The sequence below is a fragment of the Magnolia sinica genome, chromosome 16, assembly GCF_029962835.1.
Source record: "Magnolia sinica isolate HGM2019 chromosome 16, MsV1, whole genome shotgun sequence".
NCBI lineage: Eukaryota > Viridiplantae > Streptophyta > Magnoliopsida > Magnoliales > Magnoliaceae > Magnolia > Magnolia sinica.
This window is the reverse complement of record NC_080588.1, coordinates 65940417-66084595: the sequence shown is the minus strand read 5'-3', so window position 1 is coordinate 66084595 and position 144179 is coordinate 65940417. Positions and strand designations below refer to the sequence as shown.

Here is a 144179-nt window from a genome sequence, read left to right as displayed (position 1 = left end):
CAGTAAAAAACAAAGTTTAAAAACACAGAGAACTTGCAAACCTTCAAAATACAACAAATGAATGAAAATTGCTAAAATACAAAAATAAGAGATGGTAGACATCATTATGAAGAAATCATTCATGGAAGCACCTTTACAGTCCAATGGGCAAATTCCCACACCTTAGCACATGGAGATGGTGGACCCAACTCAATAAGAAAACTCTAGAATGGTGCTTCAAATTTGAAAGAGAAGACAATGTGTTAGATTGCACCATTATTTCATGAAAATATCATGATATATTGTGCCACATTAGACATGATATTTAGTGCAACTAAGATATTAAGAAGTTGTATGGATAAAAAATTGTATGGTTGCGGCAAATACCATGAAATTTCATGACTAATCAGTCTAATTTGGTGCAAATTTTCATGAAATTTGGTACCAAACACACTTTAAGCTAAAATTTAAAGAATAATAAAGAAAGAAAAAGAAAAAGATTAGGCCAGAAAAGCAAAGTAACATCCAAACGAAAGAATATTCTTCACTTCGAAAGTAAATAAACCATGTCCAACATCATGTCCAAAATCAAAAGTAAAAAGACCTAACATGCACATACTGATATATAGATTAGGTAAAACTTTCATACATTCAATACCCTCTATATGATAAATGCCTTTTGTGGCATGTAACTAAATGAACATTGTCCGTAATAGTAACCCCCTCCTCCACCTCCACCTTCATCGCCATATTCATACTTCGGTTCTCTTTTTACTGATTCAACTGCAGGAGAACTCTTGGGCATCTCCGAGCTATACAATTCACGTGCTGAGTGGGTATCATGCATTAATTATTTATTATCTCATTTATTATCATACTAACATTAATTATTTACTACTTACCAAAGTAGTTGTACAATCCACGTGCTGAGTGGGTAACATGCATCCCCCTCTCAACTATTTTTCATAGAGCATACATAAATCACGGGTTCACCTGATTTTCTGCCCAAGCCTTACCTGGGTTGATGCACCCTATGGACAAAGTTGATTTCACATACATATCATGGTGGGCCCACTACTTTGCTGGCATGAACAATCTGCCATGGCCTGCAAAGAACATTCACTTACACATTGTAGTAGGCCCACATGATATTCATTCCGACCTCCTAAAATGCCAACTTTTGTTTAAAAAAATTTATTTTTTCCCAATAAGGCTGGATGACAACAAAAACGAATGGTCCTCCTACCATCAATCACACCATATAATAATTTATGAAACAAAATAAAACAACACGTACCTCACAGCCAACTAAACGGCCAGATGAAGATTACCACTAATGTCAGGAAAATCCAAGGCTAATGAGCAATGAGTCCTCTTCTATTTAAAGTGGGTGCTGGATATATAAGACACACAAAGAAGAATCTGATTAGCAAACAGCAGGGCTATTCCAAAATAATAATAATAATAATAAAGAGGATAATTAAAAGAATTCCACGAACTCACATCTGCCAAACCCCATGAACAAATGGGCATGCCATCTATTGCTAGGTAGGGTAGCCCTCTTCCAAACAGAGGACCGCACGAGCAGTGGGCAGCAACCATGGCTGGCCTGGCCGACGAGCCACGACTGCCCGCACACTCGCACAGCGAGCCATGGCTGGCCTGGCCGACGAGCCACGACCACCCGCACACTCGCACAGCTAGCCATGGCTGGCCTGTGGGTCCCATTTCAGTAAAATAAATAAAAAATAATAAAAATGGAGTGGCCGAGTGAGTCCTACCTGATCGGGATCGAGAGTGTTGTGCCGGGCTGCAGAGTGAAGACTCTAATCTTCGGGTAGAGATCGGGATCAGGATGAGATGATTTGGGGATTCACCGAATCTTCGGGTGCAGGTAGAGTAGAGTCATAGAGAAGACAGTCGGGTAGGGTAGAGAAGACAATCGGGTAGGGCCGTAGAGATCTTCGGGTGCAGGACCGCTGGTAGGGTAGAGAAGACGATTTGGGGGTTTTTAAGGTTCGGGGGATGAGAGGTGCGGTGCGGTTAGGGTAGGGTAAAAAAATAGTCGGTAAAAGTGTATATATATATATATATATATATATATATATATATATATATATATATATATATATATATATATGTATATGTATATGTATATGTATATGTATATATATACGGTCCGGATCGGGTCGTTTCGAAACAGGGCCTATCCGAATTCGACCCGAAAATGTTTCGAATCTGGTTTATGCTACCCGATCCTGACCGTCGGTTCTGTTCGAATTGGGTCGAATCGGGTCGGATCCACTAGCTCGGGTATGAAATGTCCAACTCTACTCTCAACCCCCTGTACTCGAAAGAATCAAGAAGACAAACGATGAGAGATGATCTAACACAACACCGGTGTCACAAGTTATGGTACACCATTCTTTTTCTCCCCCAAACATGTCACATAAGTGGAATATCCAATCCGTGACCAAGATTACCCCACTACGATGATTAGGAAGGTCCACTCATTGGGTGGGCCACACCAATACACTGAGTCATACCATAGACCATCTGTTGATTTCGAAGAGTAGATGTGCTTGATTTTTTATATTAGTTGATCATCATATTGTGGCCTATCTTTTGCATGGATTGGATATTGTACGCTCTCAATACTACCGGTGAGAAGTAGCTGCATCATAACTTATGGTACAGCTGTTGTATCTCATCATTTCTTTTAATAAAAGGATTCCTAAAGCAAGAAGATTATTTAAATTTCACTTGTATCTCATCATTTCTTCTAATAAAAGGATTCCTAAAGCGAGAAGATTATTTAAATTTCACTGCATTTCAATTACAAGCCACCAAACACAATTTAGGATTCAAAACCATATTCATTCTAGTGTAATTGTGATTTAGATTCTAATACATTCCAAATACAAAGCTCCCAAATATAACATGAGAACCATATCAAATATTGGGATCAATGGCCTGCCAAAGGATGATTTATGCGATGGTCGGCGTAGATTGTTTCTCCCACCTTAGTAAAAAATAACTCCGGTGGTGACATATGGGGAGATGAAGTGTTTTCCCAAAAAAAAAAGACAATTACCACGTTGCAATGATTCAGAGCATTGATTTGGTATTTTGAAATGGATTACGCGACAAAAACCTCCAGATCAGATAATATGGCTTTCTAGGCTGAATGTGACCTATCTACCAATGAAATCAATGGATAGATTCCAGGCCTACTGAAGAGAAGTCCTGGGCATGGACTATCCACACTGACTGGTGGGGCCCATAGATTCAAGCCAGCCATCCAATCTCTAGACGTTTTCCCATACTGCTGTACTGTTTCTTGACCATCCATTCATAGGCCACGGATCAAAGAGCTAAAATTTCCACAATAACATACGTGGCAAACGTGTCCGGATTACAGGGATTGTTGATATGCTTGGCCACTATGTGATGGACCCTGGGCTAGAAATCACCATGATTTGACAAATATGACCACGCAATGTGAGATTCCCATGATCAACGGTCCAGATCACCGTACACAGTTCTGCCAGTGCGAGAGATATGATGATGGGCACGTGATTACTGTAGTATTTCTTCCTCTTTTATTCCTGGGCAGAGATTCCGCAACCCCAAATTTACGAAACGAATCTCAGCACACGCGGAAAATCTTGCGATGACCTAGCTGTGCCGACCCAATGGTCAATGCCCCACTTGTTTGCGGGAACACTGAATTTTGGAAGTCTCGCAGTCGCAGCCCCAAATCCGACGTCTGATTTTCTTTTTCTTATTTTGAAAAACATTCACGCTCTGGGAAAGTCTGACCTATGAAGATTCATACGCATGCACATGGCATATACGCAGCAACATTAACCTTGCAATTTGTGGGACCCATGCTAGATGCAATCCGGCCCATTATTCAGGGCGGGTCCGGGTTGAAAGCTCAGTGGGTGAGTTCGGTGTATGTGTTGTATATCCATGCCATTCACCTGTTTTCACCGCTCGTTTTAAAAAATCTCATGTGGACCACACAACAGGAAGGTGGTTACTGAACACCCGCCATTAAAAACTCCTTAGCTCTACCGTAATAATGTTTATTTGCCATCCAACCTATTGATAAAGTCGTCGTCATACAGACTTGGATGAAGGTAAAACACAAATAAAAGCTTTATAAAAAACTTTCGGAGCCCATAAAAAGTTTTTACGGGTCAATATTAACCACTGTTTCGTATGGTGTAGCCCATTTGAAATTTGGTTTGCATGATTTTTTGTAACCATGCCTTAAGATTAGCTGACAAAACAGTTGTACAGCATTGGATATATAATACATGCATCTGGTAGACCGTATGGTCAGGGACTCACTCTCATCCACTAAGGGCCTATTTGGCCGAGCGGATTGGAATGGATTGGAAGTTAAATCCCGGGATTGGCCAGCTGTGCCAAACAGACCGGGTGATCTAATCCGGGATATAGCAATCCCATGGATCTTAAGACAATTCACTGACAACACCGTCATCACCTTTAAATCCCATCCAATCCACCCTAATCCGTTCAAATTTACCCGAGACGTGTTTGGTTTGAGGGATTGGAAGGGATGGGAAAGTTTAATCCCGGGATTGGCCGGGCGTGCCAAACAGACTTAATATATCCAATCCTGGATATAGCAATCCCATGAATTTTAAGACAATCCACTGACAACACCATCATTGCCTTGAAATCCATGCCGTCCACCCTAATACCATTCAATCCCTTCTAATCCACCCGTCCAAACGGACCCTAAGAGCCTCTTTAGATCCTTGAATGCCGCTGCAACATGCTGAAAATCTAGCATAGTTGTCAAATCAAAGACATGGATGTTGGGGCGTGTTGACATGGCATCGACATGGCATCGTTTTACGGGCCCCACCACAATATATGCGTTGTATTCACACTGTCCATTTATCTTTCGAGATTATTCTATTGAATCAATGAGACAGAAAAAGATTAGACATTTAAAGTCGGAAATGGACTGCCCGCACCACAAAAAAGTAGTAGGGATCGATTGAATGCCTACCATAGAAAACTAGCCGTGGTCCACGTAAGAGTTGGATGAAGTTGATATTGGTATTTCCTTTAGCAAGTTTTCCTGGACCCTAGATGGCAAATAGACATCTTACTAGGCTATAGGAAAGTTTTGACCTTGCGTATTATATTGTCTCACTGTTTTCTGTGGTGTGGTCCACCTGAACTTCGGGTCTTCTTAAATTTTTTAGGCATGCCTTAAAATAATATTAAAAAATGGATAAATAATATAGATAGAACATATATTAAAGAATTTACATTCATATAGATTTAACCAAGATGAGTATTTTACTTACATATTTAAAGTCCGAATCATTACATACTACTTTGCTTCCACTGCTATGGTATTGATAATTATTACATATTTTCAACGCATTACAATATATTATGGTTGTAATGGCTAATCCAAAGAGCACCTAAGCTATTACTCAATATTCAACTAATCCACGCCCAAAAATGAGATTGCCGGGTGTGTCTTTAACTAAGAAAGCTAATTCCAGATGGACCCATCTGCTCGTGCCGGATCTGGCACGTTGATAGTTGGTTGGCCAAAATCTAGTTGGTTCGTTTATCAGCTAAAAGAGTCACAATTAATGGTCTGTATTCTGCATCAGCTTTGACCTTACCTGATGAGTAGAACTGTATGTTTTTTTTTTTCAATAGGACATTTGAATTGAGGTTTCTTCTAATCAATGTATCTGATCCATCACGCATGGGGCAAGTTGGAACATGTTTTGCATTTGTGTATTGCGCTTAAAGATGGAGCGTCTGGAACTAACATTCTTTGTTGAGTCATCTTTAAGGTGAGAGCCCCGCGTCTCGCGAGTGAGATGTATAAGAGACCTCGCAATGCATGTGGCAAGGTGGTACACATATATGACATTAGAGCTATTGTTGCAAAATATCTTGGAAACACTTTTAAAAAAAATAATTAAAGAAAAATTATTTCTTTTTTATCACTGGTCTAAATCACGTAAAAATACACTATCCTTAAGCAATTGCTGATGGGTTATAAATGAATTGCTTCTAAGATAAGACAAGCGAAATGTAAAGTGTGTTATCTAGTGTTATTATAGCCTTATTGCCCACGCCCGAGCCCGAAACAACTCGAGTATTTCAACCTCCAAGACTCCAAATAAAAATATTACACACACCTCCACATATAAAGTAAAAAACTTCTTTTCTCATTTCTAACATGAGACTAAAGAAAACTACACTTTTCTTTTTGAAAATTATCAACATCGTTTTGGCAACAAAATAAAAATTCTGTTTTTTTTTTTCAAAACCAATTTTCAACGATGCAATAGTTGAACTCTAATGTGAACATGTTTTGACTGAGAAACGAGATGGTTGTGTTTGAGCAATTTAATCAAACACAAGACCACACGTGTTAACAAGAGCCTATATTCAATTAATGCATACACTTAGGATAACGTGGGTATGCTAAAGTCATACTTGACTCAAGTTTAATTGAAAATTAGTACTCCACTGAGATAAATCAATTAAAACTGAAATTGGGAGATCAACCGTCCTCCTCTCCACCACCGATGGTTACAATGATCAAATGATTTTAAAAAGGTCTGGATAATCCTTCCAAATTAAGTCTTTTTACCTTGTGTTAAGGATTTTATTTTATTTTTCAATAATAATAATAAGCTCTGTATTTTTTATAGAATAAGGATTGACAAATTTAAAACTAAATGTTAAAATATGTCAATTTTATTAATTTGGATTTGAAGCTTAGTACAACTAACAGAGAAACAAGCTAAGTATAAAAATAAATGAAAGATAAATACTTACGATTGCTTGTGTGAACAAACAATCGATGCAGATTGGTCAGCAGGACATGACTGATGGTTTGATCTTCCAAGTAATGACTCAATTGATTTTGATCCAACAACGATAAGTTGTTGATATTTATATTACTTATAAGCATACTAAACTCTTGACGATTTATAGCGTGGTTGGACAGAAGCGAATGAACTAGAAACTAAGATAAAATAGCATTGTACTGTGTAAATTGATTTGGTTTGGCTTAGGCATGAAGATCTTTGTTGTGTGCCCCTTTTATAACTTTAGGAAGCAGCAAAATCCTTACTAGGTTTCCTTATTGGTCCAAAATCCTTGGGAACCATGACGCTCAGTTATTCTCTAATCATCTTAACTTGGCTAAAGATATTTTTACATATTAAAAATTATTTTTAGATCACTTTGATCTTATGGAATAAGTCTTATTGGACCGGATCCATCGTGCTATCTTTGGTTCCCACATGTTCTGTTGTGAATTTGTCTTCTCAAATCTTTATAATCACGATGACAGCATGAATCATTTCTATGAGGATCTCTCATCTTGAAAGTACCATATGAGACAACATTGCATTGCATTGCATATCCTTATCTCGGTGGGTATTTATAATCTTCTCAAGCAAGATGTTTTGATCACAAGTGCCACATATTTTAGGATTACATTATCTTTGGGAAGCGCGGAAGGTGAGCCCTCAAGATCTGACGGTCTACACGATGTTTAAAACCTTTACAAAGCAGAAGATTGACGCTCCAACGGCCCGCCTATCTACTATACTGGAGCAGATGGAACTATTCACACCTCTGATCCTACGGTATATGGTGGTCCCGGATTGCGATTTATGGATCAGATCGTCCCAAGGACAAGCTAAGATGGACAGACTACTGTGCACACTATATCTCTCTATATACTCTCGGTATTTCGTATGATTGTTGAAAGCGAGAGAGAAAACGCATCCCTTTTTATAGGAAAGGAGGGAGAGATCGGATGAGATAGGATGAAACCATATTATCCGGTCAAATCCCTATCTCTTATCATATTTTAAATTCAAAGTTGAATTTGAAATCTCAGGAAAAGAAGGCCGTAAAAAGCCTAAACATGCGAGACCCACCCACTAGTGATTGCTCACCAGTGGGCCCCACTGGCCCACGTACAACACAAACGTGTGTACAGCTCTGCACCATTTTGATTTTGGCTTGTGACCTACCACGGAGAGATTTGAGCAAAAACTATCCTCAGTGTCCGAATAGGATTGCATCTATCATAGGCTATTTTACATTTTTCCAACCATTCATTTTCCAATTCATCAGACCCAACTGACAGTGGGCCAGCTTGATTCTTGGTTCCAAAAAGTGCTCTCTTTTCCATACCTGATGAACGGCCTAGATGGCGTAGACATGACCGTGTGAGGCCTCTTCACCGTCTCACTTGCGCGAGTCGCCTTACCAGGCCTTCGTTGAGGCCTGACATGATTGGTCTGGGTTTCTCTCAACCCCTTTACTCGAAAGAATCAAGAAGGCAAACGAGGAGAGACGATCAGATACAGCACCCGTATCACAAGCTATGGTACACCTTTTTTTTCTCCCCCAAACATGTCACATGAGTGGAATATCCAATCTGCGAACAAGATTACCCCACTGCGATGCTCAGGAATGTCCACTCATTGGGTGGGCCACACCAATATACTGAGTCATACCATAAACCGTCTGTTAATTTCGAAGAGTATATCTGCTTGATTTTTTTACTATTTGATCATCATACTATGGCCTACCTTTTGCACGGATAAGATATTTTACACACTCTCCATATTGGCAGCAAGAAGTAGATGCATCGTAACTTATGATACAGCCGCTGTATCTCATCATTTCTCGTAATAAAAGGATTCCCAAAACAAGAAGATTATGTTTTGGTTTTGAGTTCTTTCGCGTCCGTGTGTATGACTGCTGAGATAAAGGAAGTGGACTTTTCATCATCACTCCAGTGACCCCATTTGGTTACTTTTGTCGTAGCCCCCACTGGCAGGAAGTGATGAGAACCACCAAATGTCCACTCTATGTGGGGCCCACCTCTTGTGAATCATTCATTGTATGGGTGCCAAGTGGATGACAGCCAGTCTGGGCTCCTACCGATGTTATGATCAGATGGGTTTTTTCTAATCAATCTACGAAATATTATGGGTCCACCTGCTAAGTAGACCGCCTTAAGATAGTGAGACGAAGCTGATGGATAGCTTACATATCGTACCTTTCTCCCATTCTAGCATATGTGATTATGAGGGACGTAAGATAGCTTGAACTCGCTTACATGCATAGGGCTGCCAATGGGAGACAAGGAGCAAAAACTGAGCTACACGGTATACAGGGTGACGATAGACCGGCTGAGCCCAGCCCGAAAGTCATTAGCAACGCGCCTTGACTGCCGTATTCTGGAAGTCATTTGCTGGCAGCCCGTCAACGGTTTCTAATTTGAGGGGAGAGTAAATACGTCAGCCATCTCTAATTTGAGAGGAGGGAGTAAATCAGGGTTTAATAATGACGTATCTGGTACGTTTTTCAGCCTGATTTGAATCAATTCTTTTTATTATAATTTCGGTATTTAAAATATTTTATTTTCAAAATATTTCCAACACTGACATTGCCTTAAAGGATGGGCTATGATTAGAGCTGGGCTTAGCCAAGCCAAGGCTAGCTTAATAAGTTAATAGATAAATTACATGTATATGCTAAGTGTGTGATTGGTGTGCAATTAGTGAATCAAACTCTTTTAAATAATTAAAGTTTTTCGATCACATAATGGTATTAAATAAGTTTACTCATTAGCCTAGCATCATCCAATTATCCACCATATGCATTGGTTTAAATTAGCCCAGCATCATCCAATTATCCACCATATGCATTGGTTTAAAATATAAGTACATGCATACCATCCATTGCACTGCCAAAAGTATCGAAGTTCTTCGTATTATTATATACAAAGGTGTATGGATTCTATAGTCTATGTTACTAATACATTTGAATTATATGGTATGCAGTTGGTATATAAATTAAAAAAATGATCTCAAGCTATTCATTATTGGCTCGGCGTAGCTTGACCCAAACACTAAGCCTAAATTTCAAGCCCTAGCTTAGCCCTCGGGCCAAGTCTACTGGTCCATGGCCCTTTAGTGCCAAGTCCCACTCCTATCGGCATATAGGGGAGAGGCAAGTTGCATGATATGATCCACCTCGTCAATCGAGTGCATTGCACAATGTCCCCCGAGAACCCAAAACTTAGCTGGTCCAAAACTCATAGGCAACACTATCGAGAAAAGTTGGGATAGGACACCCACCATTAGTCAAGTGTAGGGTTCACCATGGTTTATACCTGCCGCACACAACCCATTCGTATTTATCAAACAATAGTCAAAGAATTTCTTGTGCCAAAATTTTTTAAAATTTGTGATAAGTATAATGATTGCTTTATGAAATTCATGCATTAAAACAATGTAACTATTTCTTTAATGGAAAACAATTCTCATTTTAGCAAGGTTTCTTGTATCCAAATGCGACCTATAAGTTGCTCTTGCGAACTCCATCGGACTCGATTTTATCAAATTCAGGGACGATGCCACATTCGTGTTATTCAGATCCGAACTGATGTGATCTTGATCTATTTTAGATACCAAAACACTAGATTGAACTGAATCAAAAGGTTGGACAGCCCTACACGCCTTCACACATGGAGAAGAGCCCTCGAAATGTTATTTTTTCTCCTTGAATCTAACTTAATTTAAGAAAGGAAATTATAATTTAATGTATTTTAACTTTATTGGGCTGATAAATTACAATTCACTTTAATAGGTCACCCAAAGGCTTAGAAATGATTGGATACATTGGTTGTATCGTAAGTTATGGTAATTTTTTTTCCTTCCATATATCCAACATCCGATCTGTACAAAAATGTGCAAAACCATGATGCTTACCTGGTACAAAATCAGGCCGACCCACTTATTTACGTGGGCCACACCAGTACACTAAGTCATGCCATCAGCTGTCCATTAATATTGATGTTGTGTCCCATTGCATGTGTGGATTGGCCTGATTTTATTCGGGCGATGTCATGGTGTGTCCCACCTTTTGGACGGATAGGATACTCTAGTCATGTACACCGAGTCGAGCTGGCCTCAACTCGACTCGGCTCAGCCACTAGCTGACCCCAGCTCGAACCCGGCTCGGTTCGGTCCTCGAGCCTGACTGGTCGGCTTAGCTCGGTTCGGTCAGTGGTTCGAGCCAATTCAAGCCGAGTTCGCCTATGCAACATTTTCACAAACACATGAATTGCGCCTTTAAAATCTAACTGTATGTAAAATAGCCATAGTGGTTTTACAGGTATTTTATCAAACACCTTCTAAGCAACATAAAAATCAAGAAAAAAAAAAGGATATTTGTTTCATATACATACCTTCCTTGCCACCAGCCACACTTCGTTGAGTCATTTCATTAAACACTTGGTGAGGAACATCAATAGTAAAGTAACTGATTCACCGAACTAGTTCGATCCGAGTTTGATTTGAGTTGGGTTTGATCCGAGTCGAGTCGAGCTGGGGCTAGCTCGAACTTGGCTTGAACCCATTTTCAAGCTCAAAAAATCAACTTGACTCGGCTACTCAGCTTTGAACCGAGTCGAATCGAACGTTTTCGAGTCAAGTCGAGCGAGCTGACCAAGCTAGCTTGGTTCGTGTACACCCCTTGTGATCTATTGGCGGGGAAATAATGACTCTATTATGACTTAAAAAGCAGCCAATGTCTTGACATGGAACACTAGGTGAAGGGTTCAAGTACCCATATCACACTACTCCGAGCCAATAATGCATAGCTTGAGATCATTTTTATTTTTTTTTTACCAACTGTATACTATGTAAGTCAAATGTATTAGTAAAATAGGCTATAGAATCCATACACCTTTGTATATAATAATATGAAGAACTTCCATACTTTTGGCAGTGCGATGGATAATGTGCTTGCACTTATATTTTAAACCAATGCATATGGTGGATAATCGGATGATGCTGGGCTAATTTAAACCAATGCATATGGTGGATAATTAGATGATGCTGGGCTAATGAGTAAACTTATTTAATACCATTATGCGATAGAAAGACTTTAACACCCCAATCCATAGTTCAAGTGGTAGACTGAGTGCAAGATACCTCGTTTCAACACCGGGGTCTTGATATCGATTCCCTAGTGGGGGTGGCTAACAGTGAAGTGCGTGTGAATTGAGTGGGGTGTACTAACAAACGAACAAAAAAAAAAAAAAATGTGTGGTGTTTGTGTGCTCGGTGGACCACCTGCTTGATTTTTGGGCTCGGTCACCCACCTCATGTATGGATTGGATCTTCCACAGTCATGTGGCCTTGGCACATGTGATGTCATGTACACGAGCTGCTTCATTCAGTCGTGCTGGCCCAGCAAACCTCTGCGTTAGATTAGACTTAATTTTCTTACGGAACACATCTCAATTTTATAACAACGGAGAAAATGCCCCAATTCCTCTCAAAACGAATGCATTAGGCTATGCCTTTGACTCTAATTGCTAAAGACAAAAACATAAACATTTTTTTAATAACTACTTCGATTCTAAAGGAATAATAGAATGGATGGAAATAATACACGGTGGAGCACCAATCAATGTATGACATGTGGCATTCTAAAAATTTATGAAAAATCTGTTTTCTTTTTTCTTTTCTTTTTTGGTTTTATATATAAAAGTACTTTTAGATGCCACTTGCATACCCCTCTCATATTGGCGCTGTACTTATCATTTCCCTGGATGGATTGTGCATGGACTGACTGACCAGTCCATGTGAAGATTGGTGGAGCCCATCCTCGCATAGTCCAATCATCTTTAAACAAGTAGTAATCTTATCTTTTTCTCCAACTACCGTACCTACAGGGCTTCTAAATGGATGATGACTTTGTAAGTGAGACCATCAAAACATTTCCATTCAAATCCTCTTTGAATGCGAGCCGGTTTACGTTGGTGGTGGGACACATGGATTGCTTGAAATGGAAATGAAGAGTGGCAGTAGAAGTTGCCCAAAGATGGCGACTCGTGGTTTTTTCAAGTAACTCGGCAACAATCTTAATGACATCAATGATAAATTGGCTTTGTCATTCTACAATCAGTTCAATAATATATAAACTATACTATGCTATTGAAAAGATTTGTACTATGCATTGACTATGGAGATCAAATAAATTGAATAAATGATGAACTTGATTGGAAAGTCATCTCTATAAACTGAATGTGGAAGTCTTCCGCACCTTACACCTTTGGAGAAGTACTGAGATGGGAGGAATAAGATTCTGACGTTTGTTTATGTATTTGTGAGGGATGAAGAGTTTGAAACCCACCGAAACTTCTCTCCTAAATCTCTGATAAGTAAGTAATTATTACCTTCTTCACTTGGTTTGAAAATAGGTGATAATTCTACTTCGAAAACTGGTCTAAAAATATTGACTTAAATTTGTGGGCTGCATCATGATGTATATCGTATATCCACACTGTTCATCTGGTTTATCATAACATTGTGGCATGAGCCGAAAATGAGGTAGATCCAACACTTACAAAAGGAAACAGTGGCCTTAATTTTTCCACCGTTGAAAGTTGTTTCCTTCACTGGGCCCACATTGAAGTTTATTTGTCATCTCACCCGTTCATAAGGTTACACAAACATAGGGAAAAACAAAAATGTGGACTTGATCCAAAACTTCTAGGGCCTCAAAAAGTTTTTAATAATAAGTGTTTGATTCCCACTGTTTCCTATGATTTGGTCCACTTGAGCTTTGAATTTGCCTCATTTTTAGGCTCATGCCTTAAATTCAACTGGCATAATGAATGGAAGGTGTAGATAAGCCACATATATAAGGGTGGGCTTTACATTTATTTCTTAAATATCTTGATTTTAGTGTTAAAAAAGTAAGCGGTTGCAGTCTACATTAAAAAGGTGCAAGTAAATAATCATTATTCATTTGCAAGGTAATTATAATTAAAGGGAAAAATCAAACAGGCCCTAAATCTAGGGAGAAACATATGAGTTAGAGGTCACATTATACTTCATATTAAATTTATCTTACTTTATTCCCTAAGGATGCAGATATCTTAATAAATTCTCTCAATTGAATTTTTCCTAATTATATTCTTTTTCATGTATACATAATAATAATAATAATAGCAATAAATAAAAATTAATAAAGAAATATATATATATATATAACAAGGAGCCATATGAAGTTATCTTTATTAATAACTAATAGAATCTCTCCACACCGCATCTACTAATCAAAATATGCTCTGAACTCTTTCCATGAATAGAAAATAACCCAAAAACGTCCAACCAATTAAAACAAAGTCGTAAAACTAATAACCATTAAAAAAAATATAGGTGAAAAATTATAAAAAAATAGAAACTTTGAGGACTTTTCTGCATTTCGTGGGGCCTACAAAATCTAAGACCCAATCATATTTAAGCATGAACGTCCTTAACAATGACATAAAAACCAAATCAAATTGACTAGAAATAGGAGAGAATCCATGTTTCCAAGTTGGCTCCCAAAATTATCCATGAAAGCTTGGAAGTAGAAAAATATTTTCCTCATCCCCAAACATCCTTACTATTGTTGGGGATTTTAGCTGCAAAATCACACAGATCTAGATCTAAGATAGCAATTCAATAACATCAAGCAATCACAAGAGAACACAAAGATTTAATGTGAAAAACCCTTGCGGGAAAAAATCACGGCACAAAGCGATAAAAATTTACTATGAAAAGAAATTACAAAGAGAGAGGACTTACCCAATTTGAACAATCTCGAATCTCACCCTTGCTATATCCTTTGATAACCGTAGAACCCTTTTAGGAACCCTTGAAAAACTTTTAGAAAGCTTTAGAATACCTTAGAATAGCCCTAGGGACCCCTATTTATAGTTTAGGCAACTCCACTTACGCACCGACCTTGGAAAAAATCGGAAACCACCTCAAATTTACGCAGTCCGCGCAGGATCTGCATAACTCTCGACTAGTCAAGCCAAGGCCTCGACTAGCCAAAGGACCCCTTCGACCAGTCGAGCAATCCCCTCGACTGGTCGAGAGGCTCAGACACCAAAAAACATAAGTCGTTGGACTTTGAGTCGAGCAGCGCATAAATGTTTAGATTTAAGACATCTATCAACAATTTTCACCATGTCTTCAATCTTCAACCGTGTATCTTGCTACCCTATTTTTCTATCTCTGCGTCATATCATAGCTTTAATCAACGCTTCTCGTGCACACTCTATCCTTCTTTTACGCCATCGCCAAGCCCAGAGAAGTTGCACAGAACTTAAACTTCTCTATAGGAATGACCTTGATGAACATGTCTGTTGAATTCATGCTGGTGTGAATCTTTTCCAGTGTTACGCCTCCTTCCTCAAGCACCTGTCGAATAAAGTGGTGACAAACATCAATGTGTTTAGTGCGTGAGTGATAAACAGAATTTTTAGCCAAATTGATAGCGCTTTCGGTATCACAGTTAACCGGCACAGCCTCCTGTTGAAGTCTCAACTGATTTATCATGCCTCTGAGCAAACACCTTCTTCAAACACTTCCGTCACTGTCATATATTCTGCTTCAGTCGTGAAAAGAGTCACCACAGACTGAAGCTTCAACATCCAACTGATTGCCCCACCTGATAGTAGAAACGAGTATCCTGAAGTAGACTTCCTAGAATCTATACTGCCTGCATAGTCGAAATCCACATACCCTACCAACTTTGTCCATGTTTTCTCAAAACTTAAAAAGTAGTCTTTCGTACCTCAAATATATCGAAGTAACCATTTCACTGTTTTCCAATGTTGTTTGCTGGGGTTTGACATGTATCTGCTCACAACACCGACTGCCTGTGAAATATCTGGTCTCGTACAGACCATGGCATACATTAAACTGCCAACTGCATTCGAATAAGGCACATAAGACATAACCTGCTTTTTCTCATTTGATTTATGACATTGTTTTGAGGAAAGCTTAAAGTGAGTCGTTGGGGAACACTCACCAGCTTTACTTGGTCTTTCTTATACTTGATCAACACATTTTCAAGGTATTCTACCTGTTATAGCCAAAGTCTGCTCTTCTTCATATCTCTATAAATATCTATGCCGAGAACCCTCTCTGTAGCTCCCAGATCTTTCATCTCGAATGTCCCTTATAACTGAGTCTTCAGTACGTTGATTTCAAACATATCATGACAGACGATCAACATATCATCAACATACAATACTAGAATGATGAATTTTTCATAAATCAGTATCTTGTAATAGACACAGTGATCGTAATCACTCCGAGTAAATTTTTGACTCACCATGAAAGAATCAAATTTTTTATACCACTGCCTAGGCAACTGTTTCAGGCCGTACAACGACCTCATTAACCTGCAAACTTTCTTCTCTACCCCTTCAACTTCGTAGCCTTCTAGTTGATTCATACAGATCTGTTCTTCCAACTCCCCGTGCAGGAATACAGTCTTGACATTAATCTGTTCCATCTCGAGATCGTATTGGGCAACCAACGCTAACACGAATCTGATATACACCTGCTTAACTACCAGCGTGAATATTTCTGTGAAGTCAATTCCTTCTCTCTGAGCATAACCCTTTGCTACCAACCTTGTTTTGTATCTATATAGTTTCCTTTTAAATAACCACTTGCATTCGATCACTTTTCGGCCCACTGGAAACTCCACCAGCTCACATGTGTGATTTTTGTGCAACGAGTCCATCTCTTCATCCATAGTCACCTTCTACTTTTCTACATCAGGCTCATCAAGAGCCTCGTGAATAGTAGATGGGTCTCTTCATCTATAATGAGGGCATATGCAATATTAGAGTCGTCCTTGTATCTTACCAGTAACCTGCGATCATGTGATGGATTCCTTCTCACAGGTGGCTGCTTCACCTAATCCTATACCTATGTCTTCGCATCTGTCTCTACTTGAGTATCATCTGTGTCAATCTGGACGTATACGATCACCCTTTCTGATTCCTCTTGCTCCTTTTGATCATTCTTGCGAAATAGGGAGCTTTCATTGAATTTGACGTCACGATTAGTGATGACCTTAACCTTGTTGAATAACCTGTAACCTTTCAAACCAATGTCATAGCCAACAAAGATATACTTTTTGGCTCTATGATCTAGTTTATCTCTCTCAACTGACGGGACATGAGAGTAAGCCTCATAACCAAATATACGTAGATTTGAGTATTCGATTTTTTGACCACTCCATACTTTCTTTGAGATTTTACATTCAATTGCCGTTGAAGGAGACCGGTTCACCAAATAACAAGTTGTGTTAACGGCCTCAGTACATAGGTTCTTGCCCAACGCAGCATTACTTAACATGCATCTATCCCTCTCCAAGAGAGTCCAATTCATTCGCTCAGCCACACCGATTTGCTTGGGCGTGTGGCGCACTGTTGTGCCTAATGATCCATTCATTCTTTCAATAATTATTAAACTCAGTGGAAATAAATTCTCCACCATTGTCAATCCTTAAAACCTTTATTTTTCGCTCTGACTGTTTTCCCACCATCGTCTTCCATTGTTTGAATATGGTGAAAACTTCGAATTTACGTTTCATGAAGTAAACCTAAACTTTCCTGGAGTAGTCATCAATGAATAAAATAAACCATGACGACCCCCAAATGAAAACTTCTGGCGATGGCCCTCATACGTCAGAGTGCACATAATCAAGCATTCCCTTACAAACATGTTTTCTAGATTTAAAAGAAAATCTAGATTGTTTACCATATATACAATGCTCGCATATATCTAAATCAGAATTTTTAAAAGCTGGAATCAAACATCGATCAGAAAGTACCTTCATGTCCTGCTCGCTCATGTGGCCCAGACGAGCATGTCACATATGTAGAGACATGGAGTCTGCAATAGTTGTTGCCGCTCCACCTGCTGAAGTGTTCCCAATTAACCTGTAAAGGTTTCCATACCTTTGCGCTCTCAGAACCACGAGTGCCCCTTTTAAAACTTTAAGGACACCATCAATACTGGTGAACTTGTACCCTATAGCCTCAAGTGCACCGAGAGAAATCAGACTTTTCTTCATATTAGGAACATGCCTGACATCAGTCAGGGTACGCTCCATCCCATCAAGCATCTTAATGCTCACCGTACCAATAGCCACAACATTACAGGCATTGTCATTGCCCATAAAAACATGTCCACCATCGCATTATCTGTTAACTCCGATGAAGAGTCATGTGATGACGCTCCTTTGTCTAAGATTCACTCATCTGCATGATTGTCGTGAATATGTCCAATCATGAACACAGACAGAACATCACCACAACTTGTTTCTTCATCAAATATGACAACATTAGTCTCCTTGGAAGAAGCCGCTGAATTTTCTTTCTTCGCTTTAGGATTTTTACAATCCTTCTTCATGTGTCCAGATAACCCACAATTCCAACACTTTAATTTTTCTTTGCCCTTGCCCTTAGATTTGGATCTAGGCCTTGAAGATCCTGTACCTCGTTCAGAATCTCTGCCCCTTGTAATCAGTGCATCGGAAGATGCCCCCATGACGTCGTTTAGCTTTCTCATAGCCTTCCTTTGAATGGATGAGATAACGGTGTCAACACTGGGGGTTTTATTTGCAATGCACATCATGTCTCTGAAAGACTCATACGATGCAGGAAGAGAATTCAACAATATACATGCATGTTCCTCATCTTGGATCACTTCTTCCATATCTAGCAATTTGCGCATCAATTTATTAAAGTTGCTGATGTAGGCTTCTAGATCTCCACCCTCTGTCATCTTAAAGGTATAACATTATAGCTTCAAGTGTAGTCAATTTTTAGAGGACTTCTTTGCATAGATGTTCTCTAACTTCGCCCACAAACTAGCCGCAGTTTTCTCCCTCAGAACATTATAAAAAACCTCATCCGTGAGACATAAACGGATAGAGGCTAAAGCATTACTATCAAAGTTTTCTCATTCTTCATCTTTCATGGTAAATTTTCACTCCTCAAGAGCCTTAATCTCACCTTGCTTGGTTAAAAGGCTAATCATCTTAACCTTCCATAACTCAAAATTATTTTTACCTGAGTACTTCTCAATATCAAACTTGTCGTTTCCCATTATTACTAATCCTACAGATTCATATTTATGCCTCAACATTTGCTTTGATATCACTTGTTCGGGATTTGAGCTGCGAAATCACACAGATCTATATCTAGGATAGCAATTCAATAACGTCAAGCAATCACAAAAGAACACAAAGATTTAACGTGGAAAACCCTTGCGAAGAAAAAACCACGGCATAAAGTGACAGAAATCCACTATGAAAAGAAATTACAAAGAGAGGGGACTTACCTGATTCGAACAATTTCGAATCTCACCTTTGCTACACCCTTTAATAACTTTAGAACTGATTTAGGAACCCTTGGAAAACTTTTAGAAAGTTTTCGAATACCTTAAAATAGCATTTGAGACCCTTACTTATAGTTTAGGCAACTCCACTTATACACCGACCTTAGAAAAGACCGGAAACCGCCTCAAATTTAAGCAATCCGCGCAAGATTTGCATAACCCTCGACTAATCGAGCCGAGGCCTCAACTGGTCAAAGGACCCCCTCGACTGGCCGAGTCATCCCTTAGACTGGTCGAGCGGCCCAGATACCAAAAAACATAGGTCGCTGGACTTTGAGTCGAGCGGCCCACTCGACCATTCAAGCAGCGCATAAATGTCTATATTTAAGACATCCGTCAAAAACTATAACTAGTGTGCGGATTGTGGACCACCCAAGGCAGAAATACTTCCTAGGCCCACAAAGTTCTTCTCGATTTTAGGATTTGTGGGCTTGGATGCAAGGATCATGGCCTTGTGGCCATTTGATTTGAAGGGTTTCAATTGTCTTTGATGGTCATATTTCTTGAAGTGGAAACCATGGGGCCCATTATCAATGGCACAATCAATCCACCGTGATCAAAGAGGATGATTTTCTCGCATTTTTATGTGGATATGTACCTTTGAATAATCCAATTATGGGCCATGTTAATATCAATGGTGGAGAAAATTTGGATTTAATTAATGCAACCGGCATTATCTTTCAAGTAAAATAATCTTGGTGTAAACGCTGCTACGAAACAGTCCAAAAGGAACAACGCAACGCTGATGGGAATTGATTGTAGACTTTTTGCCCATCTATCATTTATGATGAATTCCAAATTATTTTTGGACAGCTAAGATGATGATATTGTAATACGTAATTCCATTTTAACTAGTGATTTCAAACTTGGGTTGTACCGAACGATCGGACCAGACCAGTTTCCACCGAAATCAGCCACCCAATTGGACCAATTTCCGCAATTAGTTGTGTGGACCATTTGTTGATTGTTGTCTTAAATTTGTAATTTAACATGTTTGTTGATGACAGTTCGATGCCATCGAGCAGACTTCGATGGCACTGAAGTGCTGCTCAATGCCATCGAGCAGACTTCAATGGCATCGAAGTGCTACTTGATGCCAATGGAAAATTTTGGATTTTCTCATGATGGTCGTTGGACACTTTGGTATCCTACTCGATGCCATTAAAGGTTGTTCGACACCATCGAAGTTAATTTTGATGACATCGAAGTCTCGTTTGATGTCATAGGAAAAATCTGAGAAATCCAAGTTTAGTCACTGGAATGTTTGGGTGTTAGTATGATGTCATCGAAAATGTGTTCGATGCCATCAACAATCTGTCGATGCCATCAAAGTCACATCGAAGTTCCATTGAACGGATTGCACATAGTTATGCAGAGTTGCATATCTGTGTGATTTGTTTCCAATTTCGATTGTGATTCTTCCTTAAGATATATATAAGGGTATAATCAGAATTGAGGGAGTTATCATCTCCGAACTTTTTAATTCATTCATAGATATTTCAAGGGCTTGTAAGGGAGATTCGGGGCTTGCTCAAATCAGGTATTCTATCTATCTCTTATAATTTCTACTTTTGTAATGCATTATTGTTGCTTTGTATCATAGTTTTTTTTCGTAAGGATTTTTTCACATTAAATTCGGAGTCTTTGGACTATACTTGTTTGTCTCTATTAGATTACTTGGCTTGATTCATCTATGTGTGCTTCTACGGTCCCTCGACACCATTAAGTGCACAGTCCATTTAATTTTTCCAGTGCACACATGAATTTTGCAATTTGGGATGTGTATGGATTTCCTTAAAAGAATTAAAGGTCACACTTTTACCCTGGTTCTCATTATCGGGTGATTTATGCTGATGGGAGCTTATAACACATCCATTCCTTGCCGGATGCGCCAACAATTAATGCAGCCCAGCTGGACCACATCTCTTTCCATTCTTATTGTGGGGTCCATCCAAACAGGTCCTAGCATTCATTAAAGATAGAAAAAAGAATAGAATCTATATTAAGAATTCATAATACGCAAGGTGAACCTTTACCTACAACATTGTATGTGGACTTACACATGCACCGCTTTCTTCCCTGCCAACATGTTGCTTGCACAGAACAATCAGGCCATGAAAATGGTGGACCACATCAGAAAGATCGCTCGGTGCAAAAATCGTAACTAATCACTCATCAGGTCGGCTATACCATAGAAATAAATTGAAAGTTGATAGTATAACTCAATATACAGTCATGGCCCACCTAAGAAATTACTGAATGGCCCGATTTCGTCAATATGATCTCGAAAATGCAGCCCACCTTTTGCATGGTTCGGATGTCCTAAAGAAGCGTGGCACTTTGGTTGGAAAGAAAGTGTTATATGTGAAATGTTCACATACAAGGGTTGTAGGAAATCCTTCCAAACGTTTGCATGGCCTATCATCTGACAAATAACGTTTTCCTACCAAGGACTGGTTTGCCTCCCCATCAATGTCCATATCAATGTCATCGATTTTGGAAGAAAGAGGAAGAAATGCATTTACTTCAATTTATAAAAAAAAAAAAAAAAAAAGACAAATGTGTAAGGCGATTGCGTCTGCAGAGCGTTGGATGGCACTTACATTCGCACGCCTGGGCTGGGTATGCCTTTCACAAGAATTTCCTGCAATGGAAAACTAGGTGGGGCCCACTGTAATGCTTGTAGGAAATTCACGCCGTCTATCCATTTTGCTAGATCATGTAAGGACATGGGACCCAAAATGAGGCAAATACAACATTCAAGGGGACCACATGACAGAAAACAGGGTAAGGAAATGCCTACCGTTGAAACCTCATTGTGGTCCACCATGATAATTATCCATCATCCATACCGCTCATAAGGTCATTCCTATTGAGTTAAACTGAAAACTCAAAATTAATAGCCTGATCCAAAACTTCGGTGGACATCTGTGGATTTTCAATCCTTACATTTCATATCGTGTAGCCCACTTCAAGTTTTGGATTTGTCTCATTTTCATCCATATCCCAATATGATTAGAAAAACGGATAAATGGGGTAGATTTCTCACAGGCATCATAGTGGGCCCCACCTAGCTTCAGGCAGCAAAAGGCTTTCCCAGGCCATTCCTACAACGAAGGCAAAGTCATTATTCCATAGAGGGAGACCTTATTTTTTCAGTGGTTTGGATGAGGTTGCCTATGATTCATGCCAATCACCAGGCCTACAGCAATGTTGGTGAGAAATCCATCAAATCCATCATTTCACCAGCTCATTTTATGACATTAGCATGAAAAAGAAGATGATCCAAAACTCAAGTGGGCCACGTGATAAGAAATAATGGCAATTGAATGCCTACCATTGAAAAACTCATGGGACAACAGAAGTTTAGGATCAGTCTAATATTTATGTTTGTATCAGGCTGATATTATGCCTTTAGATCATTTCGATGCGGCATTATAAATGGTTTGGATGGCATATAAACATCACTTTGGGCATTACCATCCCCACTATTTCCTGTAATGTGGACCACTTGATTTTTTTATCCGTCTCATTCTAGGGCTAAAATGAGCTGGTGAAACATATGGACAGTTGAATTCTTCCATGGCTGTGGGCCCCAGGTTGCTTTCACATATAAGGAGCTTTCTGATGGCAAGGGCATGATCGGAGCTTCCGGGCCCTTTTTCATTGACAGTGAATGGAGTGTATCCAACGCCCTGCCGGCATACTCCACAAGTTTGTGATGTATGCACTAAAAGGGTCCAAATTTGGGGGATTCGCTAATTTCGTTCGCTTTTTTTAGTGTAGCTGTCTAAGTACTGTACTTTGAAAGTGAAGTAGCCTCACACGTGATAAGAAGTCGCATGTGTGTAAGATTAGATATGTTGCTTGGCCATGCTCAGTTGCTCGTATAGGTGGGCATCGAATCGAGTCAGACCGGATTGAGTCCAACTCGACTCGATCCGATTTTTCCAAGAACTTGAACCGCACAGGATTTGATCCGGGACCGAATCTAGCAGGGTTGACTCGATCCAATCCGAATCCTTGCTGGCCTAATCCAAACCAAGTCTGACTCGGTTAAGAAAACCAAGTCGGATCGAGTTGAGTCTGTCCAGTTGATTCAGACTGGACTGAGTCAAGCTGAGCCGGAAACTCTTATGCTAGGAAGGAAACGGGAGGGAATTTGAGAGAGGAGAGAGGAGAGAAAGAAGGAGAGGAGGGAAATCAGATCCAAACTCAACTCAATGTGCGGTCAGATCCAAGTGGGTCTACTCGATCTAACCTGATCCTGGCTTTCGATTCGGGTCGGATTGGATCCGACCAGTTCGAATGAGTCGGATCCGTCGGCTCTGGTCGGATCCTGCCCAACTCTAGTTGCTCATATCCACGTTGACGCTACCAATTTGTGGCCCCCACCATGATGTATGTGTTATATCTACACCATTTATTCATTTTGCGAGATCATTTTATGGCATGTACTTAAACATAAGTTAGATCTAAATCTCAAGTGGATCACACAACAGAAAGCATTAGGAGGATGACGCCCATCATTGAAACCTTCCTACGCCCACTATGATGTTTATTTGACATCCAATCCGTTCATAAGATGACACAGACCTGGATGAAGGGAAAACACAAATATCATCTTGATCGAAAACTTCTTAGGCGTTCAATACCCCCCTTTCTGTGGTGTGGCCCACTTGAGATTTGAATTTGCCTTATTTTTAGCCCATCTCATAAAACGATCTCAAAAATAAATGTACGGTGGGAATATAACACATACGTCATGGTGGGGTCCACAAACTTGGTGACATCAACACACCACGCAATCTACTTCCAAAAAAGTAATCTCAGTGGTTAGCCCCACATGTACATGTAATTTCAACCACTGATCAATTTTCCTGACTGTTTGTTTTATAGAGGTAGGGCCCATCTGATGATCATACCTATGATGATGACTTCAAGCTGATCTGATCTTTCACAATTGGGCTGCGTGTACACGCTTATAAGGGAAGTGGATTGGGTGGTGACCCTAAGCTTTGGGTATGACCCACATGAGTTTTGGATCTGCCTGATTTTAATATTTATGTTTTCTCGTAGTCTTGCAAAACAGATGGACGGAGTGGATTTGTCACTGACATCTCTGTGGGTCCACACAGTCTCCGGGCACAAGAAAATCTCTGTACCCGGGATCAGTGGCAATCCGCTTCCCATGAGGTGAGTATACTTTTCAAGCGTAGAGCGGCATGCACGCTACAATTACACGTAGATGAGAAAAAGATCCAATACTGCAATCTACTTTTGCCAGCCGAACTATTGACGGCTAGAATGAAAGATATTCAACGGTCCAATTCAACAAACAAATATATTAATGACCTGCAACTCTATTCAATCTTTGTGGCTATACCCACCATCTACAGTGGGTCCCACCATCGGGGCTGTTTGGATTTTGATTCTATGAATATCAGATGCAATGATGGCTATGCACGTGCATATCGTCGTCACGCTCTGTCAGCGTATCATATCAACTCTGTATCTAAAATTACAAATTTGGTGAAAAAATTAGCACGGTAGACTCTTCCGTCGTATGCCTTTTTTTTCTTTTTTCTTTTTGGCCTAAAAACTTATGTTCGGAAGTAAATTGTCAAGGTAGGTTCTAAACAAAAATATCCTTAAATATTTTTAGAGTTTTGGACAAAAGTACACCTAATTTTTAGGAAAAACAGTTGGAAAAAGTAGGAGTATTTTCGTTTTCATTGGCTTGTCCGTACGGATAGAAGCCTATTTGATTTTTGGTTAGATAATTTTTTATTAAGTTGAATGAAAAAACGTAGGTGGTAGGTCAGATCTATAGTAAAAAATTACTAATTTTAGTGGGTCCGACTTGATTGTAAGAAAAAGGGACAGATAATTGATCTTGACCCACTGTGAAATGGGACCCACCTTGACTAATATGGAATTTAAGGGCATACGGATACAGTTTTTTTTTTCCTTAGCTTGTTAGCACACCCACTGTCCGTTCACGCTTCACCGTTAGCCACCCCCCCTGTGGAATCGATGCCGACACAGCATTAATTTGGTGGAAAAGTGGCAGAAGATGACGTCCAAACGGTTCCAAATTTGTGGAAATTCCATAACCAGTTCACATTTGTCAGCTTTGTCAAAGGATTTATGTGATTTCCACTTAGGTGGGCCACACTGTTTAAATCTCGTAGCTAAAAATGAGGGCGATTTGCTCGTCAGGTGGGAAACGGATTGCCTGTGACCCCGGCCACAGAGATATTTCTGTGCCAGGGACTGTGAGCAGCCCACAGGATGCCTGTGACAAATCCACTCCATCCATCTGTTTTGCAAGACCACGAGAGCACAATACTCTAAAAATCGGACAGATACAAAAGTCATGTGCGTCTTATCATATAAAACGGTGGAATTCAACGCCTGGGCTGACACAAGTTTTGTATCAGGATGATATTCGTGCATAGAGTTTATCTGAGTGGTGATAACTATATGAACGGTTTGGATGGCATATAAACATCATGGTCAGTTCTAGGAAGTTTTCAACGGTGGACGCTTTCGTTCCCACTGTTTCATTTGGTGTGGCCCACCTGAATTTTGAATCCCACAGAATTTTAAGCTCCTGTCCCATTGTGGCCTTTAAAAACAGATGAGCAGAGTGGATTTGTCACCGACATCTCTGTGAATCCCACACACCTCCGGGCACAGGTATAACTCTGCGCCTGGGGTCACAGTAATCCACTTTCCCCTCAGGTGGGCCCTTTGTACGAACAAATGGACAGCAACGAAGACTTTTTAGCCATCCATTTGTGCTGTGCAGTATACCCACCTGACAAGTTAGACTGTTTGAGATTTATGCTAGAGGGCTACGTGATGAAAAGCTCCAGACTACGTGCTCTGTCCCATTTGGCACGTGTAATTCCGTGTGTATGCTTAGGGATACACACGTGCGTGTAAGCTTATCAAACCGGACCGAGATTGCCTGCAAAAGCCTTTCATGGGCACTTGTTGCGATTAGAAGCTAGTTGGGGCCACTGTGGTGTTTGCCAGAAATTCACGTTGTTCATCCATTTCGTTGGATTATGTTAGGGCCTGGCTGGAAACGTGGATTTCGAAACCCCTGGATTCGGAACCTCTGGGATTTGAAACCCCCTGGATTTACAATTCCCCTAGTGTGTTTGACACCTTGGAATGTGAATCAACTTTAATCCAAAAGTACCTCTGCATGTATATTTATAGGGGTTTGAATTTAATTACTAAATCAATTTTAATATCTCTAATTAGTGAGATATGTAATTTTTGACACAATGGTTATGATAAGCCCGCTGAAATATATACTTTGCCTAAAAATAATGAAATTCCAAGTCTCAGGTGGGCCGCATGCACAAGATCATGTCTGAGTGACTAACCAACGATTTTTAATAGTTGATTAACATGGACAATGTTTGGATGGTGCTGGACAATGTTTGGACGGTGTTGATCATCATTAGTGGGCCATGTGCATTGCAAACCGCCTCGAAGAGGGATTTGAAATCCCCATTACTTTATGCGGCCAAATAAATAAGGGATTTGAAACCCCCTCTAATCCCCTCCAATCCACGGTGCTAAACGACCCCTTAGCGTATGAGCTTATAAAAGTAGCAGATCCAAAACACAGGGAGACTGTACAATACTAGAAAATAGCAAAAATTAACCATTTACTGCTGAAGCATTCATGGACATGATGAGGCCGGGCACTGTCATCCTCAAGGATAACTACTCCAAATTTACGAAGATTTTCTAAAACTCCTCACGGATATTACTTGAATCTATGAGGAGAGAGAAAATAGAAATAAATTTTAAATAAATCGAAAGTAAAGTGACTAATAATTGTCTAATGTGTGTCCCCGTTGTACCATTAATAAAGAAAAAATAAACCAAATTTTGTAATTACTAAAAATAATAAAATTATAACTTTAATAAAAATCATAATTCTAATAAAACTATTCTAATGCTTAATTTTTAAAAATAAAAATTTCAAATAAACTTTTGCTAGAAGAGTTATAACATAATTACAAGTTGTTTCTAAAAAAGAAGAAAATTTAAAACTCTAAAAATAAAAATAAAAAATAGTAAAATTTTGGAATTATTAAAAATAGTAATTTTTCTTAAATTTTCGTTTTCAAGCTGAAAGCATGTGTTTTCTGATGAAACGAATATATGTAACCTACTTGGTGAGTCAATTCACCTCAAATGGCCTATTTCAATAAAGATTAATAAGTTGTGCACCCTATAAAAATCCAAGGATTAAAAGTTACGGCTAATTTATGGTTCACCTTCTTTTGGTCCAACCACGCTAGGAATGCATCCGTGCCACATCTTACATCATATTATAATGCATGAGTGTTGCAAATATCCATTTTTATTAACTAACTTAGCTTCCGGGGCATTCTTCTTTAAAATGATGAAAATAGCCATTTTTAAAGGGTAGGATTGCCTCTTCACCCATTGTTAAAAAGAAGAAGAAACCAAAGAAAAGATTTTTTTATTTTTTATTTTTTAAAAGCTTGCCCTCTTATCTCCTCTCTCCATTATGATTGTCAACGGGCCGGGCCTAAAGTTGGCTTCGGCCTGGATTTTGAACTGTTTGGGCAGGCCAAGCCTATTCAATTTGATTTTTGCTGGGCTCGATCCAGCCCATTTACAGTATTAACCTCTATCTCATCTGTCATTCTCCCTCCCTCTTCCTCCTTCCCACCATCTATCTAGCCTCTTTCTTCCTTCTTCCTTTTTTTTCTACGAAGGTGACCAAGCGAACATAGAAGAAGAGGCAGAAAGAAGGTAAAAGGAATGCATAAAGAAGTGAAGACGTTTGAACAAAGCCCACTTATGCGATCCACACCATTCAACGGTTGGGTCCAACAGCCAGTGGTGGGCCCACCTACATGATATACACTGTCCATCTGTTGGACCCAACCACACTAGTGTGGAAGTTAAAAAATATTTTTTCATTAGTGATATTTGTTAATGTTTGTAAATTAAAAGGAGATTTTCTTAATTGACAAAAATGGGCTGGTTGTAGCTGACAGAAGTAGTGAAAATATAAGTAAATTTTTAAGGTGTGTTTATTTACAAAAGCAATTTTTCATATAAGTATTTACAAATACATTATTTTTTATTCGAGAACTTGTAATAATAATAAAGAGATCCGTTAAATCCACACATGTGGATGTTAAGGAATTCTGCAATACTTGTCATAAGCAGCGTGACTACACCACAAGTGAAAACTAAGCTACTGTGCTTCTTGAGGGAAATAGGGCCCATGAGTTCAAGATCCAAGCTGTTCATCAAATGGAACCCAGGTGAGGTCTGTTCATCAATTCAAGTGAGCTCCATGTGTTAGAAGGGAGAGAGTGAAATGATCCAGTGTTCTTAGATAGGGCTGTCAATGGGCTAGGCATGGGGTTGGCTTCGCCCGAATTTTGAACTGTTTGAGCTGGGCTAATTCAAAATTTTAATTTTGCCTGGCTCGAACCTGGCTCATCAACAGCTCTATTATTAGTCATACATTGGTTACAATGACCCTAGTTGCATAAATACATTTGGATACTGATCAAGTCTATCAATTCTAGAATATTTTGAATTGTATATAACCCCTCTCGTAGATCAGTCAAGATGTGCGCATATGGTCGTGATGTAGTGGACTCGCATGAAAAGGAAATAATCATCATTTCAATCATAAAATTCTCTTAAGTAATTTGCCACGCCTGCCCACCACGTCATGCGGACAGCGACTGATCCACTTAAGCAATTGGCATTGCAGTTCATGGGCTACAAAGTGAAAGTAACACTGTGGGATGATATGATCTTTCAGTAAGTTGCCTTCCTTTTAGGGGCCATTCGGATACTGCCAAAAAATTTTCTTTTTTGACCTATAGCAGTAGATAAGTAACTTGTTTTGAATAAGTTTAGTTTATGATTAGTTATAAGTAACTTTTTTACTTAAAAGTACATAATCACTTCAATTAAAATTTTTAACTTTTCTACTTTTTTGAAGTTGCCGAAGAGAGACATGAGAGAGAAGAAAGAGAGGAGAAGCTGATAAGTGAATTATTTACCAAACATAACTTCGTAGTAAGTAGAAACTAAGATCAGTTATTTGTGGCATAAGTAACTTTAAGCAACTTATGATCCAAATGGGCCTTAGTAACCATATTTAGGAGTTGTTGACACATGCAATTTTGAAGAACCATAGGCAATCCATGATGGTCAAGGCATATTTTCTAGAAGGGCTCATTTCGCAAGTTGTATTTAGAATACATTGGAATCCAAATAACAATTACACAGTATCAAAGTGATTTGGAATCTTCAGTTGTATTATAATATTTACGTGGAATTTAACAGTTGTGTTGGACAAACTTAAATTTTGGATAATATGAAATTTTGTAACATATTCATAAGAGCCTGAATTTGATAAAGTAAATCATTTTTAATAATCATTGTAATAAGCTCATTAACATATAATATGAATGGATGGTCCTAATCTATTGTTTACACTCATGCAACTAGGTCATCTATAACTCGATAGCATTACGTGAGAATTGATTGTTTTCTAAAAGCACACTGATGGCATGATCTTGGTGGACGTCAAATGGCCTGTTAAAACCATATTGACAGCTTAATGGCCTGGATTTACTCACATGCATGCCATGTGGGATGCATGAATGCTCACCTAAAAGAGAGAGACATCAACAATGTGTGGACCAAGAAATTATACACGTGGTACCAACAAACTAGACTCGTTAAACACAAATTCACCATTAAAATAGTGGGTGGTCCCAATTTAGATGGGTTATAAACTAAAACATAAGACCGAAAGGTTCTTCTAAGTGGCTGATTGATCGAGTAGATAATGAAATATATTTAAAGGTCCAAAACATAGAGTAAATGTTCATCAATCAGATATTGGATTCATTCAATAAATGTTATTTTAGATTTTTACGCCTTAAAATAGTGTTTCCACTTATGGGTGATTTAATTTGGTTGAAAATTTGCCAAGTTTCAAACTTCTCATCGCATGCGTATCAACTATGTATATTCTCCGAGAAAATGTTCAGTCCATCGCCGTGGTTTGAAACCGCCCATGTGTGCGGAAAGCAGTTTGGCTAGTAACCCCTCACTAAGTCAAAGCTCTGTGGGCCCCCCCATGATGTATATGTTTTATCCATGCCTTTCGTCCATTTTTCCAGCTCATTTTAGGGCATTATTCCAAAACTAAGGTAGATCTAAATATCAGGTGGACCACTCCACAAGAAAGAGTGAGGATTGGATGCTTACCGTTGAAAACTTTTTAGAGGCCACGAAATTTACGGATCAAGTTGAGATTTTATGTTTTTTTTCCCCCTTATCTAAGTCTGTGTGACCTTATCAACAGTTGGTTGGCAAATAAACATAACAGTGGGCCCTGAGAAGTTTTTAATGGTAGTGTAGTAGCTGACGGGAGGTTTCCCTTGGGCTACCCCACTAGGTGTTCAGCCGTATGATGGTTTCATGAGTCAATATATATATGGACACACACACACACACACACACACACTCTGTAAGCCTTTAGAATTCATATTTGGCTAAAATTCATGGAATCACTTAGAAATTAGGAAAATCGAAGAATTCGTGACTTGAATAACTCTATGATAGATCGTAGATTCCGGGTAAGGGCCATGGTTATGAAAAAATAAAGAGGTTAGGCACGCTTTTACTGCTCATATCAAACAAGGTCTCTACTTTACCAGACTATATGCTTTCAAAGGGAATTTAATGAACTTTCAATAAAATACTAAGATTTAGATATCTTAAACTATTAAAGATAAACTAAAAATAAAATGAAAATGATAGAAAATAGTTTTTTCAATAAAAGTATAGAAAAAAAAAAAAAGAAACAAAGTTTTTTGTTACTCATTTAAGTTATGTTTTCTGATGCAGAAGATTCTCAAGAAATGTAACTATAGAGTATACTTTACATGATGTCAGAGTAGAGCCTACCACCTTAGGTGTTCAAAATAAGGAGGTTGGAATATACAAACAAGAAAACGGATAGATTGAAAATATGGCATTGGCTTTGAAGTTGAAATGGGATAGAAATGATTGAAAGAATAGAGGAAATCGAGAAAATAAAGTCTTTGTCTTTGTCTCCGTCGTTGGCTATTTCCTTATTTCTCTCCCTAACAGGCTCTCTCTCTGGATCTCCCCTTCACTAGCTTTCTCTCTGGCTCTCCCTTCACTCTCCTGGCCCCTTCCTTTTATAAGCATTTCAAGGGGAGGGGAGGCTACCACGAGCCTCAGGCTTGGATGCAAAGTTAGGTTTGTGTGAAATGTGTCATCCCATGATTCATGGATAGGCATGGATGATAGTGCAGATCATGGCACAGATGATGGTGTGGATCATGGCATGAAGGATAGCAGTGATCATGGCATGAATGATGACATGGATGATGGCATGTGTCATGGTATAGATGATGGCGTGGATGATGGCATAGGTGAGAGTATCGTGTGAGGCTCGCATGAGCCAAGCCATGTGTCAATGAGATATTGGAGGGCCAGAACTGACAAAATCCACCAAAAAAATATTTTTTCGCTGTGGGCAAAAATCCGGCATTTAGCACGGTGCTAGGCTAACCCTAGCTCAATCCAAACCATTGGTTACTTTTCTGTGAGGATTTTAGCCAAATAAATTGAGGACCCACCCAAATTAGAAAGCTAAGTGGTCATGTTTTGATTACGAGTTGTCTATAGTTAGTCGTTCGATCAATATTATTTTATTGTGGTGTAGTCCACCTGTGATTTTGATTAACCTCATTTTTGGGCTCATGCCCTAAAATAAGATGGCAAATGGATGGACGGTGTGGATAAAAAAACATTCATCATGGTGGGACCCATAGAGCTTTGACATCAGTTAGCTGGCTGGTGTTGGGGTCACTAGCCAAACAGCGTCCGTGTGTCCTTATGCAGCTAGGTGCACTATAATCTACTGAAGCGGATTGGCTAGTGTACCACACGCCACCGAATTGACTAGTGTGTGTATGTGTCGTGTGAATATGAACGCTGCCAATCTGGCTAGTGTGTGTATGTGTACTTCGAAGATGGAAATCGAATTCGCTTTTATCATGGACGTGGATTGCATCCTACCCCTTCCCGTACGGTAATCCATCTGGGCAGGGCTCTGTGGAGCCCACCATAATGTAAGTGTCTTATCAACGCTGTTCATCTCTTTTCTCAAATCACTTTAAGTTATGATCCCAAAAATGAAGCAGGTCCACAGCTCCAGTGGACCACACCAAAGGAAGCTGTAGTGATACTGTTGAAACCTTTCTATGGGCCACCGTGATGTTTTTTTACCATCCAACCTATTCATAACGTCATGTAGACGTGGACGAAGTGAAAAAACAAATATCAGCTTGATCGGAAACTTCTCCAGCTCCCAAGAAGTTTTTAATGGTGGGATTTCAATCCCCACTTTGTAGTCCACCTAAGCCCTTTACCTGCCTCAGATTTTGTCTCATACCTTTAAATGATCTGACAAAAATGATGGACGGCGTGGATAAAACACTTACATCACGGTGGGCCCCACAGAACCCTAACCGGACAGATTACTGTCTAGGCAGGGGTAGGACGCGGATTGTGTCCTTTTATCATAATGAGTAAACTTAGTTGAGCCCGCCGGGAATGTATGTGGTTTATCCACGCCATCCATCCATTTTACCCACTCTATTTAGGTGTTGAGCCAAATATTGAAGCATATCCAAAGCTAAAGTGGACCACACCACAAGAAACAATAGGAAGAATGATTTTGAGCATTGAAGCCTTGCTAGGGCCCACAATGATCTTTAATTGTCATCCAACGTGATCACAAGATCACAAAGACATGGATGAAGGGAAAACAAAAATATCAACTTGATCCAAAACTTTTGTGGCCCCAAGAATTTTTCATTGATAGACATTCAATTCATACTATTTCATGTGGTATGGTCTACTTTAGTTTTGGATATCATTCATTTTTGAACTCAAGCCCTAAAATTATCTTGTAAAATCAATGGAATGAGTGAATAAAATACATAAATCATGGTGGACCTCACAGAGTTTAGTCAGTACACAATCTGCTTTACTTCCTCGAGCTCCAGGTTACTAGAATGGTTTAAAGGAGATCAAAGTTACATGGCCCCCAAAATGATGTATTTATTATATCCACATCATTCATCCATTTGGAGAGATCATTTTAGAGCATGAGCCTAAAAATGAGTCATATCCAAAGCTCAAGTGGACCACACAACAAGTAGAGATAATGATTCTCACCATTAAAACAGTCATAGGGCCCACCAAAATGTTTATTTTTCATCCAATCTGTTCATAATGTCACACAGACCTGGATGAAGAGGAAAAACAAATATATATTGATCCAAGACTTCTATGACCCCAAAAAGGGTTTCAATGGTAGATGTTCAATCCCTCACTACTTTTTGCAATGTGGTCCACTTGATCTTTGGATTTGTTTTATTTTCAGCTCAAGCCTTAAATGAGCTCGCCAAACGGAAAGACGGTTTGAATATAGCACATACCTCATAATGGAACCACATAACTTGGTGATGTTAACACACCTGTGAGGTCAGTGGTGTGTGGTACACCAGCCAATCCCTTCCATAATCTACATGGCTAGAAGTTGTGAAAGAGGACTACAACAGTCCAAAATCAACATGCATGTGTGGTTCATCATTTCCTCTTAGTGTTTCGATCAGTATGTTGCTTAAGAGAAGTTACTCAATGGATAAGTATGTTATCTTAATTTATCCTTATTAAGAAGATAACTATGTTTGACAAACAAAAGAGCCATAAGCTTCACCGATCTTTCATCTTTCTTGTTGCCTTTTAAGGCCTGTTTGGCCCGGCAGATTAAGAGGGATTAGGAGGGATGGGATGGTAAAATCTCGGGATATGCCAAACAAGCCAAACAAACCCGGTGAACTTGTCCCCGGGATATAGCAAACCCATGGCTCTTAAACCAATCCACTGGCATCACCATCATTATCTTAAAATTGATCCCATCCCTCCTAATCCCGTTCAATCCTGCCCGGGGGTGTGTTTGGTTGGATGGATCAAAAGGGATTGAAAGGTAAAATCTTGGGATATGCCCCGCATGCCAAATGATAAACTTGTGCGGGAGCAATCCTATGGATCTTAAACCAGTCCACCTACACCACCATCATTACCTTAAAATCCATCCCATCCCTCCTAATCCCATGGGATCTGTCCGGCCAAACAGGCCCTTAGGAACTTATGAAAAGTAGAAAAGCTAACAAAAATTAACTGAAGTGATTATGCACTTTTAAATATAAAAAAATTTACTTATAACTATTCTAATCGTAAGCCAAACTTACTTACACACTAAATAGGTCACTTATTTAGTGCCGCAAGTGGTAAAAGTAACTTATTTGGTGGTATCTACACGGGCCCTAAATAAGCCTGGTTGCTGAGACCGTCACAATGGATATCCAACGGCTTGGATCTCTTACACGTGTACGCGATCCCCTTCCTCAGAGAGAAAAAAACATTGATACCGTGGCCGGGTGTGATGGTTCATACGCACCCAATCATAGTTGTATAAGCGGCATGCTATTGTTCAAACCGAAACGTCCAATGTGTGGGCCTCTATTTAAGCGGGTGGTGATAAACCATAACTTACCGCTACCTGTGAATAGTTCAATTCGACGAACAGATCTCCATTAATTAGACGTTAAGGTTATTTCTATGAGCCTTCTAAAGTGGAACCACCGATTTGGACGGTTTGATCTGATTTTCATCTTGACACGTGTACAATTGATGAGTGCATGACTATGGCATCCATACTCCGCCAGCGTACCCCGAAGACTTACTTAAATTGCTCCATTGGAAGCAGAGCTGTACGCGAACCGAGTTAACTTGGTCAGCTGGCTGGACTTAACTCGAAAAAGCTCCATTGGACTCGGTTTTAAACTGAGTTTAACTAATTTGTTGAGCTCCAAGAAATTTTGAGCCAAGTTCGTACTTGCCCGAGTTCGACCCCGACTCAAATCAAACCAGTTTGATGACTTAGTTATTTCAATATTGATGTTGCTCACCGAGTGCTTGATGAAATGACACAATGAAGTGTCCATTAGTAGCAAGAAAGGTATAGGTATGAAACAAATACACTTGTATCTTAATTTTTATATTGCTTAGTGAGTGTTTGATGAAATACTTATAAACTTACCCGAGTGATAGACTCTTGGAATTTCAACACCGAACCAAGGGTTCGAGTACCCATAGTGGTGAAATCCCACGGCTTGCACGTGTGGGGGTGTGTGTGCATGTGACGTGAGTGTGTTTTTAAAAAAAAAGATGTTGTTTTACATAGAGTAAAAAATTAAAGGTGCACTCTACGTGTTTGAGAAAATACCACAAAGACTTAATCTTAGATTGAACGCAGTTCAAACTGGCTTGAGCTACTGATTGAACCAAGCTGAGCTGGCCAATCAAGCTTGAGGACCGAGTCGAGCTGAGTTCGAGCTGGGATCAACTAGTAGTCGTGCCGACAGCTTGACTCGGTTCAACTCGTGTACAGCTCTAGTTGGAAGTAACTCGGAAATTGCATTCGCCAGCGAGTCTACTCGTGAAATCAGTAATAAACCTATTCACGGCACACGTGCAATAACTACACCTATGTGAGATCTACTCCGTTCATCAAGCATCCCACATGAAATATCTGGTTAAAATTCAAACTGGACCATTCATCTGATGGACCGAAATCATATAAGATATGAGCCGTCAAAATAATTGACCAAACCCCAAACATGCATTAAGGGTATCCAATCTTTTACCAGCCCAAATTTTACAATATAGAAAAAAAAAAATGGTGTGGCCATCGTACGAACCGCCCTGATGTTTCACGCGTCCTAGGCCGGCAAACGTGCCTGCGAGTAGGTTTCTAGTCCTACTAGAGCAAGGAGTCATGCATTACACGACACATGTGCCGTTAGGATAATAGCGGGAGATTGTTTTTGGGAGGTATTTCATACTCCGGCAGACTATGACGATTGATACACAGGCAATCATAACTTATATACGTGGAAATAAGTAACTGAAATTAAACCGACTAAAACATGGAACTCATTTTCAATCAGTCATTTTACTACATTCAGATTGGTTGAAGAGGTTTCGCATCTGATTCGTGGACACTTGTTTATTGAAAGAGGACCATTGGATGTTTTTGTTATAGCCGTCTAATAAATATCCACAAATCCGATGGTCAGATAATCGGATAACATTAATTTATGGTTGGTCATACATCTAAACTGGGACCCATATTTTGGACAGTTTAAAATGAATTTATTATTTAGAAATATCCAATTTTAAAGTGCATGCTTATCATCCTTCCCACTGTTCCAGAGTATCAAAGTTCTTCTCATGTTTTTTCAGCCCTTTGATGGAGGAGTAGTGCCCCTACTATTTTATTACGAAAGAGTTTTCGTTGTGTTCTATTTTAGAGTTTGTTAATCATACACGCATTCACACGTGCCAACTTGGAACGTATTTAGGTAATCAGACCTGTGATCAGGTGGGGTCCAGATCATTGATTACTTTGACAAACCCAACAAGATAATAAACGAACGAACGATCTAAAAATCTTATAATTTCTATGGCCCGTCCATTATTCTCTTTTCTTCTGTAATACACGTTAAAAATAAGATCCCCAATTTTTGTGGGAGAACGATCTACATTTTTATCTTCTAATACACGGATGGGATTCCCTACAATCATATAATGTTGGCACGTGTTACTGCGTGTAGAAGCTCGCGTGTAGGTTTGAGTTGTGAGGCACCAAATCTCTTTACTATTATTTTAATTATGTGAAATTTACGACTGTGGACCCCATCTTTTATCCAGTGGTTTTTTTAGCAAAACAAACCTTACTTGCGAACTTAGACCTGCCCGGAAGGACAGCGAATTTGAAGACAAAAATACCCCTGCTTTTTAAAGTACGGTAAGGTGGTCGATGAAGATTTGGCTACGGTTATAATCCATAGCCATAGGAAATTGCAGGATTTTTGAAAGTTAACTTGCCTGACAATTCTAGACTTTTTCAATAATATCAAAAAACCTTCAATACGTATTGAAGGATATATGAACAAGTAGGGGCTACGATTATGGCTACGGTTATAATCCGTATCTATAGGGTCTCATTGACCCCAACTCACTAGCTTCTTTTTTCTTCTTTTTTTTTTTCGTTGTAATCCCCACGGCATTTTGTGAGTCCCATTATAAGGTATGTGTTATATCCAAACAGTCCATCTATTTGGCGAGCTCGTATTAAGGCTTGAGATGAAAAATAAGACATATCTAACTATCAAGTGGACCACACTAAAAAAGGCAGTGGAGGATTGAATATCTATTATTGAAACCCTTTTAGGGGTTATAGAAGTTTGGATCATTATGAAATTTGTTTTTGCTCTTCATCCAGGTCTTTGTAACCTTATGAAAGATTGGATGGAAAATATATGGTATCGTAGGTACTACAAATTTTTTAACGATGAAAATCAATTTTCCCACTGCTCTTTGTGGTGTGATCTAGTTGATTTTGGATATAATTCTTTTTTTTTTTTTTAATGCTCCCAAATGATCTCGAAATATGGATGAACGTTGCGGATATAATAAATACATAACTATGGGCCCATCTAACTTTGATCTCTTTTGAGCGGGGCGAACATGAAATTGAGCTGGGCAAACTAGAAATTAAACGAGGCAAATATGAAATTGAGCGGGGCAAACTGAAATTGAGAGGATGACAAACTAGAAATTAAGCGGGGCAAATATGAAATTGAGGGAGGCAAACTAGAAATTGAGCAGAGCAAACTGAAAATTGAGTGGGGCAAACATGAAATTAAGCCAGGCAAACTAGAAATTGAGTGGGGCAAACATGAAATTGAGTGGGGAAAACATGAAATTGAGTAGGGCAAACTGAAAATTGAGTGGGACAAATATGAAATTGAGCGGGGCAAACTAGAAATTGAGCGAGACAAACATGAAATTGAGCAAGGCAAACTAGAAATTGAGCAGGACAAACATGAAATTGATAGCTATCAAGTGGACCACACTGTAAAAGGCAGTGGAGGATTGAACGTCTACTATTGAAACTCTTTAAGGGGTCATAGAAGTTTTGGATCATTATGAAATTTGTTTTTCCTCTTCATCCAGGTCTTTATGACCTTAGGAATAGATTGGATGGAAAATATATGTTACGGTGGGCCCTACAAATTTTTTAACGGTGAAATTGATGGCTCATTTTAAGGCATGCTTCAAAAAATGAAGTAGATCCAAACCTTAGGTGGACCACACCATAGGAAACAGTGGTGATTGAATACCCACCATTAAAAACATCTTGTGGGCCACTAAAATTTTTATTTGCAATTCATCCTGTCGATGAGGTCAAAAAGAAATTGAGTGGGGCAAACATGAAATTCAGCGGGGCAAATATGAAATTGAGCGGGGGAAACTAAAAATTGAGCGGGGCAAACTAGAAAATAAGCGAGGCAAACATGAGCGGGGAAAACTGGAAGTTAAGAGGGCCAAACTAGAAATTGAATGTGGCAAACATGAAATATCCCTGCTCTTCAAAACACATGCCTTTCTCACCCCATTTCAAAGAAAAACACTCGTAAACACGTTTTTTTTCCCATTTTTCTTACTAAAATCTCTGTTTATCATCTACACTTGTAAGCGCGCAGAATTCATGTTTGCCCCGCTCAATTTCATGTTTGTCCCACTCAATTTCTAGTTTGCCCCGCTCAATTTTCAGTTTACCCCGTGAAATTTCATGTTTACCCCGCTCAATTTCTAGTTTACCCCGCTCAATTTTCAGTCTGCCCCGCTCAATTTCATGTTTACCCCACTCAATTTCATGTTCGCCCCGCTCAAAAGAGATCAAAGTTACATGGGCCCCACAATTATATATTTATTATATCCACAACATCCATCCATATTTCAAGATCATTTAGGAGCATTATTAAAAATTTTTTTTTTTTTTTTTTAAAGAATCATATCCAAAGATCAACTGGACCACACCACAAAGAGTAGCGGAAAAATTGATTTTCACCGTTAAAAAATTTGTAGAGCCCACCATAACATATATTTTCCATCCAATCCATTCATAAAGTCACAAAGACCTGGATGAAGAGGACAAACAAATTTCATAATGATCCAAAACTTCTATGACCCCTAAAAGGGTTTCAATAGTAGGTGTTCAATTCTCCACTGCCTTTATAGTGTGGTCCACTTGATAGCTAGATCTATCTTATTTTTCGTCTCATGCCTTAATACGAGCTCGTCAAATAGATGGACGGTTTGGATATAACACATACCTCATAATGGGACTCACAAAATGCCATGGGGATTATAATGAAAAAAAAGAAAAAAGAAAAAAGAAGTTAGTGGGTGAGGGTCATGGGACCCTATAAATTATAACCGTATCCATAACCGTAGCCGTTGCTCCTCACAATATGTATCCAAAAAGTCTAGAGCTATCCAGCGAGTTTGCTTTTAAAAAATCCTGCAATTTCCTATAGTCACGGATTAAATCTTCATCGTCCAGCTTACCGTACTTTCTAAGGCAGGGGTATTTTCGTCCTCAACGTCGCTGTCCGTACGTGTAGGTCTAAGTTCCCGAGTAAGGTTTGTTTTCTTTTAAAAAACCACTGGATAAAAGGTGGGGTCTATAGTCGTAAATTTCGCAATTATGATTATTTTTAACGTGGGGTGAAATTACTTTGGTTCTGTTGTTGGAACAAAAACTGTTTATTTTTTTTATTTTTCTTTATTATTATTTTTTTTGGAATTTGGGTCTCCATTTCAAGAGATGGATTATTGATTTTTCTGGCATCTGAATGAGGTTGGAATTTGATTGTTTACAAAGTTGAGTTTTTATGGATTTCTTTTTCCTTTTTTGTTTGGATTTTAATTGATGCAATAGTTGTGATTTTTCGCATTCATTTGATTGAATCTGAAATGGGGTTTTATGTTTTAATTTTATTGTGATTTTTATGTGTTCTTTTTTGTGTTGCATTAATGCATGGAATGTTGCTTTTTAGATTCTTTTGATTGAATCTGGATTTTTTTAAATTTGTTGAATTTATTTATTTTGTTAAATGAGAGAATAGCTTGATTGATTTGAATATATGAATTTAATGGGTGTTTTAGGTGAATGAACGGTAAAGGTTGAATTTTTTTTAAGGGTTTTGGGTTGGGATTAATGCAGAAATGTTGGTTTTTCAATTCATTTTGATTGAATATGAACTGGTTTATTATTATTATTATTAATTGAGTATTTTCCTTTTTGGGTTGAATGAGAATAGTGTTTGATGAGTTGCAGAGATGAATGATGAGGGTTGGATTTTTTGGGTTTTTGGTTGGGCTTAATGTAGAAATGTTGGTTTCTGAATCCATTTTGATTGAATGTGAAATGGGTTTTTTTTTATTAATTGAGTTTTTTAATTTTTGAATTTTGGTTGAATGAGAAAAGTGTTTGATGAGTTGCAGAGATGAATGTTGAAGGTCGGATTTTTATGGGTTTTGGCTGGGATTAATATCGAAAATGTAGCCTTTTCAAGTCATTTTGATTAAATATGAAATTGGTTTTTTATTCATTGAGTGTTTCCTTTTTGGGTTGAATGAGAAAAGTGTTTGATGAATTGCAAAGATGAATGATGAAGGTTGGAATTTTATGGGTTTTGGGTTGGGATTAATGTAGACATGATGGTTTCATTTCATTTTGATTGGATATGAAGTGGGTTTTGATTAATTGAAATTTTTCTTTTTGAATTTTGGGTTGAATGAGAAAAGTGTTTGATGAGTTGCAGAGATGAATGTTGTTGGTTGGACTTTTATGGGTTTTGGGGTGGAATTTGGGCAGAAATATTGGTTTTGAAATCCATTTTAGTTGATGCTGAAATGATCTTTTGATGGTTCTCACCCCCCTTACGGTTTTTTGGGTTCAATGAGGGTAATTTTTTATGCATTTGGAGAGATTATTTTATTGGGAATGGGTGCAAATGGTTGGATGCTAGAATTTTATGGATTTTGGGGTTTAGTGAATGCAGAAAAGTTGGCTTTCCATGTTCATTTGATCGAATCTGAAATCAGGTTTTATTTTATTTTATTTTTTCTCTAGTGATCAAAAGAGTAAGAGCTTGATTGAATGCAATAGCTTTTTATGGCTGAGATGTAGTTCATGGGTGGAATGAATGCAAAAGATTAGATTTTTATGTGTTTGGGGATCAATAAATGCAAAAACCTTATCTTTTCAGAATCATTTGATTGAATCTGAAATGGGTTTTGAATTCTTTTCATTTAGCAATTTTATTTTGGGAGAGGAGAGGTGGTGGGGTTGGGAAGGCGATTATTCTTGTTTTGTATTGACGATTGGGGGCCCATATTCATAATACTGGTTTTCTTCACTCTTTTCAGGAATTTGGAGCAACAGAAATATAACAAATCTGGTAGCGGGTAGCCACTTATTTTGGGGTTTTTGGCATCTGAATTTCTATTCCTCTTAATATTTCAGAACGATTGCTCGAAGAGAGTGACAACAACCATTATTCTTGAAATATTCTGTAATTATGGAAGTTGTTGTGGAAGAAACAGCCACAGAAATGGAGGAAATGGATAGAGATGCAACGACAGAAATGGATAATGAAGCTTCTCCCGGAACTCCACTCAAAGAAACCCGTATCTATAGAACCCATTTCCCAGGCACCGTAAGACAGAAAGCTTACATATTTGATGGGTTAGGTAACTATTTTACAAAGGATTGGGATATAACAGAAGGTACAGGGAGAGAATTCTGTTGGTATCATGTTGAACTTCCCAAAGGAAATCAGAGGCTCACTTTATCTGCCCAATACCTTATTGAAATTCTTTGCCCCCCATTGATACTCCAAGAGATTCTCATGCTCATTAGCAACGGACCATTTTTCGGGCAAATCAATGGGGCGCTTATTTTTCGGGTGAATTCACCAGGACCCGCTGCAAGCAATTTCACCCTTAGGCTTGCAGCGAGAGTAACTGAGGGTTCAGTGATTACCGTGTCTTTGGGCCGTATTCCTAGATTGGGTTTCTCAGAGACAGGTCAATCTCTTCTTTCAGAGATCCCTAGCATCGAGAACCCCTGTTTCGTCAGAGATGATGAGAAGATGGGGCAGACTGTCATTAAGGAGCATGTTCTTGAGCATTTGTTGACGATGAATCATTCTGAAGAAGCCGATAATCCGGTGCCAAAAACAATCTCGAATCTTGTTGTGCACATCGTCGACATGCACATGGATCACGTTCAGGATATAGTGACCAAGCTTGAAATGGAATTAGACACGGTCGAGCTCGAATTAGATAAAGGTAATTATCTTCTCGGTGGCAAACTTGTTTGAATTCATTTAAATTACAACCATTTGATTTCTAAAATCTTTCTTGTTCAATCCTTCAAAAAAAATCTTTCTTGTTCTTCTCTGATTATATTTCAGATGATGAAACTAATAAGCATGCTATGCACAGGCAACAGATACATCTATGAAAATGGTACATGTTTTTATTTACACAAAATATTTAGTGTACGTCATGGATAGAACTTAGGTGTCCATATTGATTGCAGCAAGGAAGTGATTATCATTGGAAGGGCCCGCTAACTAGTCGTTCTTGGGGCTATGCTATGGTTCTACTAACTACTGGTTGGGATTAAAACTTTGTAGGTTCGATAGAATCAGAGGCTGAGATGAGAAGTTATACACGGTTTCTTGCAGTCATGCTTTCCTGGAGATGTCATCATCACCGTCTAAGCCTTATCCTAACTAATTGGGGTCAGCTACATGAACCCTGTTCCATCATTCTACTTTGTGTCTCTATCAACGGATGATATCATCAGTCAGGGCATGGGTCATCAAATATTTTCTTAATACCTCCACTCATGTCCTTTTGGGCCTTCCCCTTGCCCTTTTGGAGCTTTCAACTTGAACCAACTCATGGTGCGGTTATTGATCGCTGTTACGCATGGCCAAACCATCCCAATCTACTTCCCCTCATCTTATCACCTATTGGTGCATATCAGAAGATGTCAGACAAGACAAGAAAGCTTTGGTCATTGAATTTATTTTTCTTTATGCAATTTGGCCTTTGAAGAAGAGAAATCCAACTGGCACATCTGTTTCTTGTTTTGTCTTGCCTAGGGAAGCTGCATTAGATAGTGCATAACCGATGTGGAGATAAATCCATATACGTTAAACCCAAAGCATGTGTGGAGAATATTGTTATTTTGTTTTCAAAGAGAAGGAAATCGATATTGCTCTTGAACTACTTGATTTTCTCAATACCTCATTTTCTGCACTCCCATAACTATGTTACCAGATGACTTACATGTTGTTAAAGGGCTTTGTATATATGGTAGATTTTGCTCCCTTTCTCATAAATTTGATTAAAGCGGTGGGTGTCTGAGGCCTAACATGGAGGGATGTTAGTTGCATTCGAGTTCCCATGGGAACGTGGTCAACAATCAACATGTACAAAATCGGGACTTCTCATCTGGTGGGCCATGCTATGGACTGACCATGCGCAAAAATGGAGTTGGACCATCCTAACACCTTGATTTGAAGAAAAGAAAATGACCACTGCCATTTTTTTTTGTCCTGGTTCGGATCAATAGGTTAGGATTGTCTGATTGCCCTCTTTGGTATTCATTGCTCAATATGTGTTCCTATTTTCCTGTCTTATTGACCAGAGAGTGACATGTAGTCAGGCTCACTAGCCTTATCATACACAGACTAGAAAAAATGGTGGCTTGCTTACGATTTTTTCAAGTGCACTAGTATCATTAGCATGTCTTTATTTTAGAATGCTTGGCCCCTTTAGTAGTAATTTGGTGTTATATCACTGACACTCTGTTGTGAAATTGAGAATGGTTTTATTTCTTAGTGCTTCTTTTCAACATGCAGATACAGTGTAGACCTTGGACCCTTATGATACAGAAGGGTCAGATGATTTAATTGGTTGTGTTGAATCTGGCCTTGCTAGCAAACCTGTTGGTGCCTTTCGAATCTGGTCTGTTTTTCTATGAAGGGTCCTGGCTCTTGAGCCCCACCAAAAGTGTAGTTTGCTGAAGAGCATGATTACGTACATGGCCACCCATGATTTGTTGATCCAACTGTTGATCTGGAGGGCCCCACCATGGATAAGGCGTTCACCAAACCATGAGCTCCATATGTGTGAAATCCTGCCCTCAACAAAGATCATGTTTGTTGTGGCTTATGACCTCATGCTTCCTCTTCTTCTTTTTTTTTGCCTTTTCCATTTTCTTTCCTCTTTAAATTGTGGAATGAGTTCCTCTGACACTTTGTGTTTTCACCCCCTATTTACTATTTTGCATGTTTTTGGGGATATGACTGATTTCCTTAAATGCAGGTAGTATTGCAGTGAAGACGCAAATGCTGGATGACAGAAGATTCCCCAAAATGCATCTGAATTTGCAACGCCTCCTGCAGGTATTTTCTCAATGTCTATACATATTGCCTAGTTAGAGAAAAATATGTACAAAAGGTGCTTACCCAATCACAAGGGAAGCACACTAAATTGGAAATCCCCACGAACATCACTACTTGTGGCTGCACCTAGCACGTGGGACATCTAAGCTAACTGTAAGGTGTGACTGACTGTGTAGATGACCTGGTCCAGAAATCAGGTGGATCACTCATCAGGGAGCCACTTGTGTGTGTGAATGTAGACCATTGAGAAATTGTTTATACCATCTACTATTTTACTCAATTTTTGGACAGGTACACCTGATGTGTGGCGTGGATATCCTGTACAGCTGCACCCCATATGTAGAGGTGTCTTTGGACTTAGCAAAGTTCAATTGGTAACAGCTACAAATATTTAAACATGTCAGGAGATTTTCCTAACTCATGACATCTATCAGGAAAAGAAACTTAGCTTGGTTGCTTTTTACCTTTTTCTTTTTTTAATTGGTACTTCTTTTAGGAGAGGTTGAAGAGGTGAATCAATGCCACTTGCCAACTTGGCACGCATGTATGAGGTCTGGGCCAATTATTAGGTCTGACCAACCCTGAACATCACTAGTACCAATCCACTCTTAGATAGACCCCACTTGCATGAGTAGAATGCATGGTCAGAAAGAAAATCACCAATGCCCATATTCAATGTATTTGTGTGGCCCACCTGATGAGTGATCAGCATGGGTTTTGCCATAGGACATTCACATTGAGGCCCACTTGGTAGCGTGTTTTGCAAGTAGGGCTCTGAATGAAAACAATAATATTGAATTACCCTTAGTAATCCTAGTTACCAGATAGTGTCCATGTGTGCTACAGTTGGAATGGACACCTTTTGTCACTGGATTTATCAGCAGTATGAACAACGATTGAATGCAACAAGGTCTGTCTTTAGGGCAAGTTTTGCTCCACTAGATGAAGATCTAGGTGTATTGGTTCTCAAAACAGGCTGTCGCCAACATTAAACTGCCCATCATAGTGTGAATTTCAACCAGCCGCATGGGCGTTTTTAATTTTGTAGCCCTTTTCAGACTGACCTTAACAGTCTTCATCACCAAATTTTGACTGTTACAGACTCTGAGCATTCATCTACCTCCAGGAGTTACAAAACAGGAGCCGCATCAAGGGTTTTTAATTTTATAGAGCGCCGGCCTTATGGAAAGGGATCTCCTCCATGAAATCAGCATTTATGGAAGAGGTTGGATTTGCTTTGGAAATGGTAAAAAGATCCATTTTTGGGAAGATACATGGGTGGGGAGCTCCCCTTTGAAGGATGATTTTCTTAGAATCTTTCAGCTTGCCCGAACCCTATTTCTCCCGTGTTAGTGGGGAACTAGTTTGGGACCCTCCATGTAGGTGGTTTCTCCTTGATGAGGAGGTCGATGAATTTGTGGTCCTTACGGATCAAATCTATCTTTACTCCCCGGCCAACTCTGTCCCGGACAAATTGATGTGGAAAATTGATAAATCAGAATCTTTTTGGTTAAACCCCTTTTTTCTCTTGTACATGGAGGTGGAAGGCATGAGGATGTTGGGCACAGCAAATTCGTTTGGCACTATGATGTCCCTCCAAAACTTGCGGCTTTTGGGTGGCTTGTGGGTAGGAAGAAAGTTCTTACGATCAACAATCTTCGGAAAAGGGGCATGGTGATTCCCAACATGTGCTTTTATGTGAGTATAATGAGGAGTCGGTGGACCATCTTTTTATTCATTATCCCTTTGTGAGGGCTATATGGGCGGATGTTTTACGCTGTTTTCAAGTCTTTTAGGTGTTCCCGTGTTCAGTTAATGATCTTCTGATTAGGTAGCATGGGATGTGCCTTGGGAAGCAGATAAAGGTGATGTGGAGGATGGCTTTGCTTGCAGGTTAGTGGGTTATTTGGGAAGAAAGGAATGCTAGATGCTTTAGGAATGTGAGGAAGTCGGTGGATAGTGTCTCTTGTAGGGCAAGGATGCCTCTTGTTGAATGGGCTTCTAGTGTCCCAAAGCTTAGGGATTGTAATATGGATTCCCTTGGGTCGCTTTCTCTTAGTTTGTTTTTTAATAAATTTTTCGTCATCTTTCAAAAAAAAAAAAACTTGACTATTACGGACTCTGAGCATTTGTGAGTTACAAAACAAGATACAAAAGGATTTTGTTACAATTGCAGTTACATTCAAAAAAAAATCATTGGACGAGACCTACACCAATCGGGCACACATGCACATGCACCACATCGACCTTGTGTGACTTGGCCTAGTGCACCCTTGTGTGTGAAAGTGCACCCTTGTGTGTGAAAATGCACCCCAACACACTCCCACACGTGCACACATGCATTCTCTCTAGAAAGAGGCTGAAAGCCCTTAGAATCCATCTCTATGTATACAGGTGGAAGAGTTTTTTCCTAGATTTTAAAACACAACACAACATTTACAAGAGTTTTTTCCTAGATCTTGAAGCACAGAACACAACAATATCTCCCCTGTTCCAAAGAAACGGAAAAAGTGAAAAGTTTGCAGAACTAAAAAATAGGGCTTTTCCTCCCAACCTCTACAAGAGCTTTTTCCTAGTTTTTAAACCAGAGAACACAACAGGTAGAGGCCCAGATTTCACACTTGTTTGCCATGTTGGCACTTGTAGCATGATTCACCTCTTCAATCTTGCACCAACGGCTTCAAAGTTTCCAAGAAATATAAAGGTTCTAATTAGCTGATGCTTTGGCTATGATTCAGGTTGTCGCTCATGGGGAGCAGGTCTTTCCACGTGTAAAGGAAAAATGTGCTGTGAAAAGTTGGTTTGCAAATGAAGACATTGTCTGTCTGGAGGAGACGATTGGACGTCTAAGGAGGCTAAAAGAAAACATGGGATTTCTAGCCAACCGTGTCATGGCTATTCAAGCTAGTCTGGATAGCTGGCAGGCCGAGCAAATAAACCGGAAGCTATACTATCTCTCGTTCCTTTCATTAATCTTTCTTCCATTATCAATTATCACTGGAGGTAAGCTGTCCTTCTATTATAGTTCTCCAATGGTTGTGCCACTACATGTGTTGTCCACCATCCCTTAAGTGGTGGTAACTTATCCACCATACACATGACAAACATGTACATCAAATTGGACCGTCCATATCCCATGTTGTCATGAATGAGACATATCCCAATCATCAATCTGGTAGCCAATGAATGGACCCAAAAGAAAATGGCCTGTGGTCTCAATTCAACGTCTGATATCAGATGGTTAAGTTCATCCAGTTGGTGTGATTTTTGGTAGATGTTCCATCCATAGATGTACTATAATGAATGGACACATAAAACGAAAATTTCCTACAGTCTGAATTCAACATCCAATATCTGATGATTAAGTCCATCTAATCGGTGTGAGTTTGGGGGTATGTTCCATCCACAGATGCACTATAACTATTGGACATGTAAAAAAGAAAATCTCACGAGTAAATTCAACGTTCTATGTCTAATGATTTAGTTAGTCCAATCAGTGTGATTTTTATTTATTTTCCTTCCACATGCTATAATGAATGGACACGTAAGAAGAAAATGCCCCACGGTCTGAAATTAACAGTAATGCAAGGGCATTTTTACACCGGGCTCGAGTGGGGTTGTCTATGGGTTGCAAGGGCACACTCGGGGTGGGCAGCCCATGTGAGGCAGGTGGCTCGTATGAGGCAGTACCCATGTGATTTGGGGCTTATGAGGGGGGTTCAATCGAGGTCCTAACCCATTAGATGTGGAGCCTGGGCTATGAGATAAAGGGATTGATTTGCCATGCTCTAACAGTTCGAGCTTTTAGAGTAAGTGGTTAATTGTCCTGCATCAAATTGCTATCAGAGGGGGAGGTCTCGTGTTTGAGACTCCTCACCGGGGGTGATTAAATGCAGGGGCATTTTCACACCAAGCTCAAGTGGGGTTGTTTGTGGGATGCAGGGGCACACTCGGGGTGAGCAGCCCATGTGAGGTAGTACCCAACTACCCATGTGATTTGGGGCCCACGAGGAGGGTTCGGCCTAGATCCTAACCCATGAGATGTGGGGCCTGGGCTATGAGATAAATGGATTGATTCACCATACTCTAATAGTTTGAGCTTTTAGAGCAAGTGGTTAATTGTCATGCATCAAACAGTCAATATCTAGTGATGAAGTTAATCCAATCCATATGATTTTGGGTTATGTTCCATCAACAGATGTGCTATAGTGACTTAATTGTATATACAGTGGATGAGTCATCATTTAAGAAAAAATGCAAATGGTAGCATGTCCCTTCTCTCAGAGTAACTTTTCTTCTGGTCTCGCAGCATTTGGAATGAATGTGGGAGGTGTACCATGGACAGGGCAAAAGGACCCAGAACTAAAAGATGGGTTCCGTAACGTTTTATTGTTATGTGCTGCGATGGTGCTGCTTCTATTGCTTTGCTTCACCTTCCCAATTCTCATCAAAATAGTCCATGATTGGAAAAGACGGAGAGCATTTAGAAAGAGCTATTCTCTCAATAGGAAGTCATTCTTAGGGAGAAGGATTCTCCGAGGTGGATTGCCAAATGGCGGTTATGTCCGACTTTGAGCAAAGTTACTGTGAGGTATGTTGTTTCTCTCCATCTCTGTTTTTTTTTCCCCCCCTTGTCAGAATCCAATCCCATTTGGTTCCTGTTGTTGGCTCATGATGTTTGTGTGTAGAGCATGGTGCACCGTAATGGCTATTACGGGGCTGTAAAGGTAATGGTAGCAACTATTACACGTTATGGGATTATAACGGCCGTAACACCCTCCGTAAATGCTGTAACGGTCCATTACCGTGCTGATAGAGGTTTTTCGGTTTTTTCTTTTTTTCAATAATTTAAAAAAAATAATAATAATAATAAAAATTAGAGACTGTAACGGCCGTTACAGCCCATATCGTAAAGGTAACGGCGGTGGCTGTTACGGGCACCGTTACTGTTAAAGAATACCTTGGTTTGGAGGATTTTTATGATCATTGGTATTGAGGTTATGTATAACATCCTTGGGACCTGATACTGTGCAAAGTGGGGGCCATGGTTCAGTGGTCAAGACAGTTTATCTTACAATGGATGTACCCAATCCTAAAATATCTCCCTGATGGGACGGTCCTAAACCTTCAATCTGTGGCCTGCAAATAGACAGTTAAGGAAACAATAGTGACAGCCATATTCAACTGGGAAAGGCCAGAGATTGGATTGGATTGGATGGTTAGCATCTTCCAGGCTGGGAAATTCTTGGATCATGACCCTTCGACGTAGGCCCAGATCATTGGTTCGGATCATCAAAATATGGACTCTGATTGTGTGGACTCAGGGCCCAAGGACAGCCATGTTTCAGTGATCAAGACCGTTGATCTCACAAAGGATGTACCATGCTCCAAATATCTTCCAAATGGGATGGTCCCAACACTTCGATCAGTGGCCTGCAAATAGATGGTTAAGGAAACAATAGCGACAGGCATATTCAATTGCGAAAGGCCAGAGATTGGATTGGATGGTTAGCATCTTCCAATCTGGAAATTATTGGGTCATGATCCATCAATGTGGGCCCAGAAATCGATTTGCATCATCATACCACAGGCTCTGATTGTATTGAATGGACTCATGGCCCAAGGACACCCATTGTTCAGTGGTCAAGACTGGTGATCTCATCATGGATACCATGCCCGGAATGTCTCCCTGATGGGAGAGTCCTAACCCTTTGATCTGTGGCCCGCAAGAAGATGTTTAAGGAAACAATAGTAACAGCTGTATTCAATTGAGAAAGGCCAAAGGTTGGATTGGATGGTTATCATTTTCCAATCTGGGAAACTCTTGGTTCATGGTCTATCAAATGCGGGGCCCAGATCATCGGTTTCGATCATCAAATCATGGACTCCAATTGTAATGGCCGTAACAATAATTTTCACCCCCAAAAGTAATGATTCATGAACAATGAAAGTTTACAGGGAAACTCGTCTCACTTATACTCCCCTTGAAAAAGGCGGCATTGTCGTAAGCTGGTTTCAAAGAAAATGAATTCGCGACTTTTCGGAATCCTCGGAAGAACTCGGTCTCTCTAAATGATCTTGTTCGACTCTATCAAAAGAGAAGTTGGCTGTAGATCAAGAATTCCTTCCGTGAGAGTTCAATCCACCCACAAATCAACATTGAAATTGAATCAGGCTCAAGACCCAGTTTCTCATTGAAGGTGGGCCATCATTCGAGGCTTTTATTTATTTATTTAGTTCTAATTTGTTTATTCTTTGTGGGTTACAGAGATATTCTTGTTTTGAATGTAATGCGGCTGTGATTGTACTTGTAACATGTTTTCACTGAATTTGTAGATAGGTTTTTATTCATCTGATGAACAGATGGGGTCTTCTTTGATTTTAACATGTTTTCAATGAATTTCGTAGACTGTATTTTATTCTCTGGTAGACGGCCTTTGATGATCTTGCTTTACGTTACATCTGGATTTGTAGAAACAGCGGGCCATTGGGTGTTTGACATGGGCAACATGATTGGTGTAGAACATGTAGTTCAGTGTAATTTGAATTGCACCAACAAGCAAATGCATTATATTAGCTAAGGATCATCATCTGATAGTAATTGGATGGCGATCAGACTGTCGCCCCACCACAAAATGGAGATGCTGAAATGCTGGTTGGGCCACATGCCTCCTTATCAGGTATCTGGTGGGCTCAACACCTAGAGGAACAGCCCAAGTCAGATTGCTCTTTATATGCATATGGGACATATAATGTCTTATTACTACTACAGGAAGAGATATGACGCCTAAATATATGAATAGGTTAGGTGGACCGTACTTTGGTGGGCCATATTGTAAGAATCACACCGTTTGGACAATCCTGGCTTTTCGCTTCAAGCAGATATTTCAGGAAGAAAGTGGATGATCACAGGAACTTGTTTGATGTAATGTGGAGATGCTATTAACCATATCATGACCCAAGTGCTCCCTCAAGCGTAGACTAAGAGCACTTGTGCTTATAGTCCTGTTGTGGATTATTGATGCAAAAACCTGGTCTGCCCTTTCTAGACCTTCGAGTACCTGCTCAGGAAGAAGACAAAGGAGACCTTGGCTAGAGTAGGGGACCCTCTAACGCCAAAGTTAGGAATCTGAGTCTAGTAGGAGTAGTTTAAGGGTAGAGATAGTATGTGTATGTACCTTTCACCGTCAGAGATCTCCCTATTTATAGTTGTGGAGGGATAATGACGTAGAAGGATCCTCCCAGTTTAGTAGGTACGTGTTGTAGACGAATTAGGATTCAGGATTCATAACGCACAGGGATTCTCCCGAGATCCTCGGCGGGTATCTCGGGATCCCGAGCTAATCACGGATTAGCTTCCACGATCCGTGGAGAGAACTTTGGACTGTTCCATTGGATAAGGTTGAACTGCAGATGTGGATAAGGTCGGATAAGCTCGTCGTAGTCAACCAACCTGTCCTTTCAATTAAAAAGAACATCTTCGTGATGTTTAATTTTTGTAGCCTTTAACTTCTTCATGAGTCGTGATACCTTCTTCAGGTTATCTCTCGGAGTGTTCATTCTGGGTCGTGCCAACTTTCAGGCCAACCTCGGTCACGCCGACCTTAGTCGTACCGATATGGTTAGACCAACCTTGGTCGTACCAACTTTTGTCGTACCGACCTTCCTCTTTAATTCGGTGGTCAGGTTTCTCATCCTCTCTTGCGCATTGGGGCGTGCCAAATCTCGACCTGATTTAACTGCCTATCTAGGTCGGTCTGTCTTTCCCCATAACATGGATGATTCGGCCTATTCTTACAAAACATCATGCTACCCTCAACAAGGTTGTAAGAAGTATAAGAGTCTTTCCCTATAACATGGATGATTCGGCCTATTCTTACAAAACACCATGCTACCCTCAACAAGGTTGTAAGAAGTATAAGAGTGGCAAATGGATGGATGATTATCCACATCCATCATTGTGGGATCCACATAGCAAAGTCTAGTAGACTCATTTATTGGCATCGTTAATGTGCAATCCGCATCTTCTTTATAAGGACCTCTCTTAATAGACCTAAATAGCAAATATGATATGATGTGGTAATCATCCATTGTCTAAAAATATTTTAAAATCCTTTTAGATTATTATATACTAATATAGCTATAAGAAATCACCAGGTGATATTAGGTGGAATTAGGTGTTATGGAATTGTATTTGGTTCCATGCAAATTTCAACAAGCATTTGGAATTGATGGAAATGGTTGGATTAATTCCAGTATAGTATTATCTAAAGCTAATAGTGGATTCTGCATAATTTTTGGTGGATTTTGATATCCACTATATCTGTGGGCCTCACATTGATGAATGTGTTTTATCTATGTCATCCATAGTGACTCACATCAATTATGAAATGTGGTTCATTGATTACAATTACATGGTCCACCAAATGCAGACTTCACTTAATATAATGTATCTTATGAGGGAGAAATTTGATACCAAGTGTGGGATTAGACGGTGAAAATACCGTGGCATTTCTAGACATGTAATCATTGTACAATAATAGTGTTAATTTATCTAATGCAATTTCATACTATTTAATCCTGGAGTCCAAACAGGCCCTAGAACATTCCTACAACGGATGTCTCTGGCTGGTCAGAAATTTTATGGTATCCATTGTATTTGATGTCTTAAATCTAATTAGATTCTGTGTAGATTTTTCACAAAATTGTGAATTTACAGGATTTGTTTCTGAATTCGTTTGAGATTCTTTCCAATGCTATATATATGGGTGTATATGGGATTGAGAGATATTCTAAGGGTTTTTAAATAGTTTTAGGGTTTCAAAGAGGTGGAGCAAGGGTGAGATTTGAGGTTGTTCGAATCGGGTAAGCATTCTCTCTTTGTAATTTCTACTTTCATGGTGAATTTTTGTCGCTTTGTGCCGTGATTTTTTCCCGAAAGAGTTTTTCACATTAAATCATTGTGTTCTCTTTCCTTTTACTTGATGTTTTTTGGATTGTTATCCTATATTTATCTCTGTGTGATTCCACGGTTCTCCCAACAGTATTTGATTAATGGGTCTGATAAAAGATGCTCCACATTACGGCCCACACACATGTATGGTAGACATTCCATTCCCACTGTTCCACGTGGACCCATATCGGTTTGTGGATTTAGCTTTTTTGTTTTTTTTTTTTTTTTGCTGAAATTTGAGGATTGAAGATTTATCAAGAAGAAAGAAACAGAAAAACAAGGAAAACGACAAGAAAAGGAATTTAAGAAAAAGTACAAAAAACAGACACCTATCCGGACTCACACCCCACCCCAAAAGGCAGCTCAAAGCGCAAAGAGATCAGGTGACGTGGGTCCTTACTCTTCCTCGGGTGGTAGACTCTCGGGAGTAAGGGTTCGAGTACCCCTAGGTGGTGAAATTCCACTAGCGTGAGTGTGCGGGGGTGTGTGCGTAAGTTTTTTTTTATAAAAAAGATCAGGTGATGTTGCCCCCACACCCCAGCAGTTGATGTGTTGGGCCCTGTAGGGCCCACCCTGATGTAGATGTTTTATATCCATGCTATTCATCTATTTTATCAATTCATTTTATAGCGTGAACCCAAAAAATAAAGCAGATGTGAAACTCAAGCGAACCACACAACGAGAAACAATGGTGATTGAACACCCACCGTTAAAAACTTCTCAAGGCCACAAAAGTTTCAGATCAAGTTGATATTTGTGTTTTCCCTTCATCTAAGTCCCTGTCATTATCCCACCTTCTTGTGATGTGGTCCATCTGAGTTTCAGACGTGCTTTATACGCAAAATACCTCAAAAAATTGGATTTTACCGAACAGTGCCGGTAGTAAATCTGTCTTCCATGGATAATTGTGGGACCCACGTGGTGTGTATCTCACATCCAATCCATTCAACAGGTACACACCAACGTTCTTACGAAGCAAACTAAAAATAAGTCAGATCCGATCATAAGGTGAGCCACCCCATAACAAGTAATGTACACTATTCATTATATTCCAATTCAAGTGTAGCCCATTTGAGATTATCTGATTGACCTGTTTAGTTATTGTATTCACCATGGTGTTGTGCATACTTTTAACGGGTTGGATGCTATATACATCATGTGGGCCCTACCAGTACATAATAAGTAATGTACACCATTCATAATATTTCAATTCAATTGTAGCCCATCTGAAAAGATCTGGTTGACCTGTTTAGTTATTGTTATCACCATGGTTTTGTGCATACATTTAACGGGTTGGATGTCATACACATCTTGTGGGCCCACAATTCTTGAGTTTCAAGACTTTTTAAAGAAAAAAAAAAAACAAATAATAGTATTTTTGTAATTTTATCCCTCAAACAGAACCTCCGTGTAATTTTTATTCTTGGATGGCCCGACCAAACTGAACTTTGATCAGGCCGCCGATGAGCGGATCAGATCCGGCACACGTGTGCACGTGTGTAGGTTAGCGTGTAAGGATGACGAGTTGGATCAAGGGATAGGGCATGAATGGCTCGGTTTTGGATCATGCAAAGGTGGCGTACGGATGATTTGTCTGACTCACTCCCCACCTTAAAATTTTTAAATCCTCTCAACTTTGGATTGGATGGCAGAGTCACATGAAATTTCATTTTCAACATAAAGAAAATCAATTTTCAATTTTGGTATTCCACCCAATCTCGACCGTATGATACAATGATTGGAACCGTTCAACAGTTGGGTCCCACAATTGATGGCCCTTTTTACTTAAATGGATTGGACAATCTAGATTGTCCGATTCGCATGCTGTTGATCGATGGCTAGGATTGTAATTCCAGGTGATGGCGCGCCCTGCGTCAACGGCTTAGATTGTGGGAGAAGCATAATTACAGGTGGACACGCCAAACACCGTATGGGCCCACGTGAAACACCTTGGTTCATTTGAAAATAAATGCGGATGATCTGATGATCATCAAAAGGCTAGGAAACGAGTTCAATCTCATTTATTTAATCCAGACCATATAATTAGATTTTCCATAGATAAAGCTGACTCGGATGATCTGATCCGTCACGTGGGAAATCTAGACCGTCCATCTTGTGGGTCTTGTATGTAAATGTTCCATGGCCAAAAATCACAATAACAAATGATCCTGACTATCAGTTTTTTTCTGGTTTAATGACCATGGTTCTTATTATGATTGATAGCCTGTTCTGTGTGATTTTCAACCATGGGCCATCCACGGATAGGACGCACTGGATGGACCGTCTAGATCTTTTTTGATGTTATCAGGCGACACCATTCATTTATCCCGTTCATCAGAAGGTCGCCAGGCCAAGCAGACGATTTCATTCATTAATTATTCCTGTCATGGACAGCTCGAAACAAACGTAGCGGACCAGACCATTTTCAATGGACAGAAATTCATCAATCCAACTGAACGGTCACTTGGTTTTAATTTTGCTTTACAACCCATTGATAGGGGGCACAACTTATGTACCGTCCAGATCATCACCACTTGATTTGTTGTGTGGTCTACAGTGAGATTTAGATCTGCCTCATTTTTTTAGCTCATGCTATAAAATAATAAACCAAAATGGACGGACGGCGTACTAAATCACATACATTATTTAGAGTAGTGACCCCTCCCCTATCAACACAACATGGTTGTGGCTGGAAAAGGTCCATGGGCCTATGGGCCTACTATGATTGATGTATCTAATCCATGTTATGTATCTATTTTTTTCAAATCATTTTAGAGCATAAGTCGAAAAATGAGACGAGTCCACATCTTAAGTGGACCACACTATAGAAAACAGTGCTAATTGACCGTCACTATTAAAAACTTCTTAAAACCCATTGTAGTGTTTATTTACCACCCCACCTATCAATTAGGGCCTGTTTGGTAGAGTGGATTTGAACTTCCTGAATTTGAAATCCTCTTGCTGTGTTTGGCATCCTAAATTCAAAATCCTCTCTAATCCAAAAGTAGTTATGCATAGTATATTTACATGTATTTGAATTTAATTACTAAATTAACTTTAATATCTTTAATTAGTGTATTTATTGAATGTTTGACACAATGGTTGTAATAAGCCTGTTGAAATATATAATTTGCCAAAAAATGATGAAATTCCATATCTCATATAGGCCACAAGCACAAAATCACATCCCAGTGGTTAACCAATGATTTTTAATCATTGATTTATATGGACAATGTTTGGACGGCGCAAATCATTGCATTAAAGTGCTTATAGTGATGCAATTGATAATATGATTGTTTTGGGGATATCAGTAGTGGGCCATGTGCCTATTACATTAATAGCCTAGTTACACACATGTTACACATGCAATTCTTGAAAGGAGTTTATATGTAACCCAAGTTTCCCCCCTCAAATCCATGGTGCCGAATGATACCTTTTTTTCTTTTTCATTTTTTTTCAATTTTTATTTTTTTGCCAAATGACCCCTTAGGTTACATTGACCGGGATGAAAGGAAAACACAAATATAAACTTTATCCAAAGCTTTTGAAGTCAGAGAAGTTTTTATTGATAGGCATTTAATCATCATTCAGTACAATGGGTGAATGGTGTGGATAAAACACATACAAAATAGTGAGCCCACATATCTTTTTTCAGCGTTTACTAGTATGGAGCTCGGTACGCAACACGTCATGCCCAATTCAAGTCCACCGTTTTGAGCCCCACGTAGCACAATACGGGTAGGAATGCAAATTTGGTATTACTCTTACCTGGACCTAGCTAGAAATGGGACGTTGGGTACTACTCTTACCAGGACCTAGCTAGAGATGGGATGCGGATTGCCTCCCCTCGCCCTGGGGCCCACCATGATGTAAGTGTTTTATCCACTCCGTTCACCGATTTTCTCATATCATTTTAAAGTATGATATTAAAAATGAGTAAGGTCCACAACTCCAGTGGACCACACCAAAGGAAGCTGCACTGATAATGACACCCACTATTGAAACATTTTTAAAGGCCAAAGTGATGTTTTTTACCTATTCATAAGGTCATGTAGAGGTGGATGAAGTGAAAACACAAATATCAGCTTGATCTCAAACTTCTCCAGCTCCCAAGAAGTTTTTAATGGTGGACATTCAATCCTCACTTTGTGGTCCACTTAAGCCTTGTACCTACTTAAATTTTTTGGTTCGTATCTTAAAATGATACGAGAAAATATTTGAACGGCGTGGATAAAACACTTACATCATGGTGGACCCCACAGAGTCCTGCCGGACGAATTACCTTAGGGTTAGTATGCAATGCGCGTGGACCTTATCCACTGGAGTGCTTTTGAAAGATCCAAACCGTTGATATGATAAGGATCCCCATGGAGGGGGATGACTAAAATTTTATCAATTTGAATATCTGATCCATCTGATGACGCAAAGATTATGGTGACCGGCCTTTTTAAAAGCAAATGAGTCAAAATACCATTTAAGAGGTTTTATTTGTTATCTATCCACCGTACGAGTTTATAGTCGTTGTATAAACGGCTTGGATCATTGGAAGACGACGCAGATTCAAACACAAAAGTCCTGACGCACCACATTGCAATATGTATTCAGCAAACCTCGTGGAGAAAATGCAGGTACACGCGAGACCAGTTCATTCGTACCGACGTGGCCCACCTGATGACGGACGCGGATTGCGTCCTACCCCCGCCCGGACTGTAATCCGTTCGGGCAGGGCTCTGTGGGGCCCACCATAATGTAAGTGTTTTATCCACGCCGTTCATCATTTTTCTCGTATCATTTTAAAGCATGAGCAAAGAAAAGAGGGAGGAAAAAGGCTTAAGTGGACCACAAATTTGGGATTGACTGTTGACCGTTAAAAACTTCTTGGGAGCTGGAGAAGTTTCGGATCAAGCTGATATTTGTTTTTTCGCTTCATCCACGTCCACATGACCTTATGAATAGGTTGAATGGTAAAAAAAATCACGGTGGCCCTTAGAAATGTTTCAACGGTGAGTGTCATTATCACTGCAGCTTCCTTTGGTGTGGTCCACTAGAGTTGTGAAACTACTTAATTTTCTAACTTAAAATGATCTGAGAAAAACGATTAACGGCGTGGATAAAATGCTTACATCACAGTGGGCCCCACAGAGCCCTGCCCGGAAGGATTACCGTCCCGGCGGGGTAGGACGCAATCCGCGTCCACCTGATGACCGCCATATGCAGTGCGAGTACACTTGCATCCTTCTAGGTAATGTTCATATGGACCACAATTTCGTCAAAATCGAACTACAAACTCCGTCAATGATGATACAGCCCACCTTACGATAAATGATCAGATACAGCGGCTGTACCATAAGCAACGATACAGCCAATGCTTCCTGACAACATGTAACATTCATGGAAAATCCAATCCGTGCAAATGGTGGGTCACATAATTTCTGTCATGAAATACAAAAATTAGACTGATCTGCTCATTGCGTGGGCCAAACCATTATAGTAATTTGTACCATTGGCTGTGCATTGATCTTGATGTTGTGTCCTGATCAACGAATGAATAGACATGATTTTCATAATAATCTATAATCATTTTGTGGCCTATCATTCTCACAGATTGGATGTTCTACACATTACAATTTAAGGGGAAACGGAATGGCTGTATCATCATAATTTAGATACAACACCTGTATTTGACCATTTGTAATAGGGACTTCAGTTTTTTACCAAATAGATGGCAGTGCTTTTCTAGACTGGAATTTGCATTATTTCCCTCTAATTTCTCTTTACCCAAGGTGAAGAATGGAGAATTATAGGGCCCACTTAATATGTGTCTAACATCTAACCCATGCAACAGATGCACTAAATCATGGAGCTTCCATAGATTTCTCACAAGGATTCCTTGAATTCATGGAAAAATAAATTAATAAAAATAATTCTAATGAATTTGAAAATAAATTGATTGATAATGAAAATAAATTTACAATCCTTGATACGAAAAGAAGTTTCAAAATCAAACTCAAACTCAAAACTCCCCTTTAAAAAAGGTAGCTTATTATAAATAGTAAACTTACTATCCAATCTACATCACGCATGCCAACATAGTAATTAGACAAACCAAAGATATAGCCGATCAAATCATATACGATGGGCTGATGCAAAAAAAATTAATATACACCATTGAAATATCCAAATTCAAATATAGCCCATCTAATAATCTGATTAGCATGATGTTTCGTTCACATTATCACCACGGTGGATGCATACATGAGAGGGGTTGGATGTTACACGCATACCACATGAACTCCACAAGTCTCGGAACCAGATTTGTTGAGGTTGGAAAGCAATGAGGTAGGTGAGACTGATGGAAACCTCTTAGTAGTTGAGAGAGTAGATAATTGATATTACTTGTATTATTTTTAACCGACAAATCAAATATTAAATAACTTCCCAATAAACAAATTCAATCTTATTAAAATCACTCAACTTCCTAACAACTAAATTCAAAACTCAATTATGTACCTACCCAATTGAGCTTGATGTGTCCAGTTAAGGGGATCCTCACCATTGAATTTAGCGAAATTGACCAGAGTATATTGAGTTTGCAAGGTTGGGGAAAAACTGGTTAGTAAGGCATTGGTGGTAGACATAAGTTGGGTAATTGGGTGGGCAGTCGCTGTCTTGGAGGTGGTTCAATAGGTATTTTTGTTGTTAGCTGATATAAGATTTTGCATTGTGGTTTTAATATCAACAAAATTTGATTTGTGTGGGCTTAATACCTGACCGTGTTTGTTTGTTGCGTTTTAAAATATGATAAGATTTGAGATGTTGCTTTTTGCTTCTCAGTCAAGAGTATCAACACGACTAGCCATGGTTGCAAAGTTGCCTCCCAGCTTGGTAACGACTTCTTGAATATGAGTGGTCATGAAGGGTCAGTAGCCTTGATACCAGATGATGGGAGCTTGTTAGGATTTGAGGAAGCTAGAGAGAGAGAGAGCTGGTAGAGAGAATATATAATTGATATTACTTGTATTATTTTGAATGCCCAGATCATATCTTAAATAACTTCCCAACAAACAAACTCAATCTTTTTAAGATCAATCAACTTCCTAATAAATAAATTCAAGTTTTAAATTGATTTAAATAAACTAAAAATCCTAAATTATACAAAGATAACATGGCTATGTATAAGATATTGTAGGCTCGCTGATACATCTCATCAGTAAGGCCCTAACATGGTGGGATTTGATTGGTTCAGTGTAATGTTAGTTAAGTATTGAACAACTTTCAAACAGGACGCAGATTTAGTGGATCCGAGAACCACCGAACACTACAGTCAAGTAACTTTCAAACATGCTTTGTTGATGTTATATCTGATAGTGGCACATGGCCCAATTTAATTGTGTCATGTTAGAAACCATGATGTTCAATGGTTCATCAGTTCCACTGAGTTTATATCCTTTCAAACACGTGGCCCGATATCTAACAATGACACATGATGTTAGGTCCTTTAGATTTAAGCGTGTAATTCATTTACTTTTATCAAAGGATCCTATTTTAGGAATATTGAAATGCAATAATATCATATTTTAGAAACAAAAATATCATGAGAATGTGTTAGATCATACCTGTTCATCATTAGTCACGTAGATGATCTGCATAGAGTAGATTTGTTGATGCCAATCCACTAAGCTAAAGAGTCTCTCTCCAATTTATTGTTTTATTTTGTTTTAAAATAAAATAAGTCTTTTTTTTTAAATATTTTGGTTTCCCTTCAAATTTCGAATATTGAGTTGCTTTCGTGTTGTTGGTTTAATCCTACATCGGAATTTTTCAAGAAACTTTTCTTGTATATAAGATAGGCCTTTTGTCTTGAGGCTTAGGTCTTATATAGGGGTCATGCGAATTTAGTCATATGGAGGGTTATGCCAGTAGCTCTAATTTATGTCATTGACCACACATGCGTGTGCGCTGAGACGAGCTGAGTTCGAGTCCGCATGTGCGCTAAGCCGAGCCAAGCTGAGTTCGAGTCCGCGTGTGCGCCGCGACGAGACGAGATAGGCCCTGGCCGCAGGTGTGGGCGTGGATGCGGGTGCGATTGTACTCATGCAAGTATGTGTGTGTATGGGTACTCGTGTGACTTTATTTTTGTGCAAGAGTGTACTTGTACTTGTGCTTTGTCCTTTTGAAACAGAGAGATGTGTTTGGTCAATTAGTTGCACATGTTGGGTTTAAGCCCAATATACCAAACCATTTCAAAAGGCTGCTTAAGGCACTATTACAGAGTCTATATAAAGACTTCCCTTTCTGTTTTGCAAATCAACAAATTCATTTTTTCTCTTTCAAAAACTCTCTTTATTTTAAGAATGTTTTTTGTCACCAAGTTCACCATTGGGTCAAATTAGCACTTTCGGGTTAAATTGCAAATAATTCAAGCCCGCGTATAGTAAGTGCACCATTAGGACCGGGTTGTAATTGTTGTATCCCAGAGGTCGATTTCTCTATAAACTTGTTGCACTTGGGACATTGTTTGAGGGGAGAAATTTTGATTTCAAGCTGAGTGACTCACGTCACTTCTCGACTCAGTTCCATAGGTCTTCTATCTCATTTATTTTATTTTAGTTTTAGCAGTCTATTTGATTCAACCAAATATTTCAACATTTATCACAAATGAAGGGATACCCAAGAGAGAAGTATTTCATTTGATAATGCTCAAGTAAATATCAATCATCCACAAAGGTGGACCACATAGAAAAGGCTATTGGGCATGGTAGATGGAGTGATGGAATTCTCTCTCTCCCTCTCTTTTCTCTTCCCTAGATGGGATGCCCAAAGGAGGGGAGTGTCCAAGCTCTCTGTCTAAAGGCTAGAGTCCCCTCTACAATAAAATCTTAAATAAAGGAAGGGTTAGGGTTTTAAATGTGCACTCAAAATGGTGCTCCAGTACCCTATGGGCTTCAATTTACCTACTATGAAGGAAACCTGTAGATTTGCCTCTCACATACATGCGCATATGATTTAATCCATTTACTGTCAAGGCCATTAACATATGATCTAGATTATATACTAATCATGAAGTGAATTATCAGAAATAGAGCATTACAAAATCGTCAAGTGCGATCAAAACTATTTTCACAGTTAAAACAATGCTTTAACTGTTGAAAATCTTTTAAAAGTTTATTAAACCCTTTTAGGTACCGAGCCCAACAGAAAACCACTTAATGAGACCCTAATCTAATCAGATTTTTCCCTAAACAAGTCGCATGGTAAACCTGGTTGATTCCTTTTGGCCAGTGTAAGAATTAATGAGCCTGATGAACATACTTAACATCACCTCCTTTTGGTGGTCTCTATGAAACCTTGTAAAGTGAGTTAAAATCGCTCAATTAGGATCTAAGACCTTCATATGTCATCAAGTCCAAGGATTAATCAACAAATGTGCACAATCAAATCCTTTATCATATGATTATAGTCTAGACTAATGGGCTTCTAGATTGTTGAGTTGAATTTTGATTGACCAATGTGAGTGTCTAGAGGTCCATGTTAGAATCCCATACTATACCACACTCATACTCTTGTTTAGGATAAAGGCCAAAAAGGAATGACTAATAGTAAGTCAGTTTTCAATTGTGAAGACTTTCAATCTTAAGTTAGTCCCCGCACATGGGATGACAGTACATCTTAGAGATCGACATCTATGGATGTGTCCTAAACATATGTGCCAATCATGACTCATTATAGTACTGAGATTCATGGAACATAACTCTCCCTAGTTAGTGACGATTGTGTCTAATCTCAAGTTTACACAGATGAGATGATGTACAATGTACTCCTCGCATAACTCAAATAATATAAAATCAATATTACACCATATGTGTGTGTGTAAATAACATACGTCTAAAAGACCCGTGGTTTTTGAGATCAATGACTGAGACTACCCTATCATATCTACTTGGCTAATGGATTAGGGCACACATTGGTTTTCCAAGGCACTAACTCTAACACATACCCAATCAAATCTTGCCACATCAAGGCCTCACTATAGTCGATGTTTCCCCAACCTCACCAAAACCGGTTTGGCTTTTTGAGTAGAGAAATTATCATAATGCTCATTGTATTTTTTTTCCGTAGAAAGTGATAAATTGGAGAATTGTAGGGCCCATGTGATGTTTGTATGATATCCAACCCATCTAATAGATGTAATCCACTGTGATGTTTATAATAACAAAAATAAAATAAAATAAAAATCAATTAAGCATAAGGTGAGCCATTCTATTAAAAATATTCACTACTAAATATCAAAATTCATATACAACCCACTCAGTGATTCGATTAGAAAGATTTTTGGATTTCATACGCATACGATGTGGGCTCCAAAATTTTCTACGTCCTTACTTTTTAAAGAAAAATAATAGATGAGAGTACCTCAGTAACTTCTCTTCTTAAAAACAGGCCACACATGTATTTTAATTGATAGAGTAATTCTTTGGTAAATATGGGATCTTCGAGGATTTTTTTTTTTTTGTATAAAATTCTCTATAATTTATTAAAATATTATTATTATTATCTATTTAATTTTATTTAAGAGATTTTTACTGCAAATTTCCTTTGGAATTTACCAAACAATGATTCCATGAAATAAATTTAGCAAGTACTAATTCTCATGGAATGAAAATTAGTAACTTACTCGGTATATATTTTTATTTAAACAGTGATGAAGTTGAGAACCGTGAAGTGCACCCGGTATGTGTATAATAGCCAACTGGTCTAACATATGCACCTCCCCTTGTGTGAAATTGGATGTTTTCAATCCACGTATATTATTTTCAATGGTGTGGCCCCCACCCTCAAGTTGGATCACCAAAATTTCATTTGTCTCATTTTTGTGACAAGATTCATTTATTGGGCAGGTAAAATGGTGTGAATGTAGATTGTGTGGTGACCTCACCACCACCCTTCATGGTGATCTGATATGGTGGGATTTAATTTGTCCACGTGCCAGTATTAGAGATGAGGCCTAATAGAGTCCGCACTTCACCTAACAACTTCCAAACATACTTTACGTGGCACCAATTCTAAAGTGACATGTGACCCAATCAAAATCCACCATGTCTGGTCACCACATACTTATGTAGCGGCCAGGTCTTCTGGCAATCACATCTAAATGGGAACTTGACGCAGGGATGAACGTGATGAGGATAACTACCCCGAATCCACGGAGCTTCTCTGGACTCCTCACAGAGACTTCTCGAATCCACGAGGAAAAGAAAGCAGAAAATAGAAATAAATTCTAATAAATTCGAAATTGATTAATTGATGAATAAAAACGAGTTCACAACCCTTTAAATAGGGCTACCAAGCAATGGAAAAGAAATTAGAAGCAAACTACAACTCAAACTCTTAGAATCCGCGACTTACTATAAATAGTAAACTTACTATTTATAGACGGTCGTGATGTCTACTAGTGCGCAAGGTTTTCGGCCAAAAATAGTAAGTGTCCTATTTGGCTTCACCAAACCGTTCTCCTAATTATTCTAAGCTCTTTTCACGTTGGGCGCAACTCCTAAAGCCCGACGGATGAAGAGTTATAATCAAACTAAAACTTACTATTTATAGTAAAAACGAAATTAAAACAGGAAACGACCGTCGATCCAGAGGTATTTTGCAAATCCGGCTTGCGCAACCAGCGTAGCTGGGTTGGTTGGCTAAAATAGCTCGTTCAACCCCAAACTCATTGATTTTACGTCAGATAACTCATTCCGGATTGCAAGATACGCCCGATTTAAGGTTCGATGGTCTGGATCACTTCTGTCGTCGACCGGGCCTTTTCTGATCCATCTTGGCCATGTAATTGTCTGCGACCCGCTCTACATCAGTCTCCTCCACTTCAAAAGAACTCGTCCTCGAGTTCTCGTCATGCTCTGGTTCATGATACTCGGTTAGGTCCGCGACATTGAAAGTCTGTGAGATTGCCATGTCATCTGGAAGATCAACAATATAAGCGTTATCATTAATCTTTTGGATGATTGGGACGGGTCGAATCTTCTTATTTTTCAACTTGTTGTACGTCCCGGTCGGAAATCTCTCTTTGTGCAGATGGACCATAACACGGTCGCCCACCTCGAACACTTTTTGTCGCCGATGCTTGTCCGCTTGTTCCTTGTACTTCTCGTTCGAGGCATGTAGCTTGGTCTGCACTTCTGCATGGATGCCCATGATCTTGTCTGCCATATGTTCTGCTGCAATGCTCGTGCCTGGGTGCTTGGGCAGAGGGACTAAGTCAAGTGTGTGACGAGGCACTCGTCCGTATATAATCTGGAATGGTGATCTCCCTGTTGAGCGGTTCACCATGTTGTTGAATGCAAACTCTGCTTGAGACAAGGCCAAATCCCACTGCTTCAGTTTTTCTCCTGAAATACAGCGAAGGAGGTTTCCCAACGTGCGATTCACAACTTCGGTCTGCCCATCAGTCTGTGGGTGGTAAGCACTGCTGAATTGAAGTCGTGTATTGAATCGATTCCATAAAGTCCGCCAAAAGTGGCTAATGAACTTCGTGTCACGATCGGAAGTAATGGTCTTAGGGACCCCGTGTAGCCGTACGACCTCCCTGAAAAATAAATTCGCCACGTGTGTTGCATCGAGGGTCTTCTTGCATGGGATAAAGTGCGTCATCTTAGAGAAACGATCTACCACCACAAACACCGAATCCATGCCACGTTGTGTTCGTGGGAGACCAAGTACGAAGTCCATTGATAAATCCTCCCAAGGACCGTCAGGAACAGGTAACGGGGTGTAGAGGCCCGTATTCTGAGACTGCCCCTTGGAGGTCTGACAAACATGACAACGTTGTACGGCTTTTCCCACATCACGTACTAACTGCGGCCAGTAATACCGCTCTTCCACAAGAGCTCGCGTCTTGTCTCGCCCCAAGTGTCCACCAAGGCCACCTCCATGTAGCTCCTGAATAATCTGCTCCCTCAGAGAACTTTGGGGGATGCACAATCGATTCCCTTTGAAGAGAAAATCGTCATGTATATGAAGGTCACTGGGGTGACCTTCTTGACACTTCATCCAAGAATCTTTGAAGTCCTCATCCTCGGCATACAGCTCCTTGAGATAGTCGAAGCCGACTACTTCATTGCTCATTGTAACTAGTAGTGATGCACGACGGCTAAGTGCATCAGCCACCTTGTTCTGCTGCCCTGACTTGTGCTTCAGAACGAACGTGAATTCCTGTAAAAACGCAACCCATCTAGCATGCACACGATTCACGTTAGTCTGACTATTAATAAACTTTAATGCTTGATGGTCAGTGTACAAAACAAACTCTCTTTGAATCAGATAATGCCGCCAATGTCGCAGCGCCTGAACAACTGCGTACAACTCAAGCTCATAAGTCGACCACTTCTTTCGGGCTTCGCTGAGCTTCTCGCTATAGAAGGCTACTGGCCTGCCTTCCTGTGATAATACTCCTCCAATTCCGACGTATGAAGCGTCACACTCAACCTCAAACAATTTGTCGAAATTAGGAAGCACCAAGACCGGTGTTGTAGACAAACGATGCTTGATCTCATGAAAGCTCTTATCAGCTTTATCGGTCCACTGAAACGGGCCTTTTTTCATGCAATCTGTTATAGGCGCGACTATGGTGCTAAAATCTCGCACAAATCGACGATAGAAAGTCGCCAACCCATGAAAACTCCTCACCTCATGAATGTTTGTCGGGATCGGCCATTCCCTAATAGCTCGCACCTTTTCATCGTCCACACGAATGCCTGTGGATGTAACAACAAATTCTAAAAACAACAGGCTGTCAGTTAAAAAACTACACTTCTTCAAGTTGAGGTACAACTTGTTAATTTGTAGGACCTGTAGCACCTGCCTGAGATGTTTCCTGTGCTCCGCCTCATCCTGGCTATATATCAATATGTCATCAAAATATACTACCACAAATCGGCCAGTGAATGGTTTTAGAACTTGATTCATTAAACGCATAAAAGTACTTGGTGCGTTCGATAGGCCGAAGGGCATGACCAGCCACTCATACAACCCTTCCTTGGTCTTGAATGCCGTTTTCCACTCATCACCAGGTCGAATACGAATCTGATGGTACCCGCTCCTTAGATCTAGTTTAGAGAACACCTTGGCCCCTTCTAACATATCGAGCATGTCGTCCAACCGTGGTATTGAAAATCGATATTTGATGGTAATTTTGTTGATTGCTCGGCTGTCAACACACATGCGTCAGCTTCTATCTCTCTTTGGCGTTAATAATGCTGGTACGACACATGGGCTCATGCTCTCTCTCAAGAGACCCTTACGGATCAATTCCTCCATTTGCCCCTGAAGTATCTCACACTCCTTCGGACTCATCCGATAATGAGGGCGATTGGGCAGGCTAGCCCCAGGGACGAGGTCTATGTGATGTTGGATGTCCCTCATGAGGGGCAATCCATCAGGTAAATCCTCAGGCCAGACTTCTTTGAATTCGTTTAGCAGCAGTCTTAAACTTGGAGGGATGTTTGAGGGTTCCTCTTCCTCGCCCTTTACTACTACGGCGTATACCTCGCCAGTTTCCTTGGATTCCTCCATGAAATCCCGAATGGTCAAGAGGGAACTACCCTCCACTTTAGAGGCTTCAGGGTGGTTCTCTGGTGCCATAGGGGTAAGGATTATTTTTCGACTATCCTTGACGAATACGTAGACATTATCTCGTCCCCGATGGGTCGCATCACGGTCCGACTGCCAGGGTCGACCGAGTAACATATGACAAGCTTCCATATCGACCACGTCACAAAGTATTTGATCCTTATAATTTTTGCCAATTGAAAACGAGATAGTGCATTGTTCAGTTACCTTGATCTCATTCACCTTTTTTATCCAGCCAATAGAGTACGGGGAAGGATGCTTCATCGTTGGTAACCGTAACTTGTCCACCATTACTCTCGAGACGATATTTTCGCTACTACCACTGTCTATGATCACATCACAGACCTTTCCGTTGACGGTGCACCGAGTACGAAATATATTGTATCGCTGTGGATGTAATTCCTTTCGTGGGGTATACAGTAATCGCCTCACAACTAGAAATTCGCCACGATCCTCGCCCGTCACCTCATCGCCACCTGCTATTTCTTTAGTAGTTTGTTCATGTTCATCAAAGCGATGGTCTTCTTCTGCGGCCTCATCTTCAGTGCCCCCTTCGTTTATAGTCAAGTGCGCTGCGGGACGTTGAGGACAAGTGTTTGATAAATGGCCTGGTTGGCTACAGCGGTAACAATTGTTCGACCTTGGCCGAGTATAAGGATTTGGAATCCTACTCGGACCTGCTGTTGTGGGTGCTGCACGTTGAGGTCTGGATGAGCCGCTCCCCATATCACGGTTTGCGGTTGTAGGTAGTTGAGGTACTGGATCTTTTCCTCGTGGCAGCACTGGATCCTGCGTGGGACCCGACATGGGGGGTCGATTCGAAGGATATGGACGAACAGGAGCTCTTGCAAGTTGTGTTTCTGCCCTACCCGCCAATTGAACTGCTTCATCCACGGTCCCGACTGGGTACATCTAAACTTGGTCCTGAATTATCGGTCGCAACCCACCTATAAATCGTGCCACTTTTTGTGACTTAGATTCTGACAGATCGTTTCGTGTAGCCAACCGTTGAAATTCTTCAGTGTAATCTGGACAGTTCGATTTTCTTATCTGCAATTTTGATATTGCTGGAATAATATCTGCTCATAATCACTGGGAAGAAATCGTGATCGAAGAAGACGTCTCATCCGTGGCCATGATGAGATGGGCATCTTATTCTGTCTGGCTCGTGAGAGTTGTAATTGCTCTCACCATGCAGAAGTACTAGATTTTAATTTAAACGCTACTAATTTCACCTTTTTATGATCTGGCACGTCCATGTAATCAAAATATTTTTCTACTTCGGCTAGCCAATTGAGGAAATCTTCTACACGAATAAATCGTTAAAAGTAGGAAGTTCGACCTTACCTCGATAGTCTCTTTCAGCACGATCTAGATGATCACCTCCATGGATTGGTCGTCGAGCAAAACCCTCATTAAGGTCCTCGTCGCTAGAACTTGAATCATCTGGTGTAGCCCTACGGTTTGCCACTGGTAGTGCTCTACGAAAATCGGGATTGTGTCGTACAGCAACCATGGGTGGTGGAGCCACCATGGGTGGTGGAGCACCGCCTAGGGCTCGGGGCGGAAGTAGCGCATCCGCAAGACGGTCGAGAGTTGCCTGCAGCCCTTGCATGGTCAACTGACTCTCCCGGTGGAAAGCTTCCATTCTTTCCGAAAGATAACGAATCCCTGGATCACCGTCCACAGGATTTTGATTCATACCTTCGTTGTTTGCCATCGGCCCAAGGGAAATCCTCGCTCTGATACCAATTGACGCAGGGATGAACGTGATGAGGATAACTACCCCGAATCCACGGAGCTTCTCTGGACTCCTCACAGAGACTTCTCGAATCCACGAGGAAAAGAAAGCAGAAAATAGAAATAAATTCTAATAAATTCGAAATTGATTAATTGATGAATAAAAACGAGTTCACAACCCTTTAAATAGGGCTACCAAGCAATGGGAAAGAAATTAGAAGCAAACTACAACTCAAACTCTTAGAATCCGCGACTTACTATAAATAGTAAACTTACTATTTATAGACGGTCGTGATGTCTACTAGTGCGCAAGGTTTTTGGCCAAAAATAGTAAGTGTCCTATTTGGCTTCACCAAACCGTTCTCCTAATTATTCTAAGCTCTTTTCACGTTGGGCGCAACTCCTAAAGCCCGACGGATAAAGAGTTATAATCAAACTAAAACTTACTATTTATAGTAAAAACGAAATTAAAACAGGGAAACGACCGTCAATCCAGGGGTTTTTCGCAATTCCGGGCTGCGCAACCCGGCATAGCCGGGTTGGTTGGCTTCAGTAGCTCGTTCTACCCCAAAATCATATATTTTACGTCAGATAACTCATTCCGGATTGCAAGATACGCCCGATTTAAGGTTCGATGGTCTGGATCACTTCTGTCGTCGACCGGGCCTTTTCTGATCCATCTTGGCCATGTAATTGTCTGCGACCCGCTCTACATCAGAACTGAATTGGGTGGGTTTGGAGAAACATTGAAACCTATCATAGTGAGATTTGATTGAGCCACGTGCCACTATTAGAGATGTCTAAATAAAAGCATGTTGGAAAGTGGTTTGGTAGAGTATGTTCTCAATTGACGTCACATGTGAACTAGATCAATCAAATCTTACCATGTCAGCCTCACTAAACTTGGTGTTTCCCCAACCTTCTTGAATTCATTTTGTCCAATGTCATATGCTATGGAGAGAAAATTTGGTGAGGCCTTGATGGTCCAACCCCCGTTTGACATCAGTTGAGTATTCACCGGACCAACCACTTTCAAACATGCTTGCTTGGCCCCAACTTTTATAGCAGCACATGGCCCAATCAAACATCACGATATCATAGCTTTACCTTAATAGTTTGACTTTATTACTTTTTAAGTTAAAAACAATTTTTTTAAAAATAAACACCAAACGCATTTATTATTTAGATTTTACGAAATAGTGCGTCCATGAACATATTTCCATCATTGCTTTCTTAAAGGAGAAATTACAATATTGCCCTCTTTTTTTCTTTTTTTATTTTCTTTACAAAGCAAAGAATTCAAATTTTTTTGGCCCACATGGTATGTTTAACGTCCAACCTATTCAATAGGTGCACACCAACCTGATTATTAAGTGAACAAAAACCATTGAGGATTTAATCATATGGTGGGCCAATCCATAAACAAATAATATGCACTACTCAAAATATCCAAATTCAAGTGTAGCATATCTGATGATTTGTGTTTGCGCAATTCAATCAAACATGAGGCCACACGTGTTAACGAAGGCTTGTATTTGGTTAAGTGTGTGCTATTAGGATAGTGTGGGTATGCTAGGGTCGCACTCGACTAGGCTAGGCTGCACGAGTCCAGGCAAGAGCATGGCGGAATGACATCGGGTGCAAGCAACCCATGTAGTCTAACTACAGTCGCCCACACGCACTCGCCCAAATCCATGGGTTTAGCTTCAAGGCGGTCCTACTAACGGGACCGCCTTAACTCTCATTATTTTCTTGACCAGCCCTAGGGTTTGGATGGTGGTCCACAACATGTCAACGGACAGGGTTATCAACTAGCAAAATCATCATCATGTTCTCACCCTCAACATATAATTCAGATTCTTCTAATAAGCAAGCTAACACAATTTATGAGCAACGGTGCATGTGTGTTGTGTGTGTTGGTGAGGAAGTTGCTCATTTTCTACAACTCATGGAAGCAAATTACATAGGAAATAAATAAGGCACGCATGTTATAGGGCATCATCATATGAGCAAATCCATCAAGACATCAACAAGTGATCATCAAATTGCACCAAGTCATGTAAGAAGCAAGAACAACATCATGTGAAGAGATCAAATAAAACACACAATTCCATACCACTCTAAATGAACATAAATTCCTAGGTTTTCTCTATGTTCTCTAAATGCATCAACCAAGCAATCAAAATCATTAAACTCATATTGAAATTGGTGCTAGGCCACCTAGGGGTAATAGTCCGCACTTATGGTTCGTTGGAGATTCGGAAAACGCCCTAGGAAAGAGGGCTTTCGGGTCGATTGGCCGGAATCCCTAAAATAAGCTCTTGCATGTTAGAATTCCAAGCCAAACCCACCTTACTACATGGATTTCAAGAAGAATGGGTGAAAACCTTACCTAGGCAACCCACGGACGGTTGTTGAAGTTAAGAAGAGGAGTTTCTCCTTGCAAGAGAGGTAGGGAGTCGGAAGGGTTGACTCTCTTGGGCCCCCACTTCGATCTAGGTTCCACCTTGAATCTACCTCCTTCTCTCTTTCTCCTCTTTACTCTCCTTCACTCTCTTTCTCTCTTGGTGGTTGTAGCAAATGTGAGAGAGAGAGAGAGAGAGAGTTATGAGAGATAAGGTTTATTCTCTAGACTTGGGCCTTTTGGCCTTTAGTTTCCTCAAATTTTCAAAATAGCCAACTAGGACTTACTTTTGGGGTTGGTGTGGCCCTAATACTCCTTTGGCCACTAAATTCGGTGGGTAAGTGCCCTATGGCCCAATTAGGGCCCGTGTAAAATTTGGGAACAAATGGATGGACGATTGTGGGGTTTGAGTCAACGGTTCTGATCTTTAAACGGCCTTGTGGGGTTCATTCTGGTGATTGGAGTGTTTCTGGTGGCCCTCTGGATATGAAATTCTCATGATAGATGCTTCATGGCCCGATGAAGGGACATGCAAATTTTGGGGACGATCGGACCTGGGGTTTGGTCGTACGGGTCCAATTTGTGATCGACGATCAACATTCCACGATCGGGTCCCAGAGTTGGTGAACGGGCGTAGGAAAATCCATTAGACCTCCACCATAAATATGGAAGAGATCCGATGGTTGGATAGCCTGGTATCTCGGCTTCATTTGCAAGCGCTAGATTTTGGTCCTGGCATTGGTGGGGTGCATTTAGTCAGTGCCAGATCCCACTTCTGGGTGTCTGCTGGGTCTGCGGTCCTCGGTCCGCGATGGTCCACAAGCCCAGTGAGCTCTATGATTACCTAAATTTTTAGATTTTTCCGAGCTTCCCGCGTCGCGGTACAGCCCGTACGAGCTATAGCTCAGTGTAAATGGTCATGCGGCTTGGCGGCCCGCACTTGGTTTTGTCATGGCCTGTCTGGTTTATTCAAATGGGCTAATTCTAGGTTAATTAGCTTATGGTACTCCCACCGCGTATGTTTTAAACGATCGGTCTTGAGGAAAATCCTACGTGGACGCCCCAGGACACTGTACTGGTTGGACGGGTTGTTACAGGATGTGAAGTAGAAAATATCTTTAGGATGCAAGTAAGATTTCATTCATTATTAAGCACATAATACTACCATGTAGTGGCATTTTATTGGTCCATGTGATATGCCAAAATGAGACCTCACTTTGGTCCATATTGTCATCGTGTCCGGATGCATATGTTAGATGGCTTGGATTTCTTGAACATACTTACGTGAGCTTACGAATCCGGACTATCACTGATTTTTAAAGAAAAAATTAGGTGAGGCATGTTTAGTTTACTTTAAAAATACCTCTGCATAATTCCTCATCCGCAGGCATCATTTGGTATTCTGCCATCAAAATTCTTAAAAATTAAATAAGGGTAGCTTTGTAATTTCATGTATTATTTGGTAAAATGTTGACCTCGAAAATTTTGCATTTCAGTCTTTCAGCACTTGAATATGGGACACGGACGAGGATTACCTACTGCCGCTGCCTTTAGCGAAGTGGCTTCTACGTGGTGCTATGTGGGCCCCACTATAGTGTATGCGTTTTATCCATACCCTCTGTCTATTTTTCCGTATCATTTCAAGGCATCATGTCAGAAATAAGGCAGATCCAGATCGTAAGTAGACCACACCACAAAAAAATAGTGGTGATTGAACGCCCACCGTAAAAATTTTACTGGTGGGCGTTCAATCACCACTGTATCCTGTGGTGTGGTGTAAACAGTCTACTTGAGATTTGAATCTACCTCATTTTGAGGCTATTGTCATCTTGGAAAAATGAACGGACGACGTGGTTAAAACATATAGATCATGTGGGCCACGGAGCACCGTCCAGTTGCTACTGGATACTGACAGCGTCAGTAGGCAATCCGCATCCTTGAAAAAGGCACGCCACTGGTTCTGTAAGTCTCGAGACTCGAAGAAATTATTTCGGAAAAGTCGATTTCTCGAGGGATTTTGCGGTAAAAATCCCTTTATTTTATTTTATTTTATTTTTTATCTCCCACCAACCTCGCCCACAAACGCACGGCAAAAACCAAAAACCAGATAGACACAGAGAGAGAGACCGAGAGAGAGAGCGAGAGAGAGAATGGCAATGGCGATGGCGCTTCGAAGGCTATCTTCGTCCGCACAAAAGCCGATTCGGGCTCTCTTCCATGGAAATTCCCTCCTTTACATGGTATTCTCCTCCTTCAAAATTTCAAATTTCCATTTCTGGCCCCCACTCTCCATCTTTTTTACGAAAATACTGCCTCACCAGCTTTCTCTCTTCTTCTCCCTCTGATTCCTTCTCCTCCTTTTTGTTTTTATTTTTCTCAGTCCTCTCTACCAAACGAAGCTGTCTACGACAAGGAGAAGACCGGCGCCACGGTAATCAGCTGATTTTTCTGTAAATACGTCGTCTTCTTCATCTGATTTTATTTAACTTCTCTTTCAAGATCTATGGTTTTTGTGCTTTTTTACTTCTTTTTTAATGCAAATCTAGGCCAATTGGTTGAATCCCAACCCTTGATTTGCTCAATCTGAGCTCTTACTGCGGGTTTTTGATTTCAGTGGCCGAAGCAGCTGAATGCTCCGCTCGAAGAGGTCGATCCGGAGATTGCCGACATTATCGAGCTTGAAAAGGCAAGGCAATGGAAGGTAATATTTTTCTTGCAGTTCTTTTAAATAACTAGAGAAATCTTTGATATGATTCGGAATTCAAAATCATACTTTGGAACGAAGGACTGAAATAAAATAAAATAAAATAAAATCGGTGGGCTGAGAGATACATCGTAGATTTAGGAATAAAATATAGAAAGAAAGAGAAAAAGAAGAAGAAGAAAGAATACCATCTAATGCTGAATGAATAGTGAGAAAGCGACCGTGAGTTAAAACTTCAAGAATACTATTGGCACGTGTGATTAAGTGGGACCCGATCTGGCCCTCTTTGTGTGAACACGTGTGGAGCGTGTGTGTGCGTGTGTGTGTTGGATGGGGTGTGATTGCATACATATGTATATGTGGAACATAATGAGATGCATATATAGGAAAGTTCAACTGCAACCATTTGCACCATTTGGACGATTGGACCTTCCATTTAGTCCATCATGCTCTCCATGGTCATTTGTGTGAAAATCACACTAATCAGATGATCCTAACCATCTGATCAGGTCTGTAGAGTGGATGCTCGGGATCTTTTATGAAAAAATATGTCCAAACATCAACTTGAAACATCCATTTTGTAGGATGTGTTTTGGGATGATAATGGTTCTCTAGAATTGCTTTGTTTGGACAATGCTGATCATATGAACTGCAGCTTCGGGAAGGAGATGGTTTAGGATCATCGATGGTGTAATTTCTCATGGGAGCCTATTAAGAGGGGGGTGCTCCAAATGGATGGTCTGGATTGTTGGTTGGACTGCCCACACATCTAAATGAAACTAGTTGGATGCCTATTTTTCCACCTGATCTTTCTTTACATGTTCATAAAAAAAAAGTATTTGTTCATTGAGGATGGATGATTCTATGGTCCCTAGGTTGACAGAAGCCCCATCCTTCCATATCTTGCAAAATACATGTATCATGTGAATGATGATCCAAGCCCCCCATCTTGTCATTTCACCATGGATGGGTTCTAATAAAAAAATGGCTAGAGGAGACGGTCCTTAACGTCATATCGACAAAAATTTTGTCCATCAAATGGGAACTATTGTGATGGGTGGGTAGGATTGTCAAATCAGGTTGGTCTACGGCCCATTCATGGTTGCACCCTAAATGAATTGTCTGAATCTCATCCATTTCTGTGGTTAGAAATTTAGAAGGATGTAGCTTCCTTTCACCTGGGTGCACTGAATCATTTCTGATATCAGATAATCAGAGTACCTTTTTTTGGGAATGGCATCTGAAACTTTGAACTGAGGATTAGTATATTGTGTGAATGTGTGATTTCTTATTGGTAGTTGATTTGTTGTTTCAAAGGGGCTCGAACTTATACCTTCGGAGAATTTTACTTCAGTCTCAGTGATGCAAGCCGTAGGGTCCATCATGACAAACAAATACAGTGAAGGATATCCTGGTGCAAGATATTATGGTGGAAATGAGTATGTAGCATTGCATTTATCTTTTATTTTTATTATAAGTGATATATTGTATTGATTGATGCCCATGATATCTGATATAAGTTAGTTTACTTGCACCATGGCAGGTACATTGACATGGCAGAATCCTTATGCCAAAAACGTGCCTTGGAAGCATTTCGTTTGGATCCGAAGAAATGGGGAGGTAATGCGCATGTCTAACTGTATGTTTCACTAGAAATTGCTGGGGTAATTTGGTAGAACTTTGAGGCACATGAAGCCAAAGTATATTGGAAGCAAGACAAACTGGATATAGAAAGAGCTCTACAAGCGAGACAAACAGTTGAGTGAAATCTGTTAGTTTAGAGGCGAAGAAAGAGATTGCAGTATAGTACTATGGGAATACAATTGAGGGTGTGTTTGGTTTGCGTGAATACCTTAAGGGCCTGTTTGGCCAGTGGTATTAAGTTGTATTAAATGGGATTGCATTGCTAATCCCACTTCGAAATTGGGAATGGCATGTTTGGAAGGACTGTGAGATGGGATTAAAATTAACTTTATAGGCTTTGAAAAATGAGCCTTGTGTTGGAAAGTGTGAGATGGGATAACAAATCCCATGGATGATGAATTTTTCCTTTATCCAATTTCAATCCAAGTGTAATTTGAAAGTAAATCCCAGGATTTATTTTTTTAATGCATACGTTCCAAATATGGTATTAGAAAATATCGGACACACCCAATCTAGGGACAATACCTTACACATGCATTTATTGTTACTTTTACAATTCCATCCACCTTAATCCCATCTAATGCAGGTGACCAAACAGGCCCTAATATGTTAAAAGGTTCCGCCTTTCCATGTTTCATGATGGTTGGAAACCAAAAATATCCAATTTCATCATTGGCAAAAAGGCACTCAAAAGGACATGATCAAAATATTTAAATCTTTATGTTAGAGCAAGATATTTCAGTATTTTAAGTGGCGCAAAGAATATGGTGGTCTCCCACCTTCTTCTGAGTTGAGCCAGAAACCCCCTCCCCACGCTAGAACAGAGGCAGGTGATAGAGATTTGTTAGAAGCAATCCTAAAGAACTCCACATCTAAAGAATAAGCATTTGGTTGTTGACTCCTATTTATAGCCACTCACATCTATTCTATATATTGGGTTTTGACAAATGCCACACCCTTGTCCACATGATCATATGCCCATGTTTTCTGCCTTCAAGGCTTTATGCTCCAACATCGTTTTCATTCATGGGGACAGAACCAATTTTCTGGTATAAGATGGTATGTGTCCAAAGGTTTGCCTTTGATGCTAGGCAGATGTTGATTAGTTCAAACCCAGTGTTGTTGCATTGTAATGCTTGTATTATTTCCAGCGTTGACATTTATGTATTGTAAGTATTTGTTGATCTGTAAGATTAATATTAAAAAATTAAATAGTTCTCTGGTGAGTGTATTATGAAGGATTGGAAGTTCTTCTGTTCTTGGGGCCTCATTTATAATATTTCAGAGTATTTTTCCTGTTTTAAATGTGAAAGAGAGATGCATGTGAGATCATATTTTGTGCAAGAAGCTCCTGTTATTTGGCATGGATGTTCCTTGTCAAAGTATTTCACTCTTGTTTTAGTAGGCTTCATTCTATTCTATATTTTACCAATACTCCTGTACTTTTTGCAGTGAATGTGCAGTCGCTGTCAGGTTCCCCTTCTAATTTTCAAGTTTACACGGCATTGTTGAAGCCACATGAGAGAATCATGGCACTTGACCTTCCTCATGGTGGACATCTTTCACATGGTTATCAGGTGCTTGTCCTGACTCTTGATATTGATGTTTGCCTTACTAACTACATTTACCGGTACTATTTCTCCTTCCCAATGGCTGGAAAGATAAGTTTACATGGGCCCTGATTGCCTAAATGTTTACCTGGTGTTTGGATTCAATTTTACATCAATGTAGGGAAAGATTGTGCACACAGTGTGCGTTGAGAGTTGGTCCACAGCTATCTCCCATTAAACAACAATGGTAGGCTGGAATCTTAACACAGATTTCAAAATGGGCATCTGAAAATCACATTTTGAAATGATCGCTAGATTTCTGCCAATGGTCTTTTGATTGTGGGAGATAATTTGCACATCAACTCTTGGTGCTTATTGAGGTTGTGCTCTAGTTCTATTAATATCATAATCATCGTCATCTCCACATCATAGCATAGTACTATATCAATGTCATTATGGTCATCATCACCATGACACCATCCATCATAGTTGATTCATAATAATATATTTTCAAAAGTAGAAATTGTATTTAAATGCATAATCTTACATTGCAAAAATGTCAAAGCAGCAAAAAACTTAAAACTTCAAGCACAAACTAGCATATGGTCTAAAGAAAACACCATACAAATGCCAGACTACATTAACGTAACTTTCCCTACTTCCAGCATTGACACGATATTTTGGTAATGCATGGTATATCAAAGTAAAGATTAAGAAAAGAAGAAGAAGGAAATAATGTCCACAATTCCCATAAAAACTCAAAAATATTTAAAATGCCTGTGAAGTGGAAAATTACCATAGTAAAGCCCAACACCAAGTAGGACATCAGTCCGAAAATCTTGGCACAATCATGTTATCTCATGTTATGATTTGTATGAATTTGTGGGCCTGGAATAGTGATGCACTGATACTGCCTACTGGATTCTGTTTTCTAGGAAATTAAAATGGGTGGTACAGGGTAAATTCCATGGAATAGTTGTCAAGCATGACAGTTAAATTCTCATCTTCCTTGCAAGTTCCTGGTGGAGTTCAATGTCTCTGAATACTGAAATCTTCTTCCTTGCAAGTTCCTAGTGTGGTTCAATGTCTCTGAATACTGAAATGGTTTTGTGGAATTTGTTCTTGCTTGAAACCGTATCAACTGTTCTGAATAATTGCATGACCTCTTCTGAATCTGCTAGTATTTGTGACACTGTTATTGTGCAGACTGATACCAAGAAGATATCTGCCGTGTCTATTTTTTTTGAGACAATGCCATATAGACTAGATGAGAGCACTGGGTACATTGACTATGACCAGGTACCTGTTTCATTTTCTCATTTTGGTGAATTCTTTCATTCAATTTCTATAGATAGTTGTTGAGTAGTCAAGCTGATTTTACCTTTTCAATGGTTAGCTGGTTTTTACCCATTGCACCTCTAATTTTATTGATGACATTGACAGTTTTTAGTATTACTCATAACCCTTCAAGTAGTTGTTTATGTTAGAAAATGCATGAGGATGAATACATGCAAGCTCAAATCATTTTTCATTCCAGTTGGAGAAAAGTGCCACGCTCTTCCGCCCAAAATTAATAGTTGCTGGTGCAAGTGCTTACGCACGCCTTTATGATTATGCACGCATTCGCAAGGTAAACTCCAATTTAGTTGCTCTTATAAAGGCAACAAAATCATCTCACATTCATTGTTCTTTAATGTTGTTCTCATGTTTGAAAGTCCTGATTTCATGGTTTGACAGGTCTGTGACAAGCAGAAAGCTGTCCTGCTGGCAGATATGGCTCACATCAGTGGGTTGGTTGCAGCAGGTGTTATCCCATCTCCATTTGATTATGCAGATGTAGTGACAACAACTACTCACAAATCCCTTCGTGGGCCACGTGGGGCCATGATCTTTTTCAGGAAGGGGTTAAAAGAGATTAACAAAAAAGGGGAAGAGGTGAGTCTACATACTACAGATAAATTAACATGTTTTCCCAGTGTAGCCCAGCTCATATTTATCTCAGTTGTATGTCTGTCAATCATGAAATTATTGATTATCATTCCAGTCACAAACATGGGGCTTTAATTTTTTATAAATGTATGCCAAAAGTGATACTTCTGATTCTCTGAAGGTCATGTATGACTACGAAGACAAAATCAATGCAGCCGTCTTTCCTGGGCTTCAAGGCGGTCCACACAATCACACGATTGCTGGTTTAGCCGTTGCGCTCAAACAGGTTTGTATAATACCCAATGAACATTTTGAAAAGAATCAGTTTGGAATCAGTTGAATTCTTCACTTTCCTTTTTTTTTTTTGGTGATTATGCAACTGACATCTATAGATAGGAAAATTTTATATTCCTCATAAATGAGATTTACCCAAACCATTTGATAGCGGACAACCGTCCAGTGCACCAAAAGCTCCAGAGTTGATGGGGAAGGACATGTTTATCCCTATATGCAGGTCCTCCCCGCCTCGGCAAACCCAGGCGAGACCTCCCTGTGGGCAACCTCGCTTTGCACAGGTCCCTGAATCACACAATCCCACAGTGGGCCCCACCTCGTGGCCATTTTGCATCACACAGGCCCCACCACGTGGGCCACCCCACCCCAGTGTGGAGATACGCTGTGATGCAGGACAATTAACCACTTGCTCTAAAAGCTCGAACTAATAGAGCATGGTGACTTAATCCCTTTATCTCATAACCCAGGCCCCAAATCCATGGGTTAGGTCCTTGGCCGAACCCTCCTTGTGGGCCCTAAATCCATGGGTTCCGCCTCCTCATGGGCCCCAAATCCATAGGTTTCGCCTCACACAAGCCACCCGCCTCACACGTGCTGCCCACCCCGAGTGAGCCCTTGCATCCCATAGGGCACCCCACTCAATCTCGGTGTGAAAATGCCCCTGCATTAATCACCCCCGATGAGTAGTTTCGAACACGAGACCTCCCGCTTTAATACTAATTTCATGCAGGACAATTAACCACTTTTTCTAAAAGCTTGAATCGATAGAGCATGACAAATTAATCCCTTTATCTCATAGTCCAGGCCTCAAATTCATGGGTTAGGTCCTCGGCCGAACCCTCCTCGTGAGCCCCAAATTCATGGGTTCTGCCTCCTCGTGGGCTCCAAATCCATGGGTTCTACCCCACACAGGCCACCCACCCCCACCCCACTCGAGCGTGGCATGAAAATGCCCCCTGCATTATGCTGCATCCTTGGAATTATACCGAGACGCCCCTGCACCACCATTGTATTCATCTATGGAGTGGTTTGGCTAGTGTATTCTTTTTGTCTAGGTCAAGCCCTAAAACATTATCTGTGTCTGGAGTTTGGAATACACAAGTGTTTATGCACATTGCTCATTTCTAGGTTTGTCTCCTTCACCTTAATCTTATACGTCTGATCTCAGCATTGAAATATGTGCTGAATCTCCTCACAACACATTGTTCAAAATGACAAACTCAATATGTTGGAGTACAATTTAGTAAATGGTTTCAACACTATAACTCATAAGATCAGTGACTTGTGAATCAATCCAGATCAAGCAACTGGTAAACCACCTCATGGATGGGCCGGTGGTAATAGAATTCCATGATTTCCTGTTTCTAACCATCCAATCTATATATTATCCCTGGGACATTGTCTTTACCTTCTTGACTGTCTGGGTGATGGATTCAGACTTGTTGTTCAGCCACTTCCCAGAAAGTCCATATCGTGTTTCCTTCCCCGATACTACATTTCAAGGGTCTCGATTTGAAATTCCACTTACATTGCATGCAAACTCACCTTTGTTTGCCTTCATTATAGACAAATTTTCCAATATTCATTTTTCGGCAAATTTGTGATTATAGGCCACAACTCCCGAGTACAAAGCCTATCAAGAGCAAGTTCTCAGCAACTGTGCAAAATTCGCTCAGGTATTGCTTACTAGTTTTCTTTCTTTCTTCTTCTTCTTCTTCTTTATCTTTATATATATATATATATATATATATATATATTTCTACCCTTACTCTTATAACTTCTGATTGGGCTTATTTTCAGAGCTTAACAGAGAAAGGCTATGATCTCGTCTCTGGTGGAACAGAAAACCATTTGGTCTTGGTGAATCTGAAGAACAAGGTCAGTAAAGTATATTTGTTCTATTGTAAAATAGAGATAGAAAGAGGGAGGGAGATGTTCACAGGTAAAAATTTATAGAAAGAAAAAAGAAAAAAAAAATGAAAAGAAAATCAGGAGGTTGATGAAATTGCTCTCTTTAACAATGCTGTTGCAATTTTTTTCATCTTGGTTTTTGTGTTTCTCTGCCCAGGGGATTGATGGCTCTAGAGTTGAAAAGGTGTTGGAGTTGGTCCATATTGCAGCTAACAAAAACACTGTTCCTGGCGACGTGTCTGCAATGGTTCCTGGTGGCATTCGGATGGGTACAGGCCTCTTCTTGAACAGCTTGTATCTGTTCAATGCGCATTTAGGCTGCATTTGGATTCTTTAATTGCTTGTATTGAACATAATCATTCAATTCAATAAAGAGTAAATGACCCAAGTGGTTAGCCCGAACTATTCATACTGGATAGACCCCAGATCGCAATTACTATCAGTTTCATAACCAACTTGAAATGCAAGGACTTGCAATTAGATGTTTGGTCATCATTATGAATTAAAATGGCGCTGCCCCTCTTTGTTTATTTCTTCTATATGTAATTGAATGAATTGTGAGGCATCCAAACACACCCTCGATCAATTTGGGTTGACGTCTCCTTTGTGCTGATTCAGGAACCCCTGCCCTCACATCTAGGGGATTCGTTGAGGAGGATTTTGCAAAGGTGGCTGACTTTTTTGACACAGCTGTTAAGATAGCCTTGAAGATCAAGGCAGAAACCAAAGGTACCCATCTTTCATCATTTCACATACATGCATCCCTTGACTTGTTCATACTTCTATGCACTACATATAACATGCAGATGTTTACCTAGCCCAAGCACTGGTAGAACACTGCCCATCTACACGCCGATGCACATGTGCATGATCGAAGCTTTCCATAAGGTGTGCCTCACTGTTTAGATCTTTCACCTAAAATTCATGCGGTCCCACTCTCCAGGAGGGCCTCAGTGTACTAAACAAGTGGACGGCTGAAACAAATTTTTTCCAGCCATCCATTGGTTTTTGTACGGGGTGGTTCACCCGGAGAAGGAAATGGCATGATTGTCAGGCAAAAGGTCAAAACAGTTTGGCACACCTGATGGAAAGCTCGGATCCCGCAAGTATGCATATTGGCATGCATGCTTGCGTGTGGATGGGCAGGGCTCCACACATTTGTGGGGCTTTAGACAACTACATTGCAGGCATATGCAGGTTTGTATGTATGTCTTGGAAAATTTACTAATATAGGCATACTCGACGTGGTTTTCTATCAATCAGGTGGGTCAAAGTTGAAGGACTTCTTGGCCACATTACAGACAAGCTCTCCCATCCAGTCTGAGATAGCAAAGCTCCGCCACGAGGTTGAGGAGTACGCCAAACAATTCCCAACAATTGGGTTTGAGAAAGCAACAATGAAGTACAAGGACTGAAGAAGGATCTTATTATACAAGGTATGCAGCTTCTCTGCCGAGGCTTGAGATGCTCATTGGATATGAATCCAATGGCAATCAAAGCCATGATTTTCAGATGCTTTTTATGAATTATCCTTCTTTTTTCCTTTTTCTTTTCTTTTTTTGGGTGGAGAATGAATCATTGTTCAAAAACCTGAAAAGTCGACTCGACTTGACTCGATGGCCAATAGGGTTGGGTTGATCCATAGACTTAACCAAGTCTTTCCTTGCTTTGACTCGATATCTAATCAGTTAAATTATAAAATCTATAATAGTTATAAATATTTAAAAACATTAATAAAAATAGATAAAATTGTTGAACTCAAACGAAAACTCCAGCTCATGCTGCGCTGGTAAGGTGCATGGTCTTGTTTCCTATACATCTGGAGATTGAATTCATAGGGTGGCATATGTATTTTTTTATAGCAAAAATGAAAGAAGTTGACTGGTTGACTGGGTGAGTGACTTGGTCCAGGTCATGACAAATCATATCAAGTTGACCGAGTTTTCAGGTAGACTTGGTGAGTTTTGTTGAGTCCAGACCGCGTCACGATCAGAAGTGAGTTACCAGAGGCTTAGCTTGAAATCTGCCCGTTTTGGGTTAATTCTGCCAAGTTTCAAGTTGACGCACAGAGTTTTAGAACTATGGCATGACTCACGCTTTGACTAATCCTTTTGGAGATCATAAAGATAGGCACTTGTCATTATCACAAATGATTGAATACCCCTGATTGCTTGAACATGCCAATCACCTTCTCTTTCTCTCTCTCTCTCTCTGAAAAGGATTCACAAATTGCCAACCCAGTATTATGACTTCCAGATTATTTTGAACCCCTTCTAAACAAATGACCGAAATGCGCCTTCAAGAAAAATCCACCAAAATGCTGTCATCCCTATTGTGGGCATATAATGAATGGGTCAGGCCCCCCAAAAAATCTTCTCCATCAGTGATCTTAACTGCATGATCATCAAATGTGGACCTTGGTGAGTTAGTTCGTTTGAAAGTCTGATTGCGGGTACCAATCAGACAGGATCTTCTGTTGGAGGAGATTTTTGCAGCATGTTCCATCACCAGCTGAGCGGTCTGGATCACACCGGAGATCGGCCTAAACTCAGCATTTGCCTAAATTGAGCTCAACATGCCCATGTTACCTGGTCATTCATTGTATAATGTCTCATACTTACAATGCCTCGAGCCTAACAAAATACGCTATGCGGTTACTATTATTGGTCTGTATTCGTTTTCTCATCATCGATTGATTGTATTTTTTGTTTGTGCAGAGGAAATGTGGCTCTGATGTCTTCATTTAATGGGGATACATGAGGTGAAATTTTCTGCAGGAATACCATATAATAACATGGATGGAAAATGTTAGCACTTGCATTGCTAAAGCAAGTGGAACCTTTGCATTATATTACTCCACTGAAATGTATATATTGACAGATACCATGCAATATATAACTTGCCTCGAATTCAAAGTCTTGGCTGTACGGATGATAAGATCCATCTTTCTGTTTGAGTATTTTCTCTCTGGTTTTAATTTTAGTGAAGATATGAAAGAGTTCACGCAAGAGAAATATATTTTATGTATAGACAGACAGACAGACACACACACACACACGTGTGTGTGTGAGAGAGAGAGAGAGAGAGAGAGAGGTGTGTGTGTGTGTGTGTGTGTGTGTGTGGAGGGAGGGAGGGGTGTGTGTGTGTGTGTGTATGTGTGTGTGGAGGGAGGGAGGGGTGTGTGTGTGTGTGTGTCTGTGTGTGTCTGGTGGTTCATCTACAGTGTGGCCCGCCAAGTGAATGAAATGGGTCACTTCACACTTAGGAGTGCTAGCCTGATGGACAATAATTGTCGCCGTTTTGCTTCAAGCACTGCAGCCTTTTGAGAAGGTTCAGAAATCTACTGATGTGGTATAAGTGTAGCATGTTGTCTTTTGCCATTTCAAGGTGATCATCATCATCTAAGCCAAATCCCAGTTAATTGGGTCAGCTATGATTCCTGTTCCACCATTCCATCATACCTTCATTTACACCATAGGTCATTAAGTATTTTTTCACTGCTTCCATCCACAACCTTTTACACCTTCCACTTGCCTTTTAGAGCCTTCGAAACTCATTCTAACCGGTGTGGTTCTGTCTCCATTGCACATGACGAAACCATCTAAGTCTATTTTCCTTTATCTAAGTTTAATGCTTTGAGATAGATTATCTTGGAGAAATAATCTTGATACTCTGAGAATAAGGTACAAAATATATAATATTACATAATAAATTTGGTGGATTTGGGGAGTGTTTGGATGCACTGTCAAATTGAATTGCAATTGTTATCCTAAAAGTGGAAATGACTTCAATAGGAGGATACCCAGAGTAGCCCACAAGTGGGGTCTATGGTCTGGTGATCCATTCCATTGATCCAGTGGGTCCCATCATGATGGACCATGCTCAAAATATTATCTGTGAAGAAGAAAAGGTACGTGATCCCCATTCATTGAAAAGTGACCAAAGATTGGATGCCTGGGATCTTCTTGTTCTTAAATCTATTCAGAATCTCTGTTTTTGTCTGTTTTTTTTTTTATACGAGGGGCCGTTTGGACCCACTTCCTCAAAAGGGTTTCCTAAGAAAAGGTTTTCAAGCCTGCTGTTGCCTTGGCAAAAGCCAGTTGAATAGGTGTTTTATTGCCTATTTTGTCGAGCAGGACATGAGACTGGTTTGCAAAGTGCATCCAAACGCACATCATCAACTGCCATGTGGATGAAAATGGCGTTCAGGCTTCAAACACCCCTTGGAGGGTGCATCCAAACAGGCCAAGTATGTTTTAGTAATTTCCTGAACTGGGAATTCAGGAAAACTGTAATAACTCAACATGATTTTATCCCGAGGAATGAACGTTTGCAAATTAAAACTACAGAGAAAACTCATTGCATAAGCCATCCCAGTTTCTCCACCATCCAGTCTATGCAACTGCTGTTTATCTGGCCCCTCCATTCAATCACCACATCTTGTACCAGAAAGATCATATGGTTTGAACAATCCTAACGATCTGATCAATGGTTCCTTTTGTGGGCCATTGCCCGTAGCTTTTGTAGGCTAAAATTCAGAGTGCTTGGCCAATACAAACCTTCCAATCGGTGGTTATCGAATGGATGGTTAAAACAAAACGGTGGACGCCTCAATTCATCCTTAAAGTCAGATAGTGTGGATCATCTGATAAGGCTTATTTTCAAGATTCACCCATACAAAACGAATGGCAGGATTTTAATCATCTGGATTAATGTAAATGAGGCCATTGGCACCACTGTTTTGAATTTTTCAGGGATGGACTTGATGAGTTAGATCACCGTCTTACTCACGGGATAATTACTCCAAATCCACATAGCTTCTCTGGACTCCTCATAGAGGTTCTTCGAATCCATGAGGAAAATAGGGAAAATAAAAATAAATTCTAATAAAATTTAAAATAAATTGATTAATGATAAAAATGAATTTACAATCCTAATAGCGATATCATGAAGAAGTTTCAGAATCAAACTCTAACTCAAACTTTGTAAAAACATAACTTACTATAAGTGAGTGCACCGGTTAATGCTCTCTTAGGTCTCTAAAAAAATCAAATAACTTTTATTGTGATTTGCAAATTTTGGAAAGCTTACTACCCAAGTTTTATGATATGAATACCTACTTTATTCCCTGTAAATACTTTAAGGCTAGCCAAACACACAATTTATTTACATGTAAACATATTACCACTTAAAAACTTAACGGAATAGCATATAAATTGATTATAATTTAAACTCTTTTTAGATATAATGCGTTTACAATAAAAAAAAATTATAAACATCCAAACTACCCATAACTTTTTAATCTAATTGCCCCTAATCTAGACAATTCAGTTCGTATTTATACTCATGCGCAGGAATTTCGGATATTGCATCAATGACAATTCAGTTCTCAGTTCGTGTATTCACTAGTGGGCAGAAATTTCAGGATATTGCATCAGGGACAGCGAGAATTTCTAACAAGTAGTCCGACCATCCAATCAATGATCTGCCATTACCTATCCGAAGAAGTGAGTTCCCTGATTTGGCCGGCTTGACTTATGTCTGGATGGATGAGTTAAAACCATCATAGTCCTACACTCCTACAGAGTATAAGTACAGACAAAAAAAGAAAATAAAAGAACCATTTTTTTTACTATAACTAATCCGGAAATCCTCCCCCTCGATTAACCGAAGTGGATTGCGTACTGGGGAACTCGGTGAGCGTAATGAATAAACTATATGGGGCCCATTGTAATTTATATATGTTATCCACTCTGTCCATCCATTTTATCAGATAATTTTAGGGGTTGATCCCAGAAATGAAACATATCCAAAGCTCAAATGGACCACACTACAGGAAACAATTTGAATTGAATGTCTATCTACCGTTGAAAAGTTCTCGTGGGAAGTTTTGGATCAAGATGATATATGTGTTTTCCCTTCATCCATGTCTGTGTGATCTTATGAACAGGTTGGATGAAAAATAAACATTACTGCACGCGTTAGGAAGATTTCAACCGTTGAAATCATTATTCCCACTGTTTCCTGTGGTAAGGTACACTTGAGCATTATATATGCTTCTATTTTGGGTTCAACCCTTAAAATGATATGGAAAAAGGGATGGACGGCGTGGATAAACTACAAAATTTACGGTGGGCCCTACAAAGGTTACTCAGTACGATTCGATTTCCCAGTAGCCACGGTTGGGATTTACGAGTGAGAAATTTACGACTGTGGACCCCACCTTTTATCCATTGGATATTCTTGAAACAATACAAACTTAACATACTCACTTAGACCTCCTCGTACGGACGACAAATTACAGGACGAAAATACCCCTCCTTTTCAAAGAAACGGATTGGCTACTCCGCCTGCCAACCGCCAATGGCGGATCGTCGTGGTCTGTGGGCCCCACCATGATTTATGCTTTTCATCCATGCCGTCCATATATTTTTGCAGATCATTTTATGGTATGAGACAAAAAATGAGGTATATCCAAATCTTAAGTGTACCATATTACAGGAAACCGTGTTGAATGAGCGTCAACCATTAGAAATCCTCCCCCGTCTAAGTTGGGGCCCACTGTGATGTTTGTGAGAAATCCTCCCCATCTAAGTTCATTCATAAGGTCACAAAGACCTAGATGAAGAGGAAAAACAAATTTCATAATGATCCAAAACTTCATTAACCCCTGAAAGCGTTTCAATGGTAGACGTTCAATTCCCCACTACCTTTTACAATGTGGTCCACTTGATAGTTAGATCTATCTTTTCTTTTTTTTCTCAAGCCTTAATATGAGCTCACCAAATAGATGGACAGTTTGGATATAACACAGACATCATGATGGGACCCATGAAAGCAACCTAGCAAAAAAAAGAAAGGCACAGACAGTTCGGCGGCAGTGCCGCGGCTGTCTAGTTTTTTTTTTTTTTTAATATTAATAGAGAGAACTTTTTCTCTCCTACATTTTTCTCTAATACATAATTATGTAAATATGTATATATAAGTATATAAAAATATTTTTCTATCTTTTAATTCATTTTTGTGTCTATTTATTAAACAAGCATATTTAACTCTCATAAATTAGAATGTTTTTTTCTCTTTTTTTTAACACATGCACACACACCCCCATGCACTCACACTAATAGAATTTCACCACGTATGGATACTCGAACACTTGACCGGGTGTTGAAACTCCTAAGAGTCTACCACCCGAGTAAGAGTAAGAATCCTAAACTAGCGGGAGAAGCATGAAAATTAGTAGAGCAAGCATGTAAATGAGTGGGGCAAGCATGAAAATCAGTGGGGCAAGCATGAAAATGAGCGGGGGAAACTAGAAAATCAGCGGGGCAAATTGAAATATGAGCGGGGCAAACTAGAAAAACAGCAGGGTAAACTGAAATATGAGCGGGGCAAACTAGAAAAACAGCGGAGGAAACATGAATTGAGCGGAGGAAACTAGAAAATCAGCGGGGGAAACATGAAAATGAGTGGGGGAAACTAGAAAATTAGCGGGGGAAACATGAAAATGAGTGGGGGAAACTAGAAAATTAGCGAGATAAATTAGAAAATCAGCGAGGCAAACATGAAATTGAGTATGGGAAACTAGAAAATCAGCGGGGCAAACTAGAAAATCAGCGGGGCAAACTAGGTAATCAGCGGGGCAAACATGAAATTGAGGGAGGGAAACTAGAAAATCAGCGGGGCAAACATGAAATTGGGAGGGGAAAACTAGAAAATCAGCGGGGCGAACTAGGAAATCAACTAGGCAAACATGAAATTGAGCGGGGGAAACTAGAAAATCAGCGGGGCAAACTAGGAAATCAGCGGGGCAAACATGAAATTGAGCAGGGGAAACTAGAAAATCAGCGTGGCAAACTAGAAAATCAGCGGGGCAAACTAGAAAATCATGGAGGCAAACATGAAATTGAGCGGGGGAAACTAGAAAATCAGCGGGGCAAACTAGAAAATCAGTGGGGCAAACTAGGAAATCAGTGGGGTAACATGAAATTGAGTGGGGCAAACTAGACAATCAGCGGGGCAAACTTAATAGATAATTTCATGGCTTGAACAGATAAATCTAAACGTATCCAATGTTCAAATGGACCACACTAAATGAAATTTTGAATTGAACTTCTAATGTTGATCATTTCTTAGGGGCCATAGAAGTTTTGGATCAAGCTTATAATTGTGTTTTCTATTAATCCATGTCCGTATGATCTTATGAATAAGTTTTATAACAAACAAACATCATTATTGGGCCCACTATGGTTTCAATGGTGGAAATCATTATCCCCACTGTTTCCCGTGGTATGATCCACTTGATCTTTTGATATGCTTCAATTTGGGGCTAAACCGCTAAAATTAGATGGAAAAACGGATGGACGGCGTGGATATACTACATATATTCAATGTGAGCCCAACTGAGTTTACTTAGTACAATGAGAGCGTACTAACTAACTCCCTCGCTCAATTTCATGTTTGCCCTGCTGATTTCCTAGTTTGCCCCGCTGATTTTCTAGTTTCCCCCGCTCAATTTCATATTTTCCCCGCTGATTTTCTAGTTTGCCATGCTCAATTCCATGTTTGCCCCGCTGATTTCAGTCCCGTTTCTTTCATCTCTTTCCATTGCGTTGCTTTCACTGTTGCCGTTTTCACCCCCCTTCTTCACTCCGTTCCAGTAAGGGCCTATTTAGCCGAGAGAATCCCATGGGATTAGGAGGGATGAGATGGATTTTAAGGTAATGAATTTTGGTGTTAGTGGATTGGAAAAAGATTTATGGAATTGCTATAACTCGGGACAAGTTCACTGGGTCTATTTGGCATGCCCAGCATATCCCAGGATTTTACCTTCCAATCCGTCCAACCAAGGGATGAGATCAATTTTAAGGTAATAATGGTGATGTTAGTAGATTGTTTTAAGATCCATGGGATTGCTGATACATGTCCTTTTAAACGTAGACCTATGTTTACCTCGCTCAACTTCATGTTTGCCTCGCTCAATTTCATGTTTACCCCATTGAATTTCCAATTTGACCGCGAATTGATTGAAATTGACCACGAACTGAATAAAATAAATTTTCGACCATCAACCTGATGGAATCTTGGAAAATAACGAGGTTGGTTGGCTAAATTAGCTTCTCCTACCCCAAAATCATTTGTGGTACTTTAAGTATATCATTCTAGTTTAGGAGATATGCTTGTAAAATAAATAGACAAAGAAATGAATTAAAAGATAGAAAAATATTTCTGGGAGAACTTTTTCTCCCTTACAATTTTCTCTAATACATAATTATATAAATATGTATATATAAGTATATAAAAATATTTTTTTATCTTTTAATTCATTTCTTTGTCCATGTATTCAACAAGCATATCTCCTAAATTAGAATGATTTGTTTTTTTTTTACACACGCACACACACCCCCACACACTCACACTAGTGGAATTTCACCACCTATGGATACTCGAACGCTTGATCAGGTGTTGAAACTCCTAAGAGTCTACCACCCGAGCAAGAGTAAGGATCCAAACTAGAATGATTTGCTTAACGTACCATATATGATTTTCATGCAAACATGAAAATGAGCGGGGCAAACATGAAATCCAACGGGGCAAACATGAAAATGAGAGGGCAAGCATGAAAATTAGCAGGGCAAACATGAAAATGAGCGGGCCAAACATGAAAAAGAGCGGGGCAAGCATGAAAAAGAGCGAGGTAAACTAGAAAATCAGCGGGAGAAACATGAAAAGCAGCGGGGCAAACGAGAAAAACAACGGGGCAAACTGAAATATGAGCGGGGCAAACTAGAAAATCAGCGAGGGAAACATGAAAAGCAGCGGGGCAAACTAGAAAATCAGCGAGGGAAACATGAAAAGCAGCGGGGCAAACTAGAAAATCAGTGGGGAAAACATAAAAAGTAGCGGGGCAAACTAGAAAAACAACGGGGCAAACTGAAATATGAGGGGGGCAAACTAGAAAATCAGTGGGGGAAACATGAAAAGCAGCGGGGCAAACTAGAAATCAGTGGGAGAAACATGAAAAGTAGCGGGGCAAACTAGAAAAACAGCGAGGCAAATTGAAATATGAGCGAGGCAAACTAGAAAATCAGCAGGGGAAACATGAAAATCAGCGGGGGAAACATGAAAAGCAGTGGGGCAAACTAAAAAATCAGCGTCCCTTTTTCTATATTTAGAATGGTTTATAACAATTCCATCCATTTTGAGAGATCATTTTAAGACATGAGACCAAGCATGAGGTGGATCCAAAACTCAAAGTGGGCTACACGAGAGATGAGAAATCCACACCGTCCCTTTTTCTATATTTAGAATGGTTTATAAAAGTTTCAAATTTGGAACAGCTTAAAACCATTCCTAAATCAAAGATAGAACCGTTCTAAATTCACAATTTTGGTGTAGTGACAAAATTATCTGTATACCAAGAATCATACTAGGAAGCCCTTATCTCTCTTTTAAGATTTTACAAACACCTATATGCAACTGTTAGAAAGAAACCTCATTTTTTATGACATGCTCTCTTTAGTCTTTTTCTTCCCTCGTCAATATAACAAATCCATGACACACAAACTCAATTACAACAAGTTACCTGCCGACAAGTTCACAAAACCATGATCTCTATATCTTGGAATGCTAGCATGGAAATCCTGTTGTAGAACATCAATCCAAGCTGCAAATATGGACTCTTTTAACTGAGCCCACTTGAGGATTTATCGATTTTTTCAAAAGGAATCATAAGGTCCATGCGCAACTATACAAGTTTGATGGATCTAACTATGACAGCACCCCAAACTCACACAGATTTTAAAGTTGCTACCCTTAAACCTTAGACACTTCTTTAGTTGAACGTTGACCATTACATAGTTTTATGCTACTAATTAGAACATTAAGATTATCCTATTGAAATTTTTTATACTACTCTTTCCAGAATGAGACTGAACAGACCAGTCCAAATCATGGATGGACGATGTGATTCCTCACAAACATCATAGTGGGCCCCACCTAACATCCCAACTTCCTCCAAAGTCTCTCATAATCCGTGCTCGACCTCAAATCCCAAACCGTTCTCTCGCCTTAAACCCTCAACTCTTGTTCTCCCTCTCGCTGCGCCTCAAAGCCCCGAAGCCCCAAACCCTCTTCTCTCTCTCTCTCTGTTGGCATTTTTCAGGTATTTTCTTTACATGAGCTTTGATTTGTTTTCATTTTCTCTCGAAATTGAGGGATTTTTCTTCACTATCTTCGATTTTCAGCTGATGAAACCCTTCTCTCTCTCTCTCTCTCTCTCTCTCTCTCTGGGGTGAATTTTCTCTCATTTTCAAGTTTGCCCCACTCATATTTCAATTTGCTCCGCTGATTTTCTAGTTTACCCCACTCATTTTCATGCCTGCCCCGCTCATTTTCATGATTGCCCCGCTCACTTTTCATGCTTGCCCCGCTCATTTTCATGTTTCCCCCATTGATTTTCTAATTTGCCTCGCTCATTTTTATGTTTCCCCCGCTAATTTTCTAGTTTCCCCCGCTCATTTTTATGTTTCCCCCGCTTTTTTTTCTAAAAGGAGGGCGATGCCCCTAAAACTTTTGATAAATGAACAGACGTGTACAAGGAACATTTTCAGGTAGGCTTCACAAAAAACATTGGGCCTTACCTATCATATCTGTTATTCAGAGAAAGAGAAACGAGAAAAAACGTGCCAAGCTGCCCCTCAATGGGCATAAATACTACCAGGAAGACACCACCTCACTCACCAACAACACGGAGGCAAATCCAACTCCTCCACTCTTCGACCTTCTTAAAATCCCACGGGCCGAAGTGACCACTCTTCCTACATACAATATTCTACTTATACAAACCAACCAGCTGCCACACCTTCCCATCTAGCCCTCCCAACTTCTGACCATAGACCATAGTCTGCTGCTATAATCTTACATCCAAGACCATAAACCAACCTTAGCGACAACACCTCTAAGGCAAGACCCACCACAACAACACATAGGCAGCATCCACTAGAAGAAGTAGAGAAGATAGACTGAAGCAGAGAATCATGAAATTGAGCAGGGGAAACTAGAAAATCAACGGGGCAAACTAGAAAAATCAGCGGGGCAAACTAGAAAATCAGCGGGGCAAACTAGAAAATCAGCGGGGCAAACTAAAAAATCAGCGGGGCAAACTAGAAAATCAGCGGGGTAAATTAGAAAATCAGTGGGGCAAACTAGAAAATCAACGGGGCAAACTAGAAAATTAGCAGAGGAAACATGAAAATCACATTAAATGTATGTAGTATATCCACACCGTCCATCCATTTTTCTATCTAATTTTAGCGGTTTAGCCCCAAATTAAAGCATATCAAAAGATCAAGTGGATCGCACCACGGGAAACAATGGGCATAATGATTTCCACCGTTGAAACCATAATGGGCCCAACAGTGATGTTTGTTTGTTATCAAACCTATTCATAAGATCATACAGACATGGATTAATAGAAAAAACAATTATAAGCTTGATCCAAAACTTCTATAGCCCATAAGAAATGATCAACAATAGAAGTTCAATTCAAAATTTCATTTGGTGCATGTGGTCCATTTGAACATTGGATAAGTTTAGATTTATTGGCTCAAGCCATGAAAATATCTGTTAAGTTCGCCCCGCTGATTGTCTAGTTTGCCTCGCTGAATTTCATGTTTGCCCTGCTCAATTTCATGTGTTGCCCCGCTGATTTCTTAGTTTGCCTCGCTGATTTTGTAGTTTGCCCCGCTGATTTTCTAGTTTGCCTCGCTGATTTCATAGTTTGCCCCGCTGATTTTCTAGTTTGCCCTGCTGATTTTCATGTTTGCCTCGCTGATTTTCTAGTTTGCCCCGTTGATTTCATAGTTTGCCCCGCTGATTTTCTAGTTTAACCCGCTGATTTTCTAATTTACCTCGCTAATTTTCTAGTTTGCCCCGTTGATTTTATAGTTTCCTTCGCTCAATTTCATGTTTGCCCCTCTGAATTTCTAGTTTGCCCCCCTCAATTTCATGTACGACTGAAAGTTGGGTGGGTTCAACCCGACCAACCTGTGACCGACCCGACATTGGGTTAGGCTCAGGCAGGATATATCAGGTCTGATCTCAATCTTGGACTATACAAACACCAACCCGATAAAACTTAGGTTGGGTTTGGGTTGAGGTCTCAGGTTACCTGACCCAACTCGAACCCAATCAATATATTAGTTACTTATAAACTATAATTGAGTGTGGATTGTATGTGTAAAAGATACACTAGTGATGTTGAGTCTCATTCGTCCACGTCATTTCTAAGGACTTAAGCTAACAAGATATGTCGGATTTCTCTCTCCCAAATAGACATGTATACACTCGACCAACCTAATCAACCCGTCGAGCCCTCTTGGGTTGAGCTTGGGTTGAGAATTCCCAACCCAAGATTGGGTTGGGTTAGGTCAAGGTTTAGGTATAGGAACCTTGGGTTGGGTTAGGGTTGAACACCAACCCGGGCCAACCGGCCCGACTTTCAGCCCTAATTTCATGTTTGCCCTCATATTTTACCCGCTAAATTTCTAGTTTTCCCCACTCAATTTCATGTTTGCTTCGCTCAATTTCATGTTTGCCCCGCTGAATTTCCAGTTTGACCGCGAAGTGATTGAAATTGACCACGAACTAAATGAAATGGATTTTCGACCATTGACCCGATGGAATCTTGGAAAATAATTAGGTTGGTTGGCTTAATTAGTTTCTCCTACCCCAAAATCATATGTGGCACGTTAAATAAATCATTCTAATTTAGGAGATATGCTTGTTAAATAAATAGACAAAGAAATGAATTGAAAGATAGAAAAATATTTTTATATACTTATATATATATATATTGACTTAATTATGTATTAGAGAAAAATGTAAGGGAAAAAAAGTTCTCCATGTTGAAAAAAAAAAAAGTCGGATTGCCGCGGCACTACCGCGGAACCTGCCGCCAAACCGGCGTTAGTGTCACCGCCTTCTGTGAATATATATATATATATATATATATATATATATATTTGTTTGCAATGTTACTTTTGTAAGTCCTATCATAAGGTCTGTGTTATATCCAAACCGTCTATCTATTTGGCAAGCTCATATTAAAGCTTGAGACGAAAAATAAGATAGATCTAACTATCAAGTGGACCACACTGTAAAAGGCAGTGGGGAATTGAACATCTACCATTAAAATTTAGGGGTTACAAAATTTTGGATCATTATGAAATTTGTTTTTCCTCTTCATAAAGACCTTTGTGACCTTATGAATAGATTGGATGAAAAATAAATATCATGGTGGGCCCTACAAAATTTTTAACGGTGAAAATCAATTTTCCCACTGCTCTTTGTGGTGTGGTCCAGTTGATCTTTGGATATGATTTTTTTTTTGGGATAATGCTCCGAAATGATCTCGAAATATGGATGGACGTTGTGGATATAATAAATACATAGCTGTGGGGCCATGTAACTTTGATCTCTTTTGAGCCGTTCGTACAACTCTCGGTTGGAGGAGCGTCAGCGCTCGTCTTCGAAAGGAAGGTGGGGGTACTTTCGTCCTGAAATTCCGACTCCGTACGAGGAGGTACAATTGCGTATTCTAGTTTTGTATTACTTCAAAAAAACCACTGGATAAAAGGTGGAGTCCACAGTCGTAAATTTCTCTTTACGAGTAGTTATTTGATCCACTTTAAGAGAGTGATATACCGTACTCATGCACACACAAGTTGTACAGAAACATATACTCGTTCAAAGTTCAAATCAAACCGTCAAAAAGTTGAACACGATGTAGATGGAGGCATTTAGTGATCCAGACCTATGATTAATGGACATTTGTCTTTTGAATTTGGACCGTTTAAAATCATCCACTTAAACCGTTCATTACATATTCCCAAATCAGATATATAACATCATAGTTTAAGTAATATTGTATGGTTAGGATCCACCTCTAAAATATACCACTATTTGTACAGTTTTTTTTAAGGTAAGTCTATTCCACGTGTATAAATTTATATGCATGAGTATGAATCATCACACTCTACCGGAGTATCAAAGTTTTATCTCCGCCAAAAAAACACCACATTTCAACGAACTCCAACTCCCGACGACCACCATTTCCATTTTCTGTCACTAACATCTCCCAAAATCCCATCCATGTCCTCTCCTCCTTCCATGGCTTCCCAAAACACTCCCTCCGACGGAAAAAACCCTCTGCTTCAGGACTTCGTCTTTCCTCCGTATGATGCCATCGAACCGAAGCACGTCCGTCTCGGGATTCGCGCGCTTATGAAGGAACTCGTACGGCTTCTTCACGTACTCCTCTTTTTTGGTGGGCCATGTGATGATCCGAGCCGACCATCAGGGTCCGATGTGGGGGGTTTTTAACGGTAACGATTGGTGGAATTCAGTTGGACCGCTGGGAACACATACAGTGAACGGTCAATCTGGATGGACGGTTTGGATCATCTGCATGTGGGGCACATCGACGGATGGTCTGTGTAGTGAGCTTTGGTTGCGATCGTTACAGAAGGAGTTGTTGAGCTTTGCGGTTGAGTGTTGGAACTGCAGGAGCATGATTTGGTTGAGCTGGAGAAGAGGGTGGGCCCCACGTGGCCGAGATTGGTCGAGCCGCTGGAGAAGATCATCGATCGGTTGCAGGTGGTGTGGGGGATCGTAAACCATCTGAAGGCGGTGAAGGATTCTCCGGAGCTCCGTTCAGCCATTGAAGAAGTTCAGGTTGGAGTTTCCTTTTTTTTCCTTTTTTCCTTTTCCTTTTTTTTTTTGGGTGAACGGTGTTAGATCTGTATTGCGGAATTGATATATCGTCTATGCATCAATAAAGGAGATTCAAGATCACAACTGTAGTGGGGCCCACTGAATCGCTCAATCTGATTAATCCAACGGTCAGATCTGAACCGATGATCATATGTGGCACACCTGATAGGAGTCTTACAAACGGCTGATTGATTTGCATACATCCATTTTATAGTTCGAAAATTGAATTAGTATAACATACTCCCTTAATCCATGGGGGGGCCATTGTAAATGGGACCCACCCATTACAAAAGGCCCTATGTGGATGGCCCATAACCACTGATTGGGCAATCCAAATGGCACATATGGTGGGCCCCATGGTGGATGGGAGATGTCGCCAAAATCTCCCCCTCCATCCGATGATCCAAAACTCCGATCGGACCGTTGTCACCCGCAGGAGGGGACTGTCCTGATTTTTGCATATCCTCATCTTCACATTCAGGACCACCTTATGGACAGCTCAGATGTCTCACACACTTGCTGGGATGGCACGTGTGGAGCTGTGAGAATGGGGCTAGCAAACCCTTGGTGTATAATGTTGGAACATGAATGTGTTTGGAGGAGATAACATCTTTTATAAGTCTCATGCATTTGCTAATAAAAAAGGACTCCTTCATTTCAATACTCTGTTTACTACCTTTTTTTATTTTTTTTTCAGCCAGACAAGGTTCAATTTCAGCTTAGGTTGGAACAAAGCAAGCCCATTTACGATGCGTTTAAGGCTATTCAAGAATCTTCTTGTTGGCAGACATTGAATGTTGCTCGTAAACGTATAGTGGAAGGTAATTCTCTTGTATCCATTGCCTGTGTAAAATATCCGAACCGTAGTTACTATACTAAAAGTAAATAGATATCTGTGAAATATCTCATTTTGCAGCCTTTATGATTAATACTCAAACAAATGAATTAAATGGATTGTAGAAACAGGAAACAAAAAATAGTAGGTATTTACTCAAAAAAAAAATGTAACTAAGATTACCATATTTTTATAATTTTCTGTATTCTTCAAAGTCCATGCCTAAATATGGATTTTCAAACGATAACTAAGCACATGTTTGGAGAACAGAACAAATGGTGGCAACACCCTGTTTAATGGTACCCAATTTAATTGAAAATGGATCCTTTTTTTTTTGGAAAGCGTGGAAACATGTGCAGAGTGGAGAAAGTCCATCAAACCCGAAATGGCAAGCAAGCGCATTCAATCAAATAGATGAAAGAAACATGAGGTCCATTTGGGCCCATTGCCATTCTGCCCAATGCATGTTTAAAAACATCCAAATGCACCCTAAACTTTCAGTTTTGGTTGCTGACAGTGTGATGTATGATGGAATTGTTGTCAGAAGATGTCTTAAATCTTCTGTCTACGCTGCTCGACCAGTCAAGAGGCCTGCTCGACTAGTCGAAGCTTCCGTTCAACTCAAAGTGCAGCAATGATGTATTTGGAGTTCCAAGGTGCTCGACCAGTCGAGGACTGGCTCGACTAGTCAAAGGTCCCTTAGACTGGTTGAAGCCCTCTTTCGACTAGTCGAGGATTACGCAGACGGTGCGCGGTTTGTGCGCGGACTGTGTAAATTTGAGGCGGTTTCTAGGAGTGTGCATAAGTGGAAGTTTCCCATCTATAAATAGGAGTCTCTAGGGCCATTCTCATGCATTCTAAGGGTTTCCTAAAGGTATTCCAAGGATTTCTAAAAGGGTTCTAGGGTTATCAAAGGGTGTAGTAAGGGTAAGATTCGAGGTTGTTCGAATCGGGTAAGTCCTCTCTCTTTGTAATTTCTATTTTCATAGTGAAGATCTGTCGCTTTCTACCATGGTTATTTCCCGAAAGAGTTTTCCATGTTAAATCTTTGTGTTTCTCTTGTGATTGCTTGGTGCTCTTGGATTGCTATCCTAGATCCAAATCTGTGTGATTCTGCAGCATAAATCCCATCAAGTGGTATCAAAGCAATCATTGGGGCACAGATCTGAATCCGCGGGATTAGCAATAATGGTAAGCACTAGGTATGATATTGAGAAATACTCAGGGAAAAATAATTTTGAGTTATAGAAGATCAAGATGATCAGTTCTTTATCAAGCAAGGCAAAGATGGTGCTCTTGAGGAGCGAAAGTCTACTATGACTGATGATGATTGGAATACTCTTGATAAGAAGGCCTTATCATCGATCCGTTTATGTCTCACAGATAAGGTTCTCTATAATGTCATGAGGGAGAAAACTGCGGCTAAGTTATGGGTGAAGTTAGAGGATGTCTATGCGAAAAAATCCTCTGAAAATCACCCACACTTGAAGCGGCAGTGGTATTACTTCAAGATGGAAGAGGGTGGAGATCTGGAGCAGCAACTTCAATAAATTGGTTTGCAAATTGCTGAATATGGAGGAAGTGATGAAAGATGAGGAACAAGCATGTATGTTGTTGAAAGATGAGGAACAAGCAATAAATTGGTTTGCACCACGAATAAAACCCTGAGTGTTGACACCGTTATCTCAGCCCTTCAAGGGAAGGCTATGAGAAAGCTTAACATTGACATGGGGATATCTTCTGATGCATTGTTTACAAGGGGTAGAAATTCTGAACAAGGTACATGTTCTTCAGGTTCTATATCCAAATCCATGGGCAAAGGCAAAGGTAAGTTAAAGTGCTGGAATTGTAGGATGGGAGGACATGTGAAGAAGGATTATACAAATCTTAAATCTAAGAGAAAAGATTTTGAGGCTTCATACTAGGAGACCAACACTGCCACATCGGATGGATCGAGTGGATGTGATGGTGATGTTTTGTCTATGTCTACGATCAGACACTTTTACGATGATTGTAAAGGCGAGTGGATTCTAGACACAGGGGCATCCTTTCACATGACTCATCATCTGAGTTGTTTCGCCAGCTACAGGGAGTGCGATAGTGGACAGGTATTTATGGGCAATGGCATTGCCCATAATGTTATGATTCTTGGTACGGTGGGCATCAAGATGTTTGATGGGGTGGAGCGTACCTTAACTGATGTTGGGCACGTTCCTGATTTGAAGAAGAATCTGATTTCTCTTGGTGTACTTGAGGCAATGGGCTGTAGGTTCACAAGTATTGATGGTGCTCTTAAAGTATCTAAGGGGGCACGGGTAATCATAAAAGCGCAACGACTCGGTAACATGTACAGGTTGATCGGGAGCACTTCAAAAGGTAGAGCTGCAGTGATTGTAGCGGATTTCACCTCTGCACATGTGTGACATGTTGGGCATGGCCACATGAGTGGGCAGGGCGGAAGGTTGATATGCGCGGACAGGATACAGAGCAGGTGGTGCAGCCACCTGTGAGAAGAATCACATGGTATAATCGCAGGATATCGACGAGGTACATGGACGACTCCAATATCGCAAGGAATCTATCCTCTATTCAGATGGCTCTAGGTGAGCCTGGTGCTGAGAAGTGGAAGGTAACTATGGGAGATGTGATGGACTCGTTGTACCAGATCGACACATGGGAGCTGGTGGAGCTTTTAGTGGGTCGGAAAGCGGTTGGATGCAGGTGGATCTTCAGGAGGATACATCATAAATACATAGCGAGGTTGGTAGCGACGGGTTATGCTCAGAGAGAAGGGATCAACTTCTCAGAGATATTCGTGCCTACGATATAGTAGGTGCCTATTAGATTCGTGATTGACACTGGTTAACTAATGCAATCTTGAGCTGGAAAGGATGGATGTGGAGTCTGCACTTCTGCAAGGGAAATTAGAAGAGCAGATCTACATAAAGCAACCAGAGCTGTTTGGAGTTAAAGGGGCTAAGGAAAAGAGTTTGCAGGAGGTCGTGGTATGACCTGTCACCTAGGTAGTGGTTTGATTCCTTCATGGTGAGTCAGGAATTATATGTTGATGACATGTAGATCGCTAATTATGACATGTCTGAGATCGATGTACTGAAGACTTGGTTAAGTGGGACATTCAGGATGAAGGATCGGGGGGCTACAAAGTTGGTTCTCGACATTGAGACTGAAAGAGGAGTAGGCTTTGGTTATCTCAGGCAGAATACCTTAGGTAAGTATTGATCAAGTATGTGATGGACCAGGCAAAGCCGGAGTGCGTTCCTTACGCGTCTGTCCTTAAATTTTCCTCAGGACGTTCCAAAACAGATGAGGAAAAGCAAGATATATCTCATGAGCCTTATTCGAATGCGGTCGGCAGTGTATGCCATGGCCTGTATTAGATTGGTTGTTTCATAGGCTATCGGTGTTGTGAGCAAATACCTCGGCAAGCAATATTAGGTTGCAGTGAGATGGTAAGAAGACTACGTCTTATCTTTTGAGAAGACAGGGACAAAGGTGGTAGGGTATGTGGATTCAGATTACGCAGGCAGTGTGGATTCCAGAAGGTCGACTTCAGGTTACTCGTTTGTACTAGCGGGTGGAGCAATTAGTTGGATGTCCATGTTATCCGACAGGTGCTTGAGGAATGAGGCGTAACACTGAAGAAAATTTACACTAGTGTGAATCCAGAAGACATGATCATCAAAGTCGTTCCTACAGAGAAGTTTAAGTTCTGTGCAACCTCTCTGGGCTTGGTGATGGCGTAAAAGAAGGACGGAGTGTGCACGAGAAGCGATTGATTGCAGGTATGATGCGATGCAAAGATAAGAGAAGATGTCAAAAAGTTACATGATTGAAGATTGAAGACATGGTGGAGATTGTTGTCAGAAGATGTCTTAAATCTTCTGTCTACGCTGCTCGACTAGTCGAAGCTCCCTTCGATTGGTCGAAGTCTGTTCGACTCAAAGTCCAACAACGATGTATTTGGAGTTCCAAGGTGCTCGACTAGTCGAAGGTCCCTTCGACTAGTTGAGGGTTACACAGACGGTGCGCAGTTTGTGCGTGGACTGCATAAATTTGAGACGGTTTTTAGGGGTGTGCCTAAGTGGGAGTTTCCCATCTATAAATAGGAGTATTTAGGGCCATTCTCATGCATTCTAAGGGTTTCCTAAAGATATTCCAAGGGTTTCTAAAAGGATTCTAGGGTTATCAAAGGGTGTAGCAAGGGTAAGATTCGAGGTTGTTCGAATCGGCTAAGTCCTCTCTCTTTGTAATTTTTATTTTTATAGTGAAGATTTGTCGCTTTGTGCCGTGATTTTTTCCCGAAAGGGTTTTCCACGTTAAATCTTTATGTTTCTCTTGTGATTGCTCGGTGCTCTTAGATTGCTATCCTAGAACCAAATCTGTGTGATTCCGCCGCACAAATTCCAACAACAATGATCTAGCTTAATACGATGCCATGAAATTAAAAGACAAATTAACTAGAGCAATGAAATGACAAAATAAAGCTAATTTACTATAAATTTAGAAATTTCATATTCATGACATGGCCAAATTCAAGCCTATGACAGTCCGCAATGCGAATCTCATAAATTACTGATTAACCAGGACTTATGGGAGATAGAACCCCCATCATGGGAAGGTTAAATCTGAATTCAATAGAAATCATGTGTCTTGTAAGAGTTTTGATGTGTTAGAGCTGTTTAAAGGCTAGGGAATGTGAGAAATGGGTTTGGTGAATCTAGAGGAATTAGGGTTTGGAACATTAGAGTTGATGTTTTGGGAAGTTTCAGGTTAGAATTTCAAATTTTGGGTTTAAGGGATTTAGGATTCAGGGTTTCTAGAATTGAGAATATGGATTTCAGGTTATGGAAATTAGGGATTTATGATTTGGCCGAGGGATTTTCAGATTTTAGGGATTGAATATCTAAGGATTTGATAATCAAGGGGTGGAGAATTAGGATTTTGAAAATTAGGGTTTATGGAATTTGGGAATTTTAGGGTTAGGGTTGGGTTGGGTAGGGATTGGGATGGGTTAAGGTTTGATTGAATGTGGGTTGTAGTAAGACAAAAGAAAATTCAAAAAAGAGAGAAATTGGGGTAAGTAGAGAAAGAGAAAAGAAGAGAGAAGAAGGAAGATAATACCTTGATGAAAAGAGAAATTATTATTATTATTATTTAAAAAAAAACAAAAAAAAAACTAGGAAATCGCTCCCTGTGGCTTTTCGCACCACCAATCCAATCAGAAGATAAATTTTTTCTCAATCTCAAAGCAAAATGAGAGAAATCATTTTCATTCATAACAAGCACAATGACTAGGGTGGGGATGTTCAACTCTATATATTATCATAAAAGACCTTTTACAAAAAGGCACTCTCTAATAAGATTCTCAACATAAAGACGTTAAATGAATTAAAAATTGTTCCTAACTCCCTAATCTCAACACAAATATAAACTATATCAAAAATAACGAAACATATAAACAAACTAAACTATTTCGTGGCCCATGGGGTCCACGATCAAGATGTCTGATGGTGAGATCCAACGGTCCGATCATTGTGTCTACTTAATCTAGTAGTCTGATGTGTCCATCAAGCTCTTATATGCAGCCCACGTGCATTTTCCCAGTGTGGGGTCCTCAAAGATGCCCAAACATGCACGTGGGGTCTTCAACGTAGTTAGGAATGTGAATTGGCTCAAGTGGATCCCATGTAATGGTCGTCAAGCCATAAGAAGACTGGCTCATCCCTCCTCTTTTGGTATGTTGCTCGGATGTACTCATCGCAGTGGTCGTAGTATCGTTACATGTATTGCTGGCTAGGGATACGAAACATGCATCAATATTGCCAATACTTTTTTTTTTTGTTAGTACACCCTACTGACTTGGAAATGTATCACTGACTGAAGGAAACATTGGGAAATTTGTGGAATTTCTCAATGAAACTATTAGAGATGTTAAAATAGACCTATTTTCATATTTAAGAATAAAATATCTAAGAACCAATGAGCATTTTTAGAAGGAAGGTAGATCATTGACAGAGCGTTCATTGAACATGAGTGTATCGATGCTAGATTCAAGCAGAAAGTGGGAGGAGTGGTTTGCAACCTGGACTTAGAAAAGGCATATGATCATGTTCAGCGGGACCTTTTGGACTACATGTTGGGGAGAATTGGCTGCGGAATGAAATGGAGGGCATGGATCCAGGAATACACGAGGTCATCCAAGTTCTTAGTCCTAGTAAATGGCTCGCTCAAAGGTTTTTTTTCCCTAGTTCACGTGGATTGAGACAAAGTTATCCACTATCCCCTCTCCTCTTTGCGATGGTGGTCGAGGCTTTGAGCAAAATGTTAGAGTGTGGGCAACAAATTGACCCTTTTATAGGATTCTCCGTTAGTCAGTCTAGTCCCCTGGTGTCTCCTCTTCAATTCGCGGATGACATGTTACTGTTTTGCGACGCTAATGCTAGAATGGTGGAGAACTTATGAATAATTATTATGTGTTTTGAAGCAGTATCGGGGTTGAAGGTGAATATTTCCAAGAGTGTTATGCTTGGGGTTTGTGTGGCTAAGGAGGAGCTTATGTCTCTAGTTGAGGTGTTTGGTTGCAAAGCGGGTGAATTCCCAACTACATACTTTGGTTGGTATCTTAGTGTGGTGAAACCAAGGTGTTCCGTATCCATTACGATACGCCCGTAAAGGCCGGTACATATAAGTAACGGCCATGACCATTACGTGATACGGGGGTGAAACGGGTTAGTTGATTTTTTGGGACTGTATTGGCTGTTACGGTGGCCGTAAAGGTCGTTATAGGGCATAACAACCGTTACCCCTGTAACGGTCGAAAAACAGCCACTTTTTTCTTTTATTTAGATCCATTTTTCTCTCCATTTTAAAAAAAAAACCTTTTATCATTCCAAAAACTCTCCTAGATTATTTTACAATAGATTTCGACCACTCTTACTATAGTTTTTAATATTAAAATCGTAGATTGAAGCGATTTGAGCGAATAGAAGCTCCGTTGGCCTTTTTTTTCAAAAAATTGAAAAAGTAGTATTTATGCAAATTTTCTTATTTCTAGTTTTAATGCTTGATTGTGATGTGTAAACATTAGATACATATAATCATGTTCACAAACTCACTAGACAGCCCGATACAACACTCTCACTAAAGAGTGGACCATTACACTACCATAAACATATTCAAAACAAAAAATGAATACATATTTGGAATATTTACATTATTCTTGATTTTTTAAATTTTTTTTAGAATTTTTCAGGCAAAAGAAAATTTTCAACCGTTGCGGTGATCGTAACAGTCGTTATGCCCCCGTATCGGCCGTTACAACCAATACCCGTATCGGTAATGGTGGTGAGTCTGGTGATCGTTACGGCCACCGTTACCGATACGGAATACCTTGGGTGAAACTGGCTAGACATTTATGGTATGTTGTTGTGGAAAGGGTGGAAAGAATGCTTGCCAAGTGGAGAGGTAAATGCTTATCTTTGGGGGGCCATATAACAGTGATTAAAGCGACATTATCTAACCTCCTAGTGTGTTTTTATGTCGTTATACCATTGCCCGCAATCTTTCTTGGAGAAGATTGATAGATTAAGGAGAGAATTTTTGTCACAAGGAGCGAAGGGAGACAAAAGAAAATTCCATTCACTTAGGTCGGATGAAGTTTGTAAGCCCTACAGGGAAGGGGGTGCACGCATTAAAAATTCGGGTATAATGAATCAGGCTCTTTTGGGAAAATGGTTGTGGAGGTTTGCTATGGAAGAAGCGGCATTCTAGAAGGATATAATTGCTACTAAGTATGGATCTGATGTTGGAGGGTGGTTTACAAAAGACTCTTCATTGTATAGGGCATTGCACTTGTGGAAAGGGATTGTGTTAATGAAAGTGAGTTTTGGTAATGGAGTGCGCTTTGTGCTTGGGAATGGTGAGAACATTTGCATTTGGAAAGATATTTGGATTGGGAAGGAGACTCTGGAGTCACAATTCCTGTGGCTTGCTAATCGACTAATAGGTGTTGGTGGGTTGATGCTTCTCCCGCTTTGGGGATTGTATAACATGGACTCCTTGTCGGTGTTTCTTGTCCGAGGAAGAGGTGGGGGAATTGACATCACTATTGGATCATCTCAAATTTTGATATCCATCCCTTGGTGATAAGGATAAGATGTGCTAGCAGCTAGATAAGTCTGGACAATTCTCTGCCCAATCCTTCTATAGCATGCTTTTAGGCTGTGGTCTTACGGAGTGCACAAGTGGTGTGGTCACTACCAAGTTTATTTGGCACTATGGAGCTCGTCCGAGAGTAGCAGCCTTTGCATGGTTGGTTGGTTGGTCGGGGCAAAGTTTTGACAGTTGATAACCTTCAGAAGTGGGGAATGACTATCCCAAATATTTGTTTGATGTGCATGGCGAATGCGGAATGGATTGATCACCTCTTTTTGCACTGCCCGACATCATCCTTTTTTGTAGAATCGTATCTTATCCTCGTTCCAAGTGTCTTGGGCCTATCTGGCTTCTATTGATCTATTCTTTTTGTCTTGGCATGGGGTGAATCTCAAAAAGGATTTACAAATCCCATGGCGTTAATGCTTGTTGGTGGTGCTTTGAGCTATTTGGGAAGAAAGAAATGGGAGGTGTTTTAGAAACTTGGACCACTCGTCAGGTTGGGTCGTGTTGAAAGCCAAAAGCCTAGTTATTAAATGGGCCTTGGGTTTTGGTGAGGGAGAGGGGAATTAATTATTCTTTCTTCATGTAAATAGTTGGGGTGATTCTCGCCTTCTCTTTGTATAGTCCTTCGCCTTTTGGTTCGTGTTTATAATATACTTTTGTTAGCTTTCAAAAAGAGAAAATTGTAATTTACAAAAGAAAAAAAAAAAAGAAGACAAATAGTAAGTTTTCCTCTAATGGGGTTAGAAAGCATGTAACCCTAACTCAGGGAAACATTAGGGAAAATTGGTGAAATTTCTCGATGGTACTTTAGCAAATGCTGAAATACGCATTTGCATATTTATGAATCAAATAATAGCAAAAAAGATGCGTACATATAAGTTTCCGTTTAATGGGAACCTAAAAGCATGTATCGCAGACTCAGGAAAACATTGTGGAAACATGGGGAAAATGGTGGATCCATCCATCCATGCACATACATACATACAAAGAAACCTGCATGATCCATCCATCCATCCATCCATGCATGCATGCATACAGTGACACACATACATGCACGATCCATCCATCAATCCATGCCTATATACACATCCATCCATCCATCCATGCATGCAAATATATATACGCATACATGCATTTTATCATACAACCATGCACACAAAAAAAAAATTCCATTTCAATTTTTTAAATACATAGATTTTTGGCAATATAGATACTTTGGCGATATAATCGATAATATCGCTGATGCATTGACAATACAAGCAACATCTGGAATTTATATAGTCGAAACTATTGCGACACATTGGCGATACTTTGCAATATATCACCGATACCTGGAATTTCTGATACTACCAGTTTTATTGGTATCTCCGAGCTGGTGATACCAATAATATCGCCAATACTTGGAACAATGGTTGCTGATAATTGGATTTGTATTCTATCTGGTAATTTGTGTGCACATGCGAATCTGCAAGTTCATTACTTGCATGTCTTTAAATGACACATGCTCTTAGACTGTTTGTGCAGACAGGATAAAGCAAGCAGTTCTTAATGGTGTCTCTCTCGAAGATGATAATAGAAACCAGTTCAATAAAATTCAACAGGTCAGGTTCAGTGCATGACATGCTTCCATTTCATCTTGATTAAGTTGATGCCTTGATTCTTTGATGCCAGATTGTTTTTTGGCATGCAAGGAAACAGCCAACTTGGAGGAGGCCTGTTATGATGATTTATCATGTTCTGGTTGCACACGTCCTTAAATTGATAAATGCCAGTTGAATATTGCAACAATTTCCCAGATGTTTTTTTTTTGCATCCTAAACAGAACACTTGTTAGGGTTTACTATCCTAGTAATTGTGTTTTCGGAACAGACCTGTACATGATCATTACATTGTCAATAGTAATGTGCAAGTTCTTGTGGAAGCTACTGAATCAATCAAACTCAATATAAAATTCAGGTAAATGTCATGTAGTTTTATTTAAATCCTGTTATTTGATTGGTGGGTGAATGTAAATAGTGCAGTCAGAGTGAGGACGGGGCAGCAGGCTTATCGGCAGAAGCCTAACAAAAATAAGAACAGCAATTTGGGATGCCAAGGTCATCCTTGGGTGGTGCCATTTTGTTGCAAATGTTCTCAATCTTGATAATCTTCACCATAGCGCTTCCAAATAATTGGTTTGTACATTGGAAAGATGTGGAAATGGTTTTCAACCATCTCTTTTTGTGTCATGTGTTCTTCCCATCTTGGTGGGGTATCTTATGAGTGGATGGTTGAGGGGCAACTTCAATCTGAGTGGATCAGTCTTATGGAGTATGCTTCCTCATGTGCTTGTGTAGCACATATGGAAAGAGAACAATCACAGAATCTTCAAGAACGTTGCTTTGCTGTTGCGTGTGGTTCAGGATCGAATACTTTACTGTGGCTTGGGTCTCCAAGCAAAGGAATTCAAACGAGTCTGAATTTCAGATTTAAGGAGAAGTTGGAATTTGGTCTTTCAGATTATACTAAGCCACTGAAAATTTGCATGTGTGGAATTTGCCTCCCACTGGATGGATGAAAACTAATGTTAGTGGGCGCTCAACAGGCAATTTGGTGATAATGGCTCAGCAGGGTAGCTATGGATGAAAGATGCTCAGTATGATTTTTTATTTTTTATTTTTCTTTCTCGCATCCAACAGGGACCCACAGCTACAGAGTTGAGAGTCCGTTAAAGAAAGGTTGAATTTCTGTCTTTTGACTCATTTGGTGGTCCTCTTTCAGTTGAAGGTGACTCGAAGACAGCCCTCTCGTGCGTGAGTAGAAGCATCCTAGTGCATGGAAGTGTGTCAGCATTGTATATGAGACTAAAGCCATTGTTTTTTGTAAACAAGTTTATTTTAGGTATATGCCAGGGAGGACAATTCCTTAGCTGATGCATTTGCTAAGGGAATGTCCAGATCAGCCCTTTGTATTGTAACCTTTATCCATTGCCTCAATGGATAGTGGTTCCCTTTTCTTCTCTCAGTAAATTTCCATTCAATAAAAAAGAAGCAGCAACCAACCTTAGAAATGGAAGTGATGTGCTCACACTATGAATGCCACTTTCATCATCTGCAAAAATTAGGTGACAAATGGTGAACATCATTTATGAGGGAAGTATTCTTACATTTGCTACTGTTGTTTGCAATTAAGTAGATTTTGTAACTCAAGGGACCATTTTGTTATTTGGAAATGCTTCTGATAGATCCTTGCTTATGGATGCTGCATTTCCTAGATGCTCCTGGTGAAGTTTTTCCTGTTTTCTACCTGGGGTCATTGTTTTCACCTTGTCACCCACTCACCCAACCACACACACAAGATGGGTGGAGTTGCAAAAAAAAAAAGAAAAAAGAAAAAAAAAGGAAATGCTATGTATTAATTCTTCATATCCATTTACCAGAAAGCCAAAGCAGTAGTGCTTTTCTTTTATCGAGGAAGCAGTGTTTTCCTGTTATCAAGGGAAAGTTGCTTGTCTTGTTCATTTTTCAAACTGGCTTTCTCATTTGTCTTGCTGTGCTATTCTGCAGGAATTGGAAAAATTGTCTCAAAAATTTGATGAGAATGTATTGGATGCAACTAAAAAGTTTGAAAAAGTAATTATGGATAAGAAGGAAATTGAAGGACTGCCTGCTACTGCACTTGGCCTTGCAGCAAAAATGGCTATTTCCAAGGTATCCGCTGCTACTTCATATGTAACATTGCATTGTTTTTCTATTGCACTATTGTTTTTGCGTGTTCGTTACATTCAGCTCCCATTTCGATAACAAAAATTACATTTCACTCATTTCTCCTCTATATTTTTAATATGCTTCTCTTTTGTCACACTAGGGATATGAAAATGCTACTGCTGAAAATGGGCCATGGATAATTACATTGGATGGTCCAAGCTATCGCTCCATTTTGCAACATGCAACCAACCGATCCTTGCGTGAAGAAATTTATCGTGCTTATGTAACCCGTGCCTCCAATGGAGATCTCAACAATACACCAATTATTAACCAAATTCTGAAGCTTAGGTTGGAGAAAGCTAAGCTTCTTGGTTACAATAGCTATGCTGAGGTACAACGTATTTCTTGATTCTGTTTTTCCTTTCTCACAAACTCTCGAAAGGAAGTCAATTTATTTCTTAGACGTGTTACTCTTTCACAAAAATTATAAAGTTTTGTTAATAAGGTAAGCATGGCAAAGAAGATGGCTACGGTTGACACAGCTGAAGAGCTTCTAGAAAAGCTTCGGAGTGCGTCTTGGAATTCTGCCATCCAAGGTAATATGGTGCTTATTAAATTGATTCTCACATAGTCCGTTATAGCATGGGACTGGGAGACCATTTCTTTTAGTAAGTGCTCCTCTATGAATTTTTGTTTTCTTCTTCTTCTTCTTTTTAAAAAAAAAAAATAATAATAATAATAATATTTAAAATTAAAAAAAAAATAAAAAATCCTGGGTCTCTTTCACTTGTTGCATATTGCATTACCCCTTATCTTTCGCAAATTTATTTTCTTTTTTTATGTTATTTCTTCCTTTTTTTCCCCAGTTCTTTTAGTAAGTGCTCCTCGATAAATTTTTGTTTTCTTTTTTTAAATCCTGGGTCTCTTTCACTTGGTGCATATTGCATTACCCTTTATCTTTCGCAAGTTTATTTTTCTTTTTATGTTATTTCTTCCTATATTAAGAGGAAAAACACATCAAAACACCTGTCACAGTTTGGGCGAACGGCTTTGTGTGTGGGTTTTCTCCCCACATACACGAGTTCGGTTCCCCTCCTCGTGGATTACCCGATGCACATGGTTGGTAGGTGATTGCATGCATCCGCAGGGAATAGTCTCACCTTAAAGGGGTGGGGACACCCTGTTGTCATTACAAAAAAAAACACACACACACATCGAGACACGACTGGGACTTTGGCTATGCCCAGGTTGGTGATTCAGATAATTATTTGCTTTTCTCTTCACATAAGATGAACATCTTCAGATTTTGTGTAAATACGTGTCATGGTTGCCTTTTGTTTTCAAGTTGGAGATTTGGATTGGTATTTTCTTGAAGTTTATATTACTTAATTGATCTCTATGCTATGGATGTTTTCACATTTTATCGCTTGAGAGATTCTCTTTCTAAAATATGGTTTCATTTTTTTACAACAAGCTAATAAAGGTGAAAATTTCTGTCGGTAGATATGGAAGACCTGAAGAGGTTTTGTAGAGCTCAGGGTGCTAAAGAAACTGATGACTTGGAGCACTGGGACATAAACTTTTGGAGTGAGAGGCTTCGTGAATCGAAGTATGATATAAATGAGGTATGAAATTTATACACATTTGGAATTTTTTATGGTTGGTTCTCAGCTGGGTCTGGGTTGCATTTGGTTTTGATTTGTTCCATGTTGGATCCATTTTAGGTTGGTCCAAATCAGACCCATTTAGAAATGGGGTCCAGGTCGGGTTGATTTTGAGAGGTCTCCAACTCCACCTTTTAGTAATCAGGGAGGACTTTTGGATCCAGACCTGCTCCAATGAGTCCACATTCAGACCCAGACCCATTTATTGTCAGAAGAAGGGTCCAATAACCTGTTGTTGACCCAACCCATTTGCACTCTAGACTCAACAGAGCGGCTTCTACTAGATTCTGATCCCAATTTTGTATTTGCAAACTGGGTATAGTAGACTGATTTATGTTTAGCAATACCAACCATCAGTTGCTTGTGTGCATGTACATATGCACGTATGTGCACATGCACATATATGATAAGTTGTATCTTTAAAGAAGCCTCCTAAAGGTTTGCCATCCAATGGTTTATTTATTCCTTTCCTTTGCTTCCTACACTGCAGGAAGAGTTACGGCCATTTTTATCATTGCCAAATGTTATGGATGGCCTTTTTAGCCTTGTGAAGATGCTCTTTGATGTCAACATTGAGCCCGCGGATGGCTTGGCGCCGGTAAGATCTGCAAAACCACTTAATTTTCTAGATTAGGTTCTGCTACTGGCAGACCAATTTTAGATGCAGATCATATATTCTTTTTGCCATTCTGCAGGTTTGGAACAGAGATGTCAGATTTTATCATGTTAAAGATTCGTTAGAGAATCCAATTGCATACTTCTATTTCGACCCATATTCTAGGCCTTCTGAAAAACAAGGTGGAGGATGGGTGGCTGAGGTTGTTGGCCGAAGTCATGTACTTGCACGTGATGGAGCCTCTACCAGATTGCCCATTGCTCACATGGTGTGCAATCAAACACCGCCGGTAGGAAACGAGCCCAGTCTTATGACATTCCGTGAGGTAAATGTTGCATACAAGAATCTTCTTGGGGATTATGATTGGCTCTCTTCTTTTCAAGAGGTTCTGTTACTAGAAATTAAACCATCTCTATATCTAGAACATGAGGAAGCCTGTGTTGCTTCTACAATACTGTTATATTGAAATGATATACTTCTACAATAGCTGATCACTGTTTTTTTACAGCGTAAGGTTGGCCTGCTGCAGTAGTGGAAAGTACATATGGATTAATAAACCCAAGCACATGTCCTTTATCTCAATGAGAAAATGCAGAATTCTCTTTTTATATTTGACATGCCCTTAGATTATGCTGGACCATACTTCAGAAGAAAATCAATGGTCGCTTGGATTTAAAAGCATTACACCCATGATTTGGCTGTACTTTTGTAGGTTGAGACCATTTTCCATGAGTTTGGTCATTTGCTTCAGAAGATGCTAACCAAGCAAGATGAAGGTCTTGTTTCTGGTTCTCAAGGAATAGAATGGGATGCCGTTGAACTGCCTTCCCAATTCATGGAAAATTGGTGTTATCACAGGTAATATTGTCTTACAAAAACTTCACATGTGCAATTTTATTTTCTCAACATGTTCTGTCTAGTCATTTTGTGTCTTTGTTTTTCATTTTTATTGTCTGGCAGTTACCCAAGAATTAAAAATTCACGGAGCAGACAATTAATTTTTTTAGTTTGTTGAAAGTTAGTCAAGTATCAAATTTGTGCAGGTGGCCATTAATGCAGGGGCATTTTCACATGTGGCTCGAGTGGGATTGCCTGTGGGATGCAGGGGCACACTCGGGGTGGGCGTCCCGTGTGAGACGGGTGGCTCATGTGAGGCGGTACCCATGTGATTTGGGGCCCATGAGAGGGGGTCGTCCAAGGTCCTAACCCATGAGATGTGAGGCATGGGCTATGACATAAAGGGATTGATTCGCCATGCTCTAACATTTCGAGCTTTTAGAGCAAGTGGTTAATTATCCTGCATCAAATTGGTATCAAAGCGGAAGGTCTCGTGTTCGAGACTCCTCACCGGGGTTGATTAATGCAGGGGCATTTTCACACCAGGCTCGAGTGGGGTCCCCTGTGGGATGCAGGGGCACACTCGGGGTGGGCGGCTCACCATGCTCTAACAGTTCGAGCTTTTAGAGCAAGTGGTTAATTGTCCTGCATCAGCCATGGGTCGTATAGATTTAGTTTTCATTTCTATTTTCATTACCTGAAGCTAAAGTAAAAGGATCCGTGAGCACTCATATGGTTTTTCAAGGACATTTTTTTAACATACTGAAGGAGAACTGCATACCTGATTTATCAACAGGTTAGTGGAGAACAGGCCGAACTTGGTTGCTAGGTTCGGCCTGCTCCCATGGGAAACAATGGGGATGGGGTAAGCCCACCATTGAGACCCTTCTGGGGCCCACCATGATGTTTATATGCCATCCAAGTAATAAAAAGATCTGTGGGGCCTGCTGTGATGCCCATGGGACATCCACTTCGTCCATCAGTTGCACTAGGTCATGTTAGGACATGAGGCCATAAATTGGGCAGATCAAAAACTCAAGTCGGCCCCACCACAGGAAAATGCACTGAGAGGACAATTTTTTTTTATTTTTATTTTAATTAGTTTGTTCGAAGTTGGTCAAGAATCAAATTTGTAAAGGTGGCCATGGGTCATATAGATTTATTTTTCATTTCTATTTTCATCGCCTGAAACTGAAGTAAAAGGATCTATGAGCACTCATATGTTTTTTTAGGGCATTTTCTTAACATACTGAGGGAGAACTGCGTACCTGATTTATAAACAAGCTAGCAGAGAGCGGGCCGAACCTGGCTTATTGCCACCTGTAGATTGCTTATTTAGTCTATCTTGATCAGTTGATATGACACATTCATGTTCATTTATATGTTATGCTTCTGTTTAATAGTTCCCCCCAGGATTGTTTGATTTTCTGTGGTTCTGCAGGAATACTCTGATGAGCATTGCAAAACACCATGAAACTGGAGAGAGCCTCCCTGAAGACGTTTATTCAAAGCTTATCGCATTAAGAAAATTCCGTGCAGGTTCACTGCTTCTTCGTCAGGTTAGCTTGATCACTGATGGATACGGCAACAATAACTTTCCTTCCTGCTCTTTGGAGTGAAAATGCATGCAATTCCACTGCCTTTTGCATTTATTCCCTTATGTTCATGTTAGACACTACTTACATTTTTATTTAATGATATTATGGTTCTGAACTTGGATCACAATTTTCACAGTTTGAAAGATTGACATTACAAATAGTATGGCCGAAAGGGACCTAGACTGGGTAGAGTGGGTCCCACTTGATCACACGTTTGGCACATGTGGGTCCTGATTGCACACGTGATCTTCTTTGGTTCCTTTTTCTTGTTTGTAGTGACCAAAGTACCCTCACTTAAAGTGATATAAGCAAATTGGGGTATTTTCATCTTTTTCTGAGTTGGGGTTTCTTTCTTCTGTCTTAAGCCTATATGATGTTATGCTTGGATGTTGAAGCATTAGCATGCTTTGGAGAACAAGAAAATAATATTTTGAGTTTGGTGCTCTTTACTTTGGAAGAATAAAACAAAAAGGGGACATTATCTCTAGTTCTTTCTAGAAAATTGTGAGTTCTCCCCATGATCTTTATTCCATTTGCACCCCAAGGATGATATGCTTGAACACTGGTAATGCTGTCAGTTCTGGTTGATCATCTTGCCAACACTGATGTTCCCTAATATATTTGGATCCTTCAAAATAATACCTCAGTCAGTTACTTGGATCAGAATTAAGGATAGAGGATCCCCATTCTGTCATACTTGGAACTCTAGATTTACTAGGGTTTTGAAGTCTAGATCTATTAATGATTTAGATCCACAGTGAATTGTACCATGCATTGTCTATCTATAGAATCGGCTATACAAGGCATGTGGCCTGTCTAACAAATTGTACCAATAGGGTGACAAGCCCTGCTTGTGACTTTAGGAAATGTTTTAACATAATTTACTTGTAGTAATGCATGATCATACCATGCATTTATCTTGAGAACTTTGGATTTAGAAGATCCTCTTTACTCGATCCTTGGTGCAATCACCACCCATACTGGTACGCAGGTGGTGTGTACACATTCTGCAGAAGAAGCATCATTTATGCTAGGTCCTAAATTTGGACATTTTCTAATGCAATTCGGTTATCAAATCAATGAGATTTCGGTACACATTGCTAGTATGGATTGAGAACACACCACATAAGAGTAATTGAACAGAGCGATAAATAAATTATCAATATGGAGTCGTGAACTAGATACAATAACTTGAATGACAACTTTACAAAAGTTGGAAAAAAAGTGTAATGCCTCTAGATCCTAGAACAACCCCTATTTATAGACCCCAAAGAGACTCCTAAAATCCTTACTGAATCGTTAACAAGATTTTCAACAATTAGATTTCATATCAATCAAAATCTATACAAAACACCAACAAATGAATCTACAAAGATTTTGCCAAAAGGTCTTATGCAAGTTCAAGGAATCAACCCCCAAGATCTTCAAAGCATCAGCAAAATCTTCAATGAATCCTACAAAAATAGCAATTGCAGACCCTGAAATTTAGGCCCAAAAATCAGCAGCAAATGGCCCACAAATTCAACACATCAGGCCTCATGATGGGCCTTGGGCCTGCATCATCTACAAACCTGTTTATCTATATGTAAGATTAGCTACATTTTATTTCATGTACCTACATTAATTGTTTTGCGTAGTGTTTCATTACTATTGTGTATCGGTTCTTTCTAGGGGAATCGTCTTCCTTAGAATAAAAGAAAACTATCCATGTCAAAGTCTGAATTGATCCTGCTCAATTTCACTTGAGTATAATAAAATGCTATCCGATGCTGGACATGATGATGCCATTCATTCATCCTTTGAGAATTGTTAGAGGTTGATATCTCGTTTGCTAATAATATTTGTCAACATTGGGTGCAAAGTGCACATCTGCTCCTTAGATTGAGATCATAGAAATGTGGATACCTGGCACTATGGTCCGAAGTTTTCATTTGGTGGGATCCCACCATGCATCGGTCACATTAACAGATCTCACTGAGCAGAAAAAATCTTAGTCGTATAATTGATGACCTATAAGTGGATGGTAGAAAAGAACATTGGCAGCTGTCAGAATTGAGCAGGAAAAGCTGCGCCAATCAAATAGGTAAAGAGCATCCAGTCTGTGTGATCTGAAGACAATGATCCATGTACGTGGGATCTACCTGATGGATATCCAGATCACGTATTGTGCGCTTAATTAAAATATCACATGACCACCTAGATAGTAAGTTGCCACCTTGTCATTCATTTGCAGATAAGATATGCTAGTGTAGATTTGGAACTGCATACAAGGTATGATCCCAGTGGACCAGAATCCATTTATGATGTTGATCAAAGAGTAGGTATGCGAACACATGTGATCCCGCTGCTGCCAGAAGACAGGTTCCTTTGTAGTTTCAGCCATATATTTGCAGGTTTCTTCATTGCAATCTGTTTTTTCTTAATCCCCTGCGACTCAAATACTGCTTCAGTGCTGATTTGCTACTTTTCTGTGTGTGTGTTTGTGTGTGTGTGTGTGTGTGTCAGATCTATATGAAGCTGGTTACTATAGTTACCAGGTACCTCTACTTACCATTTTCTTATTGGTGTTATTGTCTTCTTCATTCTTATCTTTAATCTTGACCATAATCAAGGTATTACATAACGGTGCCGGCCGGTGTACCAGTGAGCTTATTGGGCCGATATGATATGGGCCATATTGTATCAGCCAATGCACCCTGTTGTTGGTAAATTTATAAGAAATGTTAGGATTGTAAATGTTTAATTCTTTTTTCTTTTTGGTTTTGGACATGTATTTGATGGTATAATGGGCCATTCTTTAGTGAGAATCTGTTGGGAATTGTCATCTTGACTGACCTGCTGAAAGTCGACCAAATAGGCCCTGATCGAACACAATTCAAGCATGATTTGGTGGATTAGGTCCATTACATATAAATACAACAAAAGAGGACTGGAAAAAAAAAAGAAGAAAAAAGGAAGTGATGGGTTATCCCTTCTTTCGGTACTTCCCAAAATGGTCCCAAAAAATAAGCTTACATCTAGTTTAAAATTAGTTTTTTAAGTTTCCTTCATGGTTGAAATGAAAAAAGTAGTGGAAAGAACAGAGAAAATTTGAAAATAAAAACTTTCATAATGGACCCCTTATGGCCATATTACAGGCCAATATGGTCCATTTTTTTTCATAATGAACTCCCACAACGCATAACAGGGGTGACTATTTCCTTTACGTAATAAGCCAGCCAATACAACAGTAACGTAACCATCTTTTAATACATGACCATAATACTTAATCACCTTCATGACACCAAGCTGAGCTTTTTATTCTCCTCCTAGTAAAAAGATAACTTTGTTTATCAAAGAAAGCTTCTTTTTTTCTTTTCACATTTACAATGTTTCTTTAAAGGGATAGCTTATGCCCCCACCTTCATGGGGACATTAGCAGCATCTCAAGAGCTTTCAGTGACATGTGGGACAGTGAATCATCCATCCATCCAGACTATCCTCTTGCTCTGTACCAATTGTCGAGCCATGATGCAAAAAAGCCACACCAACTGGATGATCATAACCATCTGATCTACTACAACATCTTAGTCCTTCTCCCAATAATTTGGGGTTGGCTTTTAAATTGTAGATCAGGAAAGGTTTTATGGACGACCGTGCACCAGACATCGACCTTCCCCTTTTCCCTGGCTCATGGAACTGGCCATGACATAAGCTCATGTTGACACCACTCGCATGCCAGCACGGCTAGTATTGATCCCCTACCCAGCTATTGCATGTGCGCCCGAAGGGCGAAAACATGAAGCAGAGTCATGGAGGGGTAGTTGCCAAGCTAACCACTTAAGCATTAAAGCACACAAATGTACCACCATCAGACCAGGAGTTGGAAGGGTATGCTCAAGTAGCTGACTTCAAAGAATAGCAGAGAATTGGCCACTACATGTTTACCAAACCCCACTCACATGCGAACATAATCATCCCCAACACTGCAATTGAGCATAACTATTGCACGTTATTTAGAAAGGGAACAGTTAAGGTCTCTAGCATGCACTGCCAAGGTCCTAGGCATGATACACAACCATCCAATCAATATCATGAAAAATTGATAGTCAAGATTTTGCGGAGAAAAAATAGGTCCAATCATTGTCTTGAAACATTTATTCAATAGGCACAACTGTTTATTGCTTTTATAATTCCAACGCACTGTGGAAGGATGATGCTCTCTAATGAAATGACCAAGATTCAGAGAGGTTAGCATCATTCAGTGGGTGCGGTTTCATATCATGGCCAGCCAACAGTGTCTAACCAGTGTGGATTGATGTTTTGTCATCCAACAGGTCATCAGAAAGCTTTACGAACATTGCTAACATCCTCATGAAGGTACGGGATGTTAGCATTTCTTGATTTTGGGATTTTAAATTTACTTAAGATGTTGATCATTATGATTACTGGAGTTTGCTAATACAACACCCATGTAAAATGCAGCTCATATACATACCATTGCATGTACCTATGTGGCATAGGGTGTAAGATCTAAGTCATGCATCGGGTGTGCGACACAATTTAGATGCCCTTGCCCAGAAATCAGGTGGTCTACTCATCAGGTGAGCCACAGTACTAGAAGAAGAAAAAAAAAAAATATGATGGCTTAGGAAAACTTAGACAACTCTTTTAGATACCCATTTGATTCATAAACTATGACCTGCATTGTGAACTAGCCTAATTCTTGGGTGAGGGTCTCTAAAAGATGGGACTCACCTGGTGGATTGCTTAGATATTACAGCCATTTGTTTGCTACGTTGGCACCTGTGCTGGCCTCTGGATGGGTTGCCTTATGCATGCAAGGTTAGCAACATCATTACGACCATATTAATTGAAAATCAGAGGAAATGCTAGCATGAGGAGAGATTACAATCGCCGTGTTTATGGGCAGAAAGGATTATTCAGAAATTTTTTAATGCATGTGGCTCGTATTCATCTGAAATAGTTGATGGTTTATCCTAATCTGTAGACGTGTCAACCAGAAAAATGGAGATATATTGTTTCTTCCCAGAAATGTTCAATATTCATAATTATGATTGAAACTGCGGGCTTAAGCTGCCTCTTTTCCATTCATTTTGTACTATTCTTAATGACATTAGGACAACAAAACAAGTGACAAAAAACCATTTCATTATAATATTTCAACATGTTACCCATGCAGTGGGCAGAAGTGTTGTCGGCTGATGCTTTCTCTGCATTCGAGGAGGCTGGCCTGGACAATGATGAGGTATACATATCTTTCTTGACAACAACTGATGGGGACATCACGCGCACGCACGCCGCCCCCTACGCATGTACACATGAAGGAGGGCCCCAACGTCGATCTGGATCGATGACGATGTCCAGGGAGGGCCCCCATGTTAGAAGACGGAATTTTTGTTCAAAAAAATGGGCCCGATAATCAAGAAAAGCCCATCATGGGATCTCATGATCATGGCCCGCTAGTCGGATTGATTTCATATTTTAGGTTTTGCTTATTGCTATTATTTAGAACATCGTGAACGCTTTAGATTTCTTTATTTAGTTTTTATTTTAGTTTACTTCATCGCCAAATAATAGGTTGTGCACATGATGCGAGTTTTGGGGTATAGGGTTTTCCTATAAATAGGCACCCCTTGTAGTTCTTTTCATTCATTGAAGTTAATAAAAAAATTCCTACTTTATTTTTCTGCTCTCTTCGTGAGTTGTGGAAGAATTCAAAAGTGGGTGCGAAGCCCTCCCTTTTCGAAGGGCTAACTACCGTGGTGCGAAGCCACATCGATCCCAATTCACCCCCATCTTCCATCATCTTTTTTTTCCATCTTCCCCCACCATCCGTACTTCGAATTTGTCCTTTTGTTGCATCAGATTTCTTCATTGAAGCAGGTTTCCAGATTTCGGCCCGCAGGCGAGCTGAAACTTCGGCGGAGCACCACGCACAAACCGTACATCGGATCGAGCTGAAATTTGGAGGTTTTGGAGTCCATCCCTGGCCGACCAGGGCCAAGGTGGCCTTTTTCTGAATAGTGGGCCCCACACACGTGCGGCCGGGATCACACGCACGTCCGTCTGGGCCATTATTGCTGTCCACACGCGGGATCATCTTTTGGCTCAGGTTTTTATCCTCTTTTATCCTCTCATAGCCGTTTTTTTCATGAATCCTAACCCTATATTACATGATCCCTAATTGATTTGCCCATTTTTATCACCTTAGGGTTCCTTGAATTGAAATTAGAGAATCCCTTGGATTAGGGGCTGATTTTTATGCATGAGTAGTTGATTTTATTTCCCTTTGACATTGTTTGGCTTATAATTTTATTGGTCCAGTCCTAGCCTGTGTCGGCTTAGACCCGCATAGATTCCCCTTTAATTGAATGTTTGGATTTTCATGTGGGATGTGGAATTTGTATGATTGTTTCTGAATTGGTGTGATCTAAGCCTACAATCTTGCATATCATATTTAATTTTCCATGTCCTGCATCAACAACATTATGGTCTTGTTTGAATGATTTGATTTTGTTAGTCGATCTTGCAACAGGCAATCAAAGAAACAGGTCGCAGGTTCCGAGAAACTGTTCTTGCCCTTGGAGGTGGGAAATCACCACTTGAGGTTAGACAAACGAATTTTGTGACTTACCCTTAAAAATCATCTTTGCAAATTGGAAGTAGTCAAAACTCACTCGAACACAGTACCGATATTGGCTGTTTGTACAGAAACAAAACTTGTTAAGAGTATAAGATATCTGTGTAATTGTACATACTATAGATAAGTATATGGATGAATACATGGATATGGTGGTGGCACTGGTTCCAATTTAAAAGTCCGAGAACAAAACATGAACTTGAGTGGAGAAGATGACGGTGGCAGTGGAAATGATCATGCACATACCGCTTATTGCACTTTCAGAGCACAAAAAGTAAAAAAAACCATAAAATGGGCACAATCCAATGCACTCAGAAAGCTCCAGAATAAGCAAATGGGGTTTCTGCGCCCCTTCTCCTTCAAGGATGGTACGAGAATAGCAGAGCCAAAAGCTCATTTTGTAATGGGAAAAAGGCAGACAACAGATTGAATGGAGAGCAGAGATAAGTGATGGATGAATCTGATGATGACATTGCTGGATCTGGTGGAAGTGAGTTGCAGTGGCAACAGGATCTGAAGGTGCGTCTGGTTTTGAGTGGCTGGCAAAGACAGGGGCAACATGACAAGTGGTGCGGATAGAGGTGGATAGCACTAGGGGTGCAGATCTGGAAGGCTTGATGATGCCGGTGATGGATATGAAAGGTTGTTGATGTCTGGTCGTTGATGCAGGTCTAGCTACAGATTTTGATGCAGAGGTGTGCCAAGACGACGACATATTTAGTGGTGAGGACAGAGATCTGTGGCTGAGATCAAATAGTGGACATGGTAGATCAGAACCATGGCTCTAATACCATGTTATCTCAGAGACTACATTTTAGAGAAGTCTTGTATGGAATTCTACTGAAAATGACAAGAATCTATAGAAGAGGTGGGAGATTTGTAGACTTATAACTTGGATTTGTGACAAATTATAAAATAAATGTGCTTAGGACAAGGAAATAAATCACACAATCTGTGGGAGATCTTAACAGATATACATGTATCTATCTATGTAATTATCTATATTACATGTAGTTGTACATAGATATCTTACTCTAAGAGAACTAAACATTATTGATTGATTCCACATCACTTTGGTAGCATTTGGAAGTACCCCAAATCGCCATTTGGTTGAATGTGTAAGTGGGGCGACTTTGTTTTCATCTTACTTGGGGGGTGTTATCAGTTTTTCCACTTTTATTCCCTTGAAATAATATTTTGTTTGTTTCAAGCGCTCTGCTTGAAACAAACAAAATGCTTCTTTTTTTCCCGGAAAGTAAAATGATCCAAGTGCAAATGTTTTCACCACAATTGTGGTGCCACTGACCATTTGGGGACCCACCACGATATGTCGATGACATCCACTATGACCATCATGCGCACACACACACACCCATGTTAGGCAGTGGGCCCAAAAGTCATGCCAATACATGGCTCAGGTTGGCCACACAATTGGGAACAATTGAGAGGGTGCACCTTCCCCCTCCAAACTTTTTGCTGCTCGTGTGGTCCACCTGAGTCATGGATTGGCCTGATTTTTGGACCCATGACCAAACGAGGGATGGAGTGCATAATGGTCAAGGTGGATGTCATGAACACATCATGGTGAGGCCCACAGAACTTGTTTGCACTAGAATTATATTGATTACATGACCCTTGCAGAAAAGCATTCTGCCAAAACCTGTTCCTAGGGTGCTTCCAAATGTACCCTAAATTTAGTAGATTTGGTAGTATATTTTCATGGGATTCCATGAGTTACAACCCTGAATTCAGTAATGTTGTTTTTTAGGTTTTCGTGGAATTCCGCGGGCGTGAGCCCTCCCCAGACGCCATGCTCAGGCAGTATGGCCTATCACCGGCCACCGTATCTGCTTGAGGTTTCCATTAAATTCACTCTACTTCTTTTGGAGGAATTCCCAACATCATGTAGACAAGGTATTATACAATGCTCGCGCATGGTTTGTACTGTTTGGATTTCATTTTGTACAAGTGGGACCCATATTTCAATGATCCAAAACAGTTGATATAATGGCATCGCTGTGCATGGCTCATGCACCCAGAATCCCTAGGCTTGGAAGATTCCAGGTATGCAGTTTTTGGCCTTTTTCTTTGCTGAATGCTCCAAACATTTCTATATTTCTTCTCCTATCCAGTTAGTTGTTGAGCGGCCCACATGCTCTCATCCGTGCAAACTGTAGGCAGATCTGTTCCCTGTGGCTTAAAAATATGTAATGTATATGTAAGTATATGTCCGGTTGTACAACAATCTGGCCTTAGATAAAAGAAGACCGTGATTTAATTGCACCCACCAAACAGTCGAACAATATGAAAATCAAATTGAAGTTTGTTGAATACAATAAGTGAAGGTTGCTGAGGGCATGTTTACATTTGTTTACATATAAATTGACGAAACTTCATCTCTATGAAATTAATGTTTCCGATGTTTGTTTTTGTAATGTTCTTGGAAATGTGGTATGCATTTTTTATGCAGGACACATGATTTAATGTTGTTATGCAACATGGAGATTATGAAAGCGTTCTTAAAATAATTCAATTAATAAAAGATGCTTACCCATCAAGTGATTAAGAGTAAATAATATGAAATAAAATCTGATTTAACTTAAATCACATGCCCGCATATTAAGAAATCATATAAATTAATTAAAACTAAGTCCGATGGAAGGATAAAAATTTCAATTTAGCACAAGCATGTTCCACACTCAAGGGACATATTTGTAGGTTTTATTACTAGGATTAGGAAGAGAAAAATATGAAAATTGGAAATTTAAGGTTCATAAAAATTGGACATTTTGGATTTAAGGTTTTTAGAAATTGGAGAAAATAGGAAATTGGGGATGTAGGGTTTAAGGTAGGGTTATGGATGGGGAATCAATGGGTTTTAATGGAGGAAGCAATGGAAAATCAAAGGATTGAGCAGTTGTCCATATGGTCAGCCTAGGGGCTCACACGCATGAGTCGTTGGTTAGAGTTTTTGGGTCATCAATCGTTGATTTCGATTGGAGTTAAAGTTGGACGATGAAAAGTTTTTTTATATATAAAAAATAAATAAATAAATAAATAAACGATGATTTGGATGGTCTCAATAAGAAGGGAAGAAGAGAGATAAAGTTTTTGGAAAAATACATCTTTTGGATTATAAAATAAAAGAGAAGTAAGATGATAAATGGAAGCCTCGCACCTCCATTGAATGGGGAATTGAATCACACCACATCTAAGATTCAAATCACATAGAGTATTCTTCATATCACATGAAGAAAGCTTATTTTTTTTCAAAATAATGGCATTAGGACTTCACACACCCATCTTTCTCTTTTATAGTATTAGAAAAGACCTTTTACAAAAAGACGCTCTTAGATAAGATTCCCAACATAAAGACGCATAATAAATTAAAAGGTGTTTCTAACTCCCTAATCTCAACACAAATATAAGGCATACCAAAAATAACGAAGCATGTAAACAATCTAAACAACTAAACTATTTCATGGTCCATAGGGGTCCACAATCAAGATGTCTAATGATGATCTAACGGTTTGATGTGTTCGTCAAGCTCATATATACAGTCCACGTGTATCTTCCTAGTGTGGGGCCTTCAAATATGCATGAACATGCACGCGAGATCTTTAACGTTGCTAGGAATGTGAATTGGGCCAAGTTAGCCCCATGTAATAATCATCTAGATATAAGGAGACTGGCTCAATCCTCATTTGGTATGGTGCTTGGATATCCTCATCAAAAGGAGATGTAGATTTAACAAAGCTTGCATCCATCTTCTCTATTTAGCACAATCGAGGAACTCCCACTGAATATGATCATATGCTTTTTCAATGTCGAGTTTGCAGACAATCCCCGCTTTCTTTTGTTTAAATCGGGAGTCTAAGCATTCACTGGCAACGAGTGCGGAATCGAGAATCTGCCAGCCCGCAACAAACGCCCCTTGGTTAGGCGAAATGACCTCCCCCACACAAAATCGAGTGGCCGGGATCTTGGCAAGGATCTTATACGGGCTTCCAATCAAACTAATTGGCTGAAAATCTCTTACTTCTACTTTTGGAACAAGAGCTATAAAGGAAGCACCATAATCCGGCCTAAGAGAGTCTTTGGCGAAAAAGTCATTGATGAAATCCATCACCTCTTGCTTCACGGCACTCCAAAAGACTTGAAGAAAGGTAATGGGATAACCATCCGGTCCTGGAGCTTTGTCCCTGGCTAAACTGTCTACTGCTCCCTTGACTTCCAACTCTGAGCACTGAACTTTGAGGGCCACAGCCTGCCCTTCAGAGAGTGTAGCAAAGGCCAAAAAATCAAGCTAAGGTCTGGCCCAATCTTCCTGTGACAGGAGGTTTTCATAGAAGCCTACATTGCTTCACACACTTGGGCCTTTTCTTTTACCCTCTTACCATCCAATGTAATTGCTGAGATTATGTTGCTCTTGGCCCTAGCTGAAGCTTGGTTGTGGAAAAACATGTATTCCTATTGCCTTCTTTAAGCCACACTGCCTTGGACCTCTGGTGCCACTTGATTTCTTCTTCCTTGAGGCGCTTGCAGTATTCCTGCAATAACTCTCTTCTTCACACTTCCTCCTCCAAGGCAGGTCCCTCTTCCTTCAGATCGAGAGTGTGGATCTCGTCTAGGATGTTTGAGATTTGAGCTTCCCTTTCCCCATAGACCTCCCTGCACCACTGTTTGAGCTTTTCTTTTAACATTTTAAGCTTGTGGTGGAGCTGGGACCCCACACACTTACGGGGCGTTTGGAGCATGGAATTAGATGGGATTAAGTAGGATGGAATTGAAAATACCACCATTTAAATCCCACACCATGTTTGTTTTCTTCAACAATTGCTAGGTTTTTATGCTTTGGAAAATGAGCCGTGTATTGAGAAGGGTCATGACGAATCCATTTGAAACATAGGATTAGCAGAGGCTTTTCAATCCATTTGAAATTTGAAATATAGCAAGCCATCCCGCCCATGCACAGTGCGGATCCAATTGATGAGTACGTTGCTGTCAGCAAATTCTGTGGCTCCCACCATGATATATGGACTATATCCATACCATCCATCCATTTTTCAAGATCATTACTTGACTAGCCCCACAAAGTCATTCACATCTAGCCAGGCTAATTCGAAACTGAATGGCTTTGGCCCCCGACCTTCTAACTCGACATCAAGGTGTCTTGGTCTGTGTTCTTTCCAGCCAAGACCTTTAAGCTAAACAAAGGAAATCTTTCCAGCCAATCAGGAGGGACCTGCTGTCTGATCCTAATTTCTACGAAAAAGAAAAAATAGAAGTTTTTCCACCAAATAATTGCAAAATGTGACAAACTTTGGGATTTTGTAGGTTTTTCTTTTTCTTTCTTTATTTCTTCTTCTTCTTCTTTTTTTTTTTTTTTTGAAAAAAGAGTGGATTGTGATACCGCTAGTATCAAATGCTATCATCGTTACATTATAACTAATAATAGCAATATTTTGAAAATGTCACGTTGTATAAATATATAGGCAATATAATGCGATATTTAGTAATATTTTTGTCAAACCCGAAAATCCAGCCACTCTTGCCTGAACTATTGATACTACAAATGCAGCTCTCTCACATTGGTGTGTATTTGAAATGCTCACATGAGAACTGGTGAGCACCTTTAGCATGTGATGTGGGCTCAAAATCTGAAAAATCCAGTAGGTGAATTACCTCATGAAACCCCAAAGGCTTAAAAGTTAGTTTGAATGAAAAATCTGGTATGCCGTGGCAAAGTAAGAAGAAATTCCTCCCTTGATTTGCCTCTCATTTTGCTATGGCCTACTAAAATTTTCAATTAGGCTAACTTTTGGGTCTGGAGTTTCATGAGTGACTCATCTAGTAAATTATTCCGAATTTGTGTCCATATAGCGGGTTAAAAAAAGTGCTCACGAGTTCCCATGAGAACTAGTTTTGAATTTATGTCCATATAGCGGGTTAAAAAAGTGCTCACAAGTTCCCATGAGAGCTAGTTTGCATCTCTCTCTCTCTCTCTCTCTCTCTCTCTCTCTCTCTCTCTCTCTATATATATATATATATATATATATATTCAATAATAACAATAATAATAATCTGTTAAACCCATGTGAAATCATGCCTAAAACATCTAAAAGTACTTGATGAATCCACTTAAGTTTTAGATACGGTTGAAACTTGGTGTAACCTGGTACACACCATAGATTCTCTGGATGTTGAAACTTGGTGTAATCCCTCATCCACGTGGTAGACACAATAGATTCTCTAGATGTCTGAACCACATCGCAGTGGACCTATAAATAATCATGAAGTTTTCAATGGGTGGACATCTACTCTCAATTGTTTTGTGTGATGTGGCCCACCTAAGTCACGAATTGGCCTGATTTTTAGGCCCATGGCCCAACACGGAAGGGTGCATCTAACTAATGGGTGGATGTCCCTCACACATCACGTGGGGCCCACAGTGCTCGACCTCATGGGAATACCTTTTCCAATAAAATGTGTAGCCTTTGGATGATGATATATATAAACTGGACTCCACGGTTGGGACAGCTTAATCTGAGTAACGTGTACGCCACATGCACAGTTCTAAGTGCTTGGGGACCCAGGCCGTCGTTTGGATTCGGAACTGCGTTCGGCGTATCACGAGAATACTTGCTGATCACGCATGGCACGTGTGCAATATTCAAACCGCTCGAACTATGTAAATGTTCCGTTGCAGTAAAAAGGTCGGCTAGTGGACCATACATATACAGCAATTGGGAAGCGGATTGTGTACTACTCCCACCGAGAACTAGAGATGGACGGTCCTGTCACGGGCACTGTGAGGCCCACCGTGATGTGTGTTTTATACACACCGTCCATGCATTTTGAAAGAACTAAGCCTAAAAGAGAGGTGGATTTAAGGCTTGAGTGGACCACAACACCACAGGAAGCAATGGTGATAATGATGCCTATTGTTGAAACCTTCTTAGGGCCCACTCATGCCGTTTATTTTCCATCCCAACTGTTGAAGGGAAAACATAAATATCAGCTTCTTCTAAAACTTCGGTAGCCCCGCTTGAGGTTTTCAATGATAACCGTTCCATCCCCACTATTACTATTTCCTGTGTTGAGCTATACTCAAGCCTTATATCTGCCTACCTTTTGGGCTCATGCCTTAAAATGATCACGAATGCTGTTAATGTGGGAATCGCAGTGCAAGCTGATTGGGAGAATCGAGAATTCATCTCTCACATCTCTTTGAACGTCCGTCGCCTCTTCGAATTCCTAGTTCAGTTCGGTATGTATGCAGTATACTATGTCTCTATTGTATAAGATTCCTGAATGTTTGTGTTTTTTCTTGTTATGGTTGTTTGATCTGCAAGCGGTCGAACCTGGTCGGTAGCTGAACGGTTATTATGCTCTTAGTTTGTGAAATTAACATTTCTTGATCATCGATCTTTGAATTGGCACTCTTTAGGGAAGTTCGCAGTTATGTGATCTTGGTCCGAGGATTTTTACAGAGTGTCCTGCAGACAGACCCTTAGTTTGTATGATACAGACAGTTGGGCTGATGGACGGAACTTTGGGTGGACACTCTCTCATAAATATCCTGGATTTGTGACATCCCAGCACTGAGATTGGTGTCCTGCACATAGACAGCTAGTAAAGAATACCAAGGGCCCCCATTCGGTGTAAAGGATGAAGATTGGATAGCTTGGATTTGCTAGAGTCTGGAAGATTTTCATTGCATGGCTTCCATGGCTATCATCAGTTTAGGTCACCGGACCATGGGGTTGCCTGAGCACTCTGTACATATCCTCTGGCTGGGGGTCATATAATTCTTCTAGTGGTTTTTTCTTATTGATTTTGAAAGTTGAAAGGTTTTTGGATTTGTGCACTTCACTAGAAATGATTTTGAGATCATAGGCAATTCAAATTTTTGTATGAAAGACGGGCAATGCTGCTCTTCCAAAATATGTGGCTTGATGATTTTATTTTGAGTTTCAAATGGGAGAGGGAGGTTTTAGGAGGGCTTAATGTTTCGTAATGATATTTTGTAAGAGGTTTTAGCCAGTTGTCAAACTTTTGCCAAAACAGTCATGAAAGGATTTCTAAAGTCGACCCAAACGTTTGGGACAATTCTTTGATGACGATGATGTTGATTTAGTAAGGGGAGTTATGCAATGCTTGTTATTGCTTAGGCAAGAATTCCTTATTGGTGGAATCAACTTTTCGCCAATATGGATCATTTATCTCACATGCACCACTATGGATGGCGGGGACTGAATTCCCTTCATAAAACAAAATCATCTGAGTAGTGGATTTATTCCTGGTGCATAGGGACCAATGGCTATATTGTTATGTTAGGGGGGGGGGTTCACTTGTATCTCAGTTACAAGCAAAGTTTCCAGAAAACTGTAGGGGTTGGAGGTGAGAAGTCACTTCCCTATTGGTGATTTACAGGTCCAAGCTCGAATTTTTGAAACAAAGGGAAAAGGGGGAAACGCGCCAACAACCTACCTGCAACCACCATTACAACATCTGCAGCAGAGCAGCCATTGAAGAGGGGAAAGAGGATTTCCAAATCTCTCTCTCTCTCTCTCTCTCTCTCTCTCTCTCGTCAATGGGCAGTTGGGTTTCATGCTTCTTCTTTTTCGTAATTGCATTTGAATGGCCCCAATTCAATGAGACTGACCATCTGCTCCACCTTGATGTTTGCTCTATATATTGACATTGTTAGTTTTGCCTACTCATTTTATGGTGTGGGCCCAAAAATGAAGCAAATCCAAATCTCAGGTGGGCCACACCACAGGAAACAGTTGTGATTGAACATCCACCATTAAAAAATTCATAAGGCCCACCGTAATGTTTATTTTCCATACAACCTATTAATGAGGTCACACAGACCTAGATGAAGAAAAACAACAAATATCAGCTTGACCCAAAACTTTGTGGCCCACAAAAAGTATTAATGGTGGGTATTCAATCACCATTGTTTCCTGTGGTGTGGCTCAACTGAGATTTGGATTTGCTTTATTTTTAGGCCCAAGCCATAAAATGAATTGGCAAAACTTATGGATGGTGTCGATATACAAAACAGACACCAAGGAGGGCGATCATTCTTTTTATGGGCGTGGGCTGCTTGACCCATCTGTACTTTTTTTTTTTTCTAAAACATTCTCTTTGCATGAAGGTGGCCCATCTGGTAAGTACGCCAGCCTAATTTTTTAGTATGTTCATCATGGCCCTTTGAACCCTTTGATGGGTAAAGAAAATGAAGTTTTCGAGTCCAAATTCCTCAACCCCATTACATGGGTTTTGCTTAAGTGGGGCACGTGGTTTTAAATCATTTAACCATTAGTCAATAGATGGATCAGGCCCCCAAAATCATCTTAACATTAGTCAATGGATGGATCATGCCCCCAAAATCATCTTAACAATAGTCAATGGATGGATCATGCCCCCAAAATCATCTTAACATTAGTCAATGGATGGATCATGCCTCCAAAATCATCTTAACAATAGTCAATGGATGGATCATGCCCCCAAAATCATCTTAACATTAGTCAATGGATGGATCATCTAACTTAACCCACGTTACATGCACGCATTTTTTTAATGGAACCATAGTCGGCATTTAAGCCATTTGCAGTTGGTTTTAGTTCTTCATTCCCCATGTATAGCCAATGTTGTCAAATGGCATAAGTGATCCTATTGGATTGCGTATGCCTGATTGCTTATGCGATGCGATCGCACAACCTTTTTTAAAAAAAAAAATTAAAATAAAAAATGAAAAAAAAAAAAAAATTGAAAAGAAAGGAAAGTATGCGATCACATATGCCATTATGCGATCACATATTACCCATATGGCATATGTGACCATCACATATGCCATATGGATGGCATTATGCAATTATGCAATTGCTTTTGACAACTGCGTTCGGCGTATCACGAGGATACTTGCTGATCACGCATGGCACGTGTGCAATATTCAAACCGCTCGAACTATGTAAATGTTCCGTTGCAGTAAAAAGGTCGGCTGGTGGACCATACATATACAGCAATTGGGAAGCGGATTGTGTACTACTCCCAGCGAGAACTAGAGACGGATGGTCCTGTCACGGGCACTGTGAGGCCCACCGTGATGTGTGTTTTATACACACCGTCCATGCATTTTGAAAGAACTAAGCCTCAAAAGAGAGGTGGATTTAAGGCTTGAGTGGACCACAACACCACAGGAAGCAATGTTGATAATGATGCCTATTGTTGAAACCTTCTTAGGGGACCGTCCGTCTCTAGCTAGGTCATGGTGGGAAACGGATTGGCTACTCCCCCTGACACCAGCCAATGGCTGATGGTCGGTGCTATGTGGGCCCCACCATGATGTATGTGTTTCATCCATGCCATCCATCTATTTTTAGAGATCATTTTACAGTATGAGTCCAAAAATGAGGTGTATCCAAATCTCAAGTGGACCACATTATAGGAAAGTGTTGAATGAGGGTTAACCATTAAAAACATTTTGGGGGCCATAAAAGTTTTGGATCAAGCTGATCATTGTTTTTTCTCTTCATCTGGGCCTGTATGACCTAATCAACAGATTGGATGTCAAATAAACAGTATAGTGGGCCTCAGGAGGATTTTAATGGTGGATATCCAATCACTATTGTTTTCATGTGGTGTGGTCCACCTAAGATTTATATCGCTCTCATTTTTGGGATCAAATATAAATTGATCTCTAAAAATGGATGAACGGAATGGATGAAACAAATACATCATGATGGGGCCCACAGAGCACTGACCATCAGCCACGGAGCTGATGGCAGGGGGAGTAGCCAATCCGTTTCCGTCATGGTGGGGATATTACCCAATCCGCGTCCCGTAATTGGACGGTTAAAAAAGATTGCGGCTGTCCATTCACGCTACATCCATGGCTCTGTGAGCACAATCGAATGGGACAAGGCATTGATGAGATGTCGTTATCCAATCTGCAATCCCAGATATATGTGCCAGATGGCGACACGCAGAATCAAGGATTTGCGGCAACGAAACACCGAAACGGCATACGCATCACACATTGCTACCAAGCATGCGAACAGGATCCCTGCCATTCATCAGGTGGGGCCCACCACGGACATGACCCGGCTCCAATATCAGGTGCCCACTGTAATCTTAATATCAACAAACCATTGCCCTTTCTATAACCATCCATATTCCTCTAAACGCCTATGACCCACTTGATGAATTGAACATCGCGATTCTTGGGCCCAGGGCATGTCACAACGTGAATCGTCACCGCAGCATTCTCTGGGCCACGCACATGCTCGCAACTCCCTTTGCGAATCCAAAACGTGCGAGTCCCACTTGCGCATGCTGATTGCTTATGCGATGCGATCGCACAACTTTTTTTCTTTTTTTCTTTTTTTTTTTTAAATTTAAAATTAAAAAATGAAAAAAAAAAAAAAATCAAAAAGATAGGAAAGTATGCAATCGTATATGCCATTATGCGATCACATGTAACCCATATGGCATATGTGACCATCGCATATGCCATATGGATGGCATTATGCAATTATGCAATCGCTTTTGGCAACATTATTTATAGCTGTTTATTATTAATATTTTTAGTTTCCTTTCAAATGCTTATATTAAGTTATTTCTCCACATTGCAAATGTTTTGAGTTCGTGGGTTCACTTTATGTCTTACGTGATGATTGTTTAGCTTAAGAATTAGCCTAAATATTAATTTAAATAGGCTTAACAAAATGACATATTTAATACCAAGCTTTCTTATATGATTATAATATTTTGAAACGATTTCTTACTCTAAGCTTTGCTTAGTATAGATATACAACTTCTTACTTATAATTGACTTACAATTTATTCAAACATGAAAACTTACCTGTTAGTGACTTATAGCTTACATCCAAATAAGATTACCTGTGACTTTCACATATCGTCACAACATAGAGAACTTACCGGCATCCAAACACCCTCTTAAACCATCCACATCCATTTGCAGGCCAACAAGTGGATGGCTAGGATTTTCTTACAGGGATTTCTTTGCAACATAGCTCGTCCATGGTGGGGATGAACAACGTGAATCATTGAAAAGGGAACCCCACTTATGTGCAAATGTAATGTTGACCCCAAACGGAAACGCTATTGTTGAGCATGGTATATTTCCTCTCTTGTTCACAATTTGTATGATAATATGTTGGGGTTTCCAAGGGATGAGCAACAAAATTGGAGGCATGATTTCCTTCTTACTTGTGTTGCTTGTGGTGCCTAAGTAGCTCTAGCCCAGGCAATGGACCAAGTCTATTCGCCTTGCTGCTTACGCTACTTGCATGATCCAACAAAGTGACATTCTTGCCTTTGAAACATGCTATGGACTCGTGCTTTTGCTTCCAATTTCTAGCTATTTATATTTATTAGCATTTTGAAACAAACCCTTCCCCACTCCTACACCCAAATCTGGTATCGCTTCACTTCAGGCTTTGTGCAACTATAGGTGAAATGACTTAGACTTCTATTAGGACCAATGACTTCAATTTTGGGAAAAAGAGAGAAACATGCTCACCTTTTGTATGCATTTGATTTTGGGAAAAAGAGAGAAACATGCTCACCTTTTGTATGCATTTGGATTAATGCATCTATTGTACGATTAGTGTGACCATAGGAGATGCAAATGTTACTCTTTTTCTTCCCGTCATTGGTATTCTCAAGAAGGGACTAGAATTTCGGCTGCAACATGAGAAGTACAATTATCTCTTTTTTCTACTTGTGAATATGTTTCATATCCTTCTTGGTGCTTATAAGCATTCATGCCACTATAGCAGTTGGATTTACATGGTATTCCTTATTCATTTTTGTGCATCCTTCCTGTTGGATATGACAATTGCCTCCCACTTGTTTTCCAAAAACTTGCAAGAAACTACCAATATACATGACTGTCCCAGTTAACCAACAGATACCATATGCAAAAAGATCTAGTTGATTGTCCTCTAGCTTCTTTGTCCTTCCTTTAACTTTTCTTTTCTTTTCCCCATTTTTATTTTTTTTTAATGTTTTTTTTTTTTTTTTTTGAACATTGATGATTTTATTGCAAAAAGGCAAAAGCCAAAGAATTACAAGAAAGACCAAGAAAAACTAGTTAGAAACCTACCCAGCTATCGGGAATCTGAGAAGGTGCTATATCCAAAGATTCACCTACCCATTCCTTAACAAGATCTTTGGTGTAATTACGAACTTCCACAATATTTCACTTCCGATTCCTGAAACAGCAAAGATTATTTTCGACTATATCGACCAGATTCCAGCTAGCAAACATAGATGCCAAATCTTCTTCCCTCTCTTCCCTTTACCCCCACCCTGACATGCTAACAAGAGAGCTTCAATGGATCCTGGCAAGACGCAATGAATGCTAAACAATGAAAAGAAGTATTCCCACATCTTTCTTGCTAATAGACAATGCATAAAGAGATGATTAATTGATTCCTCATCTTAATAGCATAGGAGATGGACATTTGGCAAACTCATATTCCTCTTCTTCAAGTTGTCGATTGTGAGCACTTTGTTCCTACCCACTAACCAAGCAAGAGCGGCTAACTTTGGCAGAGCAATATTTCCACACGTGTTGTGTGATTTACCCCATTGGCATTTGAACCAACACTGATCAAAAGGTATAACGATTTAATCAAGAACTTACCGGACTTATCGTCCAACCACCTCTACAAGTCCCTATCCAAAATCGATGGGCGAACTTTACTCAACATTTCTAACAAAATCAACAGATCCTCAAATTCTGATTCATCAAGATTTCTCCTACAAGGGGGAACCCAAACAACTTCATCTACCTTCAAATTAGCTTCTGACAAAATCATCACTAAGTAGAGCTGTACACGAGCAGCAAAAGCTCGGTAACTCGCTCAACTCGAGCTGAGTTCAAGCTGATTTTTAGAGCTCGAAATGAGTTCGAGCTGAGTTCAAGCTTGACGCAGCTCGACTCGACTCGACTTGAATAATACTCGAACTCTGCTCAACTCGTGTACAAGGTACCCCTTTTGAAAAGTACCCCGCCCGTGCGCCCAAACCCTCTCTCCCAGTCCTCCCTCTCTTCCGGCGGCCAGCGAGTCGTCCGTCCTCCCTCCCTCTCTCTCTACTCTCTCCCTCATCTAGTCATCCTCACCTACCCTCTCTCTCTCTACTCTCTCCCTCACCCTCAGCCTTCTACCCGCACCGCACGGCTGCCCCTGTCGGCTGTCGCCCGCACCTACGGCCCTGCCAATTCGGTGTTCCGTCGCCCCTGACGGCTGCCACTGCTCGAACTCGAAACTCAATACTCAGCTCGAAAACTTGAACTCGAAATAGACTCGAACTCGAACTCGACTCGAAAACTCTGCTCGAACTCGGCCGAGTTCGAGCTACTATTCCAAGCTCGAAGGCTGAGCACAAGCTGGGACTCGAGCAGTCCGAGTCGAGCACGAGCTGGGCAAAGCTCGGCTCGACTCTACTCGTGTACACCTCTATCGCTAAGTGAGGGAAAACACCTCTCAACCTTTGATCCCCTAGCCAAATATCCTTCCATTGAATAATTCTAGAAAAGGAAAAAAAAGGAAGACCTTTATCCAGAGGCAATTAATAAAGGTGTGTTGAATGTGTTTATCAAGTTCATGATAGAATACATAGGTTTTTCTCAGAAGAAAACATTAGGCCAATCGGATTATCAAATGGGATACACTTAAAGTGAGATATTTTGAATGGTGTATATTATTTTTTATAGATTGACTCACCTTATGATTGGATCCACTATATTGTTGGTTCTAATAATAATAATGTTGGTGTGCATTTGTTGGATGGGTTGGATGGGAGGCACATACCACGTGGGCACATACCACGTGGGCCCCACAATCTCGATTCTCCACTTTGTTGTAAAGAAAAATAGAGGGCAGTAATGTATTTTCTGCTCTGGAAAAGCCATGCTTAGGAATATCTATTCCTCAAGGCATCATTTGGTAAAATCCAGATCCCAAGGAACTTTGCAGTAAAAATCCCATGAGGATAATCTCCACTAAGAATTGGAATTAGGGGTGTCAATGGCCGGGTTAGGGCTGGGCCAGGCTCTGTCCAAGCCCAGCCCGTGTTTTTCAAACTATTCCCAGACCCAGTCCGGGCCTGTGATGGGGTAAAAACGTCCAGCTTGAACTCGGCCCAGGCCTGTGACAGGCTAAAATAGTCCGGCCTGAACCCGGCCCGCAAAACATATGCAGGGCGCGGTCATGCCTGAACCCGGACCCAAAATCTATTTTCAACAAAGGATTCACATGAAATTCCAAATACTTGTTCAAAATCCCAACCCATGAAATCAAGATATAACCCCACCAAACCCTAGCAATCGAGCACCCACGGAATCAAAATCCCAACCCATGAAATTCCAAATACTTGTTCAAAATCCCAACCCATGAAATTCCAAATACTTGTTCAAAATCCCAACCCACGGAATCAAATGGAATTTGAGAGGAGGGATGGGAATACCTAATGAGGAGCCAAGATGTTGGGATGGTAGAGGGATTGCTACTGCTACAAGAGAGCTTGCTACATCAAGGCATGCTGTTTGAGCCTCTGTTGCTGCTGCATTTTATTAGGCTCTAAATATTCCTGGTGATATCCGCCCATCTCTGCCAGCAACCCATCTCCTTCGGCTGTCTTTACCTCACCCCTGAAACCCAAAACTTATTTTATTTTATTTTATTTTATTTATATGGAAGTGCATCCATAGCTATCCTAACCCAAGTTAAGACAAGGAGTTGTCAGCCAAACCGAGATGTTGACTGCATATTACAAGCCTGGCAACATTCATCAAACTCGAGCAGAAGTTCAAACCTCACCCAGACACCAACATCATGGCAATGGTGATGGTATTGAAAGCTATTAGTGGAAGCCTCATGTATTGGGTTGCATAGATGAGCCCAATCATCTGCCCCTTGAGTGACTTTGTCCTGCCCCTTGAGACTTCAGAAAAGCTCCACCCTATCGGAGCAAGGAATCGATCCTCATTTAGTATCACCAAGGCATTTGAAAGAAGCAGGAAACCTTCAAGCAATGTCCACAAGCCCGTTCCCTAGAAAGATCGAAGCAGCCACTCGCTTCCACCTCCACCCAACCACTGGATAGAGCTTCCAACTAGATTGAGGAATCACTGCAACGTTAGAGAGAGAGAGAGAGAGAGAGAGAGAGAGAGTCTTGGAGGAAAAAAGTTTTAATTAACATTTAAATTTTTTTAGAAATAATCGAGTCGGGCCGGGAAGCCTGGCCCAATTAATATACAGGCTCATATTTGAAGCCTGAACCCAGCCCTTGCACCTGAAACTCCAAACCCAGCCCGAGGCAGGCCAGGTCTGCAAGCCCGTCAGGGCAGCCCAGCGCATTGACAGCCCTAATTGGATTACCATTTTCGTTTGGATGATCATATCCTCTGTCAGGATTTGAAATACCTTGTCTTACATGTTTTATTTCCTTGCATGTTTGAGCAGTGATGGTTGGTATCAGTTTCTATATAGTAGGATGGTTCTGTTTCTTTTCACACTAAGCATTTTAATCACGGATTGATTCTGTGAGAAATTATGTGATCCTTGGTTCCAGGATATTCAATGTCTTTGGGTAGTGAGTTTGTACAAGAGGGTCCCATTGTTTGGTTATCCATATCTTTGATCTGATGGGAACCGCTAGGCTGGACAATGACCCGTAACTCTCTGTGGTTCCTGGATCCTACCCTTCCTATCTTTGGCCTTTGTTCCACTAGGTGTGGATGGTTGCTGAGCCTTTTCCTCTTTTATTCACTGTCCGCTTGCAGGCCGACAATCAAAGACATAGGATTGTCCCATCTAGGATGTTTGTGGTCCATGATTAGGAACCATTAGATAAATGTTTTGGATCATCAAACCATGGCCTTGAATAACTTCAAGAGCCAAGGAAACTATACATATCCTTTCCTCTAGATTCTATAATTTGGATTCCAACAGGTGAGGGCAAGGGGAATCCATTCATCAACAAAAAACAGAAGCAAGGGGACGGCTCAAAAGGATGTGGGGTTATTAGTGAGAAAAGACTTGATGATCTATGGTTTAACTGAGGATATGGTCCTTGATAGTGGAATGTGGTCCAACCCGCTTATCAGTTCAATGAGATCTCTACACCCAAATCACAAAGAAATGAACACGTATAAATTCACAAGAAATATTTGAGTAGAGAAGGAGAAATAACTTTATTGATATTCAATACTCGAGAAAACTCAAAACTTAGAGAATGTGTATTGCCTACCTCCTACACCACCGCCCCTTTTATAGACCCTAAAAGGCAATCTGTATGAATCTTTAATGAAAATTCCGAACTATTAGATTGATTTCAAATTGATATATAGTTTATTCAAGATAAGAAAAATGCCACCAACAAAGATTTGGCCTAAAATAGCAAAAATAAATCCTTTCAAGTACTCCTAAGATCTTCAATCATATCCTCCACATCAGCTCACCCTTCTTCCACAAATACCAAGTGTGATCTCTGACATTTAGGCCCTAAATCTTGCAACAAACAATCCAAAATCAACACATGCTGGGTCCTTCCACTGGTCGTGGGCCTACATCAGAATGGCGGAATAGTATTCATGTAGTCCGCCTCAAGTAGTTGGGAACTTGGGATACATGATAATGAATAGGTAAGTGGGTGAGTGCTAAGTAAAGATGCCTACCAATTTGACATTCATTTATGTGATCGGCAGCGGCATGGATCACCTATCTGTTATGTCATTCTGAAGCAATGAGCAAGTTTCTATTATCCTAAGAAGCTTGCACCCCTTCTATCAACCATTATGTAGTTAATCTTAATCATAACAATGCTAGCTTTAACAATGCTAGCTTCTGGGTTCATGCCCATAGCTTAAATGGTAGTACGTCTTCAGTGTCTTGGGTTCAAACCGATCTTATGGTCTGAAAAAGACAATGATGGATTCTTATGGGATTTAGTCACTTATTGATCAACTATTCTTATGACAATTCCATTATTTTCCAGAGGCTACGACAAAGAGCAAATTGGCATCACTGAATGAAAAGCTTGATATGTTGGAGCGTCGTCTAGAGCTGATTGAAGTTCAAGTTGGCACAGCATCAGCTAACCCCTCTGTTTTCAGTTGAAGTCTCTAGATGCCCGGGTAGATGATATATATAAAGGTAGATGTAACCAAGTTGAGTTACTGTAAAGAATAAATAGCCTGATCTGCAATCCATTTGGAGTAGGGTTATTAGGGTTTATTTCATTTCAAATTTTGTCACAGTTATGATTATTCAAGCCTCGTAGCTAATGATCATGTTATTATTTTTGTATCTTGTTCATGAGTTGAATTCAAGCACATGCGTGATTACACCAATATCAGTCTATGTGGCAGTGTTTATTTTATTCATTGTACTTCAAGCAGCTGCCTGGTTTGGAATGGTGCAACCTGGTCAGACCATTGGTTGGACTGGACCACCAACAGAAACAGTTGTCTGGTCGGGTCTGCCTACTCCCTTGAACGGCATAAACTGAGAGAGTTTTGAATGGGACTTGCAGGCTGGAGTTGCGCACCTCAAATGTGTGACGCACTTCACGGTCAATTCCCTTCACTTCACGGTCATTTTCACGCATTTCACGTTTAATTTGCTTCACTTCACGGTCATTTTTATGCATTTCACGGTCAATTCCGGCGATTTCGTTTAGATTCACGGTCATTTCCATGCACTTCACAGTCAATTCCCCTCACTTCACGATCATTTCCATGCATTTCACGGTCATTTCGCTTCACTTCACGGTTATTTCCATGCATTTCACGGTCAATTCCGGCGATTCCGTTTAGATTCACAGTCAATTCCCTACACTTCACGTTCATTTCCATGCATTTCACGGTCAATTCGCTTCACTCCACGGTCATTTCCATGCATTTCATGGTCATTTCCAGCGATTCCGTTTAGATTCACGGTCATTTTGATGCACTTCACGGTCAATTCCCTTCACTTCACGGTCATTTCCACACATTTCATGTTCAATTCGCTTCACTTCACGGTCATTTTCATACATTTCACGGTCAATTCTAGCGATTTTGTTTAGATTCACGGTCATTTCTATGCACTTCACGGTCAATTCCCTTCACTTCACGATCATTTCCATGCATTGTACGGTCATTTCGCTTCACTTCACGGTCAATTCCTGTGATTCCGTTTAGATTCACGGTCATTTCGATGAAATTCATGGTCAATTCCCTTCACTTCACGTTCATTTCTATGCATTTCACAGCCAATTCGCTTCACTTCACGGTCATTTCCATGCATTTCACGGTCATTTCCAGCGATTCCGTTTAGATTGACGGTCATTTTGATTCACTTCACGGTCAATTCCCTTCACTTCACGGTCATTTCCACGCATTTCACGTTCAATTCGCTTCACTTCACAGTCATTTTCATGCATTTCACGGTCAATTCCGGTGATTCTGTTTAGATTCACGGTCAATTCCCTTCACTTCACGGTCATTTCCATGCATTTCACGGTCATTTCGATGCAATTCACGGTCAATGTCCTTCACTTCACGTTCATTCCATGCATTTCACGGTCAATTCGCTTCACTTCACGGTCATTTCCATGCATTTCACGGTCATTTCCAGCGATTCCGTTTAGATTCACGGTCATTTCGATGCACTTCACAGCCAATTTCCTTCACTTCACGGTCAATTCCACGCATTTCACGTTCAATTCACTTCACTTCACGGTCATTTTCATACATTTCACGGTCATTTCGATGCACTTCACGGTCAATTCCCTTCACTTCACGATCATTTCCATGCACTTTACGGTAATTTCCATGCATTTCGTGGTCAATCCTGGTGATTCCATTTCATTTCACGCTCAATTTCATGTTTGCCCCGCTCAATTTCATGTTTGCTAAAGTAGCTTCTCCTATCCCAAAATCATATAGGGTACGATCAAGTAACTAATTTTGGTTTAAAAGATATTCTTGTTAAATGAATAAAGAAATAAATGAAAAAAAGAGAGAAATTTTTTTATATGTGCTTATATATACACATTTATATAAATATGTATTAGAGAAAATTGTAGGTAGAATAAAGTTCTCCATGTAAAAAAAATTTTAAAAAAATTTGCATAGACTTGTTATAGCTACGGTATAATCCGTAGCTATAGGTAAAATCACCTTTGATACATATCGAATACTCTTCGATATGTATCGAAAATTGCAGGCAAACTTGCTGTACAATTCTGGACCTTGTTCAATAATATCGAAATACCTTCGATATATCAAAGTACATATCGAAATACCATCAATATATATTGGAGGACATATTGAAAAAGCAAGGGCTACGGTTATGGCTACGGTTATAATCCGTAGCAATAGGGGAACCCAGCTTTCCAAAATCACATTTCTTTTGTGGGTCCCATCATGAGGTCTGTGTTATATCCAAACCGTCCATCTATTTGGCGAGCTCATATTAAGGCTTGAGACGAAAAATAAGATAGATCTAACTATCAAGTAGACCACACTGTAAAAGGCAATGGGGAATTGAACGTCTACCATTGAAACCCTTTTAGGGGTTATAGAAGTTTTGGATCATTATGAAATTTGTTTTTCCTCTTCATCCAGGTCTTTGTGACCCTATGAATGAACTTAGATGGGGAGGATTTCTCACAAACATCACAGTGGGCCCCCAAAAAGTTTTATGGCCCCCAAAAAGTTTTTAATGGTCGACGCTCATTCAACACTGTTTCCTGTAATGTGGTACACTTGAGATTTGGATATACCTCATTTTTGGTCTCATACCATAAAATGATGTGGAAAAATATATGGACGGCATGGATGAAAAGCATACATCATGGTGGGGCCCACAGACCACCGACCATCCGCCATTGGCTGGTGGCAGGGGGAGTACCCAATCCGTTTCCGTGAAAGGAGGGGTATTTTCATCCTCAAATTCGTTGTCCGTACGAGCAGGTCTAAGTTCCCAAACGAAGTTTGTATTGCTTCATAAAACCTGCTGGATAAAAGGTGGGGTCCACAGTCCCAAATTTCTCAAAGAACATGCATGCCTACAAACATTCAATTCAGTGAATGCATACGCCGTTATAGGGTGCATGATCTACTAGTTCCCATTGTTGTTTCCTTGATCATATCAGATGGATTTATGTACATTATTAAGAGCTGTATGTGAAGTAATGATTATAATTTCCACTCATAGCATGGTTTCAATGATTGCTTTGCTGCTTTATCTTAGTTTTTGATTTGAATTTGAAAGTTTTTGCAGTGAGTTTTGGAAATAGGAAGTCCATAGAATGAAGAAGAAAAGCTTGCTAGAAGTTTCAAGTTGCGAACTCATGTCCCAGAAGGAACCCTATCATCATTTTATCAGTACATTTTCTAGTTCAGTAGCAATGTTTCAGTGGGATTTTTCCATTTCGGTATTTGAACATATGACATTTGAATGATATCGTAAGCATAGAGTAGATTTATGCCTTGGGTTTATATGGTTGTGTGTGATATGTGTTAGCATGTGGATATGGTTATTAGAAGTGAATTACATGCAGTTGGATGATGTTGCCATCTTATGAGGACTGAACACCTACATTCGGTGGTATGTTAACTTCCCCCACTAGTTAGGACCCATTTTCTCAAGTATTTTCGCCTGAAAATGTATTATAATTTCACGGTGAAAATT

General features: G+C 40.0%; 5 protein-coding genes across 8 annotated transcripts; 4 read left to right on the top strand and 1 right to left on the bottom strand.

Moving 5' to 3' along the window:
* The first annotated feature begins 40113 nt into the window (after positions 1–40113).
* Positions 40114–51278, top strand: LOC131229397 (uncharacterized). 3 transcript variants are annotated; one of them, XM_058225341.1, is made up of 6 exons: positions 40114–40224; positions 41896–42722; positions 44775–44854; positions 47593–47857; positions 49164–49445; positions 50813–51278. In XM_058225341.1, exons 2-5 carry the CDS (start codon positions 41951–41953, stop codon positions 49427–49429), a joined length of 1383 nt encoding a protein of 460 aa, XP_058081324.1. In that variant the 5' UTR covers positions 40114–40224; positions 41896–41950; the 3' UTR covers positions 49430–49445; positions 50813–51278. The 3 variants fall into 3 exon arrangements, with proteins under 3 accessions (XP_058081324.1, XP_058081323.1, XP_058081325.1); XM_058225342.1 differs by having other exon boundaries at positions 40128–40247; XM_058225340.1 differs by having other exon boundaries at positions 40114–42722.
* Positions 51279–74661: 23383 nt separating this feature from the next.
* On the top strand, positions 74662–85535 carry LOC131228947 (serine hydroxymethyltransferase, mitochondrial). Its single transcript, XM_058224782.1, has 16 exons — positions 74662–74828; positions 74969–75019; positions 75203–75289; positions 76610–76731; positions 76836–76912; positions 78389–78513; positions 79693–79785; positions 80024–80116; positions 80224–80421; positions 80597–80701; positions 82320–82385; positions 82510–82587; positions 82778–82889; positions 83239–83349; positions 83884–84056; positions 85338–85535. Exons 1-15 carry the CDS (start codon positions 74739–74741, stop codon positions 84033–84035), a joined length of 1560 nt encoding a protein of 519 aa, XP_058080765.1. The 5' UTR covers positions 74662–74738; the 3' UTR covers positions 84036–84056; positions 85338–85535.
* A 12154-nt stretch (positions 85536–97689) lies between these two features.
* Positions 97690–124805, top strand: LOC131229886 (organellar oligopeptidase A, chloroplastic/mitochondrial-like). Of its 2 annotated transcripts, XR_009163637.1 has the most exons (18): positions 97690–97917; positions 98188–98355; positions 99092–99215; positions 108935–109011; positions 110956–111099; positions 111257–111487; positions 111602–111692; positions 112600–112721; positions 113251–113358; positions 113456–113701; positions 114089–114234; positions 115655–115772; positions 118045–118204; positions 118317–118348; positions 120994–121059; positions 122350–122421; positions 124223–124368; positions 124454–124805. XR_009163637.1 is itself a non-coding variant. In XM_058225944.1 (17 exons), exons 1-17 carry the CDS (start codon positions 97774–97776, stop codon positions 124307–124309), a joined length of 2136 nt encoding a protein of 711 aa, XP_058081927.1. In that variant the 5' UTR covers positions 97690–97773; the 3' UTR covers positions 124310–124805. The 2 variants fall into 2 exon arrangements, 1 of the variants encoding a protein (XP_058081927.1); XM_058225944.1 differs by having other exon boundaries at positions 124223–124805.
* A 4801-nt stretch (positions 124806–129606) lies between these two features.
* Positions 129607–140804, top strand: LOC131228903 (protein BRICK 1-like). The gene is made up of 2 exons (XM_058224743.1): positions 129607–129724; positions 140497–140804. Exons 1-2 carry the CDS (start codon positions 129607–129609, stop codon positions 140616–140618), a joined length of 240 nt encoding a protein of 79 aa, XP_058080726.1. The 3' UTR covers positions 140619–140804.
* LOC131229813 (uncharacterized) lies at positions 138277–138881 on the bottom strand. Its single transcript, XM_058225853.1, has 2 exons — positions 138807–138881; positions 138277–138550 (listed from the first exon to the last, which is right to left on the bottom strand). Exons 1-2 carry the CDS (start codon positions 138879–138881, stop codon positions 138314–138316), a joined length of 312 nt encoding a protein of 103 aa, XP_058081836.1. The 3' UTR covers positions 138277–138313.
* Positions 140805–144179: the final 3375 nt, after the last annotated feature.

Bases quoted from the DNA above. Each gene is read 5' to 3' on its own strand.
- LOC131229397 (XM_058225341.1), top strand. From the start codon at position 41,951: ATGGAAGTTGTTGTGGAAGAAACAGCCACAGAAATGGAGGAAATGGAT. The intron at 44,855-47,592 runs GTATTTTCTCAA...GCTATGATTCAG, and splicing joins ATTTGCAACGCCTCCTGCAG to GTTGTCGCTCATGGGGAGCA. The intron at 47,858-49,163 runs GTAAGCTGTCCT...CTGGTCTCGCAG, and splicing joins ATTATCAATTATCACTGGAG to CATTTGGAATGAATGTGGGA.
- LOC131228947 (XM_058224782.1), top strand. From the start codon at position 74,739: ATGGCAATGGCGATGGCGCTTCGAAGGCTATCTTCGTCCGCACAAAAG. The intron at 74,829-74,968 runs GTATTCTCCTCC...TATTTTTCTCAG, and splicing joins GAAATTCCCTCCTTTACATG to TCCTCTCTACCAAACGAAGC. The intron at 82,890-83,238 runs GTACAGGCCTCT...GTGCTGATTCAG, and splicing joins TCCTGGTGGCATTCGGATGG to GAACCCCTGCCCTCACATCT.
- LOC131229886 (XM_058225944.1), top strand. From the start codon at position 97,774: ATGTCCTCTCCTCCTTCCATGGCTTCCCAAAACACTCCCTCCGACGGA. The intron at 97,918-98,187 runs GTACGGCTTCTT...TTGGAACTGCAG, and splicing joins GCGCGCTTATGAAGGAACTC to GAGCATGATTTGGTTGAGCT. The intron at 115,773-118,044 runs GTTAGCTTGATC...ATTCATTTGCAG, and splicing joins GTTCACTGCTTCTTCGTCAG to ATAAGATATGCTAGTGTAGA.
- LOC131228903 (XM_058224743.1), top strand. From the start codon at position 129,607: ATGATCACGAATGCTGTTAATGTGGGAATCGCAGTGCAAGCTGATTGG. The intron at 129,725-140,496 runs GTATGTATGCAG...ATTATTTTCCAG, and splicing joins CGAATTCCTAGTTCAGTTCG to AGGCTACGACAAAGAGCAAA.
- LOC131229813 (XM_058225853.1), bottom strand. From the start codon at position 138,881: ATGGTAATCCAATTAGGGCTGTCAATGCGCTGGGCTGCCCTGACGGGC. The intron at 138,551-138,806 runs GTTTGGAGTTTC...CGATCTTTCTAG, and splicing joins CCTGGCCTGCCTCGGGCTGG to GGAACGGGCTTGTGGACATT.